The 139,739-nt window shown below is 33.9% G+C and overlaps 18 protein-coding genes across 25 annotated transcripts in view; 8 read left to right on the forward strand and 10 right to left on the reverse strand.

Annotated features, from left to right (window-relative positions):
- Positions 1 to 273, reverse strand: part of LOC117925677 (pollen receptor-like kinase 3) — a 2,663-nt gene extending 2,390 nt beyond the window's left edge. Inside the window, exon 1 of the mRNA XM_034844745.1 lies at positions 1 to 273. This exon is cut by the window's left edge and continues 1,372 nt beyond it. The gene's annotated coding sequence lies outside the window, so the exon portion shown is untranslated.
- A 162-nt stretch (positions 274 to 435) lies between these two features.
- Positions 436 to 2,694, reverse strand: LOC117925678 (photosystem I chlorophyll a/b-binding protein 6, chloroplastic). Its single transcript, XM_034844746.1, has 5 exons — positions 2,567 to 2,694; positions 2,285 to 2,446; positions 1,657 to 1,694; positions 717 to 1,231; positions 436 to 606 (listed from the first exon to the last, which is right to left on the reverse strand). Exons 1-5 carry the CDS (start codon positions 2,611 to 2,613, stop codon positions 589 to 591), a joined length of 780 nt encoding a protein of 259 aa, XP_034700637.1. The 5' UTR covers positions 2,614 to 2,694; the 3' UTR covers positions 436 to 588.
- Positions 2,695 to 3,796: 1,102 nt separating this feature from the next.
- On the forward strand, positions 3,797 to 14,393 carry LOC117925453 (probable polygalacturonase). Of its 3 annotated transcripts, none has more exons than XM_034844463.1 (6): positions 3,797 to 3,898; positions 4,313 to 4,757; positions 11,245 to 11,365; positions 12,113 to 12,361; positions 12,885 to 13,038; positions 13,541 to 14,393. In XM_034844463.1, the coding sequence occupies exons 2-6, from the start codon at positions 4,326 to 4,328 to the stop codon at positions 14,064 to 14,066; spliced, it is 1,482 nt and encodes a 493-aa protein (XP_034700354.1). In that variant the 5' UTR covers positions 3,797 to 3,898; positions 4,313 to 4,325; the 3' UTR covers positions 14,067 to 14,393. The 3 variants fall into 3 exon arrangements, with proteins under 3 accessions (XP_034700354.1, XP_034700355.1, XP_034700353.1); XM_034844464.1 differs by lacking the exon at positions 3,797 to 3,898 and adding an exon at positions 4,171 to 4,189; XM_034844462.1 differs by lacking the exon at positions 3,797 to 3,898 and having other exon boundaries at positions 4,196 to 4,757.
- Positions 14,394 to 19,220: 4,827 nt separating this feature from the next.
- On the forward strand, positions 19,221 to 21,645 carry LOC117925532 (protein TIFY 10A). Its single transcript, XM_034844554.1, has 5 exons — positions 19,221 to 19,623; positions 20,079 to 20,271; positions 20,356 to 20,627; positions 20,738 to 20,795; positions 21,273 to 21,645. The coding sequence occupies exons 1-5, from the start codon at positions 19,446 to 19,448 to the stop codon at positions 21,376 to 21,378; spliced, it is 807 nt and encodes a 268-aa protein (XP_034700445.1). The 5' UTR covers positions 19,221 to 19,445; the 3' UTR covers positions 21,379 to 21,645.
- A 6,608-nt stretch (positions 21,646 to 28,253) lies between these two features.
- Positions 28,254 to 35,742, forward strand: LOC117925075 (oligouridylate-binding protein 1-like). 2 transcript variants are annotated; one of them, XM_034843901.1, is made up of 12 exons: positions 28,254 to 28,494; positions 29,500 to 29,561; positions 29,908 to 30,010; positions 30,265 to 30,341; positions 30,411 to 30,472; positions 30,583 to 30,670; positions 30,775 to 30,850; positions 30,940 to 30,970; positions 31,872 to 31,991; positions 32,434 to 32,519; positions 34,454 to 34,627; positions 35,074 to 35,742. In XM_034843901.1, exons 1-12 carry the CDS (start codon positions 28,390 to 28,392, stop codon positions 35,356 to 35,358), a joined length of 1,269 nt encoding a protein of 422 aa, XP_034699792.1. In that variant the 5' UTR covers positions 28,254 to 28,389; the 3' UTR covers positions 35,359 to 35,742. The 2 variants fall into 2 exon arrangements, with proteins under 2 accessions (XP_034699792.1, XP_034699791.1); XM_034843900.1 differs by having other exon boundaries at positions 28,299 to 28,494; positions 32,437 to 32,519.
- Positions 35,743 to 37,306: 1,564 nt separating this feature from the next.
- Positions 37,307 to 38,407, reverse strand: LOC117924547 (FCS-Like Zinc finger 14-like). Its single transcript, XM_034843194.1, has 2 exons — positions 37,765 to 38,407; positions 37,307 to 37,663 (listed from the first exon to the last, which is right to left on the reverse strand). Exons 1-2 carry the CDS (start codon positions 38,310 to 38,312, stop codon positions 37,504 to 37,506), a joined length of 708 nt encoding a protein of 235 aa, XP_034699085.1. The 5' UTR covers positions 38,313 to 38,407; the 3' UTR covers positions 37,307 to 37,503.
- Positions 38,408 to 45,697: 7,290 nt separating this feature from the next.
- On the forward strand, positions 45,698 to 49,588 carry LOC117925522 (beta-galactosidase 15-like). Its single transcript, XM_034844544.1, has 15 exons — positions 45,698 to 45,905; positions 46,007 to 46,215; positions 46,303 to 46,369; positions 46,466 to 46,558; positions 46,661 to 46,804; positions 46,915 to 47,003; positions 47,088 to 47,193; positions 47,291 to 47,378; positions 47,472 to 47,590; positions 47,674 to 47,835; positions 47,930 to 48,123; positions 48,215 to 48,428; positions 48,521 to 48,742; positions 48,839 to 49,047; positions 49,125 to 49,588. The coding sequence occupies exons 1-15, from the start codon at positions 45,699 to 45,701 to the stop codon at positions 49,507 to 49,509; spliced, it is 2,508 nt and encodes an 835-aa protein (XP_034700435.1). The 5' UTR covers position 45,698; the 3' UTR covers positions 49,510 to 49,588.
- A 98-nt stretch (positions 49,589 to 49,686) lies between these two features.
- On the reverse strand, positions 49,687 to 50,408 carry LOC117925515 (ethylene-responsive transcription factor ERF016-like). Its single transcript, XM_034844535.1, has one exon. The coding sequence runs from the start codon at positions 50,406 to 50,408 to the stop codon at positions 49,956 to 49,958; it is 453 nt and encodes a 150-aa protein (XP_034700426.1). The 3' UTR covers positions 49,687 to 49,955.
- A 5,774-nt stretch (positions 50,409 to 56,182) lies between these two features.
- Positions 56,183 to 57,206, reverse strand: LOC117925450 (ethylene-responsive transcription factor ERF017-like). The gene has a single exon (XM_034844459.1). It carries the CDS (start codon positions 57,098 to 57,100, stop codon positions 56,483 to 56,485), a length of 618 nt encoding a protein of 205 aa, XP_034700350.1. The 5' UTR covers positions 57,101 to 57,206; the 3' UTR covers positions 56,183 to 56,482.
- A 2,976-nt stretch (positions 57,207 to 60,182) lies between these two features.
- Positions 60,183 to 60,698, forward strand: LOC117924844 (GPI-anchored protein LLG1-like). The gene has a single exon (XM_034843548.1). It carries the CDS (start codon positions 60,183 to 60,185, stop codon positions 60,696 to 60,698), a length of 516 nt encoding a protein of 171 aa, XP_034699439.1.
- A 2,873-nt stretch (positions 60,699 to 63,571) lies between these two features.
- LOC117925339 (20 kDa chaperonin, chloroplastic) lies at positions 63,572 to 66,275 on the forward strand. Of its 2 annotated transcripts, none has more exons than XM_034844333.1 (6): positions 63,572 to 63,721; positions 63,825 to 63,995; positions 64,769 to 64,952; positions 65,037 to 65,188; positions 65,661 to 65,738; positions 65,840 to 66,275. In XM_034844333.1, the coding sequence occupies exons 2-6, from the start codon at positions 63,828 to 63,830 to the stop codon at positions 66,011 to 66,013; spliced, it is 756 nt and encodes a 251-aa protein (XP_034700224.1). In that variant the 5' UTR covers positions 63,572 to 63,721; positions 63,825 to 63,827; the 3' UTR covers positions 66,014 to 66,275. The 2 variants fall into 2 exon arrangements, with proteins under 2 accessions (XP_034700224.1, XP_034700222.1); XM_034844331.1 differs by having other exon boundaries at positions 63,573 to 63,727.
- A 151-nt stretch (positions 66,276 to 66,426) lies between these two features.
- Positions 66,427 to 77,401, reverse strand: LOC117925338 (auxin response factor 7-like). Its single transcript, XM_034844330.1, has 13 exons — positions 76,785 to 77,401; positions 74,986 to 75,098; positions 74,807 to 74,902; positions 74,188 to 74,244; positions 73,920 to 74,075; positions 73,731 to 73,815; positions 72,969 to 73,059; positions 72,717 to 72,881; positions 72,428 to 72,623; positions 71,753 to 71,891; positions 68,781 to 70,738; positions 67,311 to 67,501; positions 66,427 to 67,202 (listed from the first exon to the last, which is right to left on the reverse strand). The coding sequence occupies exons 1-13, from the start codon at positions 76,825 to 76,827 to the stop codon at positions 67,022 to 67,024; spliced, it is 3,471 nt and encodes a 1,156-aa protein (XP_034700221.1). The 5' UTR covers positions 76,828 to 77,401; the 3' UTR covers positions 66,427 to 67,021.
- An 8,341-nt stretch (positions 77,402 to 85,742) lies between these two features.
- LOC117925640 (DEAD-box ATP-dependent RNA helicase 17) lies at positions 85,743 to 93,086 on the reverse strand. Of its 3 annotated transcripts, XR_004653002.1 has the most exons (12): positions 92,832 to 93,086; positions 92,555 to 92,627; positions 92,342 to 92,451; positions 91,756 to 91,899; positions 90,004 to 90,112; positions 89,525 to 89,877; positions 89,367 to 89,440; positions 88,256 to 88,560; positions 87,563 to 87,809; positions 86,544 to 86,979; positions 86,144 to 86,291; positions 85,743 to 86,068 (listed from the first exon to the last, which is right to left on the reverse strand). XR_004653002.1 is itself a non-coding variant. In XM_034844705.1 (10 exons), the coding sequence occupies exons 1-10, from the start codon at positions 92,968 to 92,970 to the stop codon at positions 86,731 to 86,733; spliced, it is 1,803 nt and encodes a 600-aa protein (XP_034700596.1). In that variant the 5' UTR covers positions 92,971 to 93,086; the 3' UTR covers positions 86,313 to 86,730. The 3 variants fall into 3 exon arrangements, 1 of the variants encoding a protein (XP_034700596.1); XR_004653001.1 differs by having other exon boundaries at positions 85,743 to 86,291; XM_034844705.1 differs by lacking the exons at positions 85,743 to 86,068; positions 86,144 to 86,291 and having other exon boundaries at positions 86,313 to 86,979.
- A 2,059-nt stretch (positions 93,087 to 95,145) lies between these two features.
- LOC117924477 lies at positions 95,146 to 99,920 on the forward strand. Of its 2 annotated transcripts, none has more exons than XM_034843096.1 (9): positions 95,146 to 95,531; positions 95,892 to 95,940; positions 96,133 to 96,441; positions 97,206 to 97,299; positions 97,698 to 97,816; positions 97,906 to 98,013; positions 98,226 to 98,321; positions 98,415 to 98,472; positions 99,474 to 99,920. In XM_034843096.1, exons 3-8 carry the CDS (start codon positions 96,133 to 96,135, stop codon positions 98,469 to 98,471), a joined length of 783 nt encoding a protein of 260 aa, XP_034698987.1. In that variant the 5' UTR covers positions 95,146 to 95,531; positions 95,892 to 95,940; the 3' UTR covers position 98,472; positions 99,474 to 99,920. The 2 variants fall into 2 exon arrangements, with proteins under 2 accessions (XP_034698987.1, XP_034698985.1); XM_034843094.1 differs by having other exon boundaries at positions 95,147 to 95,531; positions 96,121 to 96,441.
- Positions 99,921 to 106,380: 6,460 nt separating this feature from the next.
- LOC117925353 (3-oxoacyl-[acyl-carrier-protein] synthase II, chloroplastic) lies at positions 106,381 to 114,825 on the forward strand. Its single transcript, XM_034844351.1, has 13 exons — positions 106,381 to 107,027; positions 107,846 to 108,051; positions 108,130 to 108,333; positions 108,945 to 109,055; positions 109,176 to 109,271; positions 109,550 to 109,595; positions 109,694 to 109,773; positions 110,185 to 110,253; positions 110,725 to 110,809; positions 111,646 to 111,800; positions 111,918 to 111,998; positions 113,950 to 114,009; positions 114,319 to 114,825. The coding sequence occupies exons 1-13, from the start codon at positions 106,670 to 106,672 to the stop codon at positions 114,433 to 114,435; spliced, it is 1,668 nt and encodes a 555-aa protein (XP_034700242.1). The 5' UTR covers positions 106,381 to 106,669; the 3' UTR covers positions 114,436 to 114,825.
- Positions 114,826 to 117,803: 2,978 nt separating this feature from the next.
- Positions 117,804 to 118,852, reverse strand: LOC117924846 (pectinesterase inhibitor 3). Its single transcript, XM_034843549.1, has 2 exons — positions 118,694 to 118,852; positions 117,804 to 118,630 (listed from the first exon to the last, which is right to left on the reverse strand). The coding sequence occupies exons 1-2, from the start codon at positions 118,850 to 118,852 to the stop codon at positions 118,004 to 118,006; spliced, it is 786 nt and encodes a 261-aa protein (XP_034699440.1). The 3' UTR covers positions 117,804 to 118,003.
- An 8,716-nt stretch (positions 118,853 to 127,568) lies between these two features.
- Positions 127,569 to 128,758, reverse strand: LOC117924847. Its single transcript, XM_034843550.1, has 3 exons — positions 128,537 to 128,758; positions 127,888 to 128,476; positions 127,569 to 127,606 (listed from the first exon to the last, which is right to left on the reverse strand). Exons 1-3 carry the CDS (start codon positions 128,756 to 128,758, stop codon positions 127,569 to 127,571), a joined length of 849 nt encoding a protein of 282 aa, XP_034699441.1.
- Positions 128,759 to 136,037: 7,279 nt separating this feature from the next.
- Positions 136,038 to 136,800, reverse strand: LOC117925389. Its single transcript, XM_034844389.1, has one exon. The coding sequence runs from the start codon at positions 136,696 to 136,698 to the stop codon at positions 136,129 to 136,131; it is 570 nt and encodes a 189-aa protein (XP_034700280.1). The 5' UTR covers positions 136,699 to 136,800; the 3' UTR covers positions 136,038 to 136,128.
- Between the last annotated feature and the right edge of the window lie 2,939 nt (positions 136,801 to 139,739).

Consider the following 139,739-nt stretch of genomic DNA (forward strand, 5'->3'; position numbering starts at 1 on the left):
CGCTGTCCGGAGAGAATGGGGCGTTCTGTGAGTTGTTTCTTGGGTAGCTTTGTTTCGTTTTGTGACGGTGGTGTGTCATGGTGGGGGGTGTCTGTTGTGTGGCTTTGGGAGATTTGGTGATTCACCTCAGGCTTTACAATCAGATTCTAAGAATAGGAATTTCAGAATTTAGCCGGAGAAGAGTGAGGAGACGAGAGAGGCTTCAATCTTCTGTTGACCAAGTCCCCCTGTAATTGGGGGAGCTACAATGAGCCCCTCCTCTCCATCATAGCATGGCCATTTGATCTTATTTATGGAGCAAAATATTTTAAGGAATAAAAATGATGAATCTATCTGAATAGTCCCCATTTTTCCTCATTGTTTTAGGTGTTTTTTTTCGCCATCTTCATCTACCCTACTCTCTGCATGACCAAAGTGAGAAAACTTTAAAGGCAATTCAAAGTAAGAAGTCAATTGGTATTCACTTCTTGGCTTCATCTACATTTTCCTTTGCTCCAAACATAAAAGATTACATGGATTCTGACTCTGGAAATTAGCATGCTTTGCTTCATCTTTGGCTGTCTTCCCATCCAACAACCAGTCCTCATCTCACTGTGATGTGAAAGCCTGCAAAACCAAAGAGTTTGATATTGTGCCAGTTGAATTACTTAGAAGTTACACTATGATTGGACTGAATCTTGATATGGAAAATTGAAGAAGAAGATGAAGTTGCATACCGAGAAAACATTGCAATGGCCAGGGTCTGCAATATGTGCCATCAAGTTTTCAATGGGGCCTTCCCCAGTATAAATGGCTTGGAAACAGAACCCCACGAAAGCTAGCATTGCAAGACGCCCGTTCTTGATCTCCTTGGTCCTTAGCACCATCACAGGCTCTGGAGACCCTCTTCCCCACATGAAGGGATCAAACCAAAGGCCACCCGGGTATCCAACATCAGGCTTTGGGTTTGCTTTATTTGGAAACGTGAGCTGTATGTCAACACACCCAGGGTTTATCAAATCAGCCCATCTTCTTCCCTCCACCCAGCCCATCAAAGCTAACTGTACAACAAATAAGGTTGTGGGGTCTGCAAAGAACTCCTGGGCTCCAGCATCATACCAGGAGAAATTCTCAATGAAGCCTAGTCTCTCAAGGCACTCTGGAATGAGAATCCCAGCTACAGCAAGCATTGCCCATCTGCTGTGCATCAGCTCAGCTTGTGCAAACCATCGAAGTAACTCCGGATCAGACCCTATACAATTGATGCAGTTCAGAAAAAGTTAATCCGTGAGGTTGCTCATGAGCAACATCCAAGGAAGAACAGCTTTGGACAAGAAACTGAATGGTATCTATTAGCCCATTTAGACCCAACTTTAAACCCTTTTAACATCTCTACAATAACCGTTTGTATCAACTTCTCTGGGGTTTTATTTAAAAGGGAAAAAGGGTTGAAGCTAGATGCCTGAAATATGTTTAGTAGGTTATACAAAACCTTACCAAGAGTTCATTAACTCATTCAGAAGCTCCTTTGGAAGCTTAATTATTTTTGATAGGTAAATAAGAGCTTGTATTAGAAATGTCGGGATAACAGTACACACGAAAAACATCACCCAGCTTTGGAAGCTTAATATATAGGTCAAAAGCTTTTATTTTAGATGATAAAAGACAAAGGCATACCTAATCCAAGCGGGTCGAAGCCAAAATCACCAGGAAGACTACAATTAACAATGAAAAATGAAAATAAAAATAAAAATGAGTATTGTGATCACCACGTTCTGAAGAAATTCTATGGTAACAAGTAAAGCATAGATTATGAAAATGGTTCCTAAAACATCAAAGATCTTAATTTCCAATACTATTTACTGTCATAAGTGATTCAAAATATCAGATGAGTGTGGATGTGACCATTCCACCAGCTTCAAATGCAAACATAGTAATAATCTTAACTATAATATCCTGATTTGTATTGGAAGATTTGCTCATTTACTGCAATGAAATGCTAGACATTTTAGGTCGGGTATTTTCTGATACATACTATTAGGCCAAAATGTGGAGATGGGGAATTGTGTTTTCCTGGAAAATCTCATTCTGTAACAATCTAGGGTTGCATTTTTGATGAATCACTTCAGTGATATTAAAACAAACTAAATATATTAGAAGTCCTTGTTCCGATTCCATTCTGAATGATAGGGCTTCCATTGATTTGGTTTCTTGACTTCGATCATTTTTAATGAGTTCACAAGCCCGGGTCAAAATTATGATTGGAACGCTAGAAAATTAGATGAAAGCCCAGAAAATTAGTTACCTGCCATCAAGCCACTCAGGAGGTGAGCTACCAGGGAACCACAATGGCCTGTCGGGAGGAAGTGGTTCACAAACACTAGATACCCCTTTTGTTGCATTCAAACGAACTCTTCCTGGTAACCATGTTGTCAGTTTTCGTGGAAAACGTTTTGACGATACTTCCCTGTACCCAAACAGAAAAATGTAAACTAACAGAAACTTTAAAATGAAAAAGGCAAAGGCAGACCCAATGCACCAAAGCCAGACAAATAGAAAGAATGTTGCTTGAAAACAGTAGAGGAACCTGGTTGGAAGGCTAGAAAATGCCGTAGAAGCAATGGAGAGTGCCATAGGTGACAGAGGATCCTACTGAGCAGAGGTTGCTCTGCCTCAACCCTCACCACCTCAGGGCTTATCTACATGGGAAGATGATGATTTACTACTTGGTTGGCACAAGAAGGAAAATGGAAGAGCCAATAGTCGTTGAAGTTCACACGTGTATTGGATATGGAGTCATGGCCTGATGATATAATCCTCCTGTGTTGGGCTGTGTTTGGGCCTAACTTAATGAAGCCCATCTGGGCCATATCTAATTTAATCACATTTGGAAAGTAAGTCGATATAACTAATTAACTATCAACCATCCAATAATTAAGGTATTGTTTAGATATACTTCTCATTTTCTAATTTTAAAAACAGAATAAGACTTCTTCAAACTTAATTTAAAAAGATAATGACCTTTAAAATTTGTTTGATATTAAAATAATTTTAATTATTTCAAAATTTAAAAGTTTTAAAAATAATTTTTTAAAAACATAAAATAATTTCATAAGAGTTATTGTATATTTTTATATAATGGTTATTATATTTTATACAAAAAATACTACTATCCTTGTTTCCAAAAATAGAAAGCGAAAGCTTGGTTCCAAAAAAATTGAGGGGAAATGTGATGGAAATAAAATTCCCAAAAAAATTTAAGGGAAAATGTGAAGAAAATAAAATAAAAAGGAAAGGTCTAAGAAAAGAAAAGGTAAAGCAAAATAAAAAATAAGTTTAAATTTAATAAATTATTTTTATATTTTTTTACATTATTTTATTTATTTCCTTAATAATTTAAATATATATAAATTTTTAATAAATTTTAATTATACATATTTTGTATTTTCTACCATAAAACCAAATATGAGAAAACCATTTTTTTAATATTTTTTTATTTTCTTATTACTTTTAGAGCACCAAACATAATTGAAGAGCATATTTAAACAAAAATTAACTTAATCATATTTATCAACTTGGTCTAATTACTTTTCAATATTATCAATACTTGTAATTTACAAAAAAAAAAAAAAAAACATTCCTTCACCATTTCTATATATATGTATATATATTGGCAAATGGACCATGACTAGGGTGGATAGGCTTCTTAAACTACTACATTGAATTGCTTGAAGTGGAGGGGTTGAACCCAAATCATCATCCAACCATCTGACCCACCATGGCCCGATGGTTGTTGCTTAACAACCCTGCTCCCCCAATCCACTGGATCCTAATTCCTTGCGTAAGTTCACCTACTCGCTGTCTTCCCAGGCTTCCTTCACAGCGCCGTAACAGAGACATCCCACTTACAACAATGGAGGTAACCCTTACTTCCGTTTTCTTAACAATTTTTTTGAAAACATTTCCTTGCTTCAAATGCACATCAAAATTTTAAATTTCAAGATAAAAATAATTTATATTTTTATCAAAATGCAGTTTAAATTTTCAAAATGGGCAATATTTTTTGGGATGTGCCCTGATAATTAGGTGTATGGTCCATTTCATTCGCGTCTACTCCCTACGTGGTGGAAGATGACGTGGGTATTATGGATTTACTATAAAACCTGCTGTTACCGTATCACTCTGTTCAAGAAGTGAAGTTTTGCAAACGGTTCAGGACTCTCTTATACCCATCTTCTTCAAATGCAATCATCTCATTACATCTCGGGAAAATTATTTGATTTTTTGTTACTGACTTACTCCAAACCCTTGATCTCCACTCTCTATTGATCAGCTATAGAAGGACAATGGTTGAAACGGCGTCGTTTGGGAGGTTTCACTTCAACCACCACCGCCCCGACCTGAAGCGATGGATTCCGGCTTTCTTGTCGTCGCACCGAACCCTTTTCACGATTCTCTGGATCGCCGCATTCGCGTCAGTGTTCGTATGGCAGCGCAACATTGTCGAAGGGTTATTGACTTTCAGGAGGGCTCCGGCGAGGCCGCTGCCGAGGCTGAGGCCGGTGGTGTACAATTTGACTGATTTTGGAGGGGTTGGCGACGGCGTGACGGTGAATACAGAAGCTTTTGAGAGGGCAATCTCGGCGATTTCGAAGTTGGGGAAGAAGGGCGGTGGTCAGCTCAATGTGCCCGCTGGAAATTGGCTCACTGCGCCTTTTAATCTCACTAGCCACATGACTCTGTTCCTTGACCAAGATGCTGTTATACTTGGGATTCAGGTTAGTTTTACTTAGTGGGATACTCTCTGATATCACTGCGTTACCACTTATGAAAATAGTGATTGTTTTGTTCTGTTCTGCTATTTGAGGCATTTCCTTTCAAAATTTTCGCTGAATCCTGTATTAGGATCTGCCCTAAATGATTAAATGATCTGGGAAGGGATGATTTTGGGTAAAGATTGATTTGGGTGTTTTTTTGTTTATTGTGGAAGTTGCATATTTAAGATGCCAGTGATGGATGTGAAGTTTAAAATTGGGCATTCATAGTTTAATGTAGTGGTTAGGTTAGGTGGCCTTGAGTAGATCGTATGGTGGTTGGATGTGATCTATGGATTTCATTTCAAATGTTGAGAAGTTTTTGAAGGCATCCTTCAATCTGTGATTTTATTTTTGGAATGGAGCATAGAAATGTGGGCTTGTGGTGTGTGGTTGTGTCGATGAACAATAGGACGTGGATTTGACTGGGTGGAACTTTTGGAGTCATTATAGGTTGGTGAAAGGAGTGATGGGTTTATTTTAACTTGGCTTCTTTCTCATTGTTGGAGTTTCATTAGTTTGAGGTTATGGTTAGCCTATTTTGTACTGAGAATGGAAAGGCAAAAGGATACACCATTTTGTTCTCTGCCAATTGGTTTACCTCCTTGGAACAGCTTGTCATGTTGGTAGCTATAGACAAATTTTAATTGACAAAGGACCTAAACATGCCTCATCTTGGTAGTTAGTTGATTATGTATAGCACAAAGGCAACAAGAATGGTACCAATCATGCAATATACTTGTGCAAATTATAAGGGCTATTGGTGCCACATATCTGATGAAGAACTTGAACATCTTGAGGAAATAACCTACCACCAATGATTCAAGTAAATTTTTTTGAAGAGAAATTTAGCAACTATTCATGATTGTTCGGTTAAGAGAAGGATAAACATTCAGGAGTGTGATATGAGATTGTTGGCATTGAGCTTTTAATTTTGAAATAACTTTGGTAAATCAAGGGATGTCCAGTAATGATTGAATTTAGGATATGAGATTAACTTGATTCTATATGGATTGATAGCTGCTTGATTGTATACCTCAACGGTTCATTAGGTTTTGTGAATATAAGATTTTTGAATTGTGGATTCTGCTATTAAGAAGCATAATATAGAATAACTAAATCAATATGATCATAAGAGAATCTAGAATTAGTGTATTAATGAATTAATTAGTGCATTCTCTTCCCAATACAAATAAATTAGCAAGCACAATTGAAAATTGAGATCGATTTTTGAAATCTTAAATAAGTATATCCTATATGAACTTTCACTTAACATGATCTGTTTTTTTTCTTGATTTTGATAAGTAGGCAAGAAGAATTTATAGAAAGGGACAATGAAACTATACACTAATGTGATGTTTAAGACTAGCAAGTGATATTTTGAGAAACAAGGCAACAGAATCAGATTTTGGACAGATGTGTGGTGTTCAGAAGCTCCATTGTCTCAGTGTTTTCCTCATCTCTTTGGTATGGCTGCGCAAAGGAATTCAACGGTTGAGGAAATGTGGGATCAGGAGTTGGGTCAAGGAAATTGGAACTTTCACTTTGTGAGGGATTTCAATGATTGGGAGTTGGAGTTGGTGGGGGACTTTCTCCACTCTTTGAGGGGTTTCAAACCCTCCTTGGAGGAAGACTCAGTTCTGTGGAGGAAAGGAAAGAGTGTTCAGTTCAGGGTAAAGGAAGCTTATAGTTTGTTGGCGAAGTCTGATGATATAGGTTTTCCTGCAAGAAGTATTTGGGTGGCAAGGGTGCCAACTAAGGTTTGTTTTTTTGCCTGGGAGGCGACATGGGAGAAGGTGCTAACATTGGATAGGCTCCAAAGAAGAGGATTTCAACTGCCAAACCGTTGCTTTTTGTGTGGTTGTGAGGAAGAAAGTGTAAATCATATCCTTATACATTGTACAGTGGTTAGAGCATTATGGGAGATTATTTTTGGTTTAGTTGATGTGAAATGGGTTTTCCCAGAAACTGTAAAGGAGGTTTTAGGTAGTTGGAGGGGTCCGTTTGTGGGAAAGAAAAGGAAAAAGATATGGGCTGCCATTCCGTTGTGTATTTTTTGGACGGTGTGGAAGGAGAGGAATAGATTAGCTTTTAGGGGGGGGATATTGAATGTTCAAAAGTTAAAGAATTTTTTTGTTTGTAATTTATGGAGTTGGGCCAAATTGTATGTAGGAGAGGAGGCGTTCTCCCTTATAGGCTTTTTAGAGTGGATAGCTTCCACTTAGAGGGAGGTAATCCTTTTGTCTTTGTTTTTTGAGGCATAAGTTGCCTTGTATACTTCCTGTATGCTTTGCGGCGTTTTGCCTTTTTAATGCATATCCTTACTTATCAAAAAAAAAAAATATTTTGAGAAACAAGGATTTGAAAATTTTAACTTTTACATTCTTATGAATTTATCTTTTCAAGTCTTGGAGTTTTAGTTTGCTAAATTGCTTCAAATATATTAATTCTTACTTTAGATATTGAATTTGTCTTTGTTTTCAAAATTTTAGAATTTTAGGGCTATACTATTGTTTTAGTGACGTAGGACAACCCTAGGATGGTTGCCTACACTTAGGCTATGTTTGGTTCCCGAAAAATGCAAAGGAAAGGAAAAAAAATCATGTGGAAAATTATTTTCTTTAGTTTGGGTGATACGGAAAATATGATGGAAAAAAAATATAAAGGAAAATATTAAAGAAAATATCATGATACTTTCCCTACTATTTTCCTTAAAAAATAATGAGGAAAATAAGAGAAAAAGAGAAGGGAAAAGTGGGGGAAAATTTTATCAGGCTCTGGTATCGTCTTCACGGACATCTCCTCTCTCTCCCCACTTCCCTAGTTTGCTTCTCCACTCTGGCCTTCAGCTCTGCCTCGGACTGCTCCAGCTCCGCCACCTTGGCCCTCAGGCAGGCGATCTCCTTTGCGGCGGCGTGGATTTGGTCCATCCAGGGGGAGGTGGGGCCAGTGGGAGGGTGAGTGGTGGTGAGCTAAGTTCCAGTGAGTTGAATGTCGGTGGATCTAGCGGCAAGCCACCCGGAGTCAAGCTTCGTTTTCCCGATTTCAGCCACTGTCGCCCTTCCGCTCCTCCCACCAAACCCTAGACCTTTAGCCTCTGTGGACTCGACCTCTGTCTCTTTCTCCCTCTTTCTATGCCGGTTGAAGCATTATCTGATAGCCATGTGGAGCAGTCGATTCCTGTCAGTTGGTCTGCAGCAGCAGAGATTGCTATGGATGCTGGTTTTCCAAGACTTATTTCATTGATCAACGTTTCGCAAAACGACGTCGTTAATCTCACGGCTTCTTGTTTTATTGATTGTCAGTAACTACGTCGTCTATCTAGCAGTTAGTTAGCAAAGTAAATTAACTCCCACGTTTTTTAAATGGTAATTTTGTATAGTTTAAAAAAAAAGTAGCCTAAATATAATAATTGAAGAAGAAAAAATTAAAAATTTTCATTTTTTTATTTGAAAACTTTATGATAAATTGTTTATTAAAGAAATCTTTTTGATTCAAAATTCTCGATGTTAAATTACTTAAAATAGTGTTTCTGTTTTTACAAGAAGAATTAGAAGGTATATTGGTAACGGTCTCAAATACTTTACTAAATTTTAAATTTCCTGGATGGATTAGTGTAGTTTGTGATTGGATTAATGGCATCTTGTGGATTAATGCAACAGTGAGGGCATAATAGATGTATATTCCTTTAGCAAGGTGTATAGAGGTCCATATAAATGCAGTGTTAATTTGTTGGAAATTTGGTTGCTTGCGTGTGATTTCTAAGATTATTGAATTTGGTTTATCTAAGTATTGATTTTCACATAAATTCCTGTGAGTAAGGAGCAATGTTTTGAGTTAGGATGTGGGTTGGTTATATGTTTCTGCAAAATTTTTTTAAAACTGATTTTTAGAAAATAAGAGCACAAAATTTATTTTATTATTCAACAAATTGATAATCATCTAAGAAAAATTGTTGAGTTTGTTTTCCTTCCATTTTTCCTTGACTTTTTTTCGTGGTTAACCAAACAAAAGAAAATGAATTCTTTTTTTTTTTCCTTGAATTTTCCATGAATAACCAAACAAGTGAAAAAATTTATATTCCTTTCCTTAGCTTTTTTTTTCTTTCCATTTTTCCTCCCAATTTCCTTTCTTTCGCATTTTCCGGGAACCAAACATAGCCTTAAGGGTAGGTGGGCTAGGGTTTTATTTTCAGGGTGTAAGGAAAGGAACAAAGAATAAATTTTATGGTAGAGAAAATTATAAGATAAGAAATAGAGAGAAAGAAGAAACAATAAAGAAAAAATGGAAAACTTTAGAGTCTCACTAAAGCCTTCTAGGAGTCTCACCTAGAAGAAAATCAATGAAGTCTCACCATTAAGGGTTGCAACCTTGCAATGAAAGAAAATATAATATTATTCATATCAAATCATCTCTTTGATTTACATTGATTAGCCTATTTATAGGCTTCTCTAAGAAATCCAAAGTCTACTAGGACTCTAATAACCTCTTATGATTCTAATTCTAATTATAACATCCAAAGTCTATTAGGACTCTAATAACCTATCATGACTCAAATTCTAATTATATTATAATTCAACTAGCTAATCTTAATTAGACTCCAACAAATATTAATCATAATTTAATTCTGTGTAATATTAATCCTACTTTAATTACAACTAATACTAATTCCCTTTCTTGATATATATCTTGAAGATTCATCCTCATCATTTAGTCTACCAACTATTAATTATTAAGTAGTTTCTCTTAAATATGTGAATAAACCTACCTTAACTAGTCTAAAGTTAGGATTTCAATTTGGTATTTTATGATTTGAATTATAAGTAAACCATTTGGGGAACTAATATATACTATATCTACCAAATTTTAGGATTTGAAGTTTGAACTGTTAAGTGTTAATGAATTGCTAATCAGTGGTCACCAAATCTGAGAAGGCTAACATCAGAGTTCCAATCTTTAATAAACAATGCATCTTTGTGGCATTCGCTTGCCCATCCTTTAGGCTAGTGGATATCCACCCTAATAAGGGGTGAGGTATTTTGAAACCAAATGTTTGATGATATAGGAATCTTACGGTTTGGTGGTCCCATGCCCTTGTCATTGCCCATAAAAAGGATAGTTTATTTTCCTTTTCAACTTCCCCACCCTCAGTAGCATTGATTTTTTTTGTTAAACAGGAATGCTGGAATTATGTGAACTGATTTGCCATGAACTGATGTTTTGGCTCTCTATTCTCCTCTTGATCTTTTCAATTGTTGACTTTGGTTCTTGGATATCAGCATATGGTTGCAATTGGTTTCCAATGTAGCTCATACTGGATTATTTATCAATACCATAAGCATGAATGTGGATTTTGGGCATCATAAAATGTCTATTGACTGGCCATATAGTTATTTAATCAGTACATGGCTGTACTTAGTGTTAACATTCATGCTAGGGCCCTTGAGGCCTCTGACTGACAACAGGAAAAAAAACTTTTGCACCTGCACATCTGTCAGCTAGTGTGATGCAAAGGATATCTAGCTGATTTGAGAGAGCCATGCATTGGAATTTCTGAATTAGTTGAATTTTTTTTCCCTCGTCTTTTCTTCTTTTTCCCCTTTAGTTAGCGAAGTAAAGATTGTTATAGAAACACATGATATGTAGTAAGTTCATGGTAGTGAATTGATAATAGAAGTTCATTCACATCAGGCAGACATTAAGCTAAAAAATGGTCTTCTAAATAGGAAAAATTAAGCTTAAATATAAGATATGGGCAAGTTATTAGAAATTAAAAACCCATTATCCCACAAGGGAACTTTCAAGGTGGCAATCCATCATAAAGGTTACAAATTCATTGAAGTAGAAACGAACTTTTAAGTTTCAAAAGGATAAATTAAGTTGGTTACAGGCAAGTAGAAAACTGAAGAAATGAGAATGAAGGGAGAAAAAGAGACAAAAGGGAGTTTGAGAACTTTTATGCTTGGCATTATGGCATTGTATGTTGCAATATATTGTCACATATGTCCAAAATGAAGCTGAGTCTGTATGCTTTTAGATGATGCCAACTTTATATTTGTGATATATAACAATGTGATCTTATATTTCCCAAATATCAATCACTTTCTAGATTTTCTTAGTTGGTGATTTATCCTGTACTGGAACATTGCAACATCTATATCATCTCCTGATATGTATCATATTGTTGAAGACCTTGCACAGGATGCAAGATATCTGTAGGATAATATATAGTTAGTTATATGATGCAGTATATTGTCCCAAACTGAGAATTCTGACGTATGGTTTCTCTTGAATTTGACTTGGTTGAGTTGATACACCTTGCATGTTTTCTAAATTGAGGCATACAAATTAGGTATTCAATAAACTATCATATTATGACTAGTGTTAGCATTTACCGTATAAGCGAAGTTTGGCTTATATTGGTTCTTTCTTCTTATGTGATATTTAACAGGATGAGAAGTATTGGCCACTGATGCCTCCCTTGCCTTCATATGGGTATGGGAGAGAGCATCGTGGAGCTCGATATGGGAGTTTGATTCATGGTCAAAATCTTAAGGATGTTGTTATAACAGGTCAGATATTTCTTCCTTTTGCCACTGAGTTGAAGTACTATTCCTGTTAAATGGCCAAAGTGTAGACTTGGATGTTGACTAAAAAATATTCACATTTGTTTTTGTCTTTAAAATTGTTTTTAGTTTATGGCCTCCCTAGAACTAATAATTTGTATTGGGTCTGGTCTAAGCCCAATCTATTCTTTGAATACCCAGTACATGTCCCTACTAGAGTAAGTTGTTTGAAAGAATGTTTCAAGTTAGTGTAAATATTGGTGCAAATATATCTATTCCTTTTTTTGGACTCCAACAAAACTCTGGTCTTTTCCTTGGAGGGAAGGTGCTTGGAGGGAGGGAGAAGGATTAGAAAGAAGAGGCTAAAACCTGAGGTAGTAATCCTAATCATGGATCTCAGCAACATTTGTTATTGCAAGTCTTTTGTGCCTCAAGTGATTCCTGCAAAGAAGAGGCTTGCTTTCTTTCCATGCCTCATCGTGGATGTGTATCACCATTGAATTAGTGCAATCATTTCATCATTCAATTATCTCGTGGATGAGATATAGAGTACAAATCTGATTGATTAAACAATTCTACCTGCTATGGGGATTTTTTTCCTTGACCACTAGCTATCTAAGTTCTATGCATTTGACTGGTTAAGGTTTTGGAATGGTTGTAGCCACGCTGGACACTATACCTTCATACTTTTTGTCTTGAAGATTACTTAGTTGCTGACTTTGTCTGATTCTATCTGTCATCACTGACCAACAGGGCATAATGGTACCATAAATGGACAGGGCCAAACTTGGTGGAAGAAGTATCGCCAAAAGCTTCTCAACCACACTAGGGGTCCACTTGTTCAGATAATGTGGTCAAGCGACATTGTTATCTCCAACATAACTTTACGCGATTCTCCGTTTTGGACACTCCATCCATATGACTGCAAGAATGTGACAATTAAAAATGTTACAATTTTGGCTCCCATATTTGAAGCTCCAAACACGGATGGAATAGATCCTGGTAAGTGCATTCCACTAACTTATTTTTTATAAATGAAATCTATGATGGACTAAATGGTTGCTGTTCCTGGGCATGAGTTTGTTTAGTAGGCATGGTGCACTGGTTGATTGATATGAAACACTGATTTTATTTTTCATTTATATATTTCTGGCACTTGGATAGGCCCCAAACTAAGTTGACTTAACAATCCCTACTAGTTTTAGCCAGCTACAAGAATCTTTTTTTCCCCATTCAGCTGTATGCAGGCATAACCTCCATTAAATTCTCAGCTTGGTCCCAAATAAAACAAACTATAAGACAATTAGGAGTTAGAAACAATGGTGTCTGTTTGAAGTGTGGTTCAACATTCCAATTCTTTCTTTAAAATAAGTTATTACTTTGCTGATGTCAGGGTAACATGTACCCTATATTATTTCAGTGATTGCATTTGCCCTAGTACTTCCAAGTTCATGAATGTTTTTCCTTAATTATTTATATTATATTCAGTATCAGTGACTTCAACCAATCTCTATTGCATAAACAGATTCATGTGAGGATATGGTGATTGAAGACTGTTATATTAGTGTTGGAGATGATGGAATTGCAATAAAGAGTGGTTGGGATCAGTATGGAGTTGCCTATGGACGACCTTCAGTAAACATTCTCATCAGAAACCTTGTCATTCGCTCTATGGTCAGGTGAGAGCTTTTACATATGATACTTTCTGCTCTGCAAACCTTCATCATTCTGTGTGCATGATTGTTATGCATCTGCACACCCAAACAATGAATCTTGGGGATTTCTCTGCCTATGCATGCAAGCCCTTTAACTTTATTCCTTCTTTTTTTCCTTGTTTGTGGGGGCTTGAGTATTTGCATTGTTGCATGCTGGGAATAGATATATGGCTGGATATTGGGCACAAATCTCATGGCTTACAGTTATATGGCCAAATTTCTAGGTGCACAAAATTTGACTAATTTGAATTTTTTTTCTTTTATTCTTCCTTTTTATTTGTTTATTTTTTATTTTTTGAAGACTGATGTCTGAGACATGTTGCATATCTCCTAACCGGCTAATGCCTTTAAAATACTATCCCAGAATGGTCTTCAATGAGTCTATCCCCCCCATAGGTGATGTAGCATGTAGTAAATTGTGTATCTTAAGATTGTAACTGAGTATGTTGGCTGGTTTATCCAACAGTGCTGGTGTATCAATAGGCAGTGAAATGTCTGGTGGTGTCTCAAATGTCACAGTGGAAAACCTTCTTGTTTGGAACTCAAGGCGTGCTGTTCGGATCAAGACCAGCCCTGGAAGAGGTGGATATGTTCAGCACATAAACTATAGAAATCTGACATTTGACAATGTCAGAGTTGGGATTGTCATCAAAACAGACTATAATGAACACCCTGATGATGGTTTTGATCCAAAGGCTCTCCCAATTCTTGAGGACATAAGTTTCACTGGGGTACATGGCCAGGGAGTTCGAGTGCCTGTTCGAATCCATGGGAGTGAAGAAATTCCAGTGAAGAAGGTCACTTTCCGGGATATGTCAGTGGGGATAACATACAAGAAGAAGCATATATTCCAGTGTGCCTATGTTGAAGGTCGGGTGATAGGGACGGTCTTTCCTGCCCCTTGTGAGAACCTTGATCGGTATGACGAACAAGGGCAGCTAGTTAAGCACTCAAACTCCCAGAATGTTACAGACATAGATTATGATTTTTGATGAAGCTCTGGGCTCTCATTTTCTGCGGCTTGTCTTTTGGGATGTCAATGACTTCTACGGCTGTGTAGATCCCCTGGCTGCAATCAGTTGGAGCAGTTGATCTTACTACTCTGCTTCTCTTTTTTTTTTTTCTTTTTTTTTTCCTTTTTTGTTCCTTGTTGCCCTTTTTTCACCTTCTTATTTCCATGGATTTTGTATATAAGGAAAATATTTAGATGTTTATATTTTCCCAATATTATTGAGAAATGCACAATACCAAGAGTATCAAATGTGAGAGGCTATTAGAACTGAGTTTCTTTAACTCATTTCCCCGTCTCCTTTTGCTTCTTCCCCTTGTTTTTGGGCCCACAACATGGGAAATATTGACCACCATGTGCAGATTCATATTTCCATCATCATTGTGATTTTGCGTGCTTATGCAAAGCGATGGACCTCCAAAACTGAAGGAAAAAGGGGGACATTTTGAGTGGAGAAAAGATTTGGATTTTTCTCTTCTTCCAGACAAGTCCTTTTTCTCTTCAGCCCCTTGGTGGGTGGGTAAACAATAGGAACATGTTTATGATAAATTGGAATCGTGGAACTTGAAAGATGGGTCATGGTGGAAGACAGAACAGAATGCCAGCCTTTTTTGACTTTGGAAATTCTCGAGTATATGCAGGAGTTTAATTCCTTCACTATTTTGTTCTTGTTGACCCTTACGAATTTGTTTATTTTAATTCCATAAAGAATTGGATAAAGAGACACAAAGTTAGGTTCACCGCCATGTATTTGAAAAGGGATAATCTTAATATATTTGAATTGAAGTTTAATCTTTCAAAATGACCCTTCTTTTCAACTATAGTTCTTGCATTAGACCGACTTTTTGATCTTCTTGATTTTAAATCACGTCTACATGATTAAAAGAAATATATATCCGAAGTTCAATGATAAACAAAGAGAACAATTCAAGCGTTTTGATAAAGCAAATGCAACATTCTGAACAAAAATAACAATTTTATAGCGCTAATGATGATAAAAATAACGAAGTATAGCTTGAAAAAGCATGCAAGTGGTGATAATACATTGAACTGAAGCAGCCCATGTTTACTTAGGAACTTGCGTACTCCATGTGACTCCATTTATGGCTGCAACGGGTCCACAGTTTACATTTGTGCATTGAACTTATCACAAGTTCATTGAAGATGCACAAAAAGGATAAACAAGAAAAAGCCCCATCGTACCAAACCCACAAAGCATAAAAGGCTTGTTGCTTCCTTCCTTCATGCTTTGATTGAAAGTCATGAGTTGTGTCCTGTTTTTTCCTCATTTTGTTTGCTTTACTTTTTGAATCTTTGAATGAATAAGATAAGGGGCACAAATATATTTTATTTTGTAGAAGGAATTTGGGTGTCAAATTATTATATCTATCATTTTATAAGAGATTATTACGATATATTGTCGTCTTTGTTTTATGTCATTTTCTAAAATTTAGGGTTTATTTGTTAATTATTTTTAAAAATAATTTTTTATTCTCTAAAATAAAATAATTTAAAAATATTTTAAATTTTCAAACAGATATTGATTTTATAAAATATTAAAAAATTATTTTTTAAAACTATTTTAAAAACAATTACCAAATATAACATTTACTTTCATACTCAACTTAAATCTCATTTTAAAATCCACATTTGTGAGTGAAAATGAATTTTTTTTTTCTTTTAATTCGTTCTTACTCATTAGAGTGTGTATATAATGTAAAATAATAGGGGATTTTAAAAAATTGATTCATTTCTATTATATGTTTTTGTTTTAAAATAGTTTTTATAAATGTTTTAGTAAGTATATAACATGTGTTTGATATGTCGGAACTCTAAGAAGAAGAAAAATAATAATGAGGATAAAAGTGAATTATAATACAAAAAAAAAATCAAAATCAAAATTATAGAAAGATGGAGTTTGTGGTTTCCATGAATTTACTTGTCTCCTATTCTAATAAGTAATGCATTCATATTCATGGATGAGAAATGAAAATGAATTCATTATTCATGTACATCTTTTTATATTATTTTCATTTTCTATTTAAAAATATATATATGAAAATTAGCTATTATATTGATTGTTAGGTTTTATTATGATACCAACCTTGTCAGTAGACTCAGTACCATACCAGAAGGATCTCGATTATATTGTTTTGTACTTTACCAGTTTTCTTTGCTTTGCTGCCTTGCACTGGTACTGTCAGTTGTTGTTGTAAGGGATTTTGTGGGAAATATTATTAAAAGACAATTAAGAAATGTATCCCTCTACTATGTTTCATGACTTTAATTCGGACATCATCGTCATTCAAATTAAAAAATCAATTCAAGTTTAATTTAACATAAACTTTAACCAAAGTACTTAATTCAAACCCAACTCAATTTTATTTTTTTAATCTGAATCGATTGAATTAGGCTCGAGTTTGTTAGATTGCATGATTCAAAATTTATTCATAATAGTTTTTAAAAAATATTATATATATATATATAACTTTAAAAAAAGGAAAAAGTATAGGATATAATTAAAATTTGATATATTTTTTTTAAATCTAAAAAAAAAAAAATACTATTATACAATATAATAAACATTATAATATTATAAAAACATTAAATTTAATTTAAATTGTTTGGATCTTAACCTGATCTCAATTCAAATTAAACTCAGGTTGAGAAAAGCTTAACTTAAGCTCGACTTGAGTATTAAAAATTTTTGGTCAAGTCCACCCAAGAATCAAGTTAGGCCAAGCTAACTCACTCAAATTACAACTCCATATTTCATTAATTTTAATTTTGATTATTATAATAAGATGGAACTTGTTTCTTTATATCATTTTCTATTTGTTTTATATGCAAATTATTCTTTAATTGTCTTTGTTATATTATGACACGTATTATTCTTACATTCATGATTCAACCCCTTTTCAGTTTTGATTAGCACGTAAACCTAACATATGAAAGATAATAAATTTTCATATTTTAAAATTAGTTGATTGTAATTAGCAAAAATTATCATAAAGAAATGTTATCATTGAGGTTACTCTCATTTTTCTTGCCAACAAAATTTCATAATAAAAACATTATAAAATAAAAAATTTACCATAATACAATATCATAAATTTTATCTAATCCTTCCAGAAACATGATAAAATGCTACAACACGTCCAAGGCAGCCCAAAAAGCAATTCAAACATTTGAACCAAATCAATATGAAAATTTCAACTTTTGAATTGAAAATGAGCGTTAGGTGAGGGGAAAATTCATGAGAGCCTCCAGCTACCTAGGGGCTAGGACCAAGTCCACCACTCCACGATACCACATGGCATCCTCTCAAACCAGACCTTGATATCGCCTTTATACCACATAATGCGCTCATCACGTTGCTCCGCCGCCCCATTATACCAAATTTATTATGGGTATTTTTGTTTATATGATCAAACTCATATATGATTGCCGTAATAAGCCAAACACGCCTTATGATTGATTTAGTGGTACCATCATGGTATTTTCCATCAGTTGTTGATTGTAACGTGCCACCAACCTCTTCCTTTGTGTGAATGTGGGAATATCAGCTGCACCGCTTTCATTTCTTCCTTGTGATTTAGGAGGTCATGTTTGGCAATTTTATTTTCAAAACAGGTTTATTCAAGAAAACAATTTTATTATAATTTATTTTTTTAAAAAACTATTCTTTAAATGAGATATTTGATAAAACCTTTAAAATATTTTTAAAATTTAAAAAATTATTTGTAATGATTTTTTTAATAAAAAAACCTACTAAAGATTTGTTAGACAATGATTTTAAAAAATATTAGATGTTTGACAAAAATTTATAAATCATTTTTACAAATCTAAAAAATCATTAATAACAATATTATTTTTTTTAATAATTGCTTGTGCATGAAAAATGTGATATATATTATAGATACAAATATTAATATTAGCTTTACTTCTGTCTTGTTTGAAAGTTGTCTCTCACTTTCTTCTTCTAGAAAAATAAATATATTTGTGCTTGTTTCAAAAATCATGTGGTCAGAGTAGTCGGAGAGAGATAAGTCACGCAAAACATGCCGTGTTGTTTGCTTAATGAAATTAAGCATAACGGTCAATTTCCAAATTCAAAGTTTGGTTGCTTCCTATTCATAAAAAAGAAATAAAATTAAAACTATCTAATATATTTAATAATTATATAAATTAAAATTCTAATTTTAAAATATTTATATGGTACATTTAGAGTATAACAAAAAGAAAATTATTAAAGTGAGATTTAAAAGATAAAAATTGTAAATAAATAAATGAAGGAAACCATTTTTTTTAATAAATATTGAGTAAGTATGAAGAAGAAATAATTTGAAATAAAAGTGTGGAAAAACCACCGAAGTTGGAGTTGGAGTTGGGTAGAGTTGTAATATTTGGAAAATGGAAGGCTGTTTCTTTAGGAAGACACATCAATGCAGACACGCAGATCACGTGCTTCATGCCATGCCCTTTAATAACACGTCAGCCGTCGCCCGTGACTTTTAAACATATCCTCTCACTTTCCAATTCTCAAACGCACCACAACCGCGACTCCCACCGTCAATACCAAAATAATATTTGAAATTTAAAAATTGAAAAAGACCCACCCCAACGTCACAATCACCAGGAAAATATTCGACCCACCACCCATTGCATTCCGCCACGTGTTCATTCCCAACCTCTCCCGCGTTTCCCACACGGGTGCGACCAGTTTAATTAAAAATTCTCAAAATAATTTTTTTTTAGAAAAAAAAAATCAACAAAATTATCTGTACTTTACCGACTTCACGAAAAAGAAAGCGCCCATGTGCGAGTGAGGGAGTAGAAATCGACACGCGGAAGGTACACCAACTTGCGTCATCCACGTGTCTCATGATCCTTGGTTGAAGGGCGTTCGTTTTCTGTACGCCTTTGTGTGAAAAGAAGCGCACGGAACGCAACGTCGTGAGGCGGTCACGGCGTTGATGAGGGGTAGTCTGGGAATTTGGAAAATGGAAAGAACACGTGTTTGGAATTTGGGGATAAAAAAATTAGAAAAAAAAAATGGAGAACTAGTCGGGTGGAAGGAAGGTGCGAGGAACAAGGCAGAAAAGCCCCATATATTCCTCGTGCTTTTAAAGTCTTTTTGCGAACACAGAGAAAGAGAAAGAGATAAGGGTCTGTAGAGAGACAAAGACAGAGCGCAAGTTGGGCAGGGGTACATAGGAAAAAGGCTTTCATTCAAGTACATAAAAGCTCGAACATCGAGAACTTCGATTCTGTGGAGCTTATAGCATATTTTCCTCATTTAATCTTATTCACAATTGATTTTTCTGAATTCTAATCGGTTAACTAGTCGCCGTGAACAAGAATGTCGAGCTCCTCGGATATTGCAGACTCTGGAAGGTTTACCGGGCAGAGAGCGCCGGCGAGGGGACCGGAGAAGTCGAGTTTCTCTCAGACGTGCAGTCTGTTGAGCCAATACATAAAAGAGAAGGGCAAGTTTGGAGATCTGAGTCTCGGGATGACATGCAGTCTGGAAGGAAACGGTAGGTTCTCTTCTTTTCCTTAATTCTTCCTCCCTAATTTTGTTTCTGAATTCTTCATTTGGTTTTTTTTTTGTGATTTTTTTTTTAATTTTTTCTTTTTGCGTTTTACCGCCTTATGTTGTTGATGCTTTCTCTAATGTTGCTTATTTAAACGGCGGAAGCCTGGAGTTTGATGTGTTGATGAAAAATCCCGAAACTTGTTCAGATCTGGAAATTTTATTATTCTTGATAAATTCTTGGAAGTTTGATTTTTTTTTTCGTTTTTCTGTTTTTCGAAATGATGAAAAAAAAAGCACTTACTGGATCCAAAATGTTTCTTTTTATCTGAGAACGATATGGCAAATCACCGGTGTTCTTTGTTCATTTCCAGTGGTTGCTTACCCAAATTTTTGCTTTCGATTGAAGAAAAAGAAGTCTGATTCTGATGTTCAATTTGTTGTTTCGAAATGCTACAGGCACACCCGAATCGCTCCGCCAGACAGCGACAACAACGACGATGAATTTATTTCCAATGACGGAAAGATCTGCTGGGGTTTCCGGCATTCCCGCCCGAAATATGAATCTTAAGTCCATGAATTTGTTCCCTCAACAAGCCGGTTTTGGTTCCTCTGTTTCTAAGGATGATGCCCCAAAGATAGTTAATTCCAGGTGAGCTCAACTGATTTCATTTGCTATACAATTCTACAATTCTACTCTCCTTTCTTTTACTGATTATTATTTGTTTTATGCCAGTGTAAAGAAGTCCGGAAACGTGGAGCCCCAAACAGCTCAAATGACTATTTTCTACGGTGGCCAAGTGATCGTGTTCAATGATTTTCCGGCGGACAAGGCAAAGGAAGTCATGCGCTTAGCTGGCATGGGAAGCTCCCCAGTCCCATCTACAACAGTCAAAAATCCAATTGATGCCGGCGGCATGGCTCCCTCCACCCCCAACGTTGTTCCTAATTTCGCAAACAGCTTGATCCAAGAGCGCATCCAAAGACCGGCTCAACCAGTTGCTTGTGGTAATCCTTTTGGTCCCCTACAGTTTCTTTATTGATAATCGAAAAAGATTGAAGCTAAAGAGCGTTATGTATACCATGTTTTTGATAAAGGTCCTTCTTTTCTATTGCAGAACTACCAATTGCAAGGAAAGCTTCCCTCCACAGGTTCTTGGAGAAGAGAAAAGATAGGTAGGCATTCAGAAACAAATAAAGGAACTCATTACTAGAAAAATATTTTCTGTTGCCATTTGTTTGTGTAAATCAAGGTTTGCACATGTGCCCCACCCATGTAGTCCACAAATCATCTAGGTGATTGGTCTTTTCTCCCCTTTCCCTTTATTTTCCCCCCTTCATACTTGTTTGGCTTTTGGGAAAATTGTTGATTGAGTGGTTGTGCTTGATGATGACCAGGTCTCAATGGTAGTTGGTAATGGGGATCGGGTAGCTCTAGGTTTCCACCCCTGAGGAGTGATCCTCTACACCATTGTACTCTCGTCAATATAGAAAAAAAGAAAAAGAAACAAGAGAGAGGCTTTTATGATCAAAATTTATGTTCTTCTGCATATTGCAGACTCGCTGCTATATTTACACAAACTGTCGGCAACAATCATTACATTTTTCCCTTCACTTTATTGATCTTGTGTCTTTCTCGTTGCAATTTTACAGGATCACAGCAAGAGCACCATACAATATAAGCAACTCTCCTGCAGGCCCTCACAAACCTGCTGAAAGCAAGTCATGGCTGGGCTTGGCTGCCAAATCTCCAAAGTAGTTTCAGCCCCAGTTATAATCACTTAAATTTTGTTTCTTTTGGCTTATTTATAAATTATGTAGCTATTTATGTTCCTAGTGTTTTTTTCAACTCCCTCTGTTAGGGTTTTTTGGGCTTCATTCAGCCTCTTGTAGACCTACCTTAGATCTAAGTTCTAACACCCTATCAATCTTACTATTAGCTTCTGTAATTAACCTTAATGAGGATATGTCTCATTATTGATACTTTTGAATGAATCAAGCATTCCACTGTTGATTTTTTTGGGCATGTTTTCAAATCTTGTTACGGTACTCCCCTGTCCTGATAAAGGCTGAGAAAAATGGGGCATGTCAGATAAGTCTTATTAGTCCGTGTCTATTATTGTAGGTGTGAGTGTGTGACTGCTATCACATCATCCATTATCTGTTTTCATGATTGTCCAATGGGGCTCAAATAATTGCCGTACACTATTTTGCCTCATTACCCAACATGGGTTTGCTAAAATTGGGCACTATTCAAGTCTCACAATTCAAAATCTTAACAAGGGATGCCAAGATGTCAAGACATGAGCACTTCAAAGTTTGAAATAACTAAAAATAAGTGAAAATTTGACCTTCTATAACTATTCCAATTCCAAATTATTAAGGACACTTTCAACCTTCCATGTCGATCCTACCCCATTGGAGTGGTTTGAGTCGCGCGTCAACTCTATTCCAACCTTTCGGTTTGAGATCCGTCAACTCTATTCTACCCTTGGCTTGATTATTTAAATTTATTTTCATCCCATCCCAACCTTTAGTGGGTGGGGGATGGACTTGTGGAGGGGGTAGGAGAATTTTACATTTACATTTTCCCATTTTTATTTTTGAACTTTTTTTTAAAAGTTAATTTATTTTGATACATAAACCCATTTTCATATTATAGTTTTAAAAAATAAAAAATAAAAAATAAATAAATATAAATATATTAAATTATTTAAATATTTCTAATTTATTTATATATATCTCAAACTTATCTTATGAAAATACATTCTTATTTGATTTCAAATTATTATCTTGTCTCAAACTAAAAATAAAACGAAAACTCAATTTCTACATCTATGGATTCTGTTCATCTCGAATCAGACAAAACCATACCATTCTTAACATCCCTAATTCATTTCAGACTTGTTCTTACTATCAGCCTAAGATTCATATTCAAATGGTCCATATCATGGACAAAAACTACCAAAATAGTTGACAATTCAACTCTCACTGACTTGATTTTTCTTTTTTTTTCTTTTTTTTAATCATTTAAAATAGAAAGAAATTTCAAATAATAAAAATCTAATCACGAGTCGCGAGTCACGCGTCACGCGCATTTGAAATTTTGTACGCGGCAATGCCTTTTTCTCGGTGAGCGGTAAAGCCTCGTTAAAAAAAATCGAAAGGGCCGTTCATAAGGAGCCTGCACCAGCACCACTCAAAAATGAAAATAAATAAATAAATAAATAAAGGAAAAAAATAATAATTAGTCCACATGAACGACATGCCATAAAGCATTAAACGACAGGTGTGTGTGGCTTTAGTGTAAGAAAGACTTTTATACTGTCACGTTGTTCATGTCTACAGACCTTTATTGTTATTTTGTATACAAAACAGACGCGTAAACATGTGGGGAATCCTCGAATATTTTATTGGCATCACATGCTGTGCCTGTGATTGACCCATTCTTCTCATCACTCTTTTTCCATGTACAAATAAATAATAATGTGGGTGGTGCTGGGCCCACATCATTTTTTAAATTTACTCATGAAAAAATAAAAAAATCAAATGCCATATTTGATAATATTTTTAAAATAGTTAATAAAAAATAGTTTTTTTAGGATGGTTGTTCAAACGATTCTTAATTATTTTTGGAAATAAAATCTTATTTAAAATTTTAAATATGAAAAATATTTTTTTTACTTATTTTTGCGCACTACATAATAAAATAGGTTTCAAATTATTATCTATTTTTTAATTTCTATTTTAAATAATTGAAAACATGTTAAATTTATTATAAAAAATAATTTATTTTTAATATAATTTTTTGAAAGAATTTTTTTTTATGGAAAATTTATTAAATATATTTTAAATTTTTCTAAAAATATTTTCAATAAGAATTATCAAATATATATATATATATATATATATACTTCTGGATTGATTTTGGTAGGCGTTAATTTAGTTTGACCCGTTCTTCTCTAAATGCAAAACGACAGCGTTTCGGTTGTGGGCTTTGTGTGTATTGTTGAATGAGAATACCCAGATTCCCTCTGCATGATGTGGGGAAATGGGAAGGAAATTTTCCTTTTTCTTTTTTAATTAATTTTAATTGTAAAGGACTTTTTTATTTTTAAATGATAAGTTGGATATAAAATAATAAAAAAAATCTTAATTTTTTTTTCTTATCTTACCTAAATAAAAATAAAAAATATCAAAAAGTAAATTAGTTAATTGGTCATATAATCTATTGAAGAGTTATTTGAGGAGGATAAAAAACATTTCGTAATGCTTATAAATATAAAAATTAAGAATTTGATAAAATTTTAAATAATGTTTAAAGTTATTAACTTATTAATGAATTACATGTAGATTTTTATTTAAATTTTTTTTATTGTATAATATACAAAATATTTTCAAAATAAATTCCTAAAAAATTACTTTCATTAAAACATTTATTATTATTTTTTTTTCTAAATTTAAAAATAATTTTGTTTTGTTATAAAATAAAAAAAAATTCCAATCAAGGCTCATAGGCTGTACTTGGTAATTTCTCTTAAAAATAGTTTTTTTATTCTTTAAAACAAAAAATAGATTTCTAACCTAAAAATAGGTTCTATAACCTTTGGACAAAAATGTTTTTTCAAAATTTGTTTTGAAAATAGGATTTTTTTTTTAAATAAATAAACTAATTGTTTTCCATTGTTATTTTATAAAATGTTATGAGCAATAATTAGAAAGATAGAAAATATTTTGAAAACTTTTACATTATAATATATATAATATTCATGGAAAATAAGTTAAAAAAATTATTTTCTAAAATTATGCTTGATTCTCAAAAAGTATTAACAAAAGAAAAAAATAAGAAAAATATTCTTCTCATATTTCTCGCATGACTATTAAAAATATGAGAGAAAGTAAAATATAATTAATTTATATATTTTAAAATGATTTAGTTTTTATATAATTAAAAAAGATAATTGAGATAAGTTAGAAAAAATATGTAAAAATATATTTTTTAAAATTTTTTATTTATTTATTTTCCCTCAAATTTTATGGTACCAAGCATAAATAAAATATTGTTGTTATGTTACCTAAATATTGGCTTTATTTTTCTTATTTCCAAATTGAAATTTCCTTGAGCCACAGTGCACTGTCATGGAGTAGCATGGCAGGAAATGAAAGTGCACATGGGGTCAGGAACCTTGCACCAAAAAAGAAAGCTTTTGGGGTCTGAAAAATCATCCGAATAGTGCTTTTTTATGGGATTCGGACGCTCCTCTGTCTTCACAATGGCAGCATGTATAGCCCAAATTTGAACAATCCAGTGAAAAAAAGTTAGATTATATGAACAAGCCTAGTACCCTAGCTCGTGATCCTCTTCATGTGGGGGCTACCCTTCTGAGATTTACTAATTCAGAGAACCTATGTGGAGAATAGCTCCAAGGCCAACTAAAGGGACATGACTACACATAAGTGTATATTCAGAGTAGGCAGGGAATGAGGGCAGACTTGAAAAGCACTTGTGCATGAACATGAAAAGCACAAGTGCATGAACACGACTTCTTGTGGGTTTTTAGAAGTTAGTGGTTGTTTAAATGTGACTCTGCCGTGCCCTGGACCTTGGATGTGGGGGTTGGTGGGTTATAATCCATCATATCTGCTTGTTTGCTTTCCCAGTCGACAAGCACTTTGGGTTGCGATGGACACTCGGTGGAGGACACCCCCCATCATACCTGCCAAGTAATAGCCATGCTTGTTTCATTGGAAAGTATGGTGTTATTGAGGTAATGGTTTTAGGCATGCTCCTGGGAAAAATGAGCACGGGTGTGTAGATGAGGCTTCCAGGTTGAATGAACTTTTGAGAAGTAAAAAACTTATTTTAAAATTCAATAAGGGTTTTTATATCAATGTTTTATATATAAAAGCAAGAAAGATATCGATTTTGCTTGGGTACCGTTTTAAAAACTAATTCTGAAAAATAATTTTTAAAAATTATTCTATAATATTTTGCTAAACATACAAGTGTTTGAAAACACTTTTAGCCCCTTTTTATGATTTTAAAATAAATTTTGTAAACATTGTTTTATTTTCGGTTATTCTATATATTTGTATAATTATTATAAAAAAATAAAAAAATATTAATTGATAATACCATATTTTATTTATTTATTTTTAAGAACAAAAATCTATCTTCTATTTTCTTGTTATCAAATGTATCTTATTATTATTTTTATTTTGAAAAACAAAAAACTGTTTTAAAAAAATAATTATCCCACAGCATCAATGTTTCTTGTAAAAATATTATTTTAATTTATGTAAAAAGTTCTTTTTATAATATTAATATTATAATATAAAAATTATGACTTTGTCTTTTATTTCAACTAATAACTAAAATAAACAATATGAAATTATCTTAAATCGATTCTAAGTTTTGGGACGTGTAGCTTGCGAGTGTGATGTTAAACCATATAAATATAATTAGTTCCACCTTATTAGTAATTAATTAATTTTCAGATGAGATGGTTAAATACTTTATTCTAACAAATCATCGTTTCACTATGATAATTTTTGGAATTCTTTATAATATATAATTAAAATAATAATTTTTGGAATACTAATGGTTCAATAATCTTTCTAAAATTTTAAAATTATTTTTAAAAATTCGTGAAACAACTAATAAAATTGCTCTCAAATCTCTTGACACACACCACATGCAGTTGTTTAGAGCAATAAAATGATGTATTTTAATGTTATCTTATTTTGATTAAAATCCTTACACATCGTCTCGAATATTTTTACGTGAGCTTAATAAAACAGAGGAAACACCTTTTAGTGGTGTCTTTTTGACTTTACAAGCCATAGTACCATGTTTCATGAGCAGCTTTTTTGGGTTAGCATATGAGCATAATAAATTAAGGGGAAAAATGAACATCAAAATTGTAAGACTTGCACTTCTGCTGTTTGCATAAGCCCGTGATACACATTTGACAACTAACTTTCTAATTTTCTTGGAATTTATAACGTGGGTTCCGTAACTCGTGGGGAATAAATATTGTTAAAGACAGACTTGGACACGGGCTCTAAGATAAGGGATGGGATTTGACACATGACTTAACCGCTTATAGCCTAAGAGATTTCATGTCATATTAAAATACAGTTTGACCTAAAAAAAGTATTTGGGTTAAAGCATGGACAAAACGAGGGCGGAGAACTCGAGAAGGTCGTTTGAGAGTGATTCCTGTAAAAGTGCTTTTTTATCTGTACCAATTTTGCTAGTAATGCTCTCATCACTAAAGTGCTTTGATAATAATTTTGGTAATATATTATATAATAAAAAAATTACCTATCAAGTAATTATTGAGGTACTTCAAGCGATTCTTCATATTTTCAAAAATTTGTTAAATACCTCATTTTTGTAAGAAGATGCTTCCGACCATTTAGGAGCACTTGACAACTAATTCCAATATCTAAGATAGTCGTCTGCAAGAAGAAGCCCAATATGGGATATAGTTCTTGGGCCAGGAGGCCGGCCGTATCAAAACAACCAATTGGGCCATGACCTGATTTATTGGGCTCCTTGTTTTGAGGAGCACTTCAATTCACGGACAAGCCCACTTACACCTCACGTAGGTTTTCCGCTCACTCACCGGACAATTTCATAATCGGCCCAATGAAATGTAATATTTTTTGGTGCCCAGTAGGCCCAAGAATCCTATATTTAAGATTGGGCCGGATTCAGTCAAATTTGCACCCCAATTACAATAACCCAATACTATGGTGGCCCCATAAATTAAGGATAGTGTGGCCCATTTCAGAACTTGGACAGTGTTGAATTGATGTAGATCTATTAAAAGAAAAGGGGCTATGGGGACCATAGATTAAATTCAATCCATCCCTTTCATACTAATATAAATTACTCTTTAATCTAAGCATAATTAATCTTTCATAACCTAGGCCCACCAACCCAAACATCAATATGGCCATAATGTTTAAGAAGAAGATCAATAACCTTAAAAAATAATGACCCAAACCCTTCAAGACAATCACTATAATTGTTTAAAATAAACGTTTGTGGAAACAAAAGATCAGAACACTAGGGTTTGTTAGGAAATCTTTCTTAAAAATATTTTTTTATTTTTCAAAATAAAAATAGTTTTTAAAATAATTTTTTTAGAATTTATTTTTTAGCACAAGTAACTTTTTTAAAATAAATTTGAGGTGCTTTTTTCAAAGTCTTTTGTAGAAAATAAATAAAGAAAACTGTTTTTCAAATTGAAATTATTAAACAAAAAATTGTTTCTAAAAACATTTGGATACTGATTTTAAGACTCATTTTCTAAAATTATTTTTTGAGAATTATTTTTCAAAGCATTGCAAAAGATACCCTTGTATAATGTTTTAGTTTCGACCCAAAACCGAAGGAAAATTGACTATAGTCTTGTTGGTAGATCCATCGGAATATGCTCTTTGATATTTTGGGCCTTGTCAAGCCCAGTACTTCGGCAGACTCCACCCTAAATCCAGATGGAGCCCAAGTAAGTGTTGAGGCCACTTTAGTTCAATGAATAAATCACTTTATTCTTCCAACAAGTTGACGGCCTTCGCAAATTCTGCTTCATTTCTTGTCTCAGTGTCTCTCTCTGCATTTTCCATTTTGCCCTCGCTTTCGAGGGTTTTTTTTTTTTTTTTTGAATTTTTTTCTTTTAAATTTTTTTATTTTTTATTTCTTCTCGCCGGAACCCTAACCCTAAATCTCGTCGGAGAAATCTTTGCCCGATCAGCGAAGATGCAGCAGCAGAGACTGAAACAGCAGCAACAAGCCTTGATACAGCAATCGCTTCTTCAGCAGCAGTCTCTGTACCACCACCCTGGTCTCTTGGCTCCTCCTCAGGTTCTTTTCTTCTCTCTCTGTTTTTTTTTTTTCCATTTCATTTCGTTTTGCATCAATCTGCTTTCCGATTCTGTTGCTTGTGTTTTCAACTTTGTGTGTGATTCTGTGAGTTTGGTTTCGGAAGTGTCGCTGAAATTTTCGATTTTCGCTTTGTAGGTGATGTTTGATGAGCGTTTTACCTAGCAGAATTTGGCAAATTTCTTTACTTTTAGCTCTGAATTAATTTCAAAGTGCCAACAAGCCTTTTTTCTTTTTTTTTTTTGTTAACAACGTATTTTAGCTTCTGGAGTTTTGTTTATCTGACGATCTCTGTTGTCATTATTGAAAAATTTACAAAAAGGATGCTCCTTTTCTAGTACCAGTTTTTCAGATTATTGATTATTTCCATTATTATTTTTTGGAGTTTGAACAGAAATTTAGGGCTTCATTCTGGCTATTACTATTCACTACTAGTGGTTTTCAGAGTATTGGGAACATGGGAGATAGGGGAATAGCTGACTGAGGGAATGGAACAGTTTACTTTGTCATCATTAAGCTACGGAAGCTGCTGTGTTTTGTAAAAGTAACAATGTTGCTAATCTAGGAGGATCGCTCTATTTTTTTAGTATACATTATTTTTCCCCCTCTAGCAATTGTTTGATTATGGCGCATAATTTCATACATTGGCAAGTATTGACCCTTTATCATCCCGCTTCTTGTTCCTGCCATTCATGTCTCTATAACTTCTGTTGAACAAGTTATGTGTGAAAACTGATTAGAAAAATGACTCATTAGGTAAATTTGGGACTTGTATCAGGTGTCTTTGAAATTTCTGTTTGGAAGGGAATAAAATAAATGCTTTTTCTTTGCTCTCGTTGGCCTAAAGTGCAATATTGTATTTTCTGGTTCAAGGTTTTCTTCATTACATGTGTCTTTATATATCTATGAAATGCTCTCAGTGAGTGTTGATATTTTATTTCTAGGATTTTTTTCTTCTTTCTATTTTTTCACATTTTTATTTTGCAGATAGAGCCTATCTTGAGTGGAAATCTGCCTCCTGGGTTTGATTCAAGTACATGCCGCAGTGTGTGAGTGTCATATAGACATTTTCTTCTTTTTTGATTCTTTTCGTGTGTTTTGGTTTCTTTTGCTCTTATTTTATGTTTATTCTCTCGTTTGTCAACACTTTTAATATTACATCCTTCTTAAGTAGAAGGATTGCATTTTAGACATGCTTTCCTAATTCCTATACAGAGACTTGCACAGACACACAACCATGCATTTCTTTTATTGGCATATGCTATCCTCCCTTTCATTTCCTATCTCAGAATATGTTCTGCAGCAAAGGCTTGTGTGTATGTATTCTTCTCATTAGTAGATTCCATTTCTCCTTTATCAGGATTTTTAAGCTTTTGTTTTTATCTATAATTGCAGGTATGTAGGTAATATCCACCCACAGGTTACAGAACCACTTCTTCAAGAGGTTTTCTCTAGTACTGGTCCCCTCGAGGGGTGCAAGCTCATTAGGAAAGAGAAGGTCAGTTTTCATTTTGCCAATTTCAGAAATCATCTTTTTGATGGATAAGCAATGACCAGTCATGCCATATACTATATGATCATAATAGCATCTGATGGTTCCTTCCATGTTGTGGGTTTTTCTGTTTGACCAATCTCAGCACCAATTTTTCTTGATTGCTGTTGTCATCAGCTTCCTAAGATTTTCTCCAATTTTCCGTGCTATTTGCTCATCTTACCATTGACATGTCTCCTCTTTTCCTTTCTCATATGCAGTCATCCTATGGTTTTGTCGACTACTTTGACCGGAGATCTGCTGCCCTTTCTATTGTGACTCTGAATGGAAGGCATCTGTAAGTAGAAATCCGATAGATTTCTAACTGACTTTTTCCACTCCTGTATCTTAACATGTTAGTTTGCAGGTTTGGTCAGCCAATCAAAGTTAATTGGGCATATGCTAGTAGTCAGAGAGAGGATACATCAGGTATATATATTTGTTTATTTTTGGTACATTTTTTTCTGAAAATTGGTCCAGTAATTTCCCTGTTCCTTTTCATTTCAAACTGATTATCAAACTTCATCTTTGGCATGCAGGTCATTACAATATTTTTGTTGGTGATCTTAGCCCTGAGGTTACAGATGCTACACTGTTTGCATGTTTCTCTGTTTATCCTAGCTGTTCGTAAGCTCCGTTTGCGTGGCCTTTTTGTTTTCTTCTTTGAATTTGTGATTGATTAACTTTCCTTGTGTATGTTGAGACTAATTTGATCCGTGTTCTGGTATCAGAGATGCTAGGGTTATGTGGGATCAGAAAACTGGGCGTTCAAGGGGTTTTGGGTTTGTTTCTTTCCGGAACCAGCAGGTAATGAAATGGCTTTACTTGATTTTGTTTTGTTCCTTTTCATTTTTCCTCATTCATGTTATGATTCTGTCATTTTATCTTGTTTCCAGGAAGCCCAAAGTGCAATTAATGACTTAAATGGTATGCAAAATTCCATTGCTTTGCAGCTTCCCTTTTTGTTATTGAATTTTCTTGTTAAATTATATACTGCTTTGACATAGCAGCATATGAAAAAACAGCTACAACTACAATTTGGAAGGAGCTGTGTTTTTTTTTACAAGTATTGTTACTGGGATCTAAAGTATTGCTAAAGGTTAATCAATCATACTGGGTTAACTCTGCACTCGACATTCTTTATTTTACGGATTCTGTTAGGAACCATAGTTACAGGAATGGATGGTGGATGAAAGTAAAGGAATGCAAAATGGAAGCTGAAAAACATGAGACTTGGAAAGGATATGGGATGGAATAGGCAATTTTCTAGGAAATCAAACTGGAATCATTGGGAGAGGAAATAGGTAATATAGTCGTGTGAGAAAGCAAAATGGAAAATTTAGGAAGGTGGTACCTAGAAAAATGACTAAGGAAAGTAAGACAAGAAAAGCTGCATGTCCCATGGCAGTTTGGTTTACATGAAAATTTACAAGAATACAAGGCTCAACTTTTTCATAATGCATTGTCTTGTAGGAAATGCAGAAAAGGATTTTAGGGAAACAATTGCTTTCATGAAAATTGTTGCTGGTAGGGTCTACACTTTTCTGCAACAGCCAAATGCACAATGAGTGTGAATTGGCTTCATTTTCCCTTTCCTTGACTTTTCTTGTTAATTAAATAAAGGTAGGGGTAAAACTAAGGAAATTAGTGTGAAATATTTATGAAGCATGGATGAGGTACAGAACATACAAGACTTTCTCCACAAGAATGCAATTTCCAATTTATGAACATAGGATGCTTCAAAAGATGCAAATAGTATTTTCCTCTTAATCGCAATCTGCATGTGGGAAAACTATGCTTGCTTATCTGTCCTGATTTGCAATTACAGGAAGGTGGCTTGGAAGCAGACAGATTCGTTGTAATTGGGCAACAAAAGGTGCTGGAGGTAACGATGACAAGCCAAATTCAGATGCCAAAAGTGTTGTGGAACTAACTAATGGAACATCTGGTGAGGTCATTTATGGAATACAAAGTTAAAAGTTGTGGTGGCTAAAGTTACTGTTCAAGATCTAATTTGTACAGTTTTCTTTAGTTTTTTTACTTTCATTATCACTATTCCTGTCCCTTTGGATTTTTTTTTTTTTTTTTGTGTTCATAAGAGTTCATCTTCTTCCTACATTTGACTATTGGTATGGTTCTTATATTTTTATCTGCTGTCATGGATCATGATACATAATGTTTATTATTCTCTGTAATCAAGATGCTTTGAGAATGACAAACAAACTGTCCATTTTTTTGTTTTTCTGTTTTCTTCCTTAGGGCTCTAAACCAGTTTACTCTCTATGCCAAACTTGCTGGTTCTGCATTTGATATGGATGTCCGAGTTTGGAGCTTTACTTTACAACATTGTTATCATAGACCTTACAATCATAGTACTCTTTCTTGTGCAGAAGATGGGAAAGACAAGTCAAATGATGAAGCTCCAGAGAACAATCTTCAGTATACCACTGTTTATGTTGGCAATCTTGCTCCAGAGGCAAGGATTCTTCTCTTTTACTCATAGTCATGACAATATTAGTTATATTATATATATATATATAACCATAAAGTGGTATAAGTATTATGTTGTCTTTGGATAAAGATTGAGGGCAAAACAGATAGGTTGGCCCATAACTAGGGAAACCCCATCTTATTTCAACACAATCAGAAATTATAAATAAATAAATAAGTCTTAACTTTGTATTGAAATAATGAGTTAAAGTCTGCCTGATTTATGAGCTTTTGAAGAATTTATAACCCTAGAACAAGCTTGTTGGCTGCCATATTTCAGTTGTTGCAATGACTTAAATCATCCAATCAAACGCTGACGCAAGCCATTCTGTTGGCTCAGATGAGCCAAAAATAGCCTCAAAAGGGGTGTAAAATGGGTGGTCTATCACTGCCCAAATGGTGCTAAACAACAGTTAAAGGCTAATCTGGTAGTTCCCCCAGATGGAACCAAGACTCATAGGTCCATAGCTCAATCACTGCTTTCCTTCATCTTAAAGAACAGTGGCCGAGGTTCAATATCAAGTGCAGGAATTGCTGTTTCAGGGGCTTTTTTATCAGTAAAAAGAAGACTTTGATTCTCATATCATGTGTTGCTTGGAGAGCTATAATTCCTTCTAAGCCATCCTGCTCCATAAGGAAGCTTTCTTGTGATGCCATGGATGGAGAAATTTCTTTCTTTTCCTTGCAGGTGGTACAAACTCCTTAGGTGCTTTTGTATACTCCCTGTATACCTAGAGGGCGCTAGTTTGGTGTCTCCTCTTTCTGTTTAATATATTTCTCTTTACCTATCAAAAAAAAAATTAGGAAACCCTAATTTGAACAATTATTGAAGCATTTAAATAAACTGAACACATTAAACTAAAAAGCATTCAACAGAGAACTGGTTAATTGTTGGATACAAATTTCAAACAAAGCAAACCTTTGAACTTTGTTTAATCATTGAAGGTGCGTATGCATGACTGTTGCAAGTCCTGTGACTACCTCTAGCAGAAATGGGGGATAGAACTTATTTTAGAATCTCTGGTCAAATTAGAACTAATTCTGGATAATGATAGAACTTATTTGGAAGACATTGAAAGAGTCAAATTTAGAACGCTATTCCCTTTGCTTGAAAAAATTGAGGCAGTCAGAAGAAAATCTGGTGTTTTACATTTTATTGGTAGGTTTCTTTGAAAGATAAATTTTCTACTTGACCAAATTAAGCTTTGTTCTGCTATCTTTCTCTGCTATCTTACCAGTAGCTAGGGCCTTCAAGAGGAAATCAAACTGAGAAAATTGAACAGGGAGAATAGGGAAGTCTTGTCACTTCCACCCCTGTATTGTACACTTCCATTTTCTTTCCTCTCTCACTGCTGCATGGCAAATTTTAGTGCCGCTGATAGTTTTATATTGTCTTTTACCCAATTTTTTTTATAGGTAAATATTTTTCCCTTTTTTTTGGGTCCCCACTAGGACTGAAACCTAGTATTTCCCACAATCCCAACCAATCCCATAACCACTAGAGCCAGGCCTCAAGGGCATTGTCTTTTACCCTTTTTATTTTTCACCTAAACAAACACTAGCAAAAATTGAGCCTCTTTTTCTTCTCATTCTTTTTTCTCTCCATATTTCACTTTCTTGTGGATCAAATAGTGTGATTTAATATATTTGATAATAGTGGAATCCACTCCTTCCAGCGATGTATTGCTGGTGGTGAGGTCAATTCTATGCCTTTCTAATGACCACATTGAGTGCAGGACTATACATTTTTATTGATGCACCTACCCATATATCCGAAAGAAAATTCATTCCATCCATACATATGACATCTTTCTTCTATTATTATTATTTTTATAATCAGAACACAACTATGGGCAGCTCTGAAGAATGTTTTGCAAAATTCTTTCTGCCATTGGCTTTCTTATTAACTTATAATTGCAGGTTACTTCAGTTGACCTCCACCGACATTTTCATGCACTTGGCGCTGGAGCTATTGAAGATGTTCGGGTGCAACGAGATAAAGGCTTTGGTTTTGTGAGATACAGTACCCATGCTGAAGCAGCTCTGGCTATTCAGATGGGAAATGCTCGGATTCTCTGTGGCAAACCAATTAAGGTTCATTGTTATGAAAGATTAACTTACTTCCTACTCCTTGCCCTGAGACTCTTGCTTTATACTTCCCAAAACTCAAGCTTTCAGTTCAACTTTCTGCATGGTGGATGTTGTTAGCTAAAATATTGTCCCATGTGCCTGGCAGAAAGGTTGCCCAAGATTGAGGCAAAAAACAACTTCATCTTTGTACATGGGTGGTTATAACCTCCCATCTTTCCACATGGGTGATTATAACCTTCTCTTTCTGGCTTATCCTCCAGTCCAAATGATATGTATATCCATCTAATTTGTACGCTACTTGTTGCTACTGCCTTCCTATTTTAATTTTTTCATGACACAACCTTGTTTTACCTTTGCAAAGTGCTGGCACCTGCTATTGACTGTTGAAGCTTTGAAGATGTGATTGTGTGAATAACTGCTTGACTGGCCTATGTGTTTATGTTTTACAGTGCTCATGGGGCAGCAAACCTACTCCAGCAGGGACAAGCTCCACCCCTCTTCCCCCACCAGCTGCTCCACATATGCCTGGTATTTCAGCTGCTGACTTTGCAGCGTATGAGCGACAGATGGCATTGAGCAAAATGGGTGGTGCACAAGGCCTCATGCATCCGCAGGCTCAGCATGCCCTAAAGCAGACAGCCATGGGAATGGGTGCTGGTGGGAGTAGTCAGGCAATCTATGATGGTGGATTCCAGAATGCTGCAACAACCCAGCAACTCATGTACTACCAGTAGTTACAAGATGACAACTCCCATTATATACCTTGGCAGGCAGGAATTAAATCTTTGTTGAACTGTAGAACGCTTTTGTTTCCTTTCTTCTTTACCCGTGTCATATACATTCTGCGTGCATGGATTTGTAACATACAATGTATTCCAGAGGGATGATCCCGCATTCAGGCTTTCTGTGAGGATGAGCATGTAGCATACAATGTATTCTGGGGGATGATCCCACCTGCAGGCTTTCTGTGCGGATGAGTGGCTACGGTTTCTGATGGGATCCTTTTCATTACCCACTATAGTTTTTCCTTCTACCGGTTTTCTTTTCCCTGTTATTGTTTCCGTTTCCAGAACAAATATCTCTCAAGACATGCATAACTGATTTCTTTTGGGCAGGTTTATCTTCCTCTTGGACTTTGTTTTCTAGCTATGACAATTCAGAGTTTGGTTGACTGATATTGAAGAACCTATAAAACCAAGCCAATCAAAATCGATTAACCGGTTTGGTTTTTAGCAACTATAAAGGTGTCTGGTCTATTAATCCATACAAATTATTTGAGGAGATTCCACTCAAGGTTAATTTCGTTTACCATTTCTAGGTTTGGGTAATCCATTTAGTCACCTTTACTTTGATATGCCGGCAAATTCCTCCATTCTTTTTTATTTATTATTTTTACTACCTTTCCTCTTGATGGTTCAGTGTTTTTATTTTTACATATTTATTTAATTATTTTTTAAATAACTATATTTATTATATCTTTTATTAAAACTTTTAAATGCATTTTGAACTTTACATTTAAATTGATTGTAATTAGTTTTAAAACTAATTTGGATTGAAAGTCTGAACTAATTTAAACATAACTGACTATTTAGAATAAATTAATTCAGTCTTAAATAATCTTGATTTGATTCGGTTTTAGTTCATTTAGATGACGTTGGTTGGATTATTTTTTCCTCCAAAATCCTAGTTTTGGGTTGCAACCCAAGTAGAGTTCTCAAATTCCAACCCTACTATTCCTTGGTTTTCTTTTCTCTCGTCTTTAGTGTAAATCATGGATCCTTTTGCATTAATAGATTTCCGTGAGTGCGTATTCTAACAGAACTTATAAACCTGGCAAGCCCTTTTGGCCTACAGTAATGATGCCTTGACCTTTATGTGGGCTAAAAGCTAAAAGCATGGATAGTGGGCCTATTGCTGGAAAATAGATAAAAAAAAATGTGATAAGGATCACCAACAGTTATTATAGTAGTCTACGTGTTAGGGCCAGGCCATCGACCCTTTCCAGGTGTCAAAACAGTAAAAGTGGAATATAGCCAAAACCACAAAATAGGAAAGTGATTTTAGATTTTGTTTTTATCAATTTTCTCTGTGTTCTATGAATTTTGCATAAAATCCCAAGACACAAACAAACAAACTCAATGAATGCTCTGCAATGGTGGCCTGCAATAGACCAAAATTTTAAAGGTTTGTCTGAGGACTATTTTAGAAAATATCTTTTGTTCGTTAAAGTAGAAAACATTTCTCAAACTCAAAAGACAGGTTTTTTTTTTTTTTTTTATAAAAAAAATATTTTGAAGACAAATTATTTATTTAATAAATTTGAAATGTTTTGAATTATTTTTTATATAATATTTTGAATCATAGTTGAAAATGCAAAGAAGAATTTGAAAACTCTTTATCAGATTGCAATAATAATACTTAAGTTCAAAGTTTTGCTATGTAATATCAAATGATATAAAAGATTTGATGTACTCTTACTAAAGATCAATTAATCTTCGATGAAATAGTCAAAATTCAATCCCACTCTTATGGAGAATAACTATTTTTCATAATCGGGTTCCTTTATTTTGTTCTTAAAAGCGTTTTCAAACAAGGTCTTATTTTCGTCTACCATTCAATGGACGAGGTCCATTTGTACAGTAATTTGCTTGCCACCAGAATATGAAACAGAGAAAAAAAAAATGTCCAAGAATCTTGATTTCATTTTATTGATAAGGGCTTCTCTCTCATTCACTAACCATTTATTTACATCTACAGATAGAAGAAATAGTTACAGCTTGAACTTGCAAAATCTTTTGTTTTGAACACATGGATGATTAATTCTCGTATGTTTAGATACTATTATTGCCGATGTGTGTCATCACCGTCTAGGTCCCAGCCTAAATTGCCAGAATCCCAGTTGAGAAAATCTGGCCTCTTGTGTAGGGAGAGCTAGAAACATCTGCTGATCTTGAAGCCTCAGATCTGCATTGCTCTTTCCTCTCGTCCATCACTATCTGCCTTGACCGGCACTCGTTGCTGCAGAATGCTTTTTCTCCTCTGTAAATCATAAAAGAAACGTCACCCATTAGCTCTATGATCGAATATTTCATTATCCCAACAACCCACACCCACATCGAAAAAAGGTAAAGTTGTTGTACCTGTACATGTATATGTCCTTTCCATGGAGGTTTTTCCTGCACAAGTGACATGAACTGAGAAAATCCGAGGTGGGAAACGCCGGCATGCCATCGGAAAGCCTGGCCGGAGATTCATGTTTATGAAAGGCAGTTGTCTCATGTCCATCAAAGTAAACCCTAGTGAAGGATTTCTTGTTAGGCTTATGGCAAGTCACATACGTGTAATCCTCCAAACTGTCCATCTCCAATTCTCCAAAACCCACCTTCAACCTACCACAATTTTTACCGGAGGTCACCGGAACTGGACCTGACCGTCCCAAATTCGTCCCGGAAACGGCGTACTTCGCCAGAATTTCACCCCCACAGTTGCTGGATTTATCTAGTGCAGCTACAATTCCGAGTCCAACCCCACCAAAAAGGTCATAATTCTTTTGCCCTCGAGGGGACTGAATCTTCATGTCCAGAGGACTTCTAGGACTGGTGGCAACATCCAAAATCGCAGTACAATTGCCGGAAATCAATGATCCGGCGAGCTTTCCGATGGCCGGTCGGGAAGTCTTCCCCAACATGGCTGAATTGGATCAAAATTGAATGAAGAAGTTGAGAACAGAGAGTGTTGTGATCTGGAAGAATTCTGAGATTATGGAGGTGGCTAAAAGCTCATCCACATATATGAATATATGATGGGAGTGGTTGGCCCTGGCCCATGGTATTGGAATTATATCGGGGATTATTTATTTGCCCAAAAAAAGTTACAAATAATTGAGTTTATTTTATTATTAAAACGGATTCCAAGACGATTTTATTAAACGTCACTTGTCAGTGGGCAATTTTAAATAATGTCCATGTCCAAATGATTAGGATGTGACCCTCGCCGGCCGGGATCTGACCCACAAAAGATTCCGGCGACCGGCGAATGTGTACGTGTCCCGAAATGATTGATCACCATTAAATCACTGAAACCACTGAGTAGTAAACCCATTGAAAACACTGGGCCCATGTTTTTTGGCACCGAAAGCGATGGGCTCCTTCCTGGGGCCGCCAACGGACTGAGGAAGTGGTTTTTATACATTTGCAATGACTATAATGCCCTTGATATTTAATCACTTATCCCCTTTGTTTCTTTTCTTCATTATTTAGGCAGGCATCTTTGAACTTTTTAATTTTTAGATTTTTATCACCTTTTTATTCAAATTTGTAATAAATGCTAAAATGGTGTATTTTCTGAGTTTTATTTTTTTCTTTTCTAGAATGTATGAAAAAAAATTATAATAAAGGTTAAAAAAATAATGATCAAATTCAAAGAATATAATCAATTTACTAATATACAAAAATATAAAAAAGATACAAGAATATAATTATTGTAACTAATATTCAAAGACTACATGGTCACGTAGAAACTTCCATGATAAGATAACTTTCTAATTTTACTTTTTAAGTACTTTATTATATCTTCAAAAATAGAATTTATTTTAATAATTGTCATCAGTCCCAAAAACTGTTTTCTATCCAAATCAATGATTCCTTTTCAATAATTACTACCTACAAAATGCATCAATTTGGGTTGGGAGAAGCGGAAGAAACAAAAATTAGATTTCATGAATTAATTAACTCATTTTCACAAATATATTGTAAGTATAATAATTTAATTTCAATATTTTGTGCCACAAAAAAAAAAAAATTATCAAGGTGGTATCATATTGAAATTTTATGTCTTAATCACCTTTTTTTTTTCTTTTTATATTTCATAATATTTTCACATTCTTGTCATATTCTTAGTTTGATTTAAAGTAATTATAATTAAAAAAAATTATTAGAAAAGTCTTTGTTATTCCACACCGATGATGATCATTATCGACGATTTCTTTGGAATATTGTTCGATACGTCAATAATTATCAATATTTTTATCGATATTTTAAGAGATTTTCTCATATTTCGGGAAGTGGTCAACACAGTCAACTGAAGCAGTGTGGATCTTATGAAACATTTACATTTTTTGCCATTCCAACTGTCAACGTAGTCAATTGAAGCAACAACCCCATTTGAGAGTTTCATGTTAACCATAAAATAAAAAATAAAAAAAAAATAAAAAAATAAAAAAAAAAAAAAACACCTTAAAGTTTAAGCACTTCAGCTCTAAAGAGAGCTTTTCCCAAAAATATTCCTACTTTAAAAAAAAAATACTTTTTTCTGTTTTTTCTGTGTTTACTTCTTCCACTTAAAATTATGGCATAGGGGTATTTAAGTCATTCGATCATAAGTTCCCTTTCGCCCATTGATCATTATGGCTCCATGGAAACCAGGAGAGTCCATGTGTCAAGCAGAGATTCGCCGATTTCTTGGAGGCACGTGGGAACTACCAAGCGAGGGTGACATTCCCAATCGTCCACTCCCGGTGAGAGACAGATAGAGGGGCGTCAAGATAGTGACACCTTTCCTTAAAATTATTTGTATTTTCATATTTTTAAACAACAATGTGAGGTGTCAAGATGTTGACGCACCTTACCATTTCTTTGATGGTTGAAAATGATATCATCTTTGTCTTTTAGGGCTTGTTATTTGATCAAATTCACTGTAACATGACCCACCTCCGTAGCCTCAATTATTTTCCTTTCACACCCACCCACAGGAAAGGAAATTGGAAATTGACATTTTACCTCCAAACTTCAAAAAGAAAAGAAAAAAAAAACCACTTTTCTTGTTTGGTTCCAGAGAAAGAGGAAGGCTGAGTTTGGATAATATTTTGTTTTTTATTTTAGTTAAGAGGTGATAGTCAGTTAAAAAGTTTTAAATTGGTAATTTTATGTCATAAACGAATGCCAATCAAATGTCATAAAGGTTTTCATTTGATCAAAATTAATCACAATCTTGAGGCCTTGATTTGACTTTTGTGAAGGAATTCTCTATAAAAGTGTTTGTTTTTTTATTTAATTTTAAATTAAATTTTAATATTTAATAATGTTAAGAGGTAAAAAAAAACTAACATGTTTTGTTTTATTTAAAAAAAAAAAAATATTTTGACTTTTTTTTTATTAAACAAAAAACTGATAATAAGTTATGAAAAAATAAAAAAACAAACGATTTAAAGTTTAAAATCAAATTACTTTTAATAAAAAGTTAAAAAAAACAAACATCTTGGTTTTTTTTTTTAAAAAAAATGATTGAAAATAATTTACTTTTAAATTTTAAATTATCACTTCTTTATTTTTTTATTGATTTATTACTTATTTCTTAATTTTTTTATTGAATAAAAAATCAAAATATTTAACTTTTTTCGAATGCTAAAATAACATGTTAATTTTTATTTATTTCATAATATTTAGTATAGAAATAAAATATTAAAAAAATAAACAACTCACTTTTTAACATTATAAACATAATTTAGTTTTAAGTTCTATTTGAAATAAAATAAAAAAATAAATTACCCATGTAGGTATTAAGAAAAAAAAACTTTTATAAGAACAATTTTTTTTTCCTTGTATATTAAAATTTTTTAATCCCTTAATTGAGCTTAAAAATAGCCTGTCATTTTATTAAAAGACCAAATCAACAAAGCTTTAGGCTATGTTTGGTTCCCGGAAAGTACAAAGGAAAGAAAAAAAATGCTAAGGAAAATGATTTTCTCATGTTTGGTTGTCCTATGAAAAATATCAAAGAAAATCAAATATAATTAAAACTAATAAAAAACTTATATATTTTTAAATTATTTAATCATTATATCGATGAGTTAAAATAAATAAAATGAGTTTGAAGTAACAAAAAAAAAATTTATTAACTTTTAATCTATTTTTTTATTTTCCTTCACTTTTTCTTTTATTCTACTTTTCCTTTGTATTTTCTTTCCCTCGCATTTTCCCTCAAATTTTCCGGGAACCAAACATAGCCTTAATGACTTGATCAACTTTAATATATAAAATATACGTTACATTATGAAAACCGTAAATAAGGGTGGTGGGTATATTATATGATTGGAAGATATTATTTTTATGAGTTGATGTATTATTCATTTCTAGGATCGCTACTTTTTATAAGGCAAGTGTTACTTTCACTCAGGAGATACGGCATTTTCTCCTTTCATTTTCTATCCACTACCATACAAATAAGTGATTATTATTTTAAGTAATCAAATCTGATGAAATCAATGGTGATTTGGAATTTAACATATTGTTTCTTGGGAATATCATTTTTATTTAAGTTAAACTTACAAATAACTTTGGTAGCTGATCAACTAATGCTTGTTGGGATTAAAATATGAAGCCCATTCAACTTTGGTAGCTGATTAAAAATTTGTTTAACAACCATGGATATAAATAATCAACAATAGTTGGTAGAGCAAGAGTATCATAAATTTCGCCTAGTTGGCAAAGTTTTCAACAAACTTTATTTGAAAAATAATTTTTAAAAATTGGAGTATTTTATTTTTAAGAATAAAATTTTATCTGAAAACTCGTATATGAAAAATAATTTTTAAGCTCTTTCCAATAAATACCCTTCTCCGTATTTTCATTTATTCCTTAACATATTCTTAAAAAAATATTGTAAATTTATTTTAAAAAATAAATTATATTTACAATAAATTTTTTTAAAATGATTTTCAGTAAAATGTTTATCAAACATGTTTTTTAAAGTTAAAATTAGTTTTTGTTCTAAATAAGGTAAATTATTTTATGGACTTCCCAAACACCCAACTTATAAATTAATGGGCCTTTAGGCTTTTGTGTTCAATGTTTCTTGGGCTATCTAAGCTCTTTTTCTTCCTTTTTTTCTTTTCTCTTCGTGGGCTTTTAAAAAGGGTACCATGGGCCCAACCCATTATTAGTTGGTTGGCAACCCTCGATTTCATTGGTATTTGAAACCCACTAAAATTTCAAAAGGGGCCTTCATGCATATCCTCAACATTGAAGTATGTGCAATAAAGTTTTCAACAGACTTTGTTTGAAAATAATTTTTAAAAATAGGAGTATTTTATTTTTAAGAATAAATTTTTATTTGAAAACTGGCAGATAAAAAATAATTTTTAAGCTCTATTCAATAAATACCATTTTCCGAATTTTCAATTATTCCTTAACATATTCTTAAAAAAAAAAAAAAAACCTACTAAAAATATTGTAAATTTATTTTAAAAAATAAATCATATTTTGAATAAATTCTCAAAAAACTATTTTCAGTAAAATGTTTATCAAACATGTTTTTTAAGTTAAAATTAGTTTTTGTTCTAAAGAAGATAAATTATTTTATGGACTTCCCAAACACCCAACTTATAAATTAATGGGCCTTTAGGCTTTTGTGTTCAATGTTTCTTGGGCTATCTAAGCTCTTTTTCTTCCTTCTTTTCTTTTCTATTTGTGGGCTTTTAAAAAGAGTACCATGGGCCCAACCCATTATTAGTTGGTTGGCAACCCTCGATTTCATAGGTGTTTGAAACCCACTAAAATTTCAAAAAGGGGCCTTCGTGCATATCCTCAACATTGAAGTATGTGCAATATCCATTCCCATAAGAATGATTTATCTCCAATTAAACAAACTGACAGTTTTAATTGAAATTCATCTCATTCTCACATTTTCCTTAAATTTAATTAGGGTGGGAGGTTATGCTTCGTCGGCTGGAAATTACATGAGATAAGATTAGAGAGGAGATAACATATCTTATCCTATGTTTGGTTATTTGGTTGATTAGTTATGACATGAGATAAGTCCATTATTTATCTTATCTTATATTTAACAAATATAATATAATATATATTTATATATCTGTTCTAATATAAAAAAAATTATTTATAAGGTTGAAATATTTTAATCATAAATATTGTTAAACAATAAGAAAATTTTCATATTTTTTATTGGAAAAATATTAAAATGCAATATATGTTTATTTATTTTAGACATTAAAAAATCATACATGTTTTATTTTATTTTTTTATTCATTTTACAAACTAAATATAAGTATAACATTATATATCCCATCTAATATACTATATAATATTCATTGAATTAATTTAATATTCAAATATATCATATCTCATTGTAAATTATATCATAAAATATGCATATGTTATCTTATCTTATCAACCAAATATAGTCTAATTATATTTATAATACAGATAAAATTAGAATAAATAGAATGTAGAAACACTTATTATTTGCATATATATGTATATTGATTATATGATTAGATTTTGTTTATATTGATAAGAATCATGTGCAAATACATTTTAAATAATTATAAATTTGCTCCTTACAAAAATAAACATAGTTTTTGATAAAACTTTGATTGATTATTCAAAACTTTATAGCTATGCCCATTTTTCAAGCCCTTATTGCCTCTTCACCATCAAATAGGTATTAGAGATTTAGATAGCTTGAAACTCATTTTGATCTTCAAATTGAAGAAGGGAAAAAAAATATTAATAAAGACAAAAAGAATGTAACTAAAGATAAAAATAAAAAAAAAATAAATAAATAAATAAAAAGTGATTAAGGTATCATTTCAAAATATTAAAGCACAAAAATTGTAATCCAGGTACAAAATGTTATTAAGATTAAAAAAAATGTTATTAAAGTACAATAAATATGAAATTTTATAGTTTAGATATAAAAAATGTGATGAAAAATATGATTAGAATATAAATAATATGATCATAGTATAAAAACGATACTAATATATGAATAATTTGATCAAGATACCAAAATATGAAAATTATGAACTAAATAGGAAGAATATCACTAGATATTAAAAGGATATGGTGAAGGGATTAACAAAACATTTCATCGAATAATCAAAAGAAATGATAAAAATATAAAATTATGTACCTTATAACTTAAATAAAAATAATGGGTATAAAGAAATGTGGTCAAAGTAAAATTATTATCAAAATATTATGATAAAATGACTATATAAATAATATTTTTATTCATATTTTATATTTGCGTAGAACAAATAATGGAACATTATTACCCCGAAAGAAAGAAAGACATGTTTCAACCTCGCTCGTACATATTATTCATCATTAAAAAGAAGTCCATCTTTAACAATTTCCAATTACAAAGCCTTTAAAAATTATTAACTTTTGATAATGGTTAAATTAAAAAATTAAGGTTATGCTAGTACATATTGGTCTCGGAAGGTTTTTTTAAAGAAAATCAAATATAGTTAAAATTAGTTAAAAATTTATATATTTTAAAATTATTTAATTTTTATATAATAGAGGAAACTAAAATGAAATGAGTTTGAAAAAACATATAAAAAAAATTTATTGATTTTGAATCTATTTTTTATTTTTTCTTTTCTTCCACTTTTCCTCTTTATTTCTTTTCCCCTCGAATTTTTCAAGAACCAAATATAACCTAAGTTTAAAATATATTTAATTTTTCAATTTGTGTAACATTTGTTTTTCAAATTGGTATAAATTTTTTATTCATATTCCATTCCACTCTTAAACATTGTTGTTATCAATTAATGTGCTAGAAAAAACAAACTACTCGTGAAATTATACATGTAACGCCGAGGCACCAAAGCCTCACACTAATTTTTTTTTTCTCACTTTTTTACCTACATAATCTAGAATCATTTCATAAATAATTACAATTAATGCTAAAAAAAAAGTATGGAAACATATATTTCAATATGGAAAATTGATAATAAAAATTTTCAAGTTAATTCAACTTTATCCATTTCAGTTACGTTTATGGTTAGAAATTAACAAAATGGACTGACTATGTGACACGAAATGTAAAAACCCATAGGAGGAGAAATTAATTGTACAAATACAGAAATTCGTACAATAATTAAGAGCAAATAATTCTCAATTCCATAAAAATCCAAAGATCAAACAATTTGCTTAATGGATAATGACAGAAGATATGAATCTATTTGGAACCGAGTCATCTCGCTCACTTTTCTATATATTGAGGGTTTGTTGTCACTCCTCGGCGTCCTCGCTACTCCAAAGAAAACATGTACCGCACGTATTTTCTCGGGAATACGAGCGTGGCTTCTTCTAAGAACGCCACTCGTGCAATTAGTTTCTGCGTTCTTTTTGTTCTCCTAAGTGTTTTGGCTTCTGCAGTAGAGGTTTCTCATGATGGAAGAGCCCTCATCATTGATGGCAAACATAGGATTTTGCAGTCTGGCTCCATCCATTACCCTCGTAGCACTCCCGAGGTCTTTTTTCTTTATCTTTTTCTGACTAAATCGGAACTTCTTTATTATTATTATTTATGGGTTTTACTGACCATACTGGGTTTGTTTTGAATTATCAATAGATGTGGCCAGATTTGGTAAGGAAAGCGAAGGCAGGTGGTTTAGATGCAATTGAGACTTATGTTTTCTGGAATGTACATGAGCCTCTTCGTCGGGAGTATGATTTTAGTGGAAACCTTGATCTCATAAGGTTTATCCAGACTATTCAGGCCGAAGGACTGTATGCAGTTCTTCGAATTGGACCTTACGTCTGTGCTGAATGGACCTATGGGTAAACTTCACTATTTTTCTTTAATTTTCTTTTTTTGTTTTCATATTTTTCGACTTAGAAGTTTTATGTTTATTCACTCTAACGTAGAGGGTTCCCTATGTGGTTGCACAATATGCCTGGTATCGAGTTCCGGACGGCGAATAAAGTTTTCATGGTAATTAATTAGTAATCACAATACTTTAATGTTAAATTATTTGGAATATTCTTATAAATCTTCAATTTTTAATCGTGTTTTCTTGGTGTTTTTTAGAATGAGATGCAAAATTTCACGACCTTGATTGTGGACATGGCAAAACAAGAGAAGCTTTTTGCTTCACAAGGCGGCCCAATCATCATTGCCCAGGTTGGATCCTCTGGTTTTTTTTTTTTTTGTGTCCTTTTCGTATGGTGGGCATAGGCTGATTTCATACTTCTATATACTAATATACTCTCTTTTTTTTAACAGATCGAGAATGAATATGGTAATATTATGGCACCTTATGGAGACGCCGGAAAAGTGTATGTTGACTGGTGTGCCGCCATGGCCAACTCCCTTGACATTGGAGTTCCATGGATTATGTGCCAACAGAGCGATGCCCCACAACCAATGGTATTTTTAGGGTTTTTTTGTTTTTCCCATTTTTATGTATGTATACATTTATGGGATTTATCCAAAAAAAACTATTGTGATGAAATTAATGTTTGACTGACTGTTAACAGATCAACACATGCAATGGGTGGTACTGTGATTCATTCACACCAAACAATCCCAATAGTCCTAAAATGTGGACGGAGAATTGGACTGGCTGGTTTGTCTTCTGATTCCATTTTTTTTTGTTTGATTATTTGCGAATGTAGTAAAAAAATATGTAAGTTTCAAAATATTATTATAGGTTTAAGAACTGGGGTGGAAAGGACCCACATCGAACTGCAGAAGATCTTTCTTATTCGGTTGCCCGATTTTTCCAAACTGGCGGCACATTCCAAAACTATTACATGGTAATTTGCATATATCTTCTTCGAATCAATTTTAAGTTATTGACTTTTGTTCTTGGGTTGTCATTCTTATCATCCCTTTTCTTGTGCTTCCTTTCAGTATCATGGTGGTACCAATTTTGGTAGAGTTGCTGGTGGTCCATACATCACGACATCATATGATTATGACGCACCTCTTGATGAATTTGGTAACTGATCGTTTATTTTATTTTATTATATAAAAAAGTGATTTTTATTTATTTTTACCCTGAAAGTCAGCCTATTTTCCATTGACTTCACAGGTAATCTGAACCAACCAAAATGGGGACATTTGAAGGACCTCCACACTGTTTTGAAGTCAATGGAGGAAACTCTCACAGAGGGAAACATAACTACTATTGATATGGGAAATTCTGTTGAAGTAATTTTTTTTTTTTTAAATAAATTCTTTGTGAATTGTTTCTTTAAAATTTATGTATAATAATTCACTTTTCCGTATTTCAGGTCACAGTGTATGCAACACAGAAAGTATCAAGCTGCTTCTTTGGCAATTCCAACACCACTAATGATGCTACATTCACTTATGGTGGAATTGAATATACTGTTCCTGCTTGGTCTGTTAGCATCCTTCCAGATTGTAAGAAGGAAGTTTATAACACTGCCAAGGTAATAGAACTTCACAACAAAAACAATCTTTATAATTTGCTTAGATTTAAGCACAAATATTTCCCTATTTGGTAATCCGTATATTATATTTCAGGTAAATGCTCAGACTTCGGTGATGGTAAAGAATAAGAATGAAGCTGAAGACCAGCCAGCTTCTCTTAAATGGTCCTGGAGGCCAGAGATGATTGATGACACCGCCGTTCTTGGTAAGGGTCAAGTCTCTGCAAATAGAATTATTGATCAGAAGACCACTAATGATCGGAGCGACTATCTGTGGTACATGAACAGGTAAATTGAGCCTAATTCTTCTCTTTGTTTATTTTTTATGATGTAAAGCCCTTTTATAAGTTGTAAATTTTTGCTGTTTGTTCATGTGTAGTGTGGATCTCAATGAGGATGATCTTGTTTGGACGGATAACATGACATTAAGAGTCAACGCAACCGGCCATATCCTTCATGCTTATGTTAATGGGGAATACCTTGGTTCACAATGGGCAACAAATGGAATCTTTAACTATGTGTTTGAGGAGAAGGTGAAGCTGAAGCCTGGAAAAAATTTGATTGCATTGCTCAGTGCTACTATTGGTTTTCAGGTATATATAAAAAAGCCGTCTCACTTCCATATACATTTAAATTTTTATGTATAAGAAAGTTCAGTTAATACTCAGTTTCTATTTGTGAACAGAACTATGGCGCCTTCTATGACTTGGTTCAATCTGGAATCTCTGGGCCCGTGGAGATCGTTGGAAGAAAGGGTGATGAAACAATAATCAAAGACTTGTCATCCCACAAATGGTCATACAAGGTTGGAATGCATGGCATGGCCATGAAGCTATACGATCCGGAATCGCCCTCTAAGTGGGAAGAAGGAAATGTACCCCTGAACAGGAACTTGACTTGGTATAAGGTACTGAAACCGCTAAAGGATTAATCAGCATGTTGTATCCAATTTATGAAGAACAAGATTGTTCAATATACAGTTTTTTTTTTCTTTCCTCTGCAGACCACCTTCAAGGCTCCTCTGGGAACAGACGCAGTTGTGGTAGATTTACAAGGTCTGGGTAAGGGTGAGGCCTGGGTGAACGGCCAGAGTCTCGGCCGCTACTGGCCGTCTAGCATAGCAGAAGATGGGTGCAACGCAACCTGTGACTACCGCGGCCCATACACCAACACAAAATGTGTTAGAAACTGTGGCAATCCCACCCAGAGATGGTGAGACTTGCTCTCAATCCAGCGTTCTATCATCTTCTTCAACCTTGTTATCTTACTATTCTGTTGTGAATTTTCAGGTACCATGTTCCCAGGTCCTTCATGACCGCAGATGAGAACACACTGGTCTTGTTTGAAGAATTTGGTGGCAACCCGTCTCTGGTGAACTTCCAAACCGTCACGATTGGAACTGCATGCGGAAACGCATATGAGAACAATGTGTTGGAACTTGCCTGCCAAAATCGACCAATTTCAGATATTAAGTTTGCTAGCTTTGGTGATCCACAGGGCAGCTGTGGATCATTTAGCAAAGGCTCCTGCGAGGGGAACAAGGATGCGTTGGACATCATCAAAAAGGCCTGTGTTGGAAAGGAATCATGCTCTCTCGATGTGTCTGAGAAGGCCTTTGGGTCAACAAGTTGCGGCAGCATCCCCAAGAGGCTTGCAGTTGAGGCAGTTTGCTAATCGTCAATTTTATTTATTTATTTTATAATTTTCTGTCGATCGTTTAGGTTCCTTCCAATGAGGGAGTATCACAACCTGATGGCTCATAGTTGAAATTTTATTTTAATTTTTAAAGCTTAAGTGGACGGTATTGCCATAATAAAATTTAATTAAAATATAAAATAATTAAAGTTAAAATAAGAAAAATATTATTTTTTTATGAAAAGCGGGAGCCCACAAATTATGTATATAAAAGAAAGGAATGATACAGTCATCTGTTTTTCCATTCTAACATCGTTCTTGTCTGCATCTCAATTTCAAAGATGCCTAACCTTTTACTAGTATAAAAATTCCTACCTAGTGGCTATCACCGCATCTCTATGAAGGGTAGCAGTTTGGCCATGGCTCTAATCTAATGTAAGAGAATCTTTCCTGCAACAGATGCTTTATTTAGATAAGTAAAATCTTTAAAAGGTCCATTCTGAATATCCATGCATGTCCGATGATTCCCCAAAAAGCATCGAAAACTTCAACTCATTTGGAACTGGACCTGCCGCCGATTGCTCAGGCTGAACCGGCGTTTTCAACTCTGGTCCTTCACAATCCTCCGGCGCCTTGCGAGCGTGTTTAGACGCAGTGACCTGAATTTCTGGCGGCGATAGATCAGCAGCGTTGGGAATATCCGGCGGGGTTGAAGGAAAATTGAGAATTGCAGACGGGCCACGCAAGCAAAACACGGCGGCGTCGTAGGCTCTGGCGGCCTCCTCCGGCGTTCCGTACGATCCTAGCCAGATTCTGTCTCTGCTGTTTGGCTGCCGAACCTCCGCCACCCACCTCCCCCACTTCCTCATCCTCACGCCCTTGTAACGCCCGCCAACGTCGTTGCGGTCGCCGTCTCTTCTCGCCGATGGTCTCACCATTTCCGCTAATCTGATGGACTGAAAGGAGAAGATGAAGAGAGTTCTCTTTATAGGGGTCTTAACAAGAAAGAATGTGGAGGACGCGTGGACTGGTGCTTGGACTGACACATTGACAACATAAGAAACTGCTTCATCTTGAAAATGATAGACCGACAGATGGCAAATTTTTGACGTCGGATGAGGAGGGAAGTCCACTTGGAGCTGACACATATTCGTTTGCGGACACGTTGGTGACACTGGAAAGTCCTATCAAAATGGGGACCGACCTTTGACTGTCTTCAAGAAATGTAGAAGATATTGGCCTTGGCGATGACCTTTTCTATAAGGAGCAGGAAATATCCCCCCTTTATCCTCCTCTGGTCACACTCACTTGAAACTATCGCATTCTCTAGCTGGAATTTCTACTCCCTAATTTGACTTCAATTATTATTATCTTTCACTAAATAAAATCAATTTTAAAATGAAATAACGAAAAACAATATTTGAATTAAGCCATTCAGAATAGATTTTTGTTTTTCTCAATATAGAAAAGAGTTGAAGCGGTCAAAATCATAATTTTTAAATAATTTAATTTTGTTAATACTCAAATCCAACTTTTAACGTAAAATAAAACAAAATTTATTTTTTAAAAATCCTAGGTAACTCTTATCTTAAAAATAAATTAAATCACCTCAAATTATACTATTTGAATAAGAAATAAATTTTCTACAAATTAATAAAGTTTTTTTAAAAAAATATATATATATAATTGAAATAAATTTTGTTTTATCATTTTTCTCTTGTTTCTCAAGAAAAAATATACTTAAATTTTTTTCATTTATCAACAAAACCAATAATATAAAAATAATTTAATTTGAATAAAAATTTAATAAAAATAAATTCACAAATTTTTGAAATTGAAATTAATCACAATTCATATAATTCTCAAGGAAATTGAATTCCTTAAATTTTTGTAAATTTATTATTAAACAAAATGAAAATTTAAAAAATATGAAAGTAATACAATTTGGGTTAGAAAATGAATTTATCACAAAGTTTCAAAATTTAACCTTTTTACAATATAACAAAACCAAAATAACTAATTATCACCTATCCAAATGAAAATTTCTTTATTAAAACTTTAAAAAATAATTTATACTTATTTAAACACCTACTAAAACCAATAATTCCAATTAATTTTTGAAAAAAAATAGAATTTGATATTGTTTTTCAAACTAAAAATAAAAAGATTAATGAATTAATAATACATATTTTAATCACAAATCCATAAATTGGAAGATAGAACATTTGACACCAAGTGTTAACTTAAAAAAGAAAAAAAGAATCATAGCAAACAGATATAATTAAAATTCCTAATTATTATATAATTATTAATTTCTTAACTAATTAAATATTTGATCATTTTAATTTTTTTATTATGCTAATAAATAGTGATATTTTGTAGTATTCGAAAATGTTAAATTACTATTTTTTTAATAATTAGTTCTCAAATTAAAATAAGAACAAATACAATTACTAATTTATAAATGTTTTTAACAGCATTATTAAAACATTAATAAAAGCAAATGTATTTGGATAATAATAAAAATAAAAAATAAAAAACAAAAAGTGGGTCAAATTTGGACCCACTGAGTTTTCAAACCAAGAAATGAAAAATAAAATAAAATACAATAACCTGACGTACTGTGACAAGAGCTACGACTGTCAACACTGACATGATCCTTATCCCAACTAACACGACACGAAGCTTCCCTATCCCAATTCCCAACTAACAACAGGAGCTTCGCAGACCGCTTACTAACTAAACTTTAAACAAAATAAAATCCATTTCAGGTTAAATTTGTCAACTAAACTCTAAACAAAATTAATTTATTTTAGGTTAAACTTGCCTCGGAACAAATACTGTCTTCAGATGATTCAAATATGACACGTAGCTCGAAAAGATATAAAAACAAGAAAAAAAAAACCAAAATTTTTTAATTAAATTTATCATTCAAAAAAATGGATAAAAAATAAATATTATAATAATTGATGTTGTAAATAAGTGATGAATAGTGGTCAATTATATTCATTTTAGGTCTTTCATTAATCGATAAAATTTAATATTTATTATTTAATAATTTAAATTATTAAACGAAAACTTGTTATTTAATTTTTATTTTAAGTATTAAAATTATTTGATAAAATTAATTTAAAATATATTTTAATTATATTTATCCATATTAATTTTAATTAATATGAACTCTCTCATTCTCATTATGAATATTTTCACTAATCTAAATTATGAATATAAAATTATGGTTGTACAATAAACTCTCATTAAACATGGACATATAAAACAAGAGAAATTTGTCTTAACCATTTTTATTTAATACTTAAAATTTATTTTTGACTTTAAACTATGATATATGTTAAGTTATTTTAGCAAATATTCTTAATCTATTTAATGACTTAAATTAAATTATATTACAATTTTGGTGCTCGCATTGATTCATATTATTTAAATATTATTATTAGATTTACCATGTCATTATTTATGTATTGTCTTTACTTAAATATTATTTATACCTAAAATATATATTTGATTATATTTTAAGATGAATGAGAAAGATGTATGTCTTATGGACTATGCAACTATATATACTATTCTTTGACATAAAAAATACTTTTTAGTTTAACATTAACACAAGTTAATATAAATATTATATCAGAAACTGCAAACTTATTGAAGTCTCCAACAAAATAAATATTATGCTATTAAGTGGAATTAAATTTCATCAAACGATATATTATATTATAGCAAATCTAGAAAAGATTTGCTAAGTTTTAAAGATATCCATAGAAACAAATATCAAATTGAAACTATTAATAGACATAATGCAAAATATCATTGTATTACTTCCATTCTTTGTGGCCAAAAGTATATATTGGAAACATTCAACTTTCTCCTTTGAATTGTATCATGCAATCATAAGTTGTTATGAATCAAAATTTCACCATAGAATGATTTTTTTGCTTTGGATTAATGGTTGATTAGATTACTCGTGTTCTTTGGTGATGCATCAAATAATGTAACACTCAAATAAGCATCTAAGAAAGAATTAAAAGATTCTTGTGCCTGATGAATATTTACATATTACCTACTCACAAGACAAATTGATAATTATACTATGTTTTACTAAAATCATATTTGGGTCCGATTGGAGTCAAAATATGTGCTCCAATGACATATAAACCCTATGATTTATGCATTATATAAAGGTTTGAATCCCTCAACTTTATTTGAAGGGATGTTAAGAGTCTAATTATAGATCTAACTTCTATTTTGAGCTTAATTTTAGGTTTAAGAGATGAAAAAAATGTTAAGTATAAAAGTCATTTTCAACCAAAGTATATAGTAAAGGGTCGATTGTGCCTAAATAGATATTCAAGACTTATGGAGTATGAAGAGACCCAAGCAAGGGCAAAATGAGCAAATCATTTGCATGAAAAAAAAAACAACAACAACAAATATTATAGATAGAGTTAGATGGTAAGCAACCACAAGGAAGAAAGTTTGAAGCAAATACAATAAAGCTCATAGTGGAATTTGGAGTTCAAACTTAGTAGCAACATATACTCTTACTTCGATGTGATTCTTGAAGTACTTCTTGTAATCTTTTTAGAGCAATCCATGTATGGTTTTGAAGATCAAGAAGTAAAAAATCCAACATTTTAAATGGTTTACAAATCAAATTGGGACGAGGAAGATATAATTAAAGCAAACTAAGTAGAACTGAAATAGGAAGAAATATTAGTTTTGCATGATCATGCGAATTTTCACTTAAATGTGTGAACTATACCAGAAAGCTAAATTCTACAACAACTCAAAAATCTATAAGAATCAATTTTGCATGGATATGTGAAATTTCGCATGACCATGCCAAAACCACTAGAATTATGTTGATGTGTCACCAAGTCATTTCCATGTACATGATCATGTAAAATTGGTGATCCTCATGAGAAATTAAAGAGTTTCATTATCACATGTCTCTTTTAGGGTAAGTCTATATATAATTATTTTTTTAGAGGTTCATGAGGAGAATAGACTGAGCATAATGGAGAAAGAAAGATTAAACCCTTATTTTTCAAATTTTTAATAAATCTTTAGTTTTCTTTCTTTTCTTTCTTTTTTTAATTTTTTTTATTCCTTTTTATTCTATTTTCTTAACAACCAAGCATGTGTTATGAGGAGAAACCCCCCACCATGTTTGGCTAACTTAATAAATCTAAAGATTTTAAAATGAACTTGAATAATCCAAATGAGGAGTAGTAAAAACACAATAAAGTTACGGTTTTCATTATGTTTTCAAGATGTAATTAATAGGAATGAATCATTTGTGTTAGTTCACCTTAGATAAGATGCAAAGGATTCTTATCAAGGTACTAGTGATTCTTAGATAGACTTTGATTATTAATTATCTCAATTTGATTCATCTATTAAAAATATAAGAGCTAAATGTACAAGATGGATATAGGTCTAGGATTAGAGAAAACTAAAAACTAAAATTAGCGATCATATTTACTTAGTTTAAGAGATTTGCATTAAAAAGTAAAAATTTAATTTTCGAATGCAATATTGGTCGTAAGATTCAATTTGATCACAAATTGACTTTGATTCTAAACACTAAATTTTACATTGCTTTCTCTCCCTAAGGATTCAAGATTGTGAAACCTTCTAAGATATTTTACTTTGTTTAATTTATTTCATTGATTATGTTAGGAAATTCTTATTCATATTTTATCCTTATTTATTTAATGTAGGATTTTATTATTTTATTAATTTTTGTAAATAATTAATCCCTATTACCTAAGTGTTACAAAGAACTAAATTGAAAAAAGATAGGTTTTCGGGTTAAAAATAACCAACCGATCAAAGGTAAGCCTAACCAACTAAATGGATTGAGAACCAGTCAAACTAGTTACCTTTTCACAGACAAAAACCAATCAAGGGGTGCACTAAATCTTATATCTCTTACGTTTTCCCAATTAAGGGAAACTCTTTCCAAATCAAAGGGTATCTGTTCCTAATCAAGGTCCGATCAAGCCCGCAACGATCATCTATCAAACATTTAATGCCCAACACTAGTCTACTAGTCAATCAAAGCTCAATCGAGAAAGTCCAATTGGTGTCATTTTGTGTGTTCGAGGTTAAAAACCTATAAATAGATAGCTTTCATTCATTTATTGTACAAAGAACATTTGCATTAAACTTTTTACCTACTAGTTTCTCATATTAAAAGATCTTTTTCCTTCTTAATGGATTAAATCTTTCACTTGCATACTTATTTAGTGCACTATTGTTGTTCATCCCAACATTTTTGTATCTGTTCATTAATTGTGTTAGGATTGAGTGATCTTAAATTCTCATTTATTGAAGTAAGGTTGAGTGTTAAGCTTCAAATTGAGGGTAAACTTGAAAGGTCGATTGTAGTGTTCATTGGAGTCGATGAATCCAATTGTAAGAACTTGAAAGTTTGCTTGAAACTTCAAATTAATGGAACCCCCGATCGGGAGAAGCTTAAGGAGAGTGAACATAATGGAATTAGTCAAACCACTATAAAATCAGTAGTTGTAATCTCTCTATCTATTATCTCTTTATTTTTGTGGGATAGTGGAATGATTATCTTTCGGGTGTAGGTATGGATATAGGTATGATTGATCGCATTAAAATGTATGATTATGTTGATTGTTTTATCATTGTATTTTTAAACTAATATGTTTGCGACAGAAGAAATTCAAACATTTGTGATTCACAAAAAGGAGACCGACTTTTACATGAAAATTAGACATCGTATTGGAATTCACAAGTGAACAAAAAACAAGAGAAAATCACAAAATCCGCAGCTCCCATATTTTCTGATGACAATTGAATGGAGAGTGACACGGGAAAGAATATACCAAGGCAAGTAGAGGCTGTACTAAAACTAGCCATCGAATCCGATCCCTTTCCCGGAATCAAAAATATTTCCGGGAAAAAGAATGGTTGAAAAGAATGAATTCTGACTCAGTGCTGGCAACTGAATTCAGCGCCTTCAGAAATTCCAAAGGAATGTGTCGTGAGAGAAAAGGGCATTCATGTCTTCTTCTCCATAGTCATCTGTAGGCATTGCGGGTGGGAAAAAATTGTCTGAGAGATCATCAAATCCAGGAAATATTCCATAGTCCGGCACATAACTATTGGAGCCTATGCTTGTAAATAATTCTGAAAGTGACCCTTCCAAATTTATTTCACTGTCCGTTTCCACCTGGGTCGTTTCTCCGGAGACCGACGGCGACGGAGACTCCACTTGTAGTTCGGGCATGGAGTGACTGGAGTGGCTGGTCGAGGCAGTAGAAGAGTCCTCATTTGCGAATTTGGCGGCTGCCGCTCGAATCTCCGACCTAGTGAGGGATCCTCCGCCGGCGATCTTCGGCGGATTCTCCGGAAAGTTGAACTTCGCTGTGCGGCCACGGAGGCAGTAGAGAGCGGCGTCGAAGGCCCTTGCGGCCTTCTCCGCCGTGTCGTAGGACCCCAACCAGATCCGCTCGCGGCTGTTGGGAAGCCTAATCTCCGACACCCACTTTCCCCACTTCCGCTTCCTCACTCCCTTGAACCTGCAATCGCTGCTCTCCGCAGGGGCTGATCCTACTCCGATCGCTTTCTTCACCATTTCTGTCCTTGTCCTTATCCTCAGGTTCCGATTTTGGCAAGTCCCCAATACCTCTTTCGAGCAAATCGGATTTGATTCGAGTATCTGAGTGTAGTTTTGCTGAGTTTGGGAGTGACGGCTCGTATTTATATGATGCGGTGGGTCAACACCCAACAGGCGTGTTGCTCTGAATTCTAAATCCAGACCCAGAATTGCATACGTGGCGTATGACCAGAGCAAGATGGTATGGGCTACGCGGTGCGGCTCTGTGACCCTTCTCTCATCTGTGGGAGCCACGTGCGTCTTCACTTCCATGTGACTCAATTTCGAAAACCTCTGAAATAGACACATGGTGAGAAGACGAAAGTTCGTGGGCCCAAAGGTCAGAAGTAAGTAATAAATATTTAGATGTCTCCAATTAATAATTATTTGTTAAGTAGCACAATTTACAAGTGCACCATGTACTAAAATAAAAAATGAGCGAAAGATAGAGTATATTAATTTAAGTATTTGACCTTCGTTCAATTTTTGTGTGTTTTAGATTATTATAAACAAATTTTCTTGTTGAAATTTGTCCACGGGTGTGATGAGATCATATTTTTTTTTTTTCAAATATGAGATGGCATCGTATAGTAATGTCAAGGGTGTTGGGCGTAAACAAATATCTTATTAATTATTTAATTTAAGTATGGAATTATTCTCTGTGTTGAAAATCACTATTCCTAGAACCATTTGATTGACTTTTTTTTTTTTAATAAAAATATATAATTTTTCAAAAATTAAGTATTGTATTTCAAGCACGTAAGCCTCATATTCTTGTAATACGTAAATGGTGTAAAACAAAAAATCTCCCATTGTTAAGTTAAACAATGTCTTGATTATTTAAATATATTTTTATAACGAATGTATGTTAAAATGAAATGGTGCATTCATTTATTTTTTTTTAATTTTAAATTATAATAAACTAAATATAGTTTATAAATAAATGAATACATTTTTATATTTGTATATTTTAGCTTTGTCAGAAGGAGATTTATTATTTTTTCTAAGTAGTGTAAATTGTCAAGTAAGAATTTAAATTTATTAAATGATAAATACAATTAATTTTAGGGTGGAGCAATCTGGCAGCCAAAGCCCCTGAGCTGGAAACAAGGGAGACCGTGGTCACTGTTAAGAGTTTGAGAAGTAAAAGAGTGTGACAAAGGGAAGGAGGAATGTAGATGACGTAAGCCCACACCTAAGCATCAAGAATGGTCTGCCTCAACTACCGCGGCACTTTGACTCTATCCACCGTAGCACACGCGCTCACTCAGTTACGTCATGCATGACCTTTCTTTCTCTTGCGTCATCGCTAACCGTCAATCTTTTGTCGTTAGCCTGGTGTTGGGCTTTGGGCTTCTGTTGTATTAAAGTTGAAATTTGGGCTTAAGGTGTTAGGAATGGGCTCTGATCGAGGTACACTTTGGTCAGGTGGTGGCCCAAATTTTGAAAGTTTGGAAACAAACCTCGGCCCTAGCCCACTGTCTATCCATGCCCAGTTTGATTCAGGCTTTGGTCTGGCCTTGGCCCAATTTTTTCATTGAGTTTGGAATGGGCCTCAGTCCTGAGCTTTTGAAAATTTTAAAACCAAGCCTGCCTTCTGATTTGGGCTAAGAGCCTAGGATTGAGCCAGACTCTCCAAACCATGGCCAGGAGCCTTTCCACCTAAATCAATCCCAGACCTATCATTTTCAACTTAGGGATAATTATTCTGACTTATGAGGTGACTACTTTACCTTTTGATTCAACTCTTTTTTGTTTTTTTTTTTTTGGCTTCCGTGAGATTGAAAAAATGTGGGAAAAGTGGGGATTTGTATACATTTTTATCTTATTTTATTATAAAAAATAAATTATTTCAAATATAATTTTCTCAAGTTTTTTTAAGAAAAAAAAATCGTGACTTTTATGGAAAACCTAATATAAAAAAAAATAAAAATTGAATCTTTGAAATAAAACTAAACCATTGGATCACTCTATCATTTTGTGCATCTAACAACAACTTTAACAGTTGTTCATGATCAACTAAGAAAGAACTTTGTTGACTCAACAAAATGAGTAATTGTTTTTCACAAGCACAAATCAATGGAGTAACAAAAATATTCATTTGATGGTATAGCATGTGAAAAAATTCAAAATTTTCTAAATCATGTTACATTGTAATAGCAATATCAAATATTTTGAGTTGTCTGTTATATAATGTTTGTATAGCGTATTTGTAGACCCCCTTTGAGGAGCCAAGGGGTATTTAGTTTTTTTTATATGTATAGCATTAGAGGAGCTGGCAGTACCCGAGAAGTGTGGGGGGACCCTTCTCCATGCGTGGGACCAGCTGCAAGAGACAGAGAAGCCATGCTGCTGATATGATGAACAGTAAAGAGAAGCCATGCTGCTGATGCGGTGAATAGTGAAGTAGCTGATGGCTTGCGTGGGAAGATAGGAGAAATAGAGAGAAAAAAAGAGAGGAGGAGCTGGTGCGAGGAGCAGGGGGGGTGCTGGCCATTAGAGGAGGAGGTTTTTTTTTTAAGCAGTTCGAAGGAGGGTTTTCGAAGAAGGAAGCGAGCAGCTGCTGGGGGGGAAAACAAAGGAGAACTAGAGAGTTGAGTTGCTTGAGGAATATTTGAGAGAGATTTTGAGCTGAGTATTTACCCGATACTGAGCAATAAGTTGCAGCCCAAAAAAACACTCAGCTGGAGAAGAGACCTTCAGGTTTGGTTACTATGGTTTCCGCGTATGTTTTTCCACTCCTCATACTTTTCGTATCTCATTCTCTTGGATTTTTAATTTTGTTTGTTGAGTTGTTGTGGTCTGTTGATTTTTGGTTTAATATTTGAAGGGCTTGCTGTATTTTTGTGCTCTGTTTTTATGCATATCCTCTGTTTTTAACCCACTACACCGAATCCATCTCCCCCCACTTTTTTTTTCATCACCTTTTCTCTCTCTACAATTTTAGAAAGTCTGCGCTCCAATTTGCAAAACCACCAATCCAAGCGGACCTCATCGGAAGAAGAAGGTGGTGGTTTGGGAGCACCAGATCGATCGACAGATCGATCCCCAAACATCAACAATGGCCTTCAATCCATGTCTCTCTCTGCTCTTCCTCTTCTTTCTCACTTGCTTGGTCACCTCCGCTTCCTCTTCTTTCATTTCTCATGACGTCCTTCAATCTCATGAATCTACTGGTCGTACCCTCCTCCAGACCAAAAAGAGTTGCCTTGTGAACTTTGAATTTTTGAATTACACAATCATCACAAGCCAGTGTAAAGGACCCCAGTACTCACCCAAGCTCTGTTGTGGTGCCTTTAAGGGCTTTGCTTGCCCTTATGCTAATGAGTTGAATGATCTGACAAATGATTGCGCCTCAACCATGTTCAGCTACATAAACCTCTATGGAAAATACCCACCTGGCCTGTTTGCTAGTGAGTGTCGAGAAGGAAAGGAAGGTCTGGAGTGTCCTGCTCAGGCACCATCAACTGAATATGCTAAAGATTCTATTAATGAAAGCAGAGGTCAGATAGTCTCTTCTTACTCAATGCTGACACTGTTGGCTGGCTTCCTAGTGTTATTATTCCACTTGTCTTGAAAGATGAAATATGACTGCCCACATGTACTGTCTTACATTTATATTTTTCACCTAAATATTTTGAAAATTCATGGTCTCCTTTAAGGTCCCGAATCTACCTAGCCTTCATAGTGGTAGTAGGAGCATAATAAAAGAAAAAAAGGAAGAGTAATGTATTGCATGGCAGGCATGAAACTATTTAAATAATTGGTGAATTAAAAGTCAAAGATATGAGTTTTTTATATTATTTTTTATTCTTCATCAGTGGCATGGTTCCGGCAGGCTTCAAGATGGTTTTTTAATTATTTTCTCTTTTCTCCCACGTGTCATCTTCTTAATTCCTCTTTACATTTTAAAATTTTCATTTTTTTTAAAGTCCTATTATCAAATAATTCTTTTAAAATCCCAACGTTTCAAATTCATTCATTTATTTTATCTATTTTATTCATTTATTTTTTATTTGTCTATTCATTTATTTATTTAAAATTTTCAATAATTAAAATTCAATTTTTCAAAAATCCGACTTCCAAATCTAATTTTTAATCTAAAAAATTCCAGTATTCACGTTCACTCGTTTAAATATTATTTCGTTATTATTATCATTATTTTATTTATTTATTTGTTTATTTCCTTTAAAAATTCTAATAATTAAAGTTTAATTTTTCAAAATTCCAATTTCTTTCAAATTTAATTTCTAAAAATCCAAATTCCAAACAAACTCTAAAACTCCAAATTTCTAGTGATCTTCGATATTCCAATTTTTAAATTAAATTTCAAAAATCTAATTTTCTCCCGAATAGTTTTAATTCCGCTCTGGCTTTCAAACAATTTTCTGTTCCACTTGACTTTAATAAGCAGGAACGAATTTTCTGTAATTCCGAATAATGGAATTTATGGGATTAATTCATGCAATATAAATCGGGCTTTGGTGGGGGCCCAACATAGGTGATTTCCTTATGATTGATTGATTGTTTGTTTGATTTAATTGCCATGCATGATCGATTTTATTCTGCTCTATGACATGCTCGAAGCTATTCCTTAATTGTGCGCTAACCTCACTTATTGATAGCGCTTTATGGATCACTGCCCAGGTATGCATCCACACCCGCTCGGGTCATTTTCTGTATGCATGTTTAGATTCTCACATGTGCATGATCACTCTGAGTATTCATTGATTCCCTCATCAATTGTCATGACTGTTTCATTTTATTAGTAGAGACCCGACTTTAGGGACTTAGAAGGGTGCTACGGTCCTTACCGTACTTTCCCGATAAGTAACCTGACCCCTGAACCCGATCCGGTTTTTCGTAGATCACCTTTTCCAAAACCAAGAGTCACACTTAGAGTTTTTCTTTCTTATTTTGTTTACCCTTTTAAAAATAAAACAAAAATAAGTGGCGACTCCAAGTCATTTTTCTTAATCAATAAAAATCATTTTTCGAAATCAAAATCGAGCTCACCTTCGAGTGGGAAACACATTGAGCCGAAATGCGGGCTCCACAGTATTGTAAATGTATTACATTCATGCTAAATGTATATTATGTGACAAAAATTATTTTATTATTAAAAAATGAAATTGCAAGTCTCGTGAATTCAAATTAATACTTTATTTGAGTTCAAAAATTAGTTCATAATACAAATATGTTAAGTAGTATTGTATGTTCATATAAAACTATCAATATATTATATTTGTTCATAATATAATGCATTTTTGTCATACCTATATTTTATGATAAAAATAATGCATTGAAAGATAGAAAGTAAGAAAAAAATATGAAAAAAAAACATCATACAAAGAAAAATATAGAATTTGTTTGATATTTGTGTGTTTTCCTAATTTATTGTTTTGTTGAAAAAAAAACCGTTTTAAAAAATAATTATCATACAAGCCCATAATTGTTATAAATTATTTTATTATAGAAAAACAAGAGAGGATTAAGTGTTTTAACATATCAATTTGTTTAAATCTCTCTCCAAAAGTTCTCTTGGTAAACCCAAATTAAAAAATCAGATTTTCTATCTCTAAAAATGTTGTTGATCAATTTAAAATTAGAAGAATTTATATTTAAAAAAAAATCATCATTTTTCTTACTTAATCATGGAACATGTTTTTTTTTCCAATAAAATTAGAAACTGTAGTAAAAAAAAAAATAGAAATGTGTGAAAAACAATAATGGTTTAAAAATATTTTTAAAGGTATTTAGGTTGTGGATAACAAATATATTTTTACTGAACATTTTAATTTATAAGGTGCTAAAAACCAAAATTTGATTTCAATATTTAATGTTTATTTTTTTACCGTTTACAACTAATGGAGGCGCCGGATGAATCCACGTACACTCTCTTCATCTTTCTTGTATTATTTTAGTTAAGGATATTTTTGGAATTTTAACCTAGGTAAATGTACTTTGAGAGAATTTTCTCTCCTTACTATCCCTCAGGACACTGATGACCCATTGGAGTCATCATGGTCTCCAGCCCAGCCCAGCCCAGCCCAGCCCATCTAACCCATTGCAGTCATTATAGTCTCCAACTAAAGCGCATTAAATTAATTATATACCTAAGGAGGTGAACTTTATAAAATTATATAATTATATAAATCATTTAAATATATTATACCACAGAATTGGTTGCAAAAGTAATATATGTATATAATTGATATGTATTGCCAAAATATTAATGTGGGCTCAATCTGCTCATATCACAGAGTTAATGGAAAGGTCGAAGCCGACCATTTCGGAGTAGATGCCAGATTTGGAGAAAAGGAAACGACGTCGTATTCCATTATCTAAATTAAACTGCAAAAAGTGAAAACGACGTCGTGTTAGGGACTACTAGACGTTAGCACCCTTCACTAAAAGCAGCCCATGGAGCAACAGCAGAATACACCTCACGCCAATATTCTAGAAACGTCTTGTGATTGATAAAACCCTAGGGTCCCAACCCCGTCTCCCTCCAACTTTGCCAGGGTTTATCCTCTCTTCTATTCTCCTCTCCCAGCGTCCTTCAGAAACCCTGTATTCCTATATCTCTCCAATCACTCAGTAAGGGTATACTTCTCCATTTCTCCATGAATTTCTGTATTTTTGTGTCTTTATCTTCTCAATTAGTCTGCTTATGGGGGCGTTTTTGGCGATGTTGTTGCAGGAAATGGCGACTGCTCCAACGATTTCAACGAGGAGTTTGCCATCGTTTGAGGGACTTAGACCTTCAACTGTCAGAATTTCATCTATGGGTCTACCATTGAAAGCAGGTGGTCTCACCCAGAGGTCCTTTCGGAGTCTGGTTGTCAGAGCTGCCACTGTTGTTACCCCCAAGGTATCCCACCATTTTTCTCTTCTTCTTCTTGTTTGATGTTGCTATTGTTTTGTATACCTATAAAGGATGAGAACTTGTGGAGTTGGCAGTTGAAAGTTGGGTCAGTGGCTATAGGCCTGGTAGTGTAAGCCACTGGGTGACTGTTCAGGGGTTCGTTGACTTGCAACAAATGGGGGTTTTGCTTGGTGTGGTTTTGCAGATTTTGCTTTCGAATTGCATCTTTAGTAATGGTTGCTTTTTCTGGGAAATCGAGCAGGGGCTTTAAAGGGTAATTATTTACTAGATAGCATGGATTTTTTTGATCCTATATTTGCTCTTGGTTAGTACGAACAGAATGCAAGGTTTGATATCAACCCAATCGGTAGTTTCAGGTTTTGTTGTTAGCTATTTAGATGGGAATTGGCTTCAAGAATGGACCCTGCTATGAAGTTTGTGAATTTTGGAAGATGGTTATTAGTTTCTACATATAATGTGCAACAGATGTATGAGAGTTTGCTTGATTCTTGTTTAGGCTTTTGATGTTCCTCTGTGATTGTACTTATTCTTTTTCTATTGTTAATGGTGTTCAATTCATTTTACAATCATTTCTATGAAATCACACAGTTCTATTTGCCAAGCTTATTCTTGTTCTTGGGTTTGCATTGCTGATATGCCATAATGCAGGGATTTCCTTATTTCTATTAGATGCACCTAGCATCTGTATTTTCTTTTTCTTTCTTTCTTTTTTTCTTTTTCCCTCTGCTTATTTAACTCGAGGTGTTCTGAGTTTGCAGTACACTTCCCTGAAGCCTTTGGGTGACAGAGTGCTGGTAAAGATTAAAACTGCAGAGGAGAAGACTGTCGGTGGTATTTTACTTCCAACTACTGCTCAAACAAAACCACAAGGAGGGGAGGTTGTTGCCGTAGGAGAAGGCAAGACAATTGGGAAGAACAAATTGGACATTTGTGTGAAGACTGGTGATCATTTAGTTTTAATACTCCCAGTTCCTATTTTTCCATTGTCAATGACTTCCACTAACTTACTTCTATTCATGTAGACTGGTGCCCAGGTAGTGTATTCCAAGTATGCAGGGACAGAGGTGGAGTTCAATGGATCAAATCATCTGTTATTGAAGGAGGATGACATTGTTGGTATTCTCGAGACAGATGATGTTAAGGATCTGAAGCCCCTGAATGATAGAGTCCTAATCAAGGTTTGTTGTCCATTTTAATTAATTTGCTTTTTATAGTAATCTATGTAAAGTACAGTCTCTGAAATAATAGCCGAGGTATCATAAACAATCAAGTCTGCAAGAAGGTTTTAACTCTAGCCCACATTTGACTGCATGTGCACTGTGAAAATTTAGATTTGGAAATGGTTCTGAAAATGTTACTACTTTTTCTTTGTACTATTCTGGTTTTGAGAAGAGGCTGGCTATATGTATATTCCCACTTTTATTTCATATTAAATACTACACTATACTTCACTGATGTTGCCTGACTCTGATGTTTTATGCTACATTGTTGCCTTATATTTCAATGGCTGGGACACATTATAACCTCATTACAGACTCAATTTCCAGAACCACATAATGATCAAGCACATGGAGAAATAATCAGTGACTGCTGTTTTTCTTTCATTATACATGAAGGGTATAACATGCTTTGCTTTACTTTCCAATGCAGGTTGCTGAGGCTGAGGAAAAGACTGCTGGAGGCTTGCTGCTAACAGAGGCAAGCAAGGAAAAACCTTCCATTGGCACGGTAAGCAATCAATCAAATTACAGTTCATGAGTTTAATCAGTACAAAGTTTATATGAAGATTTCATCTTCAATTTATACATCCTGTCTTTTGGATATAACAGGTGGTGGCAGTCGGGCCTGGTCCTTTGGATGAGGATGGTAAGAGGAAACCACTGTCTGTGAGCCCAGGAAATACAGTTCTGTATTCCAAGTATGCAGGGAATGACTTCAAGGGCAGTGATGGTTCTGACTACATAGCTCTAAAGGCATCAGATATTATGGCTGTGCTTTCTTAGTTGTCAATTTATATTTTTCATTCGCTGTAATGCAGAATTTTCCAATATGGTTCTCAAAGTTTGGATTCTAAATGTAGCCATTCAAAACATTATCCATGCAGCTCTCCATTTCGTAAGACGACGCTTTCCATACTTGGATTGATTGGCCTTTGTTGTCTGTATTTGGGCTTGTTTCAACACGCTTGTAGGTCTGCGGACAAGTTAGCAACTGAATACCATCTGAGGAACTTTGTATCTTAGGGTTATTCGATAATCCTTTTAAGCCAAATGAGTTATTTTTAGAGGTTGGGAGATGGTTGATGGGTGAAAATTTATTCTGAAGAAAAATCCCATCAACTGATCCAAATTTATAAACAGGAGTATGGTGCTGAATAAAGTTGTAACCGTACTCGAGGCACTTGAGGACTCAAAAGTGGTGTAGAAAGACAAGCAGCAGCAATAGCAGAATTCCTTTACGGTAGGTAAAAATTGTGTGCCTAGTAGTTATGGTTACAGCTAGAACATAACATATAAACATGGTTCTTTGCAAGTGACAGTCTTTTTAAGCCTTAACCGATGGAAAAGTACTGTATTATACATCATCTGCCTTTTGTTTCTGCCCCTGCTGGCTCTTTCTGAAATACCATTGCACAGAGGCAACCAATTGCAACAAAAGCAGATGCAGATGCCAGCATCAAAAAATTTGAATAAGCTGTAGTTTTTCACCCTACTATATGATTTGAGCTCTAAGCCTTAGCGTTTTTTAAAAGCGCTCAGTTCCTCAACCAGGGAATCAGTGGACTCGTATGCTGAGGTGAAGAGTGGCAAAAACTATAACAGTCTGCCCACAATTACTACTCCACTTCCCTCTGTTTATGGACACATCACCTCATAAGAAGAGCTAGTTCACATTGCTCGTAGAACTGACAAGCACGGACCAGACGGGGCATCCATCCTCCAATTTGATGATACCTGATAGTCTACCCAAAGGCATGATGAATTATCTTGATGTTAGGAAGTTTGTAACTTTCATCGATTAAATGAGGCAGCTGAGGTATCCTCGTAGTGACCCTTCCATGCATTCCCACTATCAGTCCCACTACAAGCTTGATTTGGGACAGGCACGTGACCCAGATCTCCATCCAAACTCATCTGCTGTACTTCAGCAGATGACAGTATCTTTATACTCTGAACACAGCTTACAAACTCTCTGCAAGTAAATAGGGAGGAAGAAATGAGGATGAGAATGGTTAAGCATGATTAAAACAGAAAGCAATGTATAAGAGCTAATATGAAATCCGAGCAATTTTTGACATACTCCCAAGGGTCATCACCAACAAGTAGTATGTCATTCTCATGATCAACATAAACAAGCTTCCAGTCGGTCCTTTGTGGATCTTCTAGCTGCCCTTCAATTCCAAACATGCGGGCAAGATCATGCCTGAGCTCATCATAACCTTTGTAACGGGTGACATCGATAGATCTCCCCACAGAACCACGCTTTTGAACCTTCAAGAATTTAAATTGGTATTAGGCATTTAACAACAGCATTAAGATAACAAAAAAGGAAAAAACTCGTAACAGAAAAGCCTATCAAAAAAAGATATGAACAGAAAGACATTGTTAGCCCTAATCATCTGGTATTTACACAGAATAAATTGAACGTCTTATGCATTTGAAAGTTACCAAAACGTCAGGATGGTTGCAACCTGTACCAGTGATAAGAACCAGCTATGAAAAGAAATGAATGTCCAAACTAGCATTAGCTCTTCTTTTCTGATTGTCTTTGACCAGCATGGAGTTTTCAGATATGGTAGGTGATCTCCAAACTAGTATTCAAGGTGAGACCTGCATTAGCTCTTCTTTTCTGATTCAAAATGTCCATTTCCATGTCCTATTTTGCTAGTCATGTTTATCACATATATCATTTCTATGGACATCAAATAGAATCCCCAATCCATCCTACAGTTGCTTAGTTTTTCACTAAATAAATGCTAGAAGGTTAAGGATGACATAAACAATGACCTCTTATCTAAATCATCTCCTAGAACTTATATTATTGTGAGGAGTTGTCCCCCTTTCCCAGATATAAGGGTAAACGTGAGCTTGCAGTGGGTCAAACTCTTATCAATATCAAGCCAGGCTGGCATTTTATAAATCATGCTCTCCTTAGCAGAGAAAATTTCTTTATGATGGAAATCAATATTGTAGATGTTATTGTGTGTGGCATGAGCTACTAACTAAACAACAATGCAGCAACGGGATTTTGATCTTGTCTTAAGAATATATTTGCCGAAAGCTTAGAAACCATCATTTTTATACCCCCTGTGAGGTATCTGGAATAGCATGTGCTAACTTGATCATGTTATAGAAGATATCAATATTACAACCTTAGCAAGAAACAGTATTTTAATCCAGAAAGTCTATGAAATGGAGGGAAAAAGAGGAGTGCAATCTTTAAGTTGGATGAGAAATGTGGCTTAGTATTCCACTTATATTGCAAGTCATATTTATAGCAAAAAATGTCTAAAATAAAAACCAGAGCTATCCTATGCAGGTCTGTCTCCATTTTTCTCTAGTTAGAAACAACTAGGCTGTGCAGGTTTGGGCATACCCTAGCAATTTAGCTTCTAATCTTGGAACGAATTAGAGATGACAGAGCATCTGATGCCAAAAACTTATTTTGACATTGATGCATTTACCCAGTGTTGTGGTTACGGAGGAAAGTCTAACCATGTTCTCAAACAGTTAAATATTGCTAAACCAAAGAGAACTAGTAGTAACAAACCTTTGTATATGTCCGCATACGCTGAGCCTGGTTTGTCCACAACCCATTGCTCAAAACCCCAGTCTCTGTGATGGCAACATCATTTGAACACCCAGGCTTGAAAGACATGTTCGGAACCCCAAATGACTGAGAGCTAATCGCAGCAGTAGACAACTCCGTCTCAATATCTCTTGGAGTTCCACCATAATTAGAAAGCAAGTTCTGAAGATCCTTTCCTGAGTCAAAACCCCTCGACAACAGAGTGTCAGGCGTCAAACCATCAATATTAACTGCAAAAGGAGGATTACTCTGAGGATTTGACTGAACATCTCCATCCAAACAGAAGGTGGGGAGTGTGAAATTCTGCTGGAGGGTACCAGCATCCAAGCAATAAGACGTCGCAGATGAAGAAGCTTCCAATTGATCAGTAACAGTACCTTTGTATCTTAGTTGGTCTGGTACTTTTGAGCTGGGTACTTCATTTTTTATGCGGATATCAGACTTGCTTTGAAGCTCTTGGACAAGATTACTAGCAGGCTCAACCACTGAATCCCCCAATAATATGGCTGGCCCTTGTTGGTTTCTATTGAGGAAATTTGATGGGACCTGGCAATTATTAGTAGAAGGTGAGGTTGAACATGATGGAGCATCCCCATCTGTAAGCCCAGAATGAGCTCTGATTGCTGTAATTGGTTTGTGCTGGCCCTGGAGTTGGTTCATGGGAATTTGTTGTGATTGCATGAGCGCTGATGTTGAGAAACTATTGCTACTTAGCTGCTGCTGAGACAGAGACAACTGTTGTAATGACTGGTTTTGTTGATTTGCCTGCTGTTGCTGTGGCTGCTGAGGCTGTAACCGTGGGCTTACCGGAGAAAGCAACTGCTGCTGCTGCAATTTCTGCAGATACTGTAATTGAAGTTGATGCTCTGGTAGGTTCTGCTGTGAGGATTGTTGCACTTGTGGCTGCTGTGGCTGTTGTGGCCTCTGAGACGAGCTATGTTGCAACAACTGTGGGGATGATTGTTGCATTTGTGTATGCGGCTGCTGATGCCTCTGTACAAGGCTAGGCTGCTGTTCCATTTGTTGCTGAAACTGCAAGTCTTGTGGCAAAGATGACAACTGAAATGAATTCCTACTAGCAGACTGAATACTTTGTTGAGATAGGGTATTGCCTGTTAGTGACTGTTGTGGCTGAAGCTGAGGGTATAAAATTGGTTGCTGTGAATTCTGATTAAGGATCTGATTTGAGGAAACACCACCATTTACAAAAGCTGGTTGGAATAGCTGTTGGAGCGGCTGCTGCTGCTGTGGTGGCTGATGCTGCTGCTGCTGTGGCGGCGTCTGCTGCTGGAGTGGCAGCTGCTGCTGCTGCTGCTGATGTTGTGGTTGTTGCTGTTGCTGCTGTTGTTGCTGTTGTTGGTGCTGCGGTTGCAACTGTTGGTGCTGCTGCAGCAGCAGCTGTGGTTGTTGCAATTGTTGCAGTTGTTGCTGCTGCTGCTGCTGTGGATGTTGTTGATGTTGTTGTTGTTGTTGCTGCTGATGCTGCTGCTGGGGCTGCTGTTGCTGCTGGCGCTGATGCTGCTGGGGGTGTTGTTGTGGATTAATAGGAGTCTGCAACAGTTGCTGTAGCTGCTGCTGCTGCTGGGGCCATGCCAAAGATGGCTGCTGGAATTGGCTAACTTGATTTTGTTGATTTACTTTATTGAACTGGAGACTTGGTGCAGACAACGCAGGAGCTTGAAAACTCAACAATTTGGACGGATCATCAGTGCTAAGGTTACTATGCAGGACAGTTGAAGAAACCATGGGAGGGAATAGTCCTGACTGAGAAGCTGGAAATTGATTATTCTGTTGCATGCTCATCCACTGGACTAGATTCAAGCCTGGGAAGATTGAGCTTGGGGCATCCTTCATGCCAAAGTCATCCCCAAGCCAGGGCATGCCTCTCTTGAAAGCACTCTCTATATCAGACTCATCATCTGCAAGAACAAACCAAGAAATTTGGTAAGAAAAAATATGGAATGAGAAGTAATTCAAACTTTCTTAGTGAAAATTTGTGTCAATTATGTAAACAATTACTTTCTATGCATTTATAACTGTAACTTTCCATAGTTTTATCTGGTTTTTCAGCGAAACTCCTGACTCCAAAAGAAGAATGTGCTCTGCAAGTAACTAAAATAAAATATGGTGAAAAATATGATGTTTGGATAGGTTTGTATATTGTAGAAGGATGTCTTGAGCTTCTTGATTTTTTATTTAATAGAAAAGATCTGGTGTGTTTCTGATAAATAAAAAAATGAACATTTAGAAAAAATGAACTCAAGTTCAAATATGAGTGAGGAATATAGAACATCAGCAGATGTGACATCTGGTTCCCATCAACCAATATAAAAAATCAAACCCTAATTTAGGCAAAGATTTCAAGGGTCATTTTTGGCATAGAAGAAATATAAAGGAAAAAACTCATGAGTTTCCAAATTCTGGTGTTAACTAACTTTCAATTGCAGAAAAGACATTACAGTGTTGAATTCTAACTACCCATTGCATTTATCAGTTTTAACTTCAATCAGAAGTATCCAATATGCTTATAACAAACTTCACAATATATAACCAATCTATTTAAATTTACCAGACAAGTGCACAACATTTCTTGAGAAGCCCTTCATACAGCAACTAACATTCAAGTCAAGATTCGTAATTGTCTGTTACTTTAGACCAAAAAACAACTAAATAAGTTTTAACTAAGCCAGGAAATCAGGCAATTGGGTATGAATTACAGCGCTAAGATGTACTTGTAGACAAAAAAAATTAATTATCTGACAGTTCTTTCTGTAGCAGATATCCAATAGATATATTTAGTGGAAACACTACATTCAGCTTAAGAATAACAAAATCTCAAGGAAAGCAAAGCAAACTGGATGACATCAAAGCTTAAAATTTTCTATATTTCAGGCATACTATAGAAGATTGCTTGGTAGCAAATTTTGGTTTACCTGGAAATCCTGGTTGTTTGGGAAATTTGGGTCTGAAAAATGGAGGAGGACATAAATAGAAAGGAGTTACAACAGGTTCAATTTCCCAAATTGAAACTCGGCTTGGCCGTTCGCCAGCTGTTGATTCATCCCAGCCAACCTGTCAAGAATACAAATTTCAATAAGCAGGGTTGGCAAAAGATAAGAACTCAATAGCGCATTTACGTGGACATGCATCAATAAGAACTATTTTAGAACCAAAGCAAGATATTTGATTCCAGAAAGTAGTGATCAAGGAATGTAGAACCAAAATGAACTCCCGTTAAGGTATTAAAAATCAGACATCTCAACCAGAAACAAGTGGAAATAATTACTAAGATCTAACCAGAGATTAAAAAACCAGATTATCATCAAATCCACATGGTTAAAATGTGTATCAAAAAACCTTGATAGATTTCCAATTCACACAAGACATACAAATTGAATTATGAAACTCACATGTTTAGAGGCTACACACAGATTCTAAAAGGTTCATCACACTGATATGTACTTTTCTTGTAAGTACATGTACTGGTTACATCATATACATTGCCAAGAATTCTTTGGAAAGAAAAATACGAGAAATATGCATTATCAACAATGAAGTTTCAAAAATCAATCTTCATTCACATAAGCTCATAATTGACACAAAAATACCTGAAGGTTACGCCATTGTGAATTTTTCCATCGCGCAGCATCCAGTTCACTGATGCCAGTGATGGTACCCATGTATCTGCGTACCCCTGACTCCTCAGTTTCAAACATCATTCTAAATCGCATGCCAAGTGAAACTTGGGTATACATTGCTTTGTTATATTTGGCTAAGGGAATCACAAACTCAGAAGGGCTAGCCCTAATAAAATCAATGAATTTTGTCAGAGCATGCCATAAACATCTTCATAATTTTGATCAGTTAGATGAATGAAAAGCATCTTTAAAGTAGTACCTTGGATTATAAAATATAGTAAATGGACTGTTATTTGCAGCAGCATGAGCAGCAGCAGCTAGAATTCCTATATGCATGCTATCACAGGATATGACTGATGAAGACAGAGCTGGCTGCTGTCTATTAGCACGCCTTATACCCAAGAGAAGCTGTGATTTTTCATCTCTACATCCAACAAGATTTTATCAGCATTTTGAGAGGAAGGATGAACATCCAATTGGAGGAATTTTTCCCCTCAAATCTTGCATATACCTTATAAAAAGGACAGAATCACCGGCGAACAATCTTTTTGTGCTAACAAAGACACTCCAACCTGTAGTCAGCAGGTGCCTTTTTGGTTGCCCTGAAATTAAGGCAACATGCAAGTTTAATGCATAGTTCTAGTTGTTTCTGGTAAAGCAGATAAAATCATTGAATTGTAGGCAAAGACAGCAGCTCTCCGGACCCTAGAAGTGATGGTTTCCTTACTAACATCAAATTCAGGAATAAGATATTGGAATACAGATGACTAGCAACTCAGATGTAGATGAAGTTGAACTTGGAATGAAATGGCCTTATCATTTTCTAGTATTTCACAGAAGTCTATCTCTTTACCTTTTCAGAATGTTTCTCATTTATGTTAAGCATAAAAAAAAATTAACATTATCAAATCATGAATCAGTGGCCATTCCTAATAGGAGTTTGATCTGGTACACTTTTGACAAATAGGCAGAACAATACACCTCATAATCCAACCAACTGTTAGATTTAATGAGGAAAGATAACATAAAATAAAGCAGCACTTAACACCAAACAAAAATGTGTGAATTATGTTTATCCTTGAATAATCATAAACAGATAAGAGACCACCTGGAGAATTAGTAGTAAATAACAAGATGGGATTAAAGTAGCATTTGAGAAGTAAACTCATAGTTAAAAGCAGAAGAAAAAGCTTAACAAAGCATCATTTGAGCCTAACAGAGTAAAGCCTAATAAGAAGACAAGGTGAGAAGAGATTTGAAAAAGGGGCAATACCTCGATAAATATGTCTGAATGTCCATGTATTATCATGTAAATCTCTGGCCACAATCTCCTGAGCAGGGGGTTGCATCGAGAAATCCTAACAAACACCTTTTGGGTCAGCAATATAATAAGTAGATGCTAAATGTGCAAAATAGTGCTCAAATTTAAAGCACAAATCAAAATTTTAATATATTTACGCACAAGAGGTGGAAAGATCTTCTCAGCTGCTCTACGAGGTACAGAAAATCCACCATGGGTGCTTGTGTCACTAGCTGTGAGAGTTTTACAGAAAAACTCAACTGGTTGCCTGCTTTGCTTGAGGCCAAGATCAGATGCCAGCAATGCCTCCTTGTCATACTGTAAGATGGTTATTGTGCATGCACTTCCATATAAATATCTATACATGATTACATTGGGGAAAAATGATGGATATGTATTTAATTATATTAAAACAGAGCAGCTGACCTACTTTGCTTACAGGCTGAAGGGTCATCTGCGCGTAAACTTCATCAGTTTCTGCATCAGCCTGATTCAAAATATCAATTACATACATAAATTTCAAAGTATCATAAAGGGGGTTGTTTCCCCATTCTTGACTATTAAAATTATGGGATTGCACCTATACTGTATGAGTCTCGCAATACAGATTGAAAATTTCTAACAAAACCATGGGTGAGTCAACCCAAACCAAAACTCATTCATTAAACTGCCCTGATGAATTTGTAAAATGACTTGATGGTGTAAAAGAGAAGGAGATAAATATTAGGATTGTCCAACTAATATCATTATTAAAGAGATCACCATGCATGCAATATATCAATATAGATCCAATCGTTCAATCAAACACATGAAGCACCCCATTTGTAAAGAGTTCATGACTACAAAACTGCAGGTTGGAAGGCTCTGATACATGTAACATGACATTATGAAGCATGAAAATCAACTAGGAAGGAAGATCAAGATAACTAGGTATGCAATTGATCTCCTTTTTCAAATCAATATCGAAGCAATCATTCTTCTATCAAACACATAAAGCACTCTGTTAAGAACTCATTACTACAAAACTGGAAATTGGAAGGCTCTCATACATGTAATGTGACATTATGAAGCATGCAAATCAACTTGGAAGGAAGATTAGGATAACTTGGTACGCATTCAGTCTCCTTTTGCATCGATGCAGCAACCTGAGAATTGAGTTGTTAACCTCAATCAGAAACCTGAATTCACATTTGGATACACTTTCAGAGATAAGGAGAAACCAACATACTTGCTCACTGTGACCTTGAGGGAAGTACACCACGAGACTTCCAACTGGAGGCAATGAAACCAGGGGCCCCGCACAAGCATGCCACAACTCAGAATTAATACTCTTCCTTTCTCCTGTTCTCAAAACAAATAGAACAAGTTTCAACAATCAAACAAAACCTCAAATGTGAAGGAAGAATAAAGATGTCAAGAACCAATTCTACTATCAATAGAACTCCTTTTAATTAGCAAAACTCCAAGATCCTTTTCTGTGTACTTCACCCATGGCAGGAGTAAACTAGCCATCTTTCTTGTTGAGGTTCAGAGGTGTTGTACAATCACTTTTTTGCAAACACCATTACCATGCCTTAAGGTTAGCTTTGGGGAACTAGGCTCCCACAGAACAGGTTCTTTGACTTGCTAGGATGAGGCAAATCAAGAACAAGTATAACAATAGCGCACTAGGCTCTCACAGAACAAGTTCTTTGCCTTACTAGGATGAAACAAATCAAGAACGAGTATAACAATAGCCAGGTCAGAGAAAAGCACTTCCAGGAGCTTTTGTTGCTGTTAAATCATAGAGAGTATATAACAAGAAAACCATAGCAATGACAATTTTCCAGTTGATGGCAAGGTGAGAAAACGCAAAGACAGCTGTCAAGTTCAGGTTCAGTTGTGGCTAAGGGCATACAGTTTGAGTAATTTATCAATTTAAGGCATTCAATTTAGTAGATCAATTCTCTTTATTAATAACAATAGTCTGCATAAATTCAAAAAGCAACCACCACCAAGAATTCCACATTCTTCCACACTGAAAAGTAACGTTAATATTGGGAAAAAAAAAGATTATCACTCAAACAACAATCTGACTTTGGAATTAGCACTGGCAAATAAACTAAAGTTGGGAGAAAATGTGAAGATCAAACCAAGGAATCTTGTATATTCAACAACCATACTTCACTGCCATCAGCACATGAGTTTGCAGTTTTGGTGATTCAAAGAAGCTACCCAAAGGAAATGGGGATTTAAGTTCATATGGGAAGGTTTTGGGTAAAAAATAAAATTCCAAAAGAAAGGGCAGTTTTGATATTTTTACAAATTTAGCTGGAGGTTAAGATAATTAGCCAAATGCCAAAATTCCAAAGAAGTTGGTATGCTTGAATTAAATAGTACATTCAGCATTAGGACAAATCTGGATCTGTTTTAAAATTTAAAGTAACAATAACAATAGTAATTAATAACATGTTTTCGCCCCCTTTATGAACTATAATTTAGTAAAAACATTACAAATAGAGTTACATAAAGATCCAGATTTAAAAAAATAATACCTGTGATATACATGCATTACACATTACCGGGCTGCGTATGTCACACAAGCATTTCATTTAGTTCATTAGGAGAGAGCATCGTTTTACGTTTACGGTTTACCTATACATCTATTGAACCATTTTGGGAGTTGAGAGTTTACTACAGCCTAGAATTTATATGATAAATTCTATATAAATGTTTAAAGCACCCAAAAAAAGAAAAGAAAAAAACCCTTAGCAGCTACTTGAAAGCTCATCTGAGGTGAAAAGGAAAGGAAAAAGTTCTTCAGAATGTTCTTCTCTCATTGCTTTCGAAAACCAAACCCAGGAGAAAAGGAGTACGAAAAACAAATTCCACCACATAAATCTAGAATGGCTCATAATTCCATAAATGATCAACATTTAAAAGCTAATAAACACATAAGCTGACTCAATTCAGGAAACTTAATTAAGAAACACGAAAAAGGAAATGAAATGAAATTGAACCAGTAAAAAGGCTTTAAAACCACCACACCTTCACCAGAACCTGCCAGAAACCCATTTGGTGGAGCTTTCATGCTTACAGATATCAAAATATTCCTCTGAGCAAATTCAATTCAATCACCACTCGGCGTTCCTCTTCGGCCTAGTTTTCCACCACTAAACCATCATTCACCATCAGCTGCAGCATCGCACGCAATTCACATTGATCCCAACCATCAAACCCTAACTTTCTCTCAATTCCTCATCTTCGTACACACACCAAACACTGATTCCGCCTCTCACCATTGACCAAAGCAACCAAACGCAACAACTTTCCTCCAAAAAAAAAAAACCAAAAATTCAAACCTACGACTGAGCTTATCGGAACAACATACAGAAATGAATTCAAGATGTCCGAAACTCTCTAAGATCACCGTTTTCACCTCCGAGCTCACAAGAAAATCAAATCACTCAGACAAAACTCCGACCACAACTCCGGCGACAACGAATCTCCGGCGAGGACTTTGCGGAGAGCGAGTGAAATTATGAGTGAGGAGCTGAGAAACCGGCGAGATCAAGGGAGGGGTCGCCGGAAAATCTGACGCCGAAGAAAGCAAGACAGCTTTTTATGGTACAAGCCGACATAAAATAGACTGGAGCGAGTTAAAATAATCATGTAAGAAAAAAAGCGTGCTTCGCTCTTCCCGGACATTATAAATAAATTCCTCCCAAATTCATCTCAGATTCCTCCCAAATTCACATTTCGTTTTGCCACATGCAAAATGATGTTGGGGTCCACCTCAGGAGTACGTCCTCTCTTCAGAATCTCACCCTTCGATCGGCGTGCGCGAGTTTTGGGATAATCCGACGCTCCACACCTTTGGCAAGGAAAGCACTACGGCTACTGTCTGTGAATTTAAATGGCTTACAGGCCTCTCTGAGTACTCGATTCATTTTTACTCTGACGACTCATCTGATCTTTTCTTAGCAATGAGGCTAATTGACGGCTACGTTTTTTTTTTCCTTATTACTTAATTTTAAATTTTATTATTTAATTCTTATTTTTAAAAAATTAAGATTTTTTAAATCAAATAAACTTAAATCTTTTTAAACTCTTAAATTAGCATACTCTAATAAAATTGCAAGAGAAAAATAAGTAAAAAAATTGAGCCATAAGAATTAAATAAAAAAATATTTAATATTTAAAAGTTATTAAACTAATTTTATATTTAATTTCAATTTATACTTATTTTATAAAATATAATTAATATTTGAATTAAATTATTAATTCATTGAATTGATTTATCAAATACCTTCAAAATATATTATTACTTCAACTTTTTAGTATGATAAAAAAAACAATTAGTGTATAAAAAATAAAAAAATAAAAACTTCGAACTCTTAAAAATCATATTTTAACATTTTTTTTTTCTCAAACTATCGTCTAGCTTTTTGGGTGACGTGGCATTTGTTGATCATCAAACTCTGGACAAAACATAATCATCTGACCATAATTAGGTTTAAATATTAATTTTGTGTCGTTGCTCGAAAGCCTTTTTGGGTTCAAATTTTTCAGAAAAGAAAAACAAGGAAACCTATTTTATACGCTTACTTTCTGGAAGGAAACAAATATTAAATTATTAATTTTGACGAAAAAAGATTGGCAGCAAAATTAGTTCCATTGATTCAGTGAAGTGTCAACGCCTAATCATAGTTGATGACTATATAAAAAGCATTATATTTGAATGTTCATTAATAATAATAATATCACTTAGAAATCAAAACCTTGATTTGAATTTAAGAAACCTTTATTTGAATTCAAGTATGTCATTTACCAACCAAAACCTTTATTCAAATTCAAGTACCGAGACTTGAGGGCCAAACCATTGAAAAGAAAGGGATTTTGAAAACGCTTTCATATTAATTCAAATATATGGTTCTAATGATTTAAATTGTTCAAAGCACATTATGAAATTTTGATCATTAGAGGAATGTATAAATATTTGAGATTAAGTTATAATTAAATGAAATTAGAATATGAAATATCTAGACGATTAATAAAAGATAAATAAAGACTATCCCGATGTTATGAAAGGAACTTAAATGTTATGGACCCATTTTGAATCTATTAAACTATAAGTCACGTTTATTACGAAGTATGCTTGTGGTCCATTGTATTAATATTTTAAATTCAAGTCATGCATTATTTCACCACTTAATGCGGCTTCTTTACATCTCTCCCCTCGTTACATAAATTTTATTGATGAAAATATCTTTAAAGTATCGGTCTAGCACCCACGTGAAAAATGAAAAGGAAACTTTGCTAAAGGTAAAATCATTAAAAAAGTGAAAAAATATAGATTAATTGGTAAAAAATTATGGAGATGTAAAGATCATGCAACTATTATAATTTATGGCTAAAAATTGAAGATTTATTATCATAATACATTTTTTTTATAAGAAATCGCCAACAACTCCTATGTCACGTGGTTATAATTTATTCATAATAACAATTCAACTGAATTTGGATGAGATGTAAAATTTATGCTAATTTTTAATGTTATGGTATATATTGTTTTTGAATATCACGATTTTTATTTTATACACATTATTTTTTAATATCACGAATTTCATTTTATATATATATTATTTTATTCAATAAAACAACTTCAGAATATATATCTATACTTGTTTTCTATTTTTTTGAAGGGTTCAATATACTTTATTCCCCAAATTTTCACGTATTTTATATTTTATTGCTTCATATTTATAACTCAATATTTTACTTATCAAACTTGTTAAAATATAAAAATTTTATTTCAAGCATAAACCTTTCATAAAATTATAAAAGATATTACTCTTTTCCATATTTTCGTTTAAACACTTGATCAATTTTAGATAGAGTCAATATTGAATCGGCAATTTTGAAGTGAAAATTTCTAGAAACATGATAATTAAAAGTTTTGATTTTCAATTTAAAAAATACATTGACATGATTATTTGTAATTATGACGTAAAATTGTAAATTATGACCACTCTAAACTTAGATAATAAATATTTTTCTTTGTACTTTACTTATTTTGTTTCTCTAAATAATGGTATTTAAAATATCCTTTTTTAACAAATTTGAAAGTAAAGCATTGAATCTTTAATGCAAAAAGGTTGAAATATTCTCTTGTGTTTTAACTTTGGTTGAAAGTTAAAGTCAAAATTTTAAAATATTATTGATAATATAAAAGATGTATTAAATATTAAATATCTCTCCATCAAATCAAAATAATATTTTTTTGATATTAAGTTATTTTTAAAATCATGAAGCATTTTTAATAAAATTAGGCAAACATGGTGGAAACTTTTATTGAACTTAAAAATAAGTTTTTAACTTTATGAGGAATATTTGAATAAGATAATTAAATTTGTTAATAATTTTATAATTATATCTAACCATGGTCCAACCTTAAAATAGGTTAATACAAAGCAGGTAATTTTTTTGGAAGAGGCATAAAGTAAATTAGAAATGTTTCATTTTTCAAATTATTGGATGGGCATGTTTATTTTTTTGATAAATTTGGTAGCATATGATATAATTTTTCATGAAAACAACAACTTGGATAAGACTTGTCTATTAATACTAGTGGTGACATAATTTGGCAACCTCCAAAGTTCAAAGAATTGGGTCCTGCTCTGGCAGCTATGCCACCAACTTGTTAGGATCGGGATTAGGATTCAGCTTTGGATTTTTTTTTTTTTTTTTCTTTTTCTTTTTTTCAAATAATAATAAATTTTGAGGCTTGATTTATGGCACCAAAAATTAAGCTTATGTAATCATTTGTTTATTTGTTTACTTAAGTCTATGTTTAAAAAATCAAATATGAAAAATAAGATCATATTTGGTAATACTTTCAAAAACAATTTTCTATACATTAGATCATAAAACAAGAAAAATAGCTTTGACGATAAAAATAAAAAAAAAATAGAAATTTTTATGTTTTTTAAAAATGAAAAACATGGTATTTTTATACCACATTTTTTTAATATTTTCTTAAAATTATTTTATAAAATAACTATATAAACATAAATAATAATTAAAAATAAAATATTATATATAAATTAAAGATATTTCATATTTTCAAACAATTTTTTTTTTTGTAAAATATAAGATGACAATTTTCAAAAACTGATTTTTAAAACAATTGTTGAAAATAATTATCAAATGGGACTAATTTTTTTAATTTATTTTCGTTGAAGATATCATGGTTGGTAAATAATATAAAAGTTTTAAAAATATTTTTTTATATTTTCAAAATTTGAAAGAAAATATTTCTATTAAAAGTTTAAGAAACACATTTTTTTGAATTAGAAAACTGAATTTTCTTTTGGTGAATTGAAAACCGTTTTTAAGAAACTTTCCAAACAGCCTAGACCTTTCCTAAAATCGAATCACTGCAAAACTGGTCGGTGTTTGGTGGGGAAGAAAATTATTTGATCAGGGAAAAAAAAAAAGGAAGGGAATGAATGAAGGGGTGATGAAATTTTACTTTAGGGAAAATGGTGGACAATGAAGGCTGCCAAACAGGCCCATCCATGTGAAGAGGCACAGCTTTTGTCGGACCAACTACCTTCCAAGTCCGACCAGAATGTGGGGTTCAGTTTATCAAAACCACTGCCACAAGCCACCCTTTTCATTTGGATTCCCCACTACTCCTCATTTCTAACGCCTTTTTTTTCTCCTCCCATTGTACGGAATACGGACTTTCCCTTTTTAAATTACATTTACACTTTCTTTCCCATTTTCCAACCATTAAAATTGCATTTAATAATTAATTCATTCTTCTCCTAATCCTTGCCACCACGTTTATAAAGTCGAATACTAAAATCGCAATCATGATATAAACAAAAAAAAATATGATTAAGACCATAAAAAAAATGTAATTTAGATAAGTTAGTCTTTTAACAACCAAATTTAAAACAATTTTTTTAATTATTTTATTGAAAAGATTTCGTGTGACTCTCCTTTTTATATCATGGATCGATATGTTAAGTAACTATCAAATCATCAATTGAAGTCACTATCGAGTGAGTCTCGTAACTCTGCTATCAATATAGTAACATGTTTTTTAGTCGTGGATAGAGCAAGTGATATCATTAATCAATAATTGTTCTTAAATGTCATCTAGTCAAAAGAATATTTAATCAGATAGTAAAATAAGTTTCATGAAAAAAAAAAAGTCTTAAATGACAAAGAGGATATTCAAATAAAATGTTATGTAAAAAAAAATCAAAATATGAAATTCAAATTCAAATGCATTATTTTTAAAACTTTCGATATTGGACGTCTTTGTTAAGATATCATGGTTCTCAACAATTTGGGAAAAGAAAGGGTTTTGATATCATAGTTGGGAAAGGAAAAGGAAAAGGAAAAGGTTGAGTAGAGATTCAGAATTGTATTCATTTTTTGACCAAGGCAATGGCATAGGGCATGAATATTGCTAGAATAGGAAACATCGAAGATTTGATGAGAAGGAGATAATGTAGAAATAGGGTACCCAAAAGTCAAGCGCAGTGAAGGAGACAAGTCATAGGTAATGGATGATAGTGTGATTCTGCATCAGAGGAGGGTAGCTTGTGGAAAGTGGAAATTGTCAATTCAGAGAAAGAGATTTTGCTTGCAACCACTAAAACAATAATAATAATAATAATAAAAAGACGGTGTCTACTATTTCTGGTCACCACCACATGTTACCATCAATGACAAGTACAAGATCCCTCTTCACTTTTGTGTATTGTGATCATTTGTATTTTGGATTTTATATCCAACTTGCTATCACATAAAGTGGATTTTCTAAGGAAAGCCATCGGCACTCAATCGCAAATAATCTTATGATTAATATGGGATCTCTTTACTCCATACTTTGTGACATATTTTGAAATGGGTGGTTGATTGTGTTCTCTAATATTTGAAAATAAAAATTAAACATTTGATAAATCGGTTTAAAAAATCTACACAATCACTTGGAATTATTATTATTATTATTATTTTGGTATGAGGAGTATGGGCTTCACATCCAAGGCATGGATGGAGGCTGGAGGCAAAGAGAATGATTCCATTTCTTAATATTCGGTTAGAGTGCCAATGGAATGATTCATGTTAGGTATATGGATTGGCACATGGACTGGAAAGGGGAAAAAAATGAAAAGAGGAAAAAAGGGGCAAAGAAAAAGAGAGAATAAACTCAATTGGTGGTGTGGGTATCTTTTGAATCAAGTGCCCTTTATTTTTTAATGCTAGTCCTCATGGGATTATGCCCACTAAACTGCCCCTAAAATCGTGTAGCTTCAATGCGACTTTGTATTTAGTATTATCTGAAAGACAGTGACAGGACATGCATATCTCTTTGATGGATTCGGCAGAGGTTAAACACAAGACATGGTCCCTACGTTACTCAAAACTCATCACCCTCTATGATTGAAAGACAGCGAGAGTTTTCATTTGAGACCAAAAATATCCATAGATTTAGGTTTCGGTTTTCATTTTAGACCAAAAATATTCATAGATTTAAGTTTGAGTTTCGGTTTTATCGTCTCATTTAAAAATCAAGACGGTCGCAAAATTTCAAGATATTCGACATTAGCCATCATTTTAGACATTCCATTCAATCCTAATAGTGGTGTATGATCACTTTCCACGGTGATTAATCAGGGTTGGTTGGATTTACACACAAAGTTGGGATAGGCACGAGTGATGAAAAGGAGTAGGGAGGAGGGGTTCCACAAGACATATGCTGTCTAGGGCCACTTTTGTGGTGTGGAAATGAGGGTGATGTCAATAGGATAAAAGGAGGCAGGCACTGAGGTCTCAATCCAGGTGATTCAACAATATCTCTAGCCCCCCCCGTAGGGCAACCTGGAAGGGGGTTTGTATCGTCCACTTGGAAAAAAGAAGCCCCATTTTCAGCATTGCACCATTTAAAAGGTGGGGTTCAATCAATCAACTTCCACTCCTTCCTTCCAACTAGACGATAAAGATTGGGATTCAATGTGTGCAAGAAATTCCTTCCCCCCTCCCCAACCACACAAATGAAAACATGAACATACAACCTATGTAAAAGAAGTCAGGCAAGTGGGTTGAATTTATTATCGATAGCTGTAAAACAAGATGCCCCTTGGGAAGCTAACCACTCTGTCAAGTCGGTGTCTAGGCCCTCTTCCATATTGCTTTCATTTGGGCATTTGATGAAACATTTTCTAACACCCCCAACAAAACAATAGCCAAGCTTGAATTAGGAAATTTTTAAGAATAATTTTTAAAAATAGTTACGAAATTATTTTTAAAAAATAAAATTTTGTTTGAAAATACTTTATAAAAACTAATTAAAAACACTTTAAGTTTGTTTTAAATTATTTTTTATTTTAAAAACAGTCTTTTTTATTAAAAATTTATCAAACGTGTGTTTGAAATTAAAAATCTGTTTTCAAAAATAAAAAATTATTTTTAAAAAATGGCTATCAAATATGTGAATTTAAGTTTTTATCTAGGGTTATTGATGATATCATTTGTCACTATTCTGTATTCTAATTATAATATGAATGATACTGAAAAAGATGTATTCACAAGTACAAAATGGTGGAAAAGATGGAAATAGAATATTCAATGAAACCCTACAGGGAAAGCAGAAAACGAGAATCACGGCTTAAATGAGGGGTTGGAGGGAACCTTTTCTGGGGTAAGTGTCCTAAATTTTAAGGATAGACTATAGAGAGCTTAGAAAAAAAAGGAAGAAAAAAAAGAAAAAAGAAAAGGGATTGTGGTCTTGTCTCCTACACGGCTACACCACCTCCATCCATGCATGTTCCTACTTCCCTTCCTCAGATCTTCACTCCTCAACAACCACATTCATCCCTGTTTTCATGCAAAGTCGGCCACTTTTTTTCTTATTTTTCTAATTTTTTTTTCTATTAATATTTTATTCCTATTTTTTTTGTATTAACACCGACAACCCACTAGCTAATTCACTGGATTTCTCAATTTCCTATTCCCCACTGTGCAGTAATGTCTACTCATAGCACCAATTAATGCCATTATGTATGTCCTTCACGTGGAGTGATCATAACTTGCCATTTAAATTAGTTCCTTTTATAGCAAACTTGAATGATTGCACTCAATGGTCCGACGCAGGTGATCCGTAGGCTAACCAACCATTCAGTCATATAAGATATTCTTATAGTGCTATTACTGCCTTTCTTCTTTTTTTCCCTATTTTAGTGTGTTTTTTATAATAATGATTGGATTATGAGCAAACCCTTTCAAGGGTTTATATACAGAGACCCAAAAATATCTTTAATAATTGAAGAGATGAGTAATCTTAATCCAATCAAAATGCCTATGCTTGGTGTTTGGGTTCATAATGCCCTTATGATGATTATGAAAACCAGCATGCCGTAATGATGGGCATGCAATCATGAGGCAACGCCATCAAATTCATTATTGTATTTTTATTATGTTTTAGGAAAAATTGAAGGTAAATTATGACCCATCGCGCTTTAATATACAGTTAGAAAATGTATTTATTGTGAAATCTAAATTCTTGAATAGGGTTTAAACACATACAATTAAGTACAAATAAATATGATTAAAATAAAAAAAAATACAAAATATAAGATGAAATAAGACCAAGATAAAAGTTGTTATGTTTGATTTTTTTAAAATATTTTATTTATATATATATATATTTAATTTTATTGTGGAAAATATGAAAAAAATAAATATGTTAAAATATTTAAAAATTATTTAATCAGAAAAAAGAGTATGATAGTGTAAAGGGCCCCTTTAATAAATAATATTTCTAGGGAAAGGGGCGGAAGTGTGTTTGACTTGCTTCAACGAAAACTTATCTTGCTAATCTTAGGTGTTTTACTTTTAACCGGTTTAAGATTTTGACTTTCCTTTTTCATCCTTCTCCTCCACTTTCGCAAACACCGTCAAAATTTTTAAAAATAAAATAAAATAAAATAAAGCAGGTCACAATCAAAGAGATAAATTGAGATAGACGAAAAGGGTCGTCCGACAACTAGGACGCGAAGTGGGCCAAAGACTAATAAATATATCCGTGTCTCATGGGCCCATAAGTGAGCCCAACCAAGTGATCCTATTTACCTGACGTGGGAGTATCTACACCTCACCGTTATATTTATGGTCGTCTAATCGTCAACGCATAGGGAGGTCTGAGGTGCTCGCCAAGCTGGGGCCCACGCCTTCCGCTTGCTTCTCACCGTACGTTTGTGAAGGTTGACTGATCTGATCGGGGCCACACTGTGTGTACGTTTGCCGGGTCATAACTGTCCACGGTCAGGGTAGATTATAGGACGTCTTTCATTATTGAAATTATGAGTTTTGGGTAAAATTTGCGGGACCTACGGATGAAAATCCATAGGATCTGAAACTGTGTAGAGGAAAAGATTTTCCAACTAATGTGGGTCATGGATTTTATTGCCCACAGTACGGTTGGCTTGACCTTTGGCTGGAAAACCAACTCCTCATTGCCAACCGAACGGGCACAGCCTGTGAAGGAAGAACAATGAATTTGGTCAATATCAAAATCACAATTAAATAATATCGCTCAAAATTGATTAGTCTGCCTCTGGACAGCAACTTCAGACAGTTAGACAACTCAACAAACTCATATCCCAATAATTGAAGGAGGGACTGGGGTTGGAAACTATGTGCATTTTTGTGGCAAAATTGAAGATCTGCAAATGAGCAACAGTAACATCGACATAATGAGCCTTTCAGATTCAGCCTCCATTTACTAACCATTGCCAGCCACCGCCAGTTCATAAGAAAATGATGTCTGCAGATCATGTGATTTGGTGATCAGCCTGCCTACAACATGCCTGGGGTAGCCCAATGGAGGGAGTTGACTGTAGGAGTCTTTAGCATCGGTACCATTCTCAACTTGCCCATTGGATAAGGTGATAATTAAAAATGCAATGTCGTCGATTCATGTTTTTCTAGCAAGCTTCTTCCTTTTGGACAGTCCCTGTTGTTTCTGATCTCTTTTCCTCTTTTTTGTTTGCATTTGCATTGATTTTCCAACCAGGGAGGGTTGGTCCTTCAATGCAAAGCTCTTTGCCACATGCCCCAGATGAAGTTTTTTCACCTGAAAAATTCTTTTCAGCTCACCACGGTGGGCTGTATATGCACGGACCCAAGAGCAAAATGCATCCTTGGCCAGCTTCTTCATCTTGGGCTGCAAAAGGATGAAGAGGCATTACATCAATTCAGATAAAATGGAATAAAAGAGTAAAGGATTGAAAGACGATGAATCTGACAAGCACCCAAAACAAAATCCTCGACAAACAGAATCATTAGACACATGCTAGATTCCATTAATTGAGTTTCCAGTTCCCACCAATGCTACAGTAAACTAATTACACAAAACCTAATTGGAACCGTATGGAATCCATAAATCATTTTTCTCCAACAAAGATGCATCAGGTATAAAAGATGAACTCAATCCAGCTATCACAACCATTTGATAATTTGCACCTTTTCTACTTTGTTTGCTCCTGCTCTCTTTCTTTGTTTTTGTTTTTGTTTTTTTTTTTTTTTTCATTTTCCCTTTTTTGGTGGATGGGGACAAGTAGCAAATGAATCAATACCACACTGATTGGCAACATTGGGTGAGTCCAAATTAATTTTAACCTTCAGAAATATCTATATACTTTACCTGAATACGGAAACTGAAAAGATGAAGATCAGAATATGAGAATAGGCAACAAGAGTAACTTTCAAAACATAAAAGATCATTATACAAAGGTTGTAACTTGTACCTCAGCAAAGATGAAGGATTCTAGTGCCTTCTGCAAATAAAGCGACCACGGATGCATCTCTAACGAAATAAACTTCTTGATATGGTGCTTCTGACCAGACAATGGGAAACTATCTAACACTTTGAGAAGTGAATACTCTGTCAGAGATACACCATGTTTCTCTAGGTCTTGCAAATAATCCATTTCAACTGGTTGTAGAAATAACAAAGAATCTCCCCTTTCTCCCAACCGTGCAGTTCTTCCAACCCTGCAGCATGAAATACAAAAGCATCAAACCCCTACAGACCCTCCCTACAATTGAAGTTAATCTCAATGACAATGAGATAAGAATTTGTCCATGCTCAGAAAATCAGCTCAACTGGAGTTAATAAAAAAATTAATAATAAGCATTCATTTTTCACATTGCAACAGGGAGAGATTTTAGATAAGTCTAGCTCCAAAGGCTGGTGGTTCAAATTAGATTGAACTAGGGAGCTCACCCAAATCCATCTTATATGGAAAACACAAGTACATAATGGTTAATGTGTGAATTTTCATGAACTTCGCCTTATCAAATGTCAACTCAAAAATGATGATGTAATAATATGCTGGAAAACATGAATTCAATCATCAGAAGTATCAGCAGTGCTAGTACCTAATGAAAGCCCACCGAGAAGATAAAAAAGAATTCAAACAGGAAAAGTTTCTGGATACCTATGGACATATTCACTAGCCTCCCCTGGAGAATCATACTGTATGATACAACGAACTTTTGGAAAATCCAGGCCCCTAGCAGCAACATCTGTAGACAAGAGAAGAGCTGATTTCTCCTTTTTGAAGGTCTGAAAGGTGGTTCTTCGATCTTCATGCTTCATGTTTCCATGCAACTGAAATGTTTTGAATCTCAAAAACATCTGTCTATCTTCTGTTTCTGGATGTAAATTGGCTGGCCACAGGAATGCACTGAACAGTGAATAGTGGAAATCTACTGCATCGCATGTCGAAAAGAATACCACAATCTGTAGAATTAGCATGTGAGCAAACCTGGCAATTTGAAAAGCTAAAAAACGAAAATGAAATAACTATTGTGTCCTGAAAATTATCTCTTGCTGGAAGGTTCTGGGATAGAAAAATCAATGATTTTATCCTCAAAAAAGGTAAAATCACAATGATTCTAATCAGTAGCCGGTATAATTATTCAAAAATACCAGAAGCATAAAGATCTCCATGCGGTTTGGATAGTTGAATGATGATTATATGGTAATCATTCATAGGAGTACATGCTATCAGAAATAAATTACAATATAGAAGCTTTGATTTAAAATCTAGGAACCATATGACCTATACTTTATGTCTATAATTAGGCCTTCACATCATAAACTCAGAAGGAAAACATAGAGTGACCAAGACAATTGAACTTAAGAATGAAGGGAAAAAAAACCCAAAAGGATTAGTCAGCACTCTGTGCTAACAAATTATTTTTAATAGATCTTCAACCAAGAATTTCTCTGCAACTGAAAGGGATGAAAAGCTTTTATGGCTCATTGTCTGTCATGTCAATAATGGAATAAACTTGTGTGTGTAGATGCATGGTAGCGTGTTTGAGTGTGCACATGCATGCATGAGAATGAGAGTGAGAAAGAGAGGGAGTACTATGAAAACAATGAAAACTTCACGCTTGTTGACAAGCAAAAAATTTCCACAATCTAAATGCAGAAAAACTACTAAAAGCCGCATGATTAAATCTATATAAGATATCATAATAGCAAGTACCTCATAAAATGCAAAAACAATGAACATTTTTAGAAGCTGACGATATCCTCACCTTTTGGGAAGCTTCTCTCTCAAAAAGATGCTTTAAAATGGAAAGAAGCACCACTAGCCGTGAGCCACAGGGCACTGCACAGAATATTAAACCACAATTTTTTAAATCATATTGAGAATTGTTAAGGCTGCCAAACAACTCCTCCCAACAATACATACCTTTCACATATCTCTGAACTAATTGAGCTGGAAGTTTATAATCCCCATTTGATGGGCTTATTATTTTGCGTAACTTTTCTGAGTCATCATCCACATCAAATTCAACAGACCCAAAATGTTCAAGCGATGGTTTTGGTTGCATCTTCTTGCCATCAAGACCAATTGTAACTGGATTTTCTAAACTAATTTGAGCAAGATGGTTTACTTTTTCATTTAAAGTAGCTGATAACAGTAAATTCTGCCTCTGAAATTCTGAAGTAACTGCATCCTCCCTGATAGTAGGCCCATTTGTCCTTGAACCCAAAAGATCTAGTATCTCCTCTATTTCTTTACCAAATCCTAACTCCAGAATCCTGTCAAGATGTGGGAAGAATTAATGGGAGCATGAATGAAAAGGAAAAAAATAAATCCTGTTTACAATCAATATCATACAAAATTTGGAAGAGATAAAAATTGAAACTTAAGATCACACACCATACCTATCTGCTTCATCAAAGATTATCCATCTCAAATTTGTGTGCAAGAAGGATGATGTATTTTTTAAGTGATCCAGAAGACGTCCTGGAGTTGCAACGAGAATAGATATGCCTGAAAATGATGTGTCAGATTCAACATCCTTGAATTCCAAGAATTGACAAACTGTTGTATCAAGAACTTCTAAGAATAGCAATTTGGTGGTTAGCATCTCTCGATATGATTATAAAACCTACATTATTACGATTTCACTTGGTAGAAAATCATTTAACAATGAAAGCAGCATTTACAGAGTTGAAGTTTACATGTACCATGTTTGATTTTCCATCAAAAATCCACCTAAAACAGAGCTATGCTAAAGATCAATGTAATGTCATACAAATGCATAGAGTATTTGACCATACCCATACATGTTTACAAAGATAAAAGCCTTCTATAAGACAAAGACATGAGCATAGTTTTAAAAAGCACAAGGCGCACCTAAAGCGCAAAAGTCTCCTACAACTTGGGCGTAATGCGCAACACAAGGTGCACACTTGAGTGAAGTGAAACTGACCTAGGATACATATCTATTTTACAAAATATGATTCAAAATCTAATCCAATCAATAAAAAATTTAAGATTTCAAACATTTAAACGAAGCATTCAACAGAAATGTAATGAAATTATATAAAATTTCAATATAAAATTAGAAATTTCAAGAATAAAAGTGTTTAAAAAGGAAAAGTAAAGTAGATAAGATGTACCTTTTCAACAAGGCACATGTCTTGCTAAGCAAGGTGCTACAACTAAGGAGTGGTTGCACCTTGAGCCCAGGTATGCTTTAAGCGCGCCTTTTAAAACTATGGACATGAGTGCATCATAAGGACACTTAAATCATGTACTTCTTTAAAAATGTTGTTTCTTGACTACTCAACATTTTGTATTATATGAAACATGAGTGGTGATGCTCCCTCTTATAAAATTTCCCTTAACACTAATCAAATCAAAGAAAAAATTTTATATATGCTAAGTTCATAGTACCAAATTCAGTACAATTGATAAATAAAATGTTTAACAGCACAGTTTTACTGTGCTCAATGAAAACAAGAAATGTCACTAGTAAGGAGTGATTAGTCCCAAGTCAAAGTGAAGATGCTTCAAGGACAGGAGGAAGCCAACAAAGAACTTTGGCTCATGTTGAAGAAAAAATAAAGGCCTATAAATTGAGGTAGAAGAAAATGGTAAAAGAATAATCCAATAGCAGTAACTGAATCAAGCAGCCAGCATAAGGTTTTCTTATTTTATTGATTATTGAAAAGAACACGTCATGTTATGGACCAATAAAAATTGGCCATTAATCTAGTCTGATTCAGCTAAAACCAAAACAAACCTGAAAGAAACTAAAGATGGGTGAACAATGTTTGGATATAAGCTGAATTGTGTTGCATCAAAACAACTCATCAAGTTCAAAGAACAAAGAACTTAGTATCAAAACTATTCAAAAACTCTGATTTTTCGGTCAACTTTGAGTAATTTTTCATTAATTAAATATCGTTCTGCACTTCGGAAAGATTATAAAATGCTTTCTAAAATGCATTTTAAGGTTTGACAAATGTAACCTTTTATCTGACTGGTTCAGTCCAACACCTAAGCTAGTTCTTATAATATTGACCAGTATTTATTTCCTAGGTAGCGTAGAAAGTTAAATATATATCAAATGCTTTAAAAATAAAAAAAGGGAAAAACTGTACATCCAAATGTTTAAAGTTTCCTACCTTTGCGCAGCCTGGCTTTCTCTTTTGACCTGTTTTCACCACCCATCACGTACCCTGGGACAATCCAATGGAACCGATGCAATAACTTCTGCAAGATTTCATAAACCTGCATGCACAACTCCCGCGTTGGTACAAGAACCAACGCTATCATACCACCAATAAGAATAAGAGTAATGATATCATGGCCTTGACTCTGTGATAGGGAGACCAAGACCCTTGTAAAGAAGCACCAGAAATAACAGGCAGTTATGTTTGTATTTTAAGTGGGTTTTCAATTATTTCCAAAGTGGACAGCTTCTTATCAGAAAACCAGTACCATGAGCCCAAAAAAGAAACCCTAGAAACGCATTGAAACGGAGCTAAGCTCCATGTTTTACATCATGGAGCACAAATGAGCGAGTTTAGTAATAAACACATCATACTACAATTCTTGCAACCATAATTATAGACATCATATATGAGCCTAAATAACCAGATTCATAGGATTCATAAGAAAAATATGCCGTTTGATAAATGCTAATAAGAAAAAATTCTATACAGCACGAATCTTAAAATCGAATTCTTGCTCCAAACAAAATGGACTCACCAAAAGTTCCAGCTGACCGCTCAATTCGAGGATCATACTTGTGTAAATGATTAATAACAGGAGCCAAGTATGCAATAGTTTTCCCAGTGCCAGTAGCAGCATTAACAAGTCTAGAAATTTCTATTAAAGAATTATACAAACACTCTAAATATGAGAAATAAAATAAAATAAACAGATGCTTAATAGTAATCAAACAAATAAACAGAAGGATACACATGACGCCCAGCGAGAATTACTGGAATTGCTTCTGCCTGGACGATGGTCGGAACTTCGAACCCCATCCTTTCTATCGTCGAAAAAACAGAGAAAAATATAAAACGATTGAAATTAACTGGATAATCAACTCAAAACTTAAAAATTAACTAAATAGAAGTAGCCAATTTACACATTCTCGTTTGGTTTTTATGCAATTATGCAGCATATTGTCTTCTAATATGCATCAATTTGGAGTTTGAAGTGCTGGAATTCAGTAGAGAGATAGAGAGTAAACCTCGGAGCTGATCACACAAGGTAGGGTGAAGACCGAGGCTGGAGAAAGAGCAAGAAGCGAAGATTTCGCTTTCTCCATTGTAGCTATTCTGCTTCGTCTTCTTCATCTCCTCTTCTGTTGTTCTTTTCCTTCTATCCATCGCTATTAGCTGCGTCTTCTTCAGTTAACGTTTGAAATTCTTCGGGTGCCTGCTGTTGGTGGCTTGGTGCTTAATATCTAGGGTTCACCGGAACGACGTCGTTTGATATGTTCATCGCTACTATCCCTGGGCAGTGTTTGTTTGCGGGTTTATCCCCATTCCATGAAACGAATAACAAGCGTCGTGTTATGGATCTTAAATATAAGCATGTAACACGTTAACATGCTTACAAGTTGCCACGAGTACCCCTCTCTTCTTCTTCTATTTCTGTGATTATTCTTGAATATGTTAAAAAAAAAATTAAATTACCACTAAAATATTTTAAATTCTGATATTACTTTTACAAAAATCTTTAAAATGTTATTCATTTTTACCCATAAAGTCTAGTATTGCTTTTATAAAATTATTCAAAATGTTATAAACTTCTACCCTCTATCATACTATTAATGACTTCTCTTATTATCTCTAAAATAATATTGTTTTTTTATTGCATTTTAAATAAAAGTATTACTGTATCAACCAACAAATTAGCTTCTAAATGATAAATAAGAGACATTGTCATAATAGTTTCAAATATATTAATACACTTAAAATTGACCCTTGGTTTGTTTTAGATGATTATACTTCTTAATTTGATACCATAATTTCTAGGTAATCTCTATCCATCACCACATATGTACACATGTTTCTAAACTTTGGGTCAATTCATATACAATTTCCACCCATCTTTACATATCAATAGCAAAAAGGTTTTTATCACAATAAAGCATGAGACACGGAATCACAACAAAGCATGAGACTATCAATAAAAGTAAAATTAATTAGAGTTAAATGTTGTAAGCAACCATAAAGAGACAAAAATCATAACATCCTAATTATACTAAATATTGTCTCAATCTAGGATGAGATAAAACTTACTACACTATTTTGTTTGGGAAGTAATTACCATGTCTCGTACACAAGCCGGCATACTTGTGCAAAACTATGAGTTATATTTGATTTATGAATAGATAATGTATATTATAAAATTATATTACGTGTTAATGAAAAATTTAAAAAATTATGAAACACAATTTGTTTTACTATAATCACTTCAAAATAATCTTACTGCGTAACGTAGAAAAATGCTTTTTGATAACTAAACTTGAAATATATGAGAAAATTTCAAAAACTTATTATGTTTATCTTTCAATAAATCTTAGGGTTTTAAATTAATGTCTATACAATCAAAGACGGTTGGAAGTATACAATGAAATATAGATAGTTAGATCGTGATATATATATATGAAATAAGTATAAAAATAAATAGGACTAGACATAACTAACTAAGATAGTTGTAAATAAAAAAGAAAGATATAGAATAATGATGATGAACTTTAGTACAAAATATATTGGATTTATTGATGACAATGAACTTGAGTACAAAATACCATGAATTACAATATGTAGATGCTACAATAAAATTGATACCATTTATCATATTGTATTATTTTTTAATTTTCAATTACAATAAATTTATATTGTTTTTCAATGACAATAAGAGATGTTTAATAAATAAAATTTAACTTATTTAGTGGATTAAGTATATTTGATAAAAAAATTAATATTACAATTTAAAGTTAATTTTGACTTTAGGTATTAAATTAAAATAAATAACTTATTATTAATTTTAAGTTATTTTTGTTTCATTTATAAATAGTAGTGAGAATATATGTTAGACTTATAATTTAACATTCATTACTTATTTTTTATAATAAATATTTTATGGTTATCTTATGCATTTATAATATTTTACAATTGAATGTTTTATAAATAAATTTATTGTCTAAAATGAATGAAAATAAATATCGGTTAAAATTAATTAGGATAAATATTAATTCAAATTAATGATAATAAATATGTCAATTTTATGATTTAAGCTAAATTTTAAATTAATTTTATCAAATAATCTTAATATTTAAAAAAATAATAATAAATTTTAAATTAACAACCTAAAAATAATTTAACTTAAAATTAATTTAAAGTATTAAGTTTTACTCGACTTATATTTTTATAAAGTGACTAGGGCATTTGAGACCCAATTCGCCTCATTTTCTATAAAAGCGTGATCGCAAGTATGGCATCGATCGTACAATTTAAATTGCGGGGAATGAAAGAGGGAATTTGAGTATTTGACTATTTCCACTCTGCCACAGGACCCCTGGAGGTTCCATTACCAAACTATCCCAGCACCTACTGGTCTTTTTCTTGAATTCGTTGCATCTAAATATTCCCGTGTGCTCGAGCCTGCTGACTGCGGTGCACCCTCAGAGATACACCAATTTGCGCGAGCCAACTTCGTGATCACCATCGCGGTCGTTTAATATCGACGGCCTTGATTGTGGAGAACAGAGACTTTTGGGGTGCCGCCGCTACATGTTATCAAGGTCTCCTCAAAGCCCTGGCTTTGGGAAGTGGCGCACGTTAGTGCAAGCCCCTACCGGCGCTTGAAAATTCGGAAAGAGGGGATAACAGCTTCAATCTCTGAACTTTCATTGGCGAAGAGTTCAAATTCCGAATCGGTAAGTTCTTATTTTGTTCTTTGAAGCTCTTGGTTTCTTCTTTCTACGTTATTGACTGTACGAGCGATTGGAAACTGGCATTATTTTATTATATTTTTTATTTTTTAAAATCTTGTTTATGGACTAGTATTCGAAAGAGCTTAACGAAAATGAATTCGCAATGCGATTTTATGGCTCTTCAAGCTTTTATGAATCTAAGAGATTGGGGATTAGGCAATATTAGCATTTCAATCGGAAAATTAGGGCAGCGGACTAGCACTTTTTTCTTTTCTTTTCTTTTCTTTTTTGGATTTTGGTTGCTGTGAAAACCGAGGGAATTAAATGAAAATAATCGTGTATGATGTTGATTCGGTTTTTCAGGGAACGACAAACTCAATTCAATTAAGTGAAGTATTTTCATCAGGGACAGGTAAGTGGAGGTCTCTGCTTCATCTTGTCTCAAGTAATGGGGAGTTCAAGATTCAAAAGTTTTATTTAAATGTGTTCTCTTACATTTTCTTCTGCAACGAAAACTTCATATATAGCATTTTTATTGGCCAATTAAGCAATAATTTGTTGCATTGAGCTTTTAAGCGGTTTGGTTCAACAGTTTTAACTGCAGATGGGATCTGGAGATGGAGCCGCACAAATGAACCTCTTGGAGAGAGGCCTATTGTCCAAACCTGGTTCTCATGATGAAGATACTGGAGCTGAAGATGAAACAGTCCTGTATACAGCCTCTTTCAAAGAGATGGAAGATAATTTTATGAAGTATCAAACAGCTCAATGGGTTCTATACTCGTTGCTTCTAATTTTAGCTTGGGGAATTGGATTGTTCATGTTACTTTATCTACCAGTACGTAGACATATATTGCGGAAGGATATTCGGTCGAGAAGGCTATATGTCACACCTAATGCCATAGTCTACAAGGTAAATCTGCAAGCATTGCAAGTTTTATCTTTTTCTTTCAGCAAGCTCTGTGTTGTGTTTACTAAATTGTTTTGTGTGTGCCCATTTTCGATCATAACATGCTTAATTTGGGAGGGTTGGATTTAATTCGGATATCCAATTTTGTGTGGTTTGAAAATTTTGGTTTTGCTTTGGCATTGTTTATGTGAATTTGGAATCTGTATGATTATAATTCAGTCCAAAATCCACTGGTTCATAAATATTGGTATTTGTTTTAGGTGGTGTTTGGTTTTTTGGCTTTTTGCTGAAAGCAATTTGTTTTCAGAATTTAGGTTGTTTGTTTTTCTATTTTTTCATGACTTATTATAAACTTTTTACTAAATATAAAAAGCCAAAATATGTAGCTTTTTCTAAATAGAAAAAATAACATATTGGTTTTTCTTTACTTTTTAATACTTAATAGAAATAAAATACTACAAAAACAAACAACCTAATATTTAACACTATTAAGCATTAAGGTTCTATTTAGAATTAAGTGAAAAAACAAACACCACCTTAGTTTTAAGATTGGAAGTGAAACTTCTTAAGTAGTTTATTTTTTGTTGGTTGAAGCTGCTGACAAGTTGTCTAAGCCCTTTGCCTTAATATTTTATTGGTCTAATAAATGGTTGCTAATGCATTGTTGTATTCTCTTACATACAACACAGATAATGCTCTAAATGTCACATTAGATTATGCAAGTCATGTACTTATACATTTCAGTAACACACTGTCTGTTTGCTCAGTATAGAAAACCAGTACCATTCCCATGTTTTGGAGTACTGAAGAAAGAGAAGCACGTTCTATTGCCTTCAGTTGCTGATGTTGTAATTGAACAAGGTAAAAAGTGTTAGCATGAATCCTTTCCACTATCCACGGTACCTGTAAAATTTCTAAGGTGTTGTTTTTTTATATCTTTATATAAAGGCCAAGCTGCTTGATTTTTCAGAAAAATATTGTGGATCAGGTTGGCCTGGGATGTTTTGAGTTCTATTTTAATACATATAATGGGCTAATCTGGACCTACATGTCATTGACACTGCATTTAGTGCAACTTGGGCAATCAAAAAGTATTGAATGAATTCCCTGCGATATTAAACCATGCAACTTTTGATATCATGCTATTCTTCCTTCTTGCTGCAAACAATTTCTGCTTCCCCTTACCTAATTAAAATTCCAATTCTCGATTACTACCTCAATCCTCATGATATTTAGGAAGCACTTATTGTTATTCTCAGGATATTTGCAGTCCCTTTTTGGTGTATACTCCATTAGAATTGAGAATGAGGGTGTGAGAAGGCCACCAAGTGATGATGTTCAAATTCAAGGAGTTGCATATCCAGGTGCTTTTAGGAAGGTACTCCTTATTTTTCAGATCATGTTTCTTATCTGTGACATCACATTAAAGGAAATTGATTTATTTAGTTAATACCGATGCCTTTTTAGGCTGTTCTAGCACGACTTTCAGATATAAGAAGTGATGTTCTCTCCAGGCAAGTTTCTGCAATTGAAGATGTTCCAAGTTTGAGGATAGGTCGTTCATCTACTGCATGGGTATGTCAAAACATTAGTACAAAAATTGAACCCCCAGTCAGTTTGAGTTCTTGAAATTTTTCTTAAATAATTTATTGATGCTTTAGCTCTTTTAGTTCTTTTTGTCATTTTCTAGACAAGCATGAAGAACTTTGTCCTTTGGAGTTCTCTCTCTCTCTCTCTCTCTCTCTCTCATATTTGGTTTTATAATTTTCCTCCTTTTATGATTGCAGATGTCACCATCAAAATCTCTTAGACATGACTCTTTTCCTCCTTCAGGGGAGCTTATGATCTTACAAAAACTAGAGGAGGTTGGAAGCTCTGTAAAGGTAGAAAGCCAACAATACTTTTTATCGTGGAAAAAAGAATTTTTCATGGGTAATGGCTCTAACTGTGGAACATGTATGTGGTGTTCACTGCAGAGAGTTCAAACTTTAATTGAGGAGCAACACTCTCAAACGTCACAATCTATATATTGAGGTAAGCAGACTCAGGATGCACAATGAAATACCCTTACACTTGCTTCTGATGTCTTCCTTAGTGCATTTTTTTTTATGGTTAAGCTGCATCGCTTAATATCAATATGCTACAGACACGTAAAGTAGCAAAAACATTGACCGTCTTACTGCAACGATAGCAGCAGATTTCTAATGCATTACTATATGGAAGATCCTAGCTTCTCCAGTTCATCTTAATGTGTCCTATATGTCACATCCATGGGCTGGATACCATATTGCACGTCCATGGGCTGGATACTATATTGCACGTCCATGGGCTGGATACTATATTGCTGATGCATCAAAGAGGCTGATTGGACTGGTAAAAATGATCGTCTTTAGTGCAGCCTGTTAGTGTCCTTATGTAAGCTTGTTCATCTTCTAAACAAGCCATCCTCAACTTTAATTGTTTAAGAAATCAAGTTTGAGTTAGGAGCATGCAGCTAGAATTCTGACCCCTAGAAACAAGCCGAAAACATATTTAAGAAAAGTGGCCATGTAATAAAGCTCATAACGAATCATGAGGAATTGGGTTAGCTTTTACAATCACAGTTACCAAGTGAAAGGAAATGTGTCTAATTCATATGGTTATCGGTGTTGGATTTGAAATGGATCTGACTGTTGGATTAGGCTAAATAACAAGCTTGGTTAGGTTCATAAAAATACATGGGCCTCAAAAAACCTTACTTGACCCAAAACGCAGGTTGAATCAGCCTGGGCCAAGCTTAAGCTTGTTTAGAGCTCAATTCAAACTCAAATAAACCAAGTTTGAATTGCAGAATACTTGGCTTGGCTTATTATGCCCCTGCTCAGCTGTTTGGTATTGTCTATTATAATTTCTTGATATATTCTCATAATTGCTGAAGCTTTGTGCTTTCTATGTATCCATTTCTCTACAATAATTACCAGATTTTGTTTGGAAATGAGAGCAATCAATGGTTTATTTATGTCATAAGTTGGTCTTTTTTTGGATCTGTGATGCAGGATATGAAGTGAGGCATTGTATTGGATGTATCAATTTTGAAGCTATGCGTGTTTGGATGCCCTTTAGGAGCTATCACTTGTGGAGTACTAAAACATTACTTCATCAAATTTGAGTGAGGTATCTTTGCTGTCACCTCTGTGAATTAGTTTTCAGGCCATCAATTAGTTCCAGAGAAGACACAGGTGTCATCAGTAACCCCATTTGATTTTTAATTTGTATTTCCATGATTCACAAATAGGGAAAATATCTTTTCCATGTATTCATTGAGCTGGATTATCCCCTCTTGTTGCCTGTGCTTGCGCATTTTTATTTTTATTTGTTTAATTATGGCTACTGGAGATTGTCTTGTTGTTTTGTAAGTAATGTTCAATATGTTGGGAAAATTGAAACTCTGCTGATGAGATTGTTGCTGGAGAGTGGTTTTCTTTAAAACTTTTATCTCCTAATTCAGTACCGTATCACATGTCAGCAACTAAAAATATTAGGACCTGCCATATGATGGATCATATGGAGTTCATCATGTTTACCGTGAACCAACTTGATCAAATGAGTTTTAACTATTCGACTGTGCATACTATGTTTATGCTGTGTGACTGGAATGAAAGTTTGGATCATCAAATCAAGGTGAATTTTGGCATTATGATTCTACCATCAGGACCGATTTGGTGTTTGGTTCTATGCATAGGTGATAGGTCATAGATAACAAAATGAAGCTGGTGAACTTTGACCTGTGTATTTAAACAGCAATGCAGTTGACTATGTACTTTTTGTGGTGGACCCGATGCCATCCCTCTTAGTTTAGGGAGGTGCAGACAACAAATACTGTGTCATGGGCTAAAGGAGGCTTCATTAGTATGGGGAGAGATTAAAGGAGAGATCATTACTTAACATTCAATCCAGCACCACCCCACCCCATCCCAGAGGATAGGGGAGCAAGAAGAAAGAGGGCCTGTGATGGTATTAGGCTTCCCTTCATTACTGAGGTTTCTTTCATTTGCTGATAACATCTGGCCATATCTAGATCATCTGAAGCATGCCAATCCTTTTAATGTGCCTACTCTTTTTTTGATCTTTCTTAAAGTTTGTCCACTCTCCAAAGAATCTAACAAAAACCATTGGACTACAAATATCCAATCAAATTGATTTGTTAGTGGTAATTCATTATATAGCTAATGGTATTATGTGATGTTAACTTATCTGATTAGTTATCAGACATGGCTGGAAAGGTACATACGGTAAAAGGATTCTTTTATTGTTTAAAAGAAATAGATTAATTTTTTGTTAGATGAAGAGGGGAAAAAACAAAAGAGAAATAGATTTAGTTTATTGTTTAGATAAAATACATATATACAACACACTGACTGAAAAGAATATCTGAGTTTATTCTCTCTTTCATTGGAACAGCTTTGTCTGGTGTGTTTCGTATTTGCAATGGTACAGGATCAATCATTAGATGTCCAAATTTCTGATTGAGCCTTGAAATCCTTCCTCTTCCCCTTCCCCTTCCCCTTCCCCCTCCCCACCCCCACCCTCCCCACTCCCCACCCACTCCACACCCACCTTTTTTCTATGTTGGACGATTATTGATTATTTGTTCTTATTCTTTTAGTTGCTGAGAAAAGATAGGGAAAGAAAGATATCATCGTGTTGAGATTTAGATTTTGCATTATTTGAGACTAAGGAAATGAGTAGTTTCCTGAAAATGTGCCTAAAACTCCTAGTGTTTGGCATAGTCATCCTTTTCTAATAGTAATAACCGTAAGTTAAAAACAAAATGAAACATATTCAGAATGCACTTTCGCTCTTTCTTTTTTTGCTCGATTTTTCATATGCTCCACACTTTCCAAGTTGGAAAAATGCCCCAAAATCCTATGTTTATGTTAACAATTATCTACAAAGTGCCTTGAGCTAGGGCATTGTTGATTAGGGCCAAATTACTTTAGCTATGGACCACAGGACATAAAGTGATTAGATAATTATTATTACTACTTTTCTCTCCATAAGTCTTATACATGTTGGGAAAAGAGGGAATTTATCTATTTACAAGGTTGGTACTTTTCTTCCTTCATTTGTTGCAAATGAACCAATCATCTTCCTGGCTTCTGGGGTACTCAAACTGTGGCAGGACCTACGTGTGAAAAATTCCATTGCCTTAAAAGGAAGGGTAGTTACTTTCTTTCTATTTGATATTTTCCTTTTACATGGTGGCTGGAATTTTGAGCCAGTGTTGTTTGTGTGAAGAGGACATTCAGGACTTAGGTTGAGAAGATGTGGAGTTTGGTTTACCAATTTTGACTTGCCCTGAATTCTGCTAATGTTTCTTTATTAGTTTTTAAATATTTCAAATGTTTCTATATATATATATATATGACAATAATACCCTATGCTTTTAGCCTATCAAATAATGATAATAAATAATAATAAGTGATACGTTATGCTTTTGAAATGTCTTATGTTCTATCTGTTTGACACAGGATGAATGGGTTTGTTATGTAGAGAAATTTGTTTTTTCTTTGCTCGAAATTGGATTCTTTGTAGATAAATGTTATTTTAAAGTGTTTTCTGGCTTTTGCTTGGCATTTGATGGAGTTCTACTAGTCGAAAAGCCCCATTATTATTGTGCTTGCTATCTGGAATGACCTCCCCCCTCTCTCTCTCTCTCCCTTTTCATTTATTGGATACCAATAAGCTTGACAGTATTACAATACGACCATAGGCAACCTAGTTGAAAATGGGGCTTAGTGTTGAAATCAGAATTCGTTTTTGCTGGGTTTTGTTGCTATAAATCCAAATGAGGCTTTGCTTGCATGGATTTCAAGGACATGTTTCAAAGCTGCCCAAAAAAGGTGGAGCCACAGAGCACTCATTCACCATAACATTTGCAGAAGTTTCTCATGGTTTTTAGGTTGTTCCTTCTTCCCCCATCCACAAAAATCAAGTGTAGAAAATAGAATTGATAAGTGAAACGGAACAGTCGATGCTAGTGAGATATTGAACTAAAGTGCAACCTAGGTAGTTTTTTTTTTATTTATACTGTCTCATTTTTTAGAAGCATCAATTCTTTATTAATCCATATGGAAATTTTAGGGTACTGATTCTACACGTACCGAGCTTGCAGTCTTGGCCGTTGAAAGCATATGATAAAATCTAAACTATTGGATGATGGTATATACAAATACAATCAAAGTGTAAATAAACATGATAAAAATATATAAAGAAAAAAATTAAGAGTAAGGTATAAAACAATGAGATTAACTTATGCACGTGATTGGTTCTATCTATTAGTAGGTGGAGATTGGGTACTGGGTACTATAGCGGACCCTAAATGATAGGGTGGGATAGGTGGAGCCGAACCAGACTATATTCACATGCCTTTATTTAACAAGATGGTGGCATTGTATGGTTGAGAAACTGAGTAGAGGGTACATACAGACTATATTTCTTCTAGCAAAATTAGTTGTCTTGCAGCCAACTGCCGTCTGACTCTTTATCGATTATGTTTGGTTTGGTTGGTGTTGTTGGTTAGAGTCGATCTTTCCTTTAATGTTATTTTAGCTGCTTCCCTTTCAAATGGGGGAAAGTCATGTTATGTTAGTCTATGGTCCTGTTGAGGTAGGGCCGGTGAAAAATTCCTTGCAAAAAGAAGGAATTAAACCTCCTAGGGTCATTTAAAGACCTCTCTATAAGTCAATGCTGCTTTGCATTTTGCAAGCCCTCGTTCATATTCGGTTTATAGTTGAGTGGTAGGCTGCTTCTTTCAAACTCTTATTAATAATGGTCCTATAAATACTACGTACAAGTGGTACTCTCATCTGTTCTGCTATGTTTGTTTTTGGAAAACAATCTAAAATTTGATTTATAATGTAACTACAAAAGAAACAGATATGATTAAAGTATTTTCTTTCATTTTCTTTTTAAATGTTATTTCCTTTTGTTTTTCCTCGCATTTTTCAAGGACTTGCTTTCTTATTTCTTGTATATGCAAGTGATCTAAGGTTATGGTTAATTCCATAAAATTTAAGGGATATATATTTAAGATTAATAAATTATTTTTAATTATTATCTTAAATTCATTTCACTCCTTTTAACTTTTCTATATGGAGATTAAACAATTCAAAATGCATTAATCTTTAAGTAATTGTAATTATATTTTATTTTAATTTTATATTTTTTTAATGGTAAAATCAAATATGATAAATTTATTTTTTCCCTAAATCACGTCTAGTTTCTAGAAAATATGAGAGAGAACATGAGTAAAGAAAATATAAAATAAAAGTAGAATGAAAGAACAAAGAAAAAATAAATTTAAATCAATAAATTATCATTTTATTTGTCATTTAAAAAAGATGACTGCTCCTTGTAATGAGTTACATTGAAATGTCTTTTCAAAACCATAAGTCATGTCTATCGCGTCTTAAACTTCCGGTTAGGGGCAGGCAACCAGGTGGGCACATAAACGTGAACGGTTTCAGTTGGGCAAGTGGCACATGCAAGTGGTATACGGATATATTCCATTACAGAGGAGTTTAAAACTAGGTTTTAGACTATTGGTTCCCAGGAAGAAAGGGAAGAAAAAAATATTAAAAAATAAAAATAAATTATTTATCTTTTCTGATTGGTTGTCTTATAAAAATTAAGGAATAAATAAATAAATTATTGAGGGAGGCATCTAAATAGAATAAGATAACAAAATCTTTTAAACATTTTTTTTTTCATCTTTATCTTTGATTTTTTCTTTTTTCCTCTGTAACATCTAAATCATCTCAGTGTTGGTTTGCATATATTTTCTGTTTTTTTATTTATTAAATCAGAAGTTTTTATATAAAATGGAATATCTCCTTAAAAAATTATAAATTTTCCTCATGTTCTTAAATATTACTTTTTAATTTTTTTAATGAAAACGTTTAATTTTTTTTTTTTTTTGTATTTATAATTATTTTATTTTGAGAACAAAATGAAAAGGTCGAAATGAACCCTTGATATTTTTTGTTCTTTTCTTCAACCCAACTTTACATTTTGTTGTATAAACAATAGGCTAAGCCATGGTACAAATGATAGGTTCTTTTCCATCTTTTAATGGGGAGGAGAAAGGAAAATGAATGGACGCCGGTGGAGGGAATCCATATAGAAAGCGGCAGCGAGTCATTGAACCTAATTTAAAATGTGAAAATAATGCTGCTATTGTCATTGATTCCTCACCAGTCACCACCATTTGCACTGCTCCAAAAAGACTTAACCATTAAGGTTACGTGTGATAGGATAGGATATGATTTTGAACATAATATCTATACGTTATGGATGTGATATTTTAAAGTAATATATACCTTAGATTATATTATATTTATATTTAATTTATAAAATAAATAAAAAATAATGTGAAATATATATTATTTTTAATGTTTAAAATAAAAATTATATTATATTTAAATATTTTTAATTTTTAAAAATAAAAATTTTGTTATGTTTAATAATATTCATGATTAAATTATTTGAACTTTATAAATATTTTTTTATATTATGTTATTTAATATATAAAAATAATTTATATATCATATATTAATAGTATTTTATAAATATATTTTATAGTTTTTTTATCATAAATTTAATTCATAATAAAAATTTCTTTTATAAAATGAGCATTTTAAAAAATAAAAAATTGATAACATTTACATATCCATGTAAAATGGATAAAAAAAAATTGATAATATATCAGAGTTATTTTATCTCATATTTAATTAAATATATCTATAAGTTATCTCAAACCAATTATGTGATAGGATCTCTAATTTTATTACATGCTGTATTCCGTGAACCAAACATGACGTAAGAGTGTTTTCGGAGGGATTCCCCTTTCCTTTCATCCAAACGGATCCTAATACTTGGTGGTATCGTGGCGCCTTGTGAATGGCTAATGGCTTCATAGAAAGCCTACAAAACTCTGATGTGTATTGCGACGCTATAATGTCCATATACCGATGGCATATGCTCTCTCTTCTTGCTATTATATTATTATTAAATCGAATACCACCAGGCCCACGTGCCAACTAAATATTAAAATCCAGCAAATTACAAATGACCTAAGATATTTGATTCCATTATGAAAATTAATTTCATTTGGTGCGATTTGGGATGCATTGAATTTAATTGTGAATTTGATGGCTTGGTCCAGTTCCCGTCTGTTTGGATACAAAGGGGCACCCATCCCTGCTAATAAAGATATTTCCCTCTTTTACTAACTGTGAAATAAAGTAATAAAATTTTCTAACATATCATTATTTTTTAGAAGAATTCTTTTTTGAAAAATAATGCATTCTCTTTGTTTTCTTTTAAATGTAATGATTTTCAAGAAGAATTATAATAATTCAATACAAAAGTATCGTTTACTTTTTCTTTTTTTGTATTAAATAAAAATAAAAATCAAAACTTTTAAAATATCCTATCGGTATTATAATCTTTTATTAATTATGAATGATATGTTTGGTTTCGAGAAAATATTAAAAAAATAAAAAAAGGGATAAATTTTTCACGCTTGAAAAATATGAAAAAAATAAAATTTAATTTTTTTTGTTCATTCTATTTTTCTCATACTTTCTCTTGTATTTCTCAAAAATCAAAGCCGTAAAATGACACAAATGTGTATTGAATAAATGGAACTTACTCATCAGTGAGTAGGGCCCAGCGCTGGGGGAGTGGGTAGCATTGTCATTTCACCAAGAGGAGTGCCAACTGCCCACAGGCCATCATACAATACAATACACATAATCTTAATTATTAATTTTATTTATTTAAACATTAGTAAAAACACTAATTAATAATTTTTTGGTTTCGGCTCAGAGATCCTTAAATTATATATGTACATATATATATATATATATACATGTTTTCTCACTCTCATTTCGTAACAAGTCTTGCAGAGAGGGAGCACTTGGCGCTGTCGTCTCTTGAGACGACTCAGATTGTTCCAAAACTTGGCTATCTGAAACGGCTTCCACCGCAGGAGTTTCGATTCCATTTGGTGTGGTTTCTTCAGAGAAATGCACAGAGCCACATCATCGTCTTCTCCGTCAATGGAAGTGTAGATTCAGATTTGAGATTGAGATTTCACACCGACTTCACACCTCTCCATTGATCGGAAATTTTCTATTCCTCTTCACTGTTTGTTTTGTTTCGTCTTAATCTCTTCTGTGTCTCTCCCATGGCGGCGTCTCCTCTCTGCACGTGGCTAGTGGCCGCTTGCATGTCGGTGACCGCCGACAATGAGTTTGCGCCGAAACCGTCGATGGTACAGTGTTCGAAGAGATTGAGCAGGTGGGGGAAGAGGAGGAGGGTTTTGGCTCAATGCAGCGACTTCGCTCGAGGTGGGTCGATTTCGTCGAGCATTCAGGGTCTGGTGAGCTCGTGTCTGGCTTTCGAGCCCTGCGACCAGTATTGTAGCTCCAAGGGGCTTCCTTACTCGGCCTTTTTCGGTGACAATGCTCTCTCGTCGCTTTTCGGATCCAAGTCTCTTCCTCCGAATCGAAGGCAGAGGCGAACCAATCGAGGCTCCCATTCGGGTAATTCCTTCTTCTCGTGTTATATTCGAATCGAGCTGGTTTTTGTTTTTGGTTAATTCATGTTGTTGCTGCCTCTAGTTTATGCAATTTTAATGTGTTAGTTATTGTTTTTAATTTAAAAATTTGGAATTCTAACATTTGACAGAATTCTGTTTTATTTGTATATTGCCCATCACAGGGTTGATGCCATGCTTGATTCGATATTAATTCAGTGTTTTATATAAATTATGTAGTGGAAAATTGATTTTACTTAATTCTATCTTTGTAAAAATTATTGAATCAATAGAAGCTGAAACCTCAAATATTGGATGTTCCTCAGTTTTTTTTTTTCAAGTTGTTACTTCTATTATTATTTGGGAACAATTGGCATCAAGATGTGAAGGCTGTGTGCAGAATGCTAGTGGCATCATTATTCCACTTGGTCTTATGATTTTGATGATTGTAGTCGCCTTGGTTATTTCCTTGATCTTTATTATTAGGAGTCAGCTGCCTTTAAGCTACATAAATTACGTGACAGGCTTAGAGGATCCATGAAAAAAGCTCTGTTGAGGAACATGATGTTTGGTTTCACCATTTGTTTATTGGACCAGATCATCTCAGAGAGCCCTCTCAAGTATGAAGAGATTGTACTCTCACCTACTCAGGTGGTAGGCAAGGTTGTTTTAATATTCGAATCTTCATCTAGGAGTTTTGTGATGTTGCTAAGTTGTCCTAACGCAGAAGGCTACTTCTGCATATATAATTGTCTAAGTACCAAACTACCTATATACTTACTGAGGTACATTCACCACATGGGCCTAACTGATTTGCAAATTTAGGGGAAACCATGGCAGTGGCTGTGCAACCTGCAAAGGAGGTCACAACAAAGAAGAAACCTCTTACAGAACAGAGGCGAGTAGTTGTGACAGGGATGGGGGTCATGAGCCCAATTGGTCACGAACCAGACATCTTCTACAACAATCTGCTTGAGGGTGTTAGTGGCATAAGTGAAATAGAGAGTTTTGATTGTTCTCATTTTCCAACGGTAATTCTTATTACGATCTCTTTGTACTGTAGTCATTTGCTTGGTCTAGATTTTACTAGTATTGTCTTTATATTGTAGAGAATTGCTGGCGAGATCAAGTCCTTCTCAACAGATGGATGGATTGCACCGAAACTTTCCAAAAGGATGGACAAGTTCATGCTATACATGCTCACTGCTGGCAAGAAAGCCTTGGCGGATGGTGGAATTACAGAAGATGTAACTGATGAGTTGGATAAATCTAGATGTGGAGTTTTGATTGGCTCAGCAATGGGTGGCATGAAGGTAAATTTTGACAGTTTGATACAGATTTTACACAAATAGATAATGCAGGCAAAACCCTGTCATGAGCTTCTACTGAGTCATCTTAAATTTGATGTTCTATAAGAAACCTAACATGAAACTTTTTTCCCCCCATCACATCTGTTGGCTATGTGGTTTCCATGTGAGTGAGACAAGCAATCCAAAGACAGGACTCAATTGTACCCAGATAATCTTAAATTGGGATGATACTTGTTTTCAATATTTAATTTTCCACATGTAAAAGGCAGTCTATTATCCTTATCCATGTAATGAGATTCTCTTGGAGATTTTCCTGTCAGGAGAGGAAATTTGGGGCTCCAGACAATTAAATGCAGCTTCATAACCTGGGAAGCAGAGTCATTGTGCACTGCACATTCTGTAGATTGATTAATTCTTTTTGGGGTGTTCACTACTTCCTTGCCCATTAACAGAATCCTCTTGGAAAATCTCTTAGCCAGAAAATGGGGTCCTGGCCCCAAATTCCCTAAATGAGAGCTCCATAACCTGCAATGGGGGCAAGGAAGCAGATTCATTCTGCATTGTTGCTGTATCTTGATTACTTTGTTTTATGGGGTTGTTTTGTGAATGAACAGGTTTTTAACGATGCCATAGAAGCTTTGAGGGTCTCATATAGGAAGATGAACCCTTTCTGTGTACCTTTTGCCACTACAAATATGGGCTCTGCCATGCTTGCAATGGATTTGGTCAGTGTTATTATTATTATTGTTGTTGTTGTTACTATTATTGTTTAATTGAGATAAAACCATATGGGTATTAACGTTTGGAAATGACCTTTCAACTGCTTATTTTCTACCGAACTGCAGGGGTGGATGGGCCCAAATTATTCAATATCTACTGCTTGTGCTACCAGCAACTTCTGTATATTGAACGCATCAAATCATATCATCAGGGGTGAAGCTGTAAGTGTCTTGCATTGAGCACTGGATATTTATGATTCTCTTATATTTTGCTAATGTTGTATTTATTTTTTCATGAATGGTTTAATAGTAAAGTCAAACAAAAAACTGCTACTTCATTTTCTTTTTCATAGATGATCATTCTGATTTTTCCTTTTTGTTCTGGATCCAATCTAGAACCTCCCTATACCTGCTCCACCTGCCCCCTGCTAGTCAGGCCTCGGGGGAAACTGCTATTTCAATTTTGCGGCAATATTTTCTAATTTTCTGAGATCTTGCAGGACATGATGCTTTGTGGTGGCTCAGATGCGGCAATCATACCTATTGGTATCTAATTCTGTTTCTTCTTTTGCCTTCAAGTCAGTAAGTCTCAATTTGGAGTGGCTTGAAGTTTGTTGTTGTCTATATAATAATTATTGGCACAGGTTTGGGAGGTTTTGTTGCTTGTAGAGCACTTTCACAGAGGAACAACGATCCTACCAAAGCTTCACGTCCTTGGGATACTGTAAGATTCCTAATATATCTACTGCTTTCATTTTTTCCCTCTTTTTTTTTTTCATTTTCTACATCTTAGGAAGTGATTTGCCAAACTTCTTGATTCTAATGATAATAAGTAAACGCACTGAAAGCAACATTATCTTTAGTTAATTTGAGGATAAGTAAATGATAATTTTGGATCATGAGAACCAAATATTATATTTTCATAAGAGGAAACCCGATTTGAAAATGGGAAATTTGACAGTGTGTGGAGTACAAAATTCATGAGTATATCTGGATCCAAAATTTCTGTACTGTTGGGCTTATTTTTATTTTTAAATTTGTTTTAGACATTTCTGTCAAAGCTATTGTGTCATTTTCGTTTCTTCTGTAGTTTATGGTAATGATTATCTTGAAATATGGTTCTCTTTTTAAACAGAACCGTGATGGATTTGTTATGGGAGAAGGAGCTGGGGTCCTGCTTTTAGAAGAATTAGAGCATGCTAAGGTATACTTGCATCAACTCAACAAAACCATAAATTTCAACTACTTAGTGTCAATACATGTCTTCTATTTTCATTGAAGGCAATGTTCTATTCTTAAATGATGGGTTATGGTGTCTTCTGTTGCGGCATTGACCCAGGTTCTGTTTCATTCAATTTTGTTCATGTAGAGCTTCAAATTTTCATTGAATCACTATCTACAAAGGCCTCCATTGCCCTTGGTTGCCCCTGCAGATTTGTCTTAGATAAAAACTCTCCTTAATCTTGTTGTCAACTGTTGCTACCCATATTCTCTTCAATGCATTGGTTTCTAATTTCTCATATTTTTCTTGTTTGCTAATCTCTGGTAGCACTTGATCATTTTCATATGTTGTGATCAAGATTCCCTTTTTTTGGTGTGTGTGTGTGTGTCTTTTTTAGGAATCCTTAGTCTAATTATTTCTTGGTTGTTTAATCATTTCTTTCTGATTTTTCAGAAAAGAGGTGCAAAAATTTATGCAGAATTTCTGGGTGGAAGCTTCACTTGTGATGCCTACCACATGACTGAGCCTCACCCTGATGGTATTGTGCCAAGTCTTTTTGTTCTTATTCTACACCCATGAAAGTCCTATGTGATCTGGGCTGAAGGATTTTAATTTCTTTTATTTTTCTGGCTATTTTTCTTGTTTGTTGGTGTTCTTGTTTATAGTCCTATGTAATATACTATGTGATATATTATGTATGAAATACAGTTCAGTCCATCACCGACGCATATCCTAGTCCCTAGGTGTATCATTCAGGCACTCCATGGGCTTGACTAGCTGTTTCTTCAATTAGGCTACTGATATATCAAATAAACATTGAGAATATTTTAGTGAATGCATTTATGTAGCAACAAAGGGAGTATGTAATGGATCACTAATTTACCATTCAGCTGCCCTTCACATGGCTCAATTTGGTTTTTGATTTTCTAATTCCCAGCAGCCATTCAAAGCAAATTCTCTGAATAACTTGAGAGAAGTACCCATATATTAATATTTTCTCAAGAAGGCCCTACCAACTTGATGTCAATGATTTAATGAATTGTTCATTAATATTTCAAATATATAAATATATATGTATTTTAAAAAACCTCCTAAAAGTAGTTGTGAAATTCTCAAGTTAATAATTCTATTTTTGCCCATATGCTTCTTTTTTCATAACATGGTTCACTATATTGCATTTTCCTGAGCAAGTTTAGGCTGGTAGTTTTTATTTGTTTACAGTTCTCTGATCAGTTCTCACAAAGTCACAATGTGGATTATTTCCATTAGTGAATGGTCCTGGAGTTCTGAGATAGTCATCATGTTTGCCCCTTGCAACCATGCTAGGCACTTGTAAATGCAAACTAACATTCTTTGGTTAACATCTGAAAACAGGTGCTGGTGTCATTCTCTGCATAGAAAGTGCCTTGGCTCGATCCGGGGTGTCCAGAGAAGATGTGAATTACATAAATGCACATGCTACCTCCACACTTGCTGGAGACTTTAGAGAGTACCAAGCTCTTGTTCGTTGTTTTGGCCAGAATCCCGAGGTAACTTAAATGCATGGTATTTTTCTTTTATTTGTTTGTTTCTAAAACCATTATATGCTGATATGCTGTGCTTGATGAGTTCTCTAAATTTATTCTTTTTTTTAAAAAAAAAAATAGTTAAAAGTGAACTCTACAAAATCTATGATTGGTCACCTGCTAGGAGCAGCTGGTGCAGTGGAGGCCGTTGCAACAATACAGGTAACCAACCATTCATGGCTTTAGGTGTGGTAAATATCGGAAAAATCCATAATTTTAAATTCAAAATTATAGCATTGTTTCTTATTTTCTTGTTTCTATGAAGGGCTCTTTGATTGCACTGCATTTTATTATAACATTAGTTTCAGCTTATGAGCATTCACCAGTAAACTTTAAGGATAAATTGCTTGTAATTGATACTATTTATAATTGAAAAAGTAAAATATGGTTATTACTATTAAGAAGGATGTTTAAAGCGTATCTATTATCTATTCCATTGGCATCTCTTGTATAAAAAGTGGGAGTGCTTCATGCATCATACAATTTTATCTGACTTAAACCCTTTACGCTCCTTCATTTCTTCAAATGACATAAATCAATTTTCTCATAACATTCTATGCATGGGTAGTGATAATTTAATTTCCTCATTGCATTTCATCTTTGTGATGCATCTATTCCTCGTTGAGCCCTCTTCATTGTTGGGCATTAATGGTCTATGTGTAGGCACATCTACCAGAAAATTTAAGTGCTTATGGAAGTTCAACTTCAAATTCCTAATTTTCCTTGGGGACACCTGGTTTTTAAACTTCCAAATAACAAATGAGTTTCAATTAATGTCCATGTATGTTTACTTGTTTAACAGTGCAAGATGTACCCAACTGTGGGTCTCATTTGGAAAACTTTTATTCTGAAGGTCACAAAATGAAGACTTGTTGGCAATTTCTTTGAAAATGAAAGCTTTAATACCTAATGCAACATGATAAGATCAATTGATGTCACTAAGCTGATGGGCCTATATTTGTTGGACTTGTTTGACTGGATGACCTTAGTGAGCATCCACTCTTTAAATGTTTATAACTGTTATTTATACTGGTGGGAATAATTCATTGTTAGTATGAATATATTGATATATTGTTTGCCTTGTTAGGTTTTTTGACAATGTCAATATGTCCATAATAACATTGATATCGATAATAGTTCAGTATATATCGATAACTCTCATGTTGATAGATGAGGAAAGGGTCCCCATTCCTGGTGACAGAAGGGATCCATTTGTCATAGATAACACCCAGGGATTAAAGAGAAATTACTCTGGCTAATTAACATGCTATCAGTCAGGGAGTTGTAACAGATATAAATGATTACTAATCTAACAGCATATAATCTGGTTTGAAGATGGTATATTGGAATGGTTGAAACATCAGCACCCAAAAAGTGGTGCAGACATGGAGCATAGGCATGTCATATGGCATAAATTAGAATTGGGCATCTGGCATGCTTTTGCTAGGTCAACTGTAAAATCACATCCTCCTTATTTGTTGCCGAAACCACTTAAAGACAATAATTTCAATGTTGCCCTGGCTTGTAGTGTTTGAGGACCGCAGTTGCTAATAAGAGAGACTGAAATGTATTGTGCAGTGCTGAATGTGTGCTTTCTGTTGTAAATCTTCTTCTTTGGAGGTTTTATATCAGTATATTTGAATGAAAGGGGAATCTTTCTGGGAGGATTTAATATATGCGTGGTTCTATCTTTGATTTTACAAATTCAAGTTAGTGGTGTGTTTTGGTTTATTCTAACAGAAGGGAAGGTTATATAATTTACTTTCCCTTACTGCTACAACTACAATATAGCCCAATGTGTTTTGAAAATAAAGAGCATTTCTGTTCTCTCGCATTTCCAAGTTCTGGGAAAGTCAATGGTCCCTGGATTTGAATTATGTTCCAGGCATGGTGCATGTCTTCCCTAAGTATCAATATGCCCTCATGCAGGGTCCCTCTATCAACAATTTGGTTTACATCAAATGAATATTCTGGCCATGTCAACTCTTTGTCAATACTGTTATTTCAAATTGAATAGTTGTTTTTTTCATTTTTTGTGTGGATCTATAGAAACTTACCATTTGATTCCCTTCTTTTGTTTACCTTTTTACATGACATTGTATTTCCCTTCTAGGCCATACGGACAGGGTGGGTTCATCCAAATATCAACCTTGAGAGCCCGGAGGAGGGTGTGGTATGTATTTACACCTTCATCACCATTTTTTTATTAAATGTATGATACATAATGACAGGGTCTCTTATGGCAAGTTAGATAACCCTTTTTAGCTGCCATATAATCATTTACCATTAAATCATACATCCTGAGGTAATTCATTGGAGTACAAATCTTCCTATCCACAAATTGTTAGAAATAGCAAAACTGGCTGTAAAGTCAGCTACTGAGTTTGTTTCTCTATGTAAAGTCGTTAGCTAACTTCAAAATTCAACTACCAGTTTCATTTTATAGCAGCAATCGTCTAACACTGCTAGAACATTAAATCAGGATACGGATTTGCTAGTGGGCTCAAAGAAAGAAAGACTCGACATCAAGGTGGCATTGTCTAATTCATTTGGGTTTGGCGGCCACAATTCATCAATCATATTTGCCCCTTACAAATAGACCTTGTGGCCTACTCTGAACTTACTCACTTTAATGAGGCCGAAGGTATGTAGGTATGCAACCTTCTTTTGTTTTAGCTCCTGGGTACTGGAATACGAGATAGAAACCAAGCTCCAGGTGGAGTTGTTAACACTGAAGCTTGTTTTTCCATTGCTACATGATAAGGAGAAAATTATAGGGTGTTGGGTTGAGAGTTATATCCAGGGTAGTTCCAGAAAGAACTTTGTCCCGGACACTTTTGTCGTAGTAATAAGTGATTATCAAATCTTCAGTTGATTGGCACTGGTGGGTTGGTCACATCTTGCAGTTGCTGAGCACCCAGGGAACCTCCTCTGTATCTCATCTTTTGTTTGCCAGAAGGGAAGTTAAAAAATTCAGTGTTATAAGTCACTTTTTTGCTTCTGTTGCTATCAGCCAATATCCTTTTCCTCATAAAAATAGCTGTAATAGGGTTTCTGCATGTGATCTAGTTGATATGAGCTGTTCACCCACCAGTTCTTGAGTTTGTTTGGAGTGATTGTGATTCTGTGAGGTCAGAACCACTTCCTCGTAAAAATTAGGTATTTAGTAATTTTTTTAGAATTATTTTTAAAAATCTAGAGAACGATTCTTGGTCAATAATTTGATAGGTAATTCATTAAGATAATGTTTTGTTTTTTTTTTGTTTTTTTGGGTATATAATGTAATTTAAAAAAAAAAACTTACAATGGTCCTCCTTATTTGTATTTTTGTTGGATTTATTTATTATAATCGAGTCCCTTTTTCGAGTTTATTTTTATTCAACAGTTCACAATAAAATCTGAAATTCTAAATTTGGTGTAATATTGAATTGGTAGGCTAGAATTCTTCTCGATTTCAAATGATTTAATTTGATAAGCTAATATAAATAACTTTTTCTAGAATTCTACACCATATTTGAAACATAACACCCCAATCATGGTATAAAATTTAGGGTCAAGTTGTGATTTTGAATGGTACCGTTTTGATGACATATCAGACATGTGCCACCAATAAAAAAACATGTGTGCAGTGTGGCCTTAAATATTTACTTTTATTGAACAGTGATTAAACTCATTTAGGTTTGTTAAGATTTTAGCTATATCAATTTTAAGTTAATCAAGTTAGAAGGGGATGACTAGGTGATGATTTAAAAAAAAAAAATAAATTTAAACTATATAAAGGCAAATGCCAATTATATACGATTAAATAAGAAATACAATAAAAAAACCAATTGCATATAAAATAAGGAGAGTAAAAAAGAGATGATGCAAATTCAAAATTTTTATATTGGTCTCATGCAACTTAAGTGGTGTTTGTTTTTTGGTTGAAACCCAAAAACAAACATCACTTTAGTTTATATGCATTCTCTTCAAATCCTTAACTTAATGAGGGTTTTATTAATCAAAAGCTTTCAACATAAGCCTCCAAATATTATAATTGAATTGATAAACTTTTATGGACATTTATAATTTTTTCAAGAGAAGTCTTTTTCTTGAATACTTCAAGTGATATCTTGTACTTGACAAACACTAAGTGATACTTTATCTTAACTCACCTCACAAAGGTTACAAGAAATGATTGAAAATTAAACTTACAAAATCCTACTACTAGTTTAAGATTAAATGAATATAAGATAAACTATGATGAAAGTACACTAATATATATGCTAATTTTAAAGCAAAATACACTAAAAAAATTGGAATGTTAAACTTACAAAACAATAAAATTTGAAACCATTTTATTAGAATTTGAAGCCCAAACTAGCAATTAAGCAGAGTTTGGGCTCGACTAGTTGAGCAATAGGCTCGATAAGTTCACTAGCCATTGTCACTAGTCACTAGTCATTGTATATTAATTGTAGTAGCAAGTGACCATTGAACAATTGGTTCAACTAATCCTCAACTAATTGAGGCTTTGCCTTAATTAGCTACACCTCAACTGGTGGAAGTTAAAGTGCACAACATGTCCCTCGGCCTACCAAGCCCAACCAATTCAACTGGTTCCCTGGCCTTTCAATCGGTAGCAAATATGGTATGATACATAATGGAATTGGTACCATATCATTTTCCCACCCGGAACCAAACCATGTTCCCGCGGTTTACCAGAGACTAAAATTTCAGGGCTGCCATCCGATGGCTATTAAGGGTTCCAACAAGTATTTCAATGATCCAACGATTGGATTTCAATTTGAATGTGATTCAACCATAAAAAGTAATTTTTAAACGATTAGATAGCCTCCATCTACAATTCATTTGAAATCTTTCCTGTTTTCATATTGCTCCAAATTCTTTTGTGATTGTTTCAAAATTTTATAATTTTGGGAATTATATAAAAGTTGCGTATTATCTTCAATATCAAGTCTTAACAATTACTTAAGATATGTTAATAATTATAATCAATATTATGCAAACTTCATGTCATGATGTCACCGTTATCTTCACTAAAGTAAAATTCATCCATCCTCCAATGTAATCAAATCACATCAACTTTTATTTTGGTATTAACAAAAAATATTGTAACGTTTATTAATGGTTTATATTTAATAAAATCAAATATTTACCTTAACTTAGTGACGAGGATCAACATATATTATATAATTACTTAATATATATTATTTTTGTATAAAATAACTTTAATATATATATTATTTTTAAATTTTTTTATTTTAAAATTTGATCAATTTTACTTCTGGCTGATATTTTTTTTTTATTTTTCATCCAATATTTCTAATATTTGTTGATGGTTATTAATATTTTCATAATTTTTGATGTTTTTATCCGGTTATGTTAGAATTGGATTTGAGGGATGGGGGCCAGAAGTCTCACTCAAAAACTGCTTGTCCGTGAACCGAAAAATTATTGCTGGTGTCATGTGACCATGGAAGTGGGCCTGAAGCCAATCTAATGGAGCCAAAATCAACTATGGAGGATGCCATAATAAAACGAACATGCTGTTGTGACCCCTTTTAAAGTAATTAAGACACATGCTTTGCCTCTTCCGCATAACACCCTCTTAAGGAACCCTTTCTCCACTTAATCCACAAAACAATATTCTCCACCCAATGTGATTCCATGAGCTAATACTTTTAAAATATTGTAATTTCTATTATCATTAAGTTTCTTCTTATTTTTTAAAATTTTCCCAGCTTTTAGATTTAGTTAGAAAAATAAAAGCCAGATATTTTCCGACATCTTAGTTTTAAATAATAAAAAAATAAAAGCCACCCCCCTTGGGAGTTGGGAATTGCATCATTGGCATCTAATATTAAAAACAAAAAAAAAAAAACAAGTTCAATTATTATCATTAGGAGTAAGGCCAATATATCAATATCAAAACTATATCTTGAATTAAATGGAGACATTTAAAGATAGACAGAAAAAGGCAATTTTCCTTTTCTCCAAATTTTCTCTTTCTTTCTTTAGAAAGTTTTATTCCCAAAACTATTGCACTACATACACCTTACAGAAACGAAGAGCCAAAAACCAAGAAAAGAAAAAGAAAAAGAAAAAATAATACACAGAGCGGTAGATATTATATGATACGGAAATATAATCAGATCCGTACAACTTCACGGCTCGAGTCCGGCCCTGCCACGTGTCGAATCGAGGCGATTGATGAGATAGAGAGCGTTGCTCGTAACCCTAGCGACGTTCGTGATCTTGCGCTTCACATCCGTCTTCACCTTCCCATCCACGCCCTGGAATCCGTCAAGACACGTGTCCTCGTTCGTTAGAGCGGCGCTCACCCACGTCTCCGCATTGCTCATCTGCCACCGGAAGGTTCCGGGGCGGAGGTGCTTCAGCTCCTTCAGAGTGTTGCTCAGCTCCTCCACTGTGTCCGATATCTGCTCCACGCAGTCACTCAACGCCACTTGCTCTCTCTTGCTTGCCTTTCCTTGGCCGGCCACTCCGTTCAGGTACGTCGATACTCGCTGGGCCCGAGAGAGGCTTACCTTCACGGCGGCTTGAGCTAGATCCCGAGGAGTTTTGGCGGGGCCGGAGTACGACGAGAGTGTCCGGAGGCAGATGTTCGGGTAACTTGCGTGTATGCAAGATGAATGGACGAGATCTTCTGCGAAGGTGGAGGAGAGCGTCGCTAGAACGAAAACGACGGCGGAGAGAGGAGGGAGAGCCATCATCACAATCTCAGAAGATGAGAAGAGCTGGAAGTGAGGAGCAGCCAGTATGGGAGTGAGCTGGGTTTATAAAATGGACAAGTATGGCTGTGGGCTTAGACTTCGGGGTTAATTACGAACTACCCGAGGGCCTGATCGAAAATTGCAGTTACTAGTAGGGGTACTTTTGAAAAACGAAAAAGATAAGAAAGTGAGAGAGTAAATGCACCGCTGAAAATAGGCGTGGCCAGCAAGAACAGCTTGGCCATTATCAACAATTAATTGGGCAGCTGTAATATTCATCGAATCCAACCCCAGTTAACTTTACTCTGTTATTTTCACCCTTAGATTGAAATTTACATCATGGCACTAATTTCAATAAATGCATATTCACTAAACTTATAAGTATCATCGACAACCAACCAAAAGACAAAATTAATTTATGATGTGTGACAAAGATTGAGTGAATTCTTATTGTGGTTGATTTTCAAGGTTCTCAAAAATTCTGAAAAGAGGAAGTGAGGAAGTGGTAATTTATTGATATTAAAAGGTTGGTAGTAGTGTTTAGAGGTAGGTTGTGCATGAATTGCATGTACGGAAAATTTGACATGGAATTATTGGGGTGGGATGAAAAACAAGCATGCAGTAGCCCGAATGTAACAACACGACATGTGCCATACACAGCGGTGCAGAGGTCATAATGGCCCCCCAACTCCATAACAATTGGACGTGGGCTTCTTTCTAATCTGCAAGCCCCCACCCAATAAATTTTCACATTTTACGTCTGGTCAACCTCATAGAACCGAATCTTCATCATATGCTTATATTATATACTAATACAAATATATGCCGTTGTTGGTTACCATGCATAATACCATTAAAAACCCTTCATTTCCACAATAATAATGTTTATACCAATTTACTATCGCTTATTTTTACTATGTTTTGAAAAATTACCATGATGCCATATGTGCGTACAAGAATCAAAATCTTATTACTTTATATTTTTAATTTGATTTCTTTATCCCACATTCTTCTCATCTAATGATTTAAATTTCGCTATGTTCTTTATACTTTGTAGTAGTCAGTACTCAGTAGTGATCCCTGTGGGGGCAGGCACTGGTCCAGGCCAAGGAAATACAAAGGACTCATTAATAAAGTTGGTGCGACTGTTCCAACATATGGTACACTCAAATTAATTAGATTTGTCATATCAATTCCCAGGAACTATATTATTTTCATATTTTAAGGTTATCTTTGCTAACTATATAATAAAAAAAAATAGAAAATAGAAAATAATTTTAGGTTATTAAATCTAAAAAATAAATATTTTAAAAATATCTTTTAATTATTTTAATCAGTCTTCATTTATTTTTTGAGAATTATTTTAAAAATTAAAATTAAAATAATTTTAATTAATTATATAAATGTGGAGAATCATTATATAAATGTGGAGAATCATTAAAAATAAAAATAAAATTAAAGTTTACAAATAGATTTCCATTCTATAAAATGTGTTTTCAAAAATTATTTTTCACTAATGTTTTCTAAAACACTGAGCAAACATAATTTAATAACAATTTTATTTTATTTTATATTTAAATTCCTGGGCATTGGACATAATATCTGGATATTTTCCAAAACTTTTAGCTTAATTATTTGATGGAATTTGGTCTGCCAAGAAGACAGAGCCACATGCGTACGACAGAACAGAGGATAGAGGTTTGAATGAGCGGAAAGTTTAGTAAAACATAAGCTAAGAATGCAGTGAAGATGAGCAGAACAGAGTAGAATGAAGCATCAACGTCTGAGATGTGTTTATGGAGACATCAAGTGCCCACAACATGACTGCTTTATTTCCAGGAGGCCATTGGGAAATCTACTTCTAGCTAAAGAGAAACAGATTCATTTAAGGAGACAATTAATTTCCACTAATTTCAAAGTTTCTTAATTATGTCATCACATTTATAATATCAACTTGCCACCATAATGGCCTCATTCAAATGAAACGTATATGCTTATTTCTTTGGAATTTTAGGAATTTTTTATACTACTTTAAAAAAATATAGTGGTTGAAAAATTACTTTCTAATTTATGAGTTTGTGATGAAATGAGTAAAAAACTATTTTTTTAAGAGATAACTTAATTAAGCTTAAAGTCACTTATTCAACCAATAACTTCAAACTTTGAGAATTTATCTTGAATCTGTTTCTTCTGCTTTAAAGTAATGTTACTGTAATAACATTATGTTTTTATTTTAAAAAATTGTTTTTAGGAAAAAAAAATTATATATATATATATATATATATAAATAAATAAATAAAAAAGAATAAAATAAGAAAAATTTATTGGTATATTTATAAATTTTTTTAATAAAAAATAAATTGATGAGAAATATGTTTTTTCAAACTTTTTTTACCTTTATATAAGGAAAAGTTACCCATAACAGTGATTAGACCGCGTTTGAACGGGTGACATTATAAATAATAATTTATATATTATATAAAATTTTAAATAATTATAAGAAATTAAAATTATATATAATTAAAATTTTTAATAATATTTTATTTTTATAATTCATATATCAAATTAAATGATGAAAAGAAATATAAATATATTAATATTTTAAATTTTAGTAAATGGAACATTTATAATATTTAAATATAAAGATATATTTAAAATGCAAAATTTATAATATTTAATCCATTTGTATGTCTTTTGTAATTTATTATTTTGAAATTATTATATTAATTAATTTATATTATTATTATTAATTACATTATATAATTATTATAAAAATAAATTTGAAAGTGTTTTATATTTTTATACAATAAAAATTTGAAAAACAAATATTAATTTTCTTATATATTTTTATTTACAAATATAATACTTATAGCTTAATAGTTAAACTTCAATTTTTACACTTAAATATTCCAAGTTTGCAAAAAAAATTTATTCTCCCTAACTAATCTCACATTAAAATAGATAAATATATATAGTGATTATGGGGTATAAAAGGTATGTAAGAATCATTAACTTGTATGATTAAAAGTTTATTGGGTTCGATAACAAATAAGTCGAATGATCTACTCATAGATTGATCCAGTTCCCTTAGGAAACATTGTCGTTTTAGTGCAAAATGCATTAAATAATTTTTTTTTTGGCTTCAAAAAACCAAAAAAAAAAAAAAAAATTGAACTGTTGATTTGACCATTGATTCAATCGGTCTTATTCCAGTTCAACTCTTTACTGGTTCAATTAGTCAAATCGAATCGGAATCGTAACCAGCCGATGGTCAGATCGGTTAGACTAGCCGGTCAAGTTCGGTTTTTAAAACTATGTTGTTTATTCACTTTTTTCTTAACATGTAAAAAAAAAAAAATCTTAATAATATTTTCCCATCCTGGACTTTTTAAGAACTAAATATGCCAAAAAATGTCTCTTATATTTATAAATTTTCTTCATGTATGAGTTGAAACCGTTATGCATCTCAAATTACTCTTAACAATTATCATTTTAGAAAGGCTGTACAAATATTAAAAAAGTATAGAAATCCTAACTCTTTGGACCCATTTAAAATTAGCCACAAACAAAGAAGAAAAATTCAATGTGGTTGACAAAATCCCTAGGCCTGAGAAGACCAGCAAGGAAATTCACACCACAAAGACTACAATAATCCATGCATAGGGAAAAGAAATCAAATCACAATCAACTTTCATGTGGGAGAAGAGAGTCTAATAATAAAAGATAATTCTTACAAGAATCAATAAAAGCAGTGGGAATGGGAAAGGGTTGAAAGGGTTGTCCTGGTAGTGAGGGAGATGACAGCACAGCAGCACCCTACCACCCAGCACTGAGTTCAGACAAAGGGATTGAGATTTGAAGGTAGGCGGATGGGAGACGGGACAAGCTGCCCTGCAGAACCTGTTTTCAGTGGCTAATGAGAGAGGCCATGTGAAGCGGGGCTCTGCTGTGGGCCAACTCCTTTCCTATTGATTTATGGATCAATCATACACTGTGTGAAAGAAGGCGAGACTTCGTAACTAACTTTATCGATCTCTATTTTTTTTATTGTTAGAAAATGGTGTATATGACAGCAATATCTTTAGAATCTTAAGAGCACCACTACGAGTTTGTCGGAGTTTCTTATCAATTTTGGTTCCCATAAATTTTTCTATTACCAAACGTAGTTTTATTCTAAAAACAATTTGAATTTTAGAACATATAGAAATGTTTTATAGTGTTTTTTATACCAAGTATTGTAAAAAATAACTCAATATAAAAATAATACTTGGGATTTATATATAACTACAAAATACTTCCACAAAATGGATGAAACTATTTTATATATTCCAGTTTTCAATCATAATTTTATTTCTAAAAATAAGTTAAAATAATTTTTAAAAACACTTTTTTTTTAGAAATATTTTTGAAAATATTAATAATTTATTATTATTTTGCATAATGGTATTAACTAGGACACGATACATGCATGGAAATATTGAAAGAGAAATATAAACATTTTGTGGAAAATATAAACATTAATAATAATAAAAGAAATAATTCCCCCTCAAATCTGGAAGCCATCAAGCCAATAATTGAAAGTACTGGAAATGTGATTTGGGAGCTGAAAACGAATGCATAGTTGCCATTGGTCGGCATCATGGGGATTCATTCTTGATAGATACTACTTGAAATGGATTTTTGGGTTATCCAAACTTGGACTCCATTTGGGAGTAGTTTTTATTAAAACAATTTTGTTAACAATGCTTATAATAATAACGTTTTCATTAAAATTATTTATCAAAGTGATTATTCAAGAGTCACACTTTCTAGATTTTAAAAATTTGTCAAACATTTAAGGTAGATTTGAGAATGTTTTATAGAATTATTTTTACAAACAATTTTCTAAAGCAGAAATTTATTTAAAAACTTAGAATGTTTTTTATCATGTTTTCTTTCATTAACATATGTTTTTTTTTATATTTGTGGTGCTTTACTTTTAATTACCCCTTCTATCTATATAGTTATTTTTGAAAATTATCTCCTAACAAGTAAGTGAAAATAATTTAGAACAATTAAAATTATTGGGAATGCATATGTCCTATTAGATATTAAAAGAAATATTTAGGTGTTTTGCACAATAATTGTCAATTAGTAATTGAGTGATAATGCCAATTCACAAGACATTAAATGAGCAAGTTGGATGATTATGCCAACTTCAAAAATTTAAATAAGCAATTGGGTGACTATGCCAACCTTCGGAAATTTAAATGAGTAAATGAATGGTAGTGTCAATTCACAAAAAATAAAAGTATAGAGAAAAAAGAACACATAATTTACGTGGTAAAACCTTCAAAATAAGGGAAACCTTCATGGGATAAGCCGAGAAAAGAATTTAATATATGATAAAATTCGAATAAAATATTACTTAAGTATTATCCTTACTTAAGTTTCACACACCCCATGATATACTCAACGTGAGTGTTTAGCTAGGTTGGCAATTCCGGATAAAATTCCTAAATGTCCTCTAACTCGGCTTTCCTATTCCTATTTGGACTACTTGACTTTGAAGATTAAGATTTTGCTAAGAGACCGAGGTATGTAGCCTAGTGTGTGGTGATTGAATGTGAATCAATCCAGTTTTTAAGCTTTAAATGTGTTAAAAGAAATGATTTTTGGTGTAAGACTGTCATTATCCTGTTTCTGGATCGATCAAAGTGTAAAGGTGGATCGATCCAACTAATGTTTTTTTGATCAAATCTCAGCCATTGATTAAGGGTTTCTTTTACACTTTAAAAACCAATCTTCTCTCATTTTCTGGGGAAGGTGTCTGTAGAAAATGTGGAGAGAGTAGCCACACTCCTTGTGTTCTTCATTTTCTCATTTTGTTTTCTTAATTTGGGGTTTTTGATTGCAAAGAAAATCCACTTCTTTTAATGTTTTCCAAACAAGTTTTTAATGGATTTTCTTGAACAATAAATGAGTTAATTCATTCCTTTATTCATATTTTCACTCACAATCCTCATAATTTTATCACTTGTTAGAAATACTGAAATATTGTATTGTATTTCCTGGGAGAAAGAATATACATCAGTGCCTTTATATAGGAGGCATATGCGTGCGGTACAAGTAACCTAACTGGGCCTAAAGCCTATAACATAATATACCCATATAATATACCCATAATATACATTAACAGCCCCCCTCAAACTCAAGGTGGATGTGAGACCAACTTGAGGTTGTCAATTAAATCACGAGTGCGTCTTGTAGGAAGTGACTTAGTGAAGATATCTGCAAGCTGATCTTTGGAGGAGACGGAGAAAAGCTTAAGAGCACCATGGATAAGATGATAACGGATAAAATGACAATCAATCTCGATGTGTTTAGTCCGTTCATGAAAGACATCATTGTGAGCAATATGAATGACACTCTGGTTGTCACAATAAAGGGGAGTAGCAGAGGAGGTGGACACACCCAAATCCTTAAGAAGCCATCTTAGCCAAAGGAGCTCAGATGTGGTATCAGCAAGGGCACGATATTCTGCTTCAGTACTGGAGCGGGCCACAAAAGTTTGTTTCTTACTTCTCCAAGAAATCAAAGAAGAACCAAGAAGGAAGCAGTAACCTGTAGTGACCTGCGATCAGTAGGATCTCCTGCCCAATCAGTATCAGAGAATGCACGGAGTACAAGAGGAGATTGAGCTGAGTAGAAAAGGCCATGAAAAATGGTACCCTTCAGGTATCGAAGAATGCGCAGAACAGCAGCATAGTGAGTTGATCGTGGAGCAGACAAATACTGGCTCACCTGATGAACAACATAGGAGATGTCTGGACGAGTAACTGTGAGATAAACTAAGCTGCCAACCAATCGTCTGTAAAGAGAAGGATTGGACAATGGTTTCCCCCCGGAGGGTGTCAGATGCGCATTAAGTTCGACTGGAGTGTCAACATTCTTACTGTCAGTGAGTCCAGCTTGAGACAGCAGATCAGAAGCATTCTTGGCTTGAGTAATATAAAGACCATCTGTGGAATGAGTAATTTCAAGACCCAGGAAATAGCTGAGATGTCCAAGATCTTTCATCTCAAACTGCTGACTGAGAAAATCCTTGAGTTCTTGAATGCCACTAAGGTCATTACCAGTTATGATCATATCATCCACATATAGAAGAAGCAAAATAGTGACTTTATCAGTACGACGAAGAAATAAGGCAGAATCATACGGACTGGTAGTGTAACCCAAGCGAAAAATAGTGGAGCTGAACTTGGCAAACCAAGCTCGTGGGGCTTGTTTAAGACCATAAAGTGCACGTGGAAGATGACAGACCTTGTTTGATTCAACAGAGAGACCAGGAGGAGGTTGCATATAGACTGCTTCACTCAGATCCTCATTAAGGAAGGCATTTTTAACATCCATCTGAAAAAGGTCCCATTGACGAGCAGCAGCAACAGCTAAGAGAGCACGAACAGATGAGATACGAGCAACTGGAGCAAAAGTCTCTTCATAATCAATCCCATATTCCTGTGTAAAGCCTTTGGCAACAAGACGAGCCTTGTAGCGCTCAACGGATCCATCAGAGCGAGTCTTGATCTTATAGATCCACTTACAACCAACCACAGACTGTCTAGGAGGGAGAGAAACCAGGTCCCAAGTATGGTTTTTGGTTAATGCATCAAGTTCCTCTTTCATAGCAATCTGCCATAAAGGGTCAGTAGAGGCCTCACGATAGGTTTGAGGCTCGTGAAGTGTAGCAAGGGCGGTGTAACAATGATAGTCAAGTAGGTGTGGAGGAATGGATCTTACCCGGGTTGAGTGGCGATGTGGTATGTCTTGTGGAGGATCTTCAGGCAGAGTAGGAGCAGGGGACCCAGTCTCAAAGTGGGGTAGCTCGTCATCAATCTGTTCATCTGCAACCTGTCTAGGAGAAACATAAAAAATATCTGGAGAGAAGTCCAAAGGAGGATCAAAAGTATTTGTAGAAGGAACAAGAGACTCATCTGGAAAGATTTCTAAAATAGAGGAGTTAGTCAAGGAAGAATGAAAGTGAGAGAGTTCAACAAACAATCGATGTTCCCAAAAGACAACATTACGAGAAACACGAAGACAATGAGAGACAGGATCATAACACCTATACCCCTTTTGAGTTTCACCATAACCAAGGAAACAACAGAGTCTAGAGCGAGGCTCAAGTTTGTTGTGCTCATGAGACTGAAGAAGAACAAAACAAGCAGATCCAAATGAGCGAAGGTGATGATAGACAGGGGATGACCCAAAGAGACGCTCATACGGAGTCTGATTATGGATGACAACACTTGGAATACGGTTAATTGCATGAACAACATGAAGGGCCGCTTCACCTCAAAATGGGGTAGGAATTTTGGCAGAAAGAAGCAGAGCACGAACAGTGTCAAGAATATGACGAAGTTTTCTTTCGGCTCGACCATTTTGCTGAGAGGTACCTGGACAAGTTAGATGATGTACAGTGCCATAGGAATGTAACAGAGCTTGAAACACATGTTGAGTATATTCAAGAGCATTATCAGATCGAAAAGTTTTGATACGTTTGGAGAATTGTGTTTCAATCATTTTTGCAAAATTGTTATATATTGATAAAATTTCGGAACGAGATTTCATAGGGAAAATCCAACTATAACGAGAATAATCATCAATAAAAACAACAAAGTATCGAGATCCACCAATACTAGCAACAGGAGAAGGTCCCCAAACATTAGAATGAATTAACTCAAAAATACTATTAGAAATGGATTCATTGTTATTAAAAGGCAAAACTGGTTGTTTTCCTAACTGACAAGAAGTACAATAAAAAATGTCTTTAGACACAGAACCCAACAGACCCCTAGACACTAACTGTTGTACCCGAGAAGATGATGCATGACCAAGACGAGAATGCCAAAGTGCAAGAGAAGGTAAGGAAGAAACTGCAGCAGCTGCAGTAGCAATAGAAACAGGAGCAACAGGTGGAAGATGAAGATTGCTCACGGGAAACATACGCCCAACTCTAGGACCGGTCCCAAGCTCCTACCCCGTTCTCGGATCCTGCACAATACACCCAGAATAGTAAAAAATAAGGCGATAACCTAGTTTATCTAATTGTCCCACAGAGCACAAATTATAGGATAGGTCAGGAACATGGAAGACTCTAGGAACAGAAAGATTAGAGGTTGAAACAAAACCTAGACTATTCCCATGCATGGTGGAACCATCATCTATATGAATATTTAGAGGATGTGGTGCAGGGTCAAGTTTGGAGAATAGGGATGAGTGAGGTGTCATGTGATTGCAGCAGGCAGAATCAAAAAGCCAAGTTTGAGACTTACCAGGTAGAATAGATAAGGCAGTGGAAAGAGATGCATTACCAGCTATACGAACAGCCTGAGCTATGATCTCCTGTAGTTCAGTGGAGGAGAGGTTGATAGTAGATCCAGAAGACTTGGACTCAACTGAGGTGGAAGCCATTGACGGAGTAGGCTCAATATTAGCAACAGCAGCAGTAGATTTATTACGATGGTAACAAGTCTCAATGGTGTGGCCAGGACGCTTGCAATAGTTGCAGAACTTTTTGTTGGTCTGCTTGCGACGATTGCTAGAGCCATAAGAATCACCTGATTGCTGGGGTTGCTCTATGAGTGGAGTAGATGGAGTAATAGCCAAAACATTGAGCTTATTCTGGGCTTGAAGGGTTGCAAGAAGAGCTTCTTCTCTAACCAACTCATTTACAGCAGTATCAAGAGAGGGAGCAGGACTGCGATTGAGTAGCTGACCACGAATGGGCTCAAAGTCCTTGTGAAGTGACATCAAGAATTCATAGAGGCGAAATTCATCTCTAATGGAAGCATATTGCTGAGCATCTTTTGAGCATGTCCAAGTTGGATCAGAAAGGTCAATTTGGTCCCAAATAAAGCGAAGCTGATCATAATAGTCATTGATGGATTACCCTGGTTCTTGCCTGAGTTGATGTAATTCAACCACTAACTGATATTTCAGGGATCCATGAGTAGTGGAGTACCTTTTGGCCAACATATCCCATGCAGATTTTGCATCATCAAAGCTACCCATCAGATTGGAAATAGAGGGAATGGAAGTGTTCCGAATCCATGTGAGGATCATGTGGTTATGACTATCCCATTCAATCATGCGATTAAGAAAAACAGCATCTCCTTCACTAGCTCCATTGACAGGAATAGTCATTGCACCAGTACAATAATGCCAGAGCATGCGACCCTTAAGAAAACTGCGCATAGCTTGAGACCAAGATAAGTAATTTTTATTTCCCTCCAACACAGTAGTGATGGGGCGAGAAAGAAAAATATCCTTTTTATCCATTTAGAGACACAATATGCAAAAAACAGACTGCAAAAGTGAAATCTACGCGAAAAACTGGGTAAGGAGAACCTGGTCAACCCTGGAAAAGTCAACGGTCAACGGATGATGTGGAGATGATGTCAACTAGGGCTAGCGTGTCACTAACACGTCAGCAGTGGTGACGTAGCTAGGGCTGACGTGGCAGAGAGGATGACGTACGGGCTCCGATGGCAACGAGGTTTCCACGAATGTGTAGATCGGCGCTGGACGATCTCAGTGGTACCGTCAAAATTGAAATCGGAGCAATATTCGCAGCGGTGATGCGAAAAACAGTGATCTTGTGCAGTGTGAAACTCCTTAAGGACGGTGGCTGCAGGTCCGGAACCCAAGGACGACGCCTGGATGGCGTCGGAGGTTCAACGGCAAAAGGCTGCGGCGGCAGTTGTGATTGGCGGAAGCGTTAAAAAGAAAGGAAGTCACACTAATGAAGACAGACTGCTGAGAAAGGGTCAGAACAGTGACTCTGATACCATGTTAGAAATACTGAAAGATTGTATTATATTTCCTGTGAGAAAAAATATACATCAGTGCCTTTATATAGGAGGCATATGTGTGCGGTACAAATAACCTAACTGGACCTAAAACCCATAACATAATATACCCATATAATATACCCATAATATGCATTAACATCACTCAATACTCCAGCACTAATTTTTTCTTTTACACATTTTTCCCGGTGTGATACCCGTCACTATATTCTCACTTTTCCGCCCAACTCTCTGTAATCGAAAATTTTCCTTTCTCGCCAAATTCCAAAAGCCTGTTATTTATAGGTAATAATTGAAGGCCAAAGTTGGCCTCCATTACTTGAAATAGAGGCGAACTTTTATTGGAAGAAAAAAAAGGCAAGCTTTTTATTTGTTGAAAAGCGGCTTGGGCGGTGAGCATGGGGCAAAAACGGCAGCCAAATTTTGGTTTCCAAGGATGGCTACCCATGTCACCTTCATAATGGGATGGACCCCACCAAAAATATGTTGTAAGAAAGTACTTTTAAAAACTGTTTTTTATCAAGAAATTATCAAACATATTTATGAGCCTAGGTAACAATTTTTAAATAAGCTCTTAATTTTGACAAGAAAACATCTTTAAATATTCGAAGTAACTTCTCTTAAAACCACTTTCAAATAAACTCTTAATTCATAGATGAAGATGAGTGACTTTAAGATTTCTGTGTCTAGAATAGGTTGATATGTGGATATTTGATCTTTCTACTTAGAGTTGTCCACCATAGGATAGTGCAAACCCTGTTTTGATTGGGTCTTGTTGTGTATTAAAATGGCAATAAGTGGGTAGAACCTGTATCGATGCTAGTTGAAGGGCTCTAATCACTATACCAATAATATCTCGGGAAATTAGGTGTATTTTAATAATCCAATCTAACTAAAATACTTAATCCTTGATGAACATCATGGGTTTGCTCTAAAGTTCCAAAAAGTCCTTGCAAAAGTCGATAGCTTCAAAAAAGTCTTTGTAATTAAACAACACAAAACCCATGAGACAAGAAATCTATAAAAAATCTTCAAATCTCTTTAAACACAGTAAGAGAACTCGATCTCCAAAGAGTGGTGTATCTCGGGAAAAACTTGATGCCTGAAAAGTCTCTAGCACGCATAACATTCTAATTTACTCAACTACTAAATACTTTTTCCGGTAAATTTTTTGTTTTTTGTTTTCTCAAGAAAAAGAAGCTTGGCGGACTACAGTTTCTTGATGGCCAACCTTTTGTTTTTTCAGCAGCCCAAATGGCGATAAATAATGAGTTAAGCTTTTTGTGGTGGTGGTCCAGGGGTGTCATGCAGAAGCCAGGTCCCCATTATGTGTTGTTTTTTTGCTTTACCAGGTACAGGTTTTTGAAGGGGTCTCAACTGCGCATCATGTCGAGCCTTTTAATGGTGCCCTGTGATATCATCCCACTCATGGTGTCCATGGAGTGGGTTTATATCATATTTTTATTACATATGATATTTGAATTAAATAAATTTTTATTATTTCTTATTTTAAAATGACACAAATCTAGTGTAATTATGACCCATTGTCACCCTTACTCAAATGATTAAATTATTATCCAATAAATAAATAAAATTATAAAAGTACAAAATTTAACATTTTAGAATTTACTATATATTCAAATTAAGTTAATTATGGATCAATATAAAACAAAATATTCTTAAGTAATTTAAATTGCCATCAATTAATAGTTGCCATATGACATAAGTTTTTTGCCAATAAAAATTAATGTTATGTGTGTGTATTATGGACTCTACGTAAAGATAAGATAAATTGTCTTCCATTTAAAGAAAAATATATATTTTGACAATCAAAATATAATTTTTTATAATGGACAAAAATAATCAATTTGAGAATTTAAAAAGTGATTATTAAATCTTGTTAAAAAATCAAGATAGTCTACTAAATCTCTTTTAACATTATTAAAAAAAAAAATCAAGACTACTAAATATAGTTTTTCAAATATCCATAATACTAACTTTAATTAAAGAATAATATTTATAAGGAATAAAACCATTCAAATATGGTTTTGGCAATTCTTATAAATATGATGTATTTCAAAGCTTTCAAGTCCAAGATATAAGTGAAAAGACAATTGAGAAGGCAAAAGTTAAAAGGAGAGTTGTCCATACCTTCTTCAAATCTTCAATGAGATTTTAACAAATCTTTGATTTGTTTTGTTTTCTAATTGTCAATATATTTAAAACTTCAAGTTTTCAAAAGCTACAAAATACCTTTACATTGAGCTTTTCAAACCCTTTGATGACATTGTTTGAGTTAAGACAAGCCAATGCTCAAGTCATATCAAGGCCCAAACCATATAAGGATTTAAGTCAAGATCCAAATTACTCTGAGACTTAAGTCAAGATAAGAATTAAAATTAAGAATATGCTTAATAGTGTTTTTACTCGAAATGTTTTAATGGAAGTGTTTTTTTAGAAATATTTTTAGTAGAGTAACCTATCCAGTGCTTCTTCTTAAAACATTATAAATGATTTTTCAATATTATAAGTGATTTTTTAAATCTTTAAAAGTGTTTTCTAAATTTTGGTAAACATTTATTTACTTTTTTCAAAAACATTTTTTAAGATAAAAGCGCTTCTTAGAATCATTATCAAAACGATTGATAAATAAAGTGAAGTCCCAAATTAAACTCAAGTCATTTGAGATCAAGTTTCTTTAAGCTTTTGACTAATAATTAAGAAATGAAGAATTAGAAGACAAACTAAAAATTGCACCTAGATTATTCTTCTAATCAATAAAAACCTAATTTGACCAACCATAATTTTTCTTAAAAAAAAATTGTTTGTACAAAAGTAAAATTTTAAAACTCATAAAGAATAGGTTAATCGAGGCTAGAACTAACTTTATATGGTTTAAAATGAATTTTGCTTGGTTCAAGTGCACGTGGACTAAAGACAATCTTCTCATTGGATAAAATAATGAATTTCTTATAGTGCACTCTAAATCAAAATAATAACATATTGCACAATATCTTGAACTCAATATAAGGAATACAAGATAAAAAATAGATGATGTCCGAATAGGCCTTTGGATTATGAATGACAACTAGAATATGTCTAAATGGAGCTTTAGATGTATGAATAGACGACAAATTCAAACATTTAGATTGAGACATGAAGGAGCATTTGATTTAGACAATTTATCAATCTCAAATGAATTTTGCTCTAGTGCTTATGGACTAAAAGAAATCGTAAGAATAAAGAACATTGAATCACATGATGTCTTATACTCACACTAAGAATGTCCAAATGAAAAGATAGATGGTGTACAAATAGAGCTTTGGATTTAAGATATGAAAGAGTGTTTGATTCAAATAGTTTGGATGTTTAAATGGAAGATAGGTTTAGACATTTATGTCTTAAGATATGAGAGGGTCTTTGATTCAAATAGTTGTATTTAAAACTAATTTTGTTTTGATACTCTTGGATTGCATGCAATCATAAGAACAAAAAAAATATAGAGCTTTGGATGATAGTTAATGTTTGGACATGTCTCTTCTGTCTTAAGGTATGAAGAGATGTTGATTTAATTGTTGGTTATGTATTAAAACATGAAGGGTGTTTAAAAGGAAGATAGATGATGTCTTATATCTTATGTTGTAAGACACAAAAGGATGTGATTCGAAGGGATGTATGATGCAATTTTATATTATGTCTTAAAATATGAAAGGGTGCCTATTATATTTTAAGATATGATGGAGCGTCCATTATGTCTTAAGATATGAAGGGGAGTGTTTGATCTAGTATGTTATATAAGGGTGTTTGTCATGTTCTAAAATATGAAGGGGTATCTAATTTAGTTGTTTGTTATATCTTAAGATATGAAATTGTAATCATTATATCTAATTACCCTCATATTAGTTATTAACTTTTTTATTAGGCTTAGGCATATGTGAGTCCAAGTTTGCTTATAAGTTTACTTAATACTCAAAAAACAATCTTTCTAGTTAGACCTTTGGTATGGTATCACTTTTTTATTTTTTATTTTTATCACCACATTTCTTTATAATCATGTAGGTTACTTTAACTTTAATTTCTCATTCACCTATAAATGGTTGACTATATATATGTGAGCCTAGGTTAACTAAATACCTCGATTGGGTTTGTGTGTATGTGAGCTCAAGCCTCTGCACTAAGGCTCCAAGTCCTCAACTCCGACTCGACCAAGCTACAAAAATTACCTCAAGTTTCCTATACTCTTCATGTCATAGTTCCTCTAGTATCTATGCTTAGTACAACTCTTCTAAGTATGTTTGGAACCATTCTTTTCCATTTTCTCAACATTTGAACCTCATTGACTCTTAAAATTTTTAACTTTTTTTTTTTTTGCATTTTTCATTAAAATAAAACAATAGTACATCAAATATTAGTTTCTCCCATGTCTTTCTTGAAACCCCATTTTCAAGTCTTTTTGCACAAAAGAATTAAGACTATGTTTGGTTCCCGGAAAGTACAAAGGAAAGAAAAAAAATGCTAAGGAAAATGATTTTCTCATGTTTGGTTGTCCTATAAAAAATATAAAAGAAAATCAAATATAATTAAAACTAATTAAAAACTTATGTATTTTTAAATTATTTAATTTTTATATTGATGAGTCAAAATAAATAAAATGAATTTGAAGTAACAAAAAAAATAATTTATCAACTTTTAATCTATTTTTTTATTTTCTTTCACTTTTTCTTTCCTTCTACTTTTCCTTTGTATTTTCTTTCTCTCGCATTTTCTCTCAAATTTTTCGGGAACCAAACATAGCCTAAGTATTCCTTACTTAAGTAGCCTCTTGTTATAACTATCACACGAAACTCATCTCCCCTCAACCTAAGATAAACCCAATTTGACTTATGATTGCCTTAGAGTCTATCATTTTGAAGTCTAGAAATCATTTAGCTACGAATTTCTTCATTGTACTCTACATGTGGAATTTCCATAATGGACCATACCTTCAGTGAACTCCTTGAGCTTGATACATAGGCGGGTAGTGACAAGCTCTACTTTCAACAACTCCAACTCATGTATTTCAAAGGTAGCTGAATGCAATATGCAGATATGGGCCCAAGTCCAAGGCCGTATTTAGTATTTACTTCCAAGTAAACTGAATGCTTCTAACCATCTTTCAACTAGAAAACTTCCAATATGAGATATTTTTTTCATTTTTTATCACAACATTTCTTACATATGATCAAATAGTTAACTTTGATATAAATTTTTTATTCACCCATTAATGATCCTGAAAATGTGAATATATGAAAAAAATTGAAGAGGTCATTCAGAAGGGAAGAAATAGGATCATGAGATGCACATCATTTAATGTCACATTATTCGAATCCATTTATTTCCCAATCTTAGTCATAATCTTTATATTATAATTAGGTCTTACCCCACACGTATGAAAGTGAGATTTGTGGAGAACCCTCGATAATTAAATAGGGTTGTTAAAAGAGTTTTTCATTGACCCGTAGCGTGGAAATAATGGCATACGACTTGGAGATGGGAAGAGAGGATTGGAACTTGGAAGGCGACCTCTTCCCCATCTTGAATTTTGACACAGAATGTGTTCCTCGTGACAATGGGAATAGGCCTGAAAAATGAAGGTTCCCACTTCCCATTGGCCTCGACCATTCCGGTGATAAATTTGAATAATAAAGTTGGGAAATGTCATATGAAATAATTAATAGTATTAAATGCCTCGTTCCTAGCTAGCAAACCCAACCACCACATTAAGCCTTTGGAAAATCTCACACCCACCGCTTCTTTTCCCATTTCTTCTTGGGCTTACAAGTAACAACGACACACCCACGTCTATATCCAATTTCTATGGTGGGAATGCTGGTGTCTGTCTCATGGGTATTCAATTCTTTGGCAGGTGGTTGCCTTGGTTGAGGGATAATAATTAAGAGTAAAAGTAAAAATAAAGATGAATTGCAATATCAGAAAGGCAAGTATGTTTTAACTTTCTTTCTGATTTAAAAAAAAAAAGAAAAAAAAAATTTCCATTCCATTTTATTTTAGAGTTTCAAAGAATTTTCATTTTCAACTTTCACTGATAGACAAAATGGTCTTATTTACTTATATTTTGATTTAGGTCATATACATATTACTTAAAATTCATTTTAATTTTTCATACTCCGTATTAAACTCTGACATATAAGGAAGATGAAAATTGAATATGAATCCCTTATAGAATTACAATATCTTGACATTTCCCTTTTATTCTTGTACTTGTTTAGTAAATTTGCTTGAAAATAATTTTATATTTTTTAAATTAAAAATTATTTTTTAAAACATATCTAGAATTAAACATTTAAACAAAAAAAAATGTTTTTTTTTTTTTTAGGAATAATTTTGATACATTTTCAAATATTTTTTTGGATAGGGTTTCCAACGATCATCTCCCAAAGGGAGAATGTTTTGGAAATTTTGGAAATCCTGTGTGCAGTATCTCCAGTGTCATGGTGGCTAAGATAATTGGGTCTGATTACATTCTGTGTTGCCATCAATCACAACGCAGTTAACAAATTTTCAGCAACCGCATTAACTGATGATGATGACATATGTTTTTTATTTGATAAAAGAAAGACGGCAAAATTGCAACTTTAATTCCTTCATCAACCATGGTATATACACAATTTAATAATTTATTGTCTTCGACATTATACACCACAACTACAACAGAAGTCCACCTGTGACGGAACGTCTCCGTCCACGGCCGTCCCAAAATCTCACCACGCTTCCATTCAGCACCGTCCGATCCTGGCAACTGTACCACCCCAACTCCCCCATTCTCGTCTTCATCACTCCCTCCCACCACTGGCTCCACTCTCCACAGTCTCCGTCAACGTCACCCTCGGAGGCGGCCCAAGGTCCGGCCAGTGCTACCTCGCCGTCGCTTTTCCGGTCATTCTCGTAATACACAGTGAACTTCCCTTTCGTCACTCCTCCGCCTCCGACGGCCACAACTGAGGGAACCGTCGAGGGAGCTGGGTCCTCCTTCAATGTCGACGGAGCTGACGAAGCGTCTGTTTCCCGATCGTGAAGCTCTGGTGGTTCCGACTTGAGAGGAGATAAGACAGCACCGGCGGAAGCGGCGGCTCTGATTCTGATGCTCCAGAAACTGACGGCGGCGGTGACGACGGCTACCCATGTCCATAAATTATTAACTAGGGTGAAGAATCCGAAGCTCACATAGTTGAAGGCTAGAGCATCAAGCGGAGAATCCAGTACCTTCACAGCCATCGCTTTGCCGCGTTTAGGAACAGCCCACCAGCCCACCAGCCAAATGAAATTTATGGACAAGGGGGAGTGAACATAAACCGCTAGATTTGATTGGAGAGAGGGGATCTAAATGTAGATGCCCGGAATCGAGAGTCAGATGCCAAGTTAGATCCAAATTTTATACCCAGTTAATCAAATTATTCGACGTACACGTGTAAGGCCAAGATTATCCGGCGTTTTCGTCCAGTACACTCCTCCTGATTCTCGATTCTCTACTCGCCACTCTACGTCGAGCAGGTGCGATAAGGCTAAGGCACGTGCCGGTGGGGCGACGATACCACACGTGGCTCCGCGTGGATTTGAATTGGTTTTTACCAAATTTCACACTCTCACGTTTACATTGCTTGGTCGGAGACGAGATGGAATTGTAATCAAGTGTGGCTGAGGTAGGTAGCTGTCAGTGGACCTTCATATTGTGTGGCATGCCGTCCACCCAAGAGGGTGTAATAAACGTTGAAATGGATAGGGTGTCGTTTGAGAAACAATGATTTGATTTTTTATTGATTAAAAATGAATATATATAAACAAATTTAAAACATAAAAATAAAAAATAATTTATTCAAAATATAAAAATAAGAAACAATCTATTTAAGACATAAAAATATAAAATAATACTAAAATTAGCCTAAAACAAAAAATAAAAAATTATAATTAATTAAATAAATTTAAAAATAAAAAAAGTTATTATAATAAATTCTCTAATAATAAATGGCCGGTTTGAGGGAGACGGAGATAAGGGTGGTGGCCTCGTGAGATATGCGAGGAGTAAAGAGTGTGGAGTGCTGTGGCTTCAAAGTCAGTGTCCATTTTGATTTTGTGGTGTGGGAATGGATAAATGGAGGAGTGGAAGGTGGAGGACCACGTGATTCATTTACTCTTCCTATCGTGTCTTTCGTTTTATTTTTCCTGTGTCTCCACATTCTTCTGCCTCTGGTTATGGAAAGGTCTAGGGCATGGGGATATGTAATAATTATGTAATCAAGGTAGAAAAAGTACGATTAAATGTCAAAGCATATGAAGGAAAGTATGAAAAATGTGATAAATGAAATATATGTAGAGTTACTGTGACTGAGTATAAATAATATTATTAAGCAACAACTACGAGTTCTAAAAATATCACAAGGCATAAAATAAAAAAAAAAAACTAAATTTAAGATTTGAGTTGATTAAAAAAATAAAATAATTCTTAAATAAGAAAAATAAACCTTTTTTTTTTTTTTATAAATGAGATATAATATTTAAAAAAAATATATCCTACCTTAATTATTATTATTATTATTTTATTGTGATTTGATATCAAACCACATTTTGAAAAAGAAAAAAGAGAAGCTAATGTTAAATTTATAATTCGAAAAGGTACAAAAATATTTATGTCTATGTAATTGAAGATAGTTTTATAATAAGGGACAATGATATTAAAATTAATACTGAAAAGGGGGATTGAAAATTTGGGCCTAAGGCATAAGACCCAAGCTCAACTCTTGGTCTCTTTTTGGAAAATTTCCTCTCTTTCTTTCCCAACCACCTCCTACCGTCCTACCTAATATGAAAAGCTGCTTAGGCGTTACGATATTTTTAGCTTTAGGTTGGGCCTGGGCCTAAGTTTCCTCACTGGGGCGGGCCTAAGCATACATAAAAACAGCCAACAAGGAGGGGTTGGGATGGCGGATGTTGCCTATTTAGAATTCCAGCTTGGTGTTGCTTTCAATAATGTTGTGTCTTGTAAATTATTCGCCAGTCCATGGTTTTATAGAGGTAATTAAGCAGACAATGATAAAATAATTAAATTATACCTATTTAGAAGATTACTTAAATTAGAGTTTATTTAGGAGTAATTCCGGTTGTTAACTTTTTTAGTTTATATTGCTTTTTTTGTAATGCTTCGATTAATTTTTTTTTTTTATGGAGAATCTATTAATGTTTAGATATAAAGCAAACAGTATTTTACTATTTTTAATAATGTGTTATATATATAACTTTATGAAAAAATCATTTATTAAGTACTTGTACAGGGAGAATCTAAGAAAACACTTTCAATATTTTTAAAATCACGTTTACTTAATCTTATTTTCTTTTTGGTTGAATACTTATGTGAGTATAATATTTATTGTGTTATTTGAATTTTTTTTTTTAGTTGTTAATGGAGTGCATAAAGTAACTTAATCTTGAATAGCTTGAACTTAATTCCAACCTTGGCTTCATTTAATTTTGAGTTTTGACTTTACTTGAATCTTGTCTAGATTTAGACTTCAGTTTGATTGGGCCTTAGTATAACATGGAACTTGGCTGTAAGCCTTAAAAAAGCTTGAGATTTCACATAATTTAGGCCTAAGTGTGACTTAAATTTTAATGTGATTTGAGCCTTAATGTTGTTAAGAAACATGATATGCACATCGAACTCAAATCTTGTAAGATTAAACTTTTAGAAAAGTTAGTTTTTCAATATGGTATTAGAACTTGGTTTAACAAGAGATCTTAGATTAATTCAACAAGCGTGACTTCAACTTTGACTTGAATAACATTGATTGAAGGCTTGAGAACTTAATCTTAGATCGAAAAGATTATTTATAAATTTTGATCTTAAAGTTTGAAATTTAAGACTTTAAAATTTTTGATAATCCAAAAACACTTTAAAGAAATAAAAGATTGGTTGAAGTTTGTTTTAAAAATTTAAAGAAGTTTTGAATTTTCTTTGAAATGTTCCTTTCTAACTCTCATCTTTTGATTTTTTTTGGTTCAAGAGTTTTCAAACAAACTTGGATTGGACGCCAAATAAATACCTTTTCGATTCGTTGGAAATATTATTACTTAATTAAAATTAATATTCTAGAAAACATGAATGATCATATTTGGTAGTCTTAATCTTTTGAAATGTTATTCTTTAATTAAAAATAATATTTAAGGAGATTTGAAAGATTATATCGAACAAGATTTTATAATTATTTTTTCAATTATCAAAATCACCATTTTTCATTTATTTTAATAATTAATTTCAATATCAC

The sequence above is a fragment of the Vitis riparia genome, chromosome 11 (genome assembly GCF_004353265.1).
Source record: "Vitis riparia cultivar Riparia Gloire de Montpellier isolate 1030 chromosome 11, EGFV_Vit.rip_1.0, whole genome shotgun sequence".
Taxonomy (NCBI): domain Eukaryota; kingdom Viridiplantae; phylum Streptophyta; class Magnoliopsida; order Vitales; family Vitaceae; genus Vitis; species Vitis riparia.

Bases quoted from the DNA above. Each gene is read 5' to 3' on its own strand.
- LOC117925532 (XM_034844554.1), top strand. From the start codon at position 19,446: ATGTCGAGCTCCTCGGATATTGCAGACTCTGGAAGGTTTACCGGGCAG. The intron at 20,272-20,355 runs GTGAGCTCAACT...GTTTTATGCCAG, and splicing joins CCAAAGATAGTTAATTCCAG to TGTAAAGAAGTCCGGAAACG. The intron at 20,796-21,272 runs GTAGGCATTCAG...GCAATTTTACAG, and splicing joins TTGGAGAAGAGAAAAGATAG to GATCACAGCAAGAGCACCAT.
- LOC117925339 (XM_034844333.1), top strand. From the start codon at position 63,828: ATGGCGACTGCTCCAACGATTTCAACGAGGAGTTTGCCATCGTTTGAG. The intron at 64,953-65,036 runs GTGATCATTTAG...TCATGTAGACTG, and splicing joins GGACATTTGTGTGAAGACTG to GTGCCCAGGTAGTGTATTCC. The intron at 65,739-65,839 runs GTAAGCAATCAA...TGGATATAACAG, and splicing joins AAAAACCTTCCATTGGCACG to GTGGTGGCAGTCGGGCCTGG.
- LOC117925515 (XM_034844535.1), bottom strand. From the start codon at position 50,408: ATGGTGAGACCATCGGCGAGAAGAGACGGCGACCGCAACGACGTTGGC.
- LOC117925338 (XM_034844330.1), bottom strand. From the start codon at position 76,827: ATGAAAGCTCCACCAAATGGGTTTCTGGCAGGTTCTGGTGAAG. The intron at 74,903-74,985 runs GTATGTTGGTTT...CTCAATTCTCAG, and splicing joins CTCAAGGTCACAGTGAGCAA to GTTGCTGCATCGATGCAAAA. The intron at 67,502-68,780 runs GTTTGTTACTAC...AAATTCTTGAAG, and splicing joins GTATGCGGACATATACAAAG to GTTCAAAAGCGTGGTTCTGT.
- LOC117925389 (XM_034844389.1), bottom strand. From the start codon at position 136,698: ATGGCTGTGAAGGTACTGGATTCTCCGCTTGATGCTCTAGCCTTCAAC.
- LOC117925640 (XM_034844705.1), bottom strand. From the start codon at position 92,970: ATGGATAGAAGGAAAAGAACAACAGAAGAGGAGATGAAGAAGACGAAG. The intron at 90,113-91,755 runs GTAGGAAACTTT...CATCATTTTCAG, and splicing joins GAAAGCCAGGCTGCGCAAAG to GCATATCTATTCTCGTTGCA. The intron at 87,810-88,255 runs GTATCCAGAAAC...TTCATGCTGCAG, and splicing joins GCTAGTGAATATGTCCATAG to GGTTGGAAGAACTGCACGGT.
- LOC117925450 (XM_034844459.1), bottom strand. From the start codon at position 57,100: ATGGTGAAGAAAGCGATCGGAGTAGGATCAGCCCCTGCGGAGAGCAGC.
- LOC117924847 (XM_034843550.1), bottom strand. From the start codon at position 128,758: ATGACTATTCCTGTCAATGGAGCTAGTGAAGGAGATGCTGTTTTTCTT. The intron at 128,477-128,536 runs GTTGAATTACAT...TATTATGATCAG, and splicing joins CCCTGAAATATCAGTTAGTG to CTTCGCTTTATTTGGGACCA. The intron at 127,607-127,887 runs GTAAGTCTCAAA...TGTATTGTGCAG, and splicing joins TGCCTTATCTATTCTACCTG to GATCCGAGAACGGGGTAGGA.
- LOC117924477 (XM_034843096.1), top strand. From the start codon at position 96,133: ATGGGATCTGGAGATGGAGCCGCACAAATGAACCTCTTGGAGAGAGGC. The intron at 96,442-97,205 runs GTAAATCTGCAA...CTGTTTGCTCAG, and splicing joins CTAATGCCATAGTCTACAAG to TATAGAAAACCAGTACCATT. The intron at 97,817-97,905 runs GTACTCCTTATT...ATGCCTTTTTAG, and splicing joins ATCCAGGTGCTTTTAGGAAG to GCTGTTCTAGCACGACTTTC.
- LOC117925678 (XM_034844746.1), bottom strand. From the start codon at position 2,613: ATGGCACTCTCCATTGCTTCTACGGCATTTTCTAGCCTTCCAACCAG. The intron at 2,447-2,566 runs GTTCCTCTACTG...GTTTGGGTACAG, and splicing joins TTTTCTAGCCTTCCAACCAG to GGAAGTATCGTCAAAACGTT. The intron at 1,695-2,284 runs GTAACTAATTTT...TGTTAATTGTAG, and splicing joins CCTGAGTGGCTTGATGGCAG to TCTTCCTGGTGATTTTGGCT.
- LOC117925522 (XM_034844544.1), top strand. From the start codon at position 45,699: ATGTACCGCACGTATTTTCTCGGGAATACGAGCGTGGCTTCTTCTAAG. The intron at 47,379-47,471 runs GTAACTGATCGT...TTGACTTCACAG, and splicing joins CGCACCTCTTGATGAATTTG to GTAATCTGAACCAACCAAAA. The intron at 48,429-48,520 runs GTATATATAAAA...ATTTGTGAACAG, and splicing joins GTGCTACTATTGGTTTTCAG to AACTATGGCGCCTTCTATGA.
- LOC117925353 (XM_034844351.1), top strand. From the start codon at position 106,670: ATGGCGGCGTCTCCTCTCTGCACGTGGCTAGTGGCCGCTTGCATGTCG. The intron at 110,254-110,724 runs GTATACTTGCAT...CTGATTTTTCAG, and splicing joins AAGAATTAGAGCATGCTAAG to AAAAGAGGTGCAAAAATTTA. The intron at 111,801-111,917 runs GTAACTTAAATG...AAAAAAAAATAG, and splicing joins GTTTTGGCCAGAATCCCGAG to TTAAAAGTGAACTCTACAAA.
- LOC117924846 (XM_034843549.1), bottom strand. From the start codon at position 118,852: ATGAATATTACAGCTGCCCAATTAATTGTTGATAATGGCCAAGCTGTT. The intron at 118,631-118,693 runs GTAGTTCGTAAT...TTATAAACCCAG, and splicing joins ATTTTCGATCAGGCCCTCGG to CTCACTCCCATACTGGCTGC.
- LOC117925075 (XM_034843901.1), top strand. From the start codon at position 28,390: ATGCAGCAGCAGAGACTGAAACAGCAGCAACAAGCCTTGATACAGCAA. The intron at 30,011-30,264 runs GTCAGTTTTCAT...TCTCATATGCAG, and splicing joins AGCTCATTAGGAAAGAGAAG to TCATCCTATGGTTTTGTCGA. The intron at 30,473-30,582 runs GTATATATATTT...TTTGGCATGCAG, and splicing joins TCAGAGAGAGGATACATCAG to GTCATTACAATATTTTTGTT.
- LOC117924844 (XM_034843548.1), top strand. From the start codon at position 60,183: ATGGCCTTCAATCCATGTCTCTCTCTGCTCTTCCTCTTCTTTCTCACT.
- LOC117925453 (XM_034844463.1), top strand. From the start codon at position 4,326: ATGGTTGAAACGGCGTCGTTTGGGAGGTTTCACTTCAACCACCACCGC. The intron at 11,366-12,112 runs GTCAGATATTTC...ACTGACCAACAG, and splicing joins TAAGGATGTTGTTATAACAG to GGCATAATGGTACCATAAAT. The intron at 13,039-13,540 runs GTGAGAGCTTTT...TTTATCCAACAG, and splicing joins GTCATTCGCTCTATGGTCAG to TGCTGGTGTATCAATAGGCA.
- LOC117924547 (XM_034843194.1), bottom strand. From the start codon at position 38,312: ATGTTGGGGAAGACTTCCCGACCGGCCATCGGAAAGCTCGCCGGATCA. The intron at 37,664-37,764 runs GTACAACAACTT...TATGATTTACAG, and splicing joins AAGGACATATACATGTACAG to AGGAGAAAAAGCATTCTGCA.